The following is a 116,384-nucleotide window of genomic DNA, read 5'->3' as shown; positions in this document are numbered from 1 at the left end:
GAGCTTGAACCATGCATAATTCCCATCTTCAATTCAAAACTCTCCATTTTTTACCTTCATCTCCAATGGAGATGGGTTTCCCATCTTGACTCGAATCCCCAAATTCTTTTTTTTTATTTTTTAATTAAAAGTTTTCTTTGGAAAGAAGATTTACTTAAAAGAAGAAAAAAAACAATTAATCTAAATTGGTTTAATTAACACTTAATTAACATTTATTTGAGTTGAAATGATTATAAATCTATTGAATAACATACTAGTGGGCCAAAAAAATTTGAACTGATATAAATTAATTTTCAAAATACTTTAATTAATGAATAATTAGTTACCAAAAAATATCAAAAAAATCAGTAAATTAGATTTTTAAAAATAACTTTCACTAAACTAAATTACCAAAAACATGAAAAGCAGATTATGGAAATCACTAAATCAAAATTTCCTAATAAATATCAAAAATCAATGTAAATTACCAATACTTATGGAAATTATTAAAACTTTTAAAAAACATTAAATCTCCCAAATAGTTAGGGAAATTAGCGAAAATTCCCTAAAATTTTTCTAATTTAATATTTAATAATTACCATAAAACAATGTAAATTGAAAATATCAATAAATAGTTTTCATTACCAAAGTTAATTTTTGAAACCAATAATTTTTTGAAATTACCTGAAAATTATTAAAATTTTCAAAAAAAAATAATATTTGAATTTTCAAATTAATGGCCTTTGAGTTTTCAAAAAGTATCACAAAAAATAGAATTAAAATACTACTAGGCAGGTTGGGTTGGTATCAAGTTGAACCCCATAGGTCGGGGCAGGATCAGAAATTGCATAGTGTTTAGTCAGCGTTGGGTTGGCTTTGAGTGGAAGCATGGGAAGGTCGGGTTAGGGTTGAATCAAACCTGTGCAAACCCACCAAACCCTATAGCGGTCAACTTGATACCAACCCAACCCATGTCGCAGTCTTTCAATTGTATTTTTTGTGACACATTTTAAAAATTCAAGAATCATTAATTTAATTTGAAAATTGGTTTATGGATTATTGGGTTGACATATGTATTCCCCTATACTTTATAATTTTATTATGTGTGGACTTTTTTGAAAGAAAATGAAGTAGAAAGAGTCGTATGACATTCTTAATTAGGCATGACCATGGGCCAGGTTTTAGGATATATGCATAGTTTTTAAACTGACCCGGAGACCAAACCAGTCAGGGGTCCGGTTACCGGGTCGAACGGTCCAACCATTCAAACCGAATGATTGGCCCGTTCTGACAAAAAATAAAAAAAATAAATAAATGGTTAATCATCCGAGTCAGCGGTTTGCTGATCAAAATCAACAGTTTTTGGAGAAAATCCGGTTTTGGGGAAAATGGAACCAGTCACCTGACCAATTCCCAGTTTTCCGGTCCGACTATCCGGTTTTAAAAGCAAATTTTGGATTAATAAAAGTTAGTTTTATAATTAATAAATTTCTCACTGCAAAATTAATTTTATAAGATTACTATTTTATTTATTTTATTATAAACTAATTTTAGGTATAATATTAGTAATTTAAATATTTAATATATCACAATTAATTGGGATCTAGTTAGGGTGGGGACTTTACCCCCCCATCCTGGTTCCCATTCCTAATTGATGAATATCTGAATAAATCCCTATCCCCACCAGAGAAATATTACGGAGGTCTGATATACCTAAGGGGATAGGAAAATTACCATCCTTAGCTTCTCCATTGAAACTTGGTAGAACCAAGAAACAAAATTCACGCTTGATGTATGGCCAAATAGGAAACCTGTCGTGCAGTAATATATCATGCAAAATTTCAAGTAGACAAGATTAAATTATGCATCCTTTTGGATCATATAATGCATCACATCACTATTTTACAATAGGGCTGAATCGAACCGAGTTCTAATCGAATAGTCCGCACTCATGTTCAATTAGGTTTGATTTGAGTTCAATTCTAATCGAGTTCGAATCTCAAGTTAAGTTTGAATAGTTATTCAAACTTGAGCCCCGTCAACAAAAAGTTGAGCTCGAAAGCTCACGAATTTGGTTCAAGTAACATTTATATACATACATATATATTATAGAATATAAAAATGCATTTTATAATATATGTTATGAAAATATATTTTTATATTCATATATAATATAAGAACATACTATATATTACAAAAAATATATCATAAATATATAATATAAAAATATATTCATTTTTGAGCTTTCAAACCAAAATTTAAGCTCATTGAATATTTAATCAAATCAAACTCAACTCAAGAAATAGAGTTCCATTCGAACTTGAACTCTTTAGTTGAACCAAGCCAAGACATGTAGAAGTTCGGCTTGGCTGGCTTGGTTGCACCCTTATTTTACCATGCTAGGAATTTCCGACAGGAAAGCTCAAACAGTGTGATAAAGAGTACTATAGAACACAATATGTTAGCCATTAATGGTTCTCTACAGTTGGCAAACATTCGATTGCTCCTACTGATGCATATCTGTTCATAGGATTAAAGAACTAGCAATCATAATCCTATGAGAGTACCAGGAATGACATTAGTAATCAGATATTATGTTAATCCCATAAAAGATAGAAGTGGTAGTCGACTTATAGAGGATAGAGAATCATCACTCATTGACCCGGTGGTCGAGTCGACTTAGGACAAATGCGGAACAGAATCTGCTCCTCACACATGGGGCCTCACAGGCACATTCACCGTGCATTGGGAATACCTCCTGTGAATAATAACTTATAAATATGGGAGATGTTTCCAATGCATAATAGGATATGAGTGTGAGATGCCCTGTGTGAGGAGAAGATCTTCTTTCATATATTTTGCTTTGCAGGAAAAGTACCCGAGATGCTCTCCAATGGTTCTGGAGAGCAAATCATCCCACAGCACATCCCCGCTGTTTATTGAGAACATCTCCCCATTATAATACCAGAAATGATGATGTCATCATCAGGAAATGTTCCCAATACATGGTGGGGATGTACAATGGGACGTTGTGGGGGGCAATCTTGTGGGGGGCTGATTTGAACTCATGGTTCTGAGGATCATAGGATACCCATGTTTGTGTTGTATGCTGCTTTTTCTTTCTTCTAATCGATTCTCTCTAGTTTTCTAGTGTTGTGTGATTGGGATCTTGAGACATCTCATGGTTTTAAAGGCCCTGTTCGTCTCCATTTATTTGGGTGAGTTTATCTTATTGTTTTAGAGGTGTAAATCGGGCCATGCCGCCCGCAGCCCGTGTGACAGCCTGGTCCAATACAGCCCATATATATATATATATATATATATATATATATAATTTTATTATTGCATATATAAACAATATTATATACATCAAAATTCATATAAAATAAAACTTTTAGATCTTTTTTATTTTTTGTCTATTTTATAATTTATATTAAAACTTTTATTATTGTTTCAAAATTTTTAAAGAAACATGGCTTGGCCCAGTTTATAATCCAACCTAGCCCAAGGCTCAGCCCATGGCACGGCACAGCATGGGCCCTTACAAGCTCAGGTCGTGAGCCATGCCAGGCCAACCCCCAAAATATCCCAAGGGAAAGAAACATGACACGGCACAACCTACACTTTGCACAGGTCACATGCAGGTTGTGGTGTACCAGCCTAGCATAGCCCAATTTACACCTCTAAATATAAGTTATTTGAGTAAGGAGAGAGAGGGGGAAAGTATTATCAATGTATGCGAGTAAATTACTTATTCACCCCAGGAGGGTTTCTAGAATCTTCATTTACCGACCATGAAAATCAATATAGCAACAAACGATCACACATGGATTCTAGTCAATTACTCAATTCAAGACCAACTTACGTACCCGCGGCTAAATACCACCCGCAAACCAGTGGGGTCTAAAGGGAGGAAGGAGGTGGATTTGTCTAATAAAAGCATTTTTATTTGGTGGAAGTCTATTAATTCAAGTCTTCTTTCCTCCGATCAAAAGGAAAATGAGAAAAGAATGTTAACCTTCACAATTATTAAATCACAAAATAATAATAATAATAATAGTCGGCCAACTTTTGATGTATTGAGTAGAGATTGGATAAGATGCTTACGTACCGTATCGGGTGCAGTGGATCCGAGATGTTGTTTTGCTGCAAAATTTTTTGTATGATATTCCTATTATTCTCTCATTTGTGGACCCACATGATCGGTTTGTCTCATGCTTGTACAGCTGCAGCCGGGACCCATCATCCAACGACCAACGTATCCCTCCTGTCGTTTGGGCTGAAAAAAGTGTGCTGACGTTTAACTAGGTGATCAAGTTGGGAGGATGTTGGGACGTATTCTCTTGTAGTTCGGATGTTGTTCTTAGGAGTGGATTTGAGCTGAATCGAGTCGAATATTTAGCTATTCAAGTTTAACTCGCTAATAAATTATTAGGCCCGAGCTCAAGCTTGACTTGAGTCAAAAGTTTGGAAGTTCAAGTTCAGTTGTCTTTGATTGTAGGTCCCTATCAGCTGCGGAGGTGTCGAGTTGAAGTCTCCCTCAACTATCGAGGTGTTGAGCCAAGGTCTCCCTCAGCAGTTGAGATGCCGAGCCGAGATGACACCCTACATATGTTCATATATACATATGTATATAGGCTTGAGATGAGCTTGATTAGCAAACAAGCATATATATTAGGCTCGAAACTCAGTTTAGACTGAACTCGAGCTTTTCACAAGCCAAACTCGAACAGCTCATGAAAAACTTGGCTTATGGCCACTCCTACTCTTCACACCATCTCAAAGAACTTGGAGCTGCACTTCTAGAACATCTCTGTATTTATAAGTTATTGTTCATGGGGAGATGTTCCCAAATATATGACTGCAACATGCTGTGAGATTGGTGTGAGACACCTTTTGTGAGGAGAAAATCCAAATTCATTGTGTTGGGATCAAGGAAGTGAAAATATGGGATTGAATTCCATTGATTTCAAGGCAACTTCTCTTTAACAGGTAGGAATCTCCTACCGACAAAATACTCCCAACATTATCCCAATAAGCCACTGCAACGGTACATTGGGAAGATGTGAACTAGAAATATTGCAGCAGCCGGCCAGTTGGGCTATGTTGGGAGCATTTCGTTGGCAGGAGATCTGAACTCTCTTTGAGTTGAGATCTTCTGCCTATAAAACGTGTTTCAACCCTCTACCAACTTATCTAACACCATACATCTCGCCATGAGACTGTGACCTACCATAAAAGTGGGATTTGCCATATATGAGATGTGTGGTGTAAAATCATGTTAGTAAAGGGTTGGAATGTGTTTTGTTGGCAAGTGATCTAGACTTTCTCTCTTAATTTCTCTTAGATTATAGGCACAGTCGCATGAACTATAACAGCCTAAACCAGGGTACATTGTGCCACTTGGGGTCTGCTACCCATAAGTTGTTACCACATACCTACCCACAAAGCACCACTACTGTGTATTGGGAACATCTCCCCATGAATGGCAAGGGAAATATTTTCGTCAATGCACAACTGTAATGTCTAGTGAGTAGAGTTGTGGGAATAGCTCATGGATAGCAGATCCGAACCCACACTGTGCAGTCCCTTCCAAGGCTTAGCCGTTTTCCCAGCTAGCTTTCATATATATGGAGGGCGTCACTGAAAGAAAGCTTTCAAATAGAGGGTGCCTTCAAACTAATAAACCAAGCCCAACTAGAGTTCCTAGTAGGCCAGCAGAAAGAAATAGTAAGTTAATGGTTAGAAAAAGTGTTTGGTAGAGGGGAGGGGGAGTCAGTTTTGGGTACAACCATTATAAGGAATAGAGAAGAGGATGTTTGGAAAACAATTTTTGGGAAATGAATGTTGTACAAATCATGTTTCTTTCTTTTGTGTAACTAGAAAAATGAATCATTTAGGCTATGTTTGGTTTGAAGGAAAATGTAGGGAACGGTAGGGAGACCTTTACAAATCTTGTATTAGTTTTCCTATCGTTCTCTTCCTTTCCTATCTTTTCCTTCAAACCAAACAAAGCCTTAGGGGTTGCTTTAGATGGCATTTATAAGACAAACTTTTTATTTGATTTTGTCTTGAAAAACGAGACAAAATCTGCTTTAAATGTTTTGTACGGTTTTTTTACACCTCAGAGGCCATTAGATGCCACTAGATGCCATTAGACACCATATAAGCTAAATAGTGAAAAATCGGTCTTGAAAATGAAAAACATCAAAATTGGTGTTTTTTTATAAACGGTTCACACGATTGTCGAAAGAGCCATTTATCAGATAAGCGGCTCAACCAAATAACTTTTTAGGAGTTGTTTTTTTAAACACATCTACAATGCTGAGTTGCCACTGTTTCTTCAAAAGGCTACATCGATACCAAGCACCATCTTAGTCACTAGGGCTAGCTATTCTGTATGCTAGCCCATGGGCCCTATTGATCCTTGAAGAATGGTCTCAATTAATTTCTCGGTATTTTATTTTATTTTTGATGAATTCCACCTTAATGTTAAGTGAGTTTAATGAGATATGGCTTGCTGTGGCAGTTTATTTTCTCTGGATTCAGGAATAATGCCATTTTTTCAAATATTAAAAGATCTGTCAATTGGGTGGTGTCTTCAGTGAATTCCATCTTGAATGGATTGGTGCGGAATAATAGGGATGCAAATAGATTGGATCGGATTCGAGTCATGGTATATCCAAATCTGGTATGATACTATAGAGAGCATATTCAATCCTATCCAAAGATCCAATCGGATCTCACAAACATCAATTTGAATTCAAAATCTGATGAGGAAGTTGGATATTCAGATCTGATCCAATCTGATTTATTTTTTTAATTAATAAATTATTAAAAGGAAAATAAAATATAACAATTTAAATAAGAAAAAACAAAAAATACAAATATTTTTTCAACTATTTTGATTATATATTATATATATAATATAATATAATTACAAAAATACAATATAAATAATATATTTATAAATAAATAAATAATATATATGTATCATATATATTTATATAACAGATCGGATATTCTCGATCCGGATAGGGGGTGATTTGGATCGATGGGGTGATCTGAATTCGATCCAATTTATGATCGAAACCTATTATTAGATCCAAACAAAGATTCGATGTGGGGAATTATAATTCAATGTGATGCAAGTACCTTCTTGCAAGATGGTGTTTTATATGATTCATCTATAATAACAGCAGGATGGTGTTTATTGGGAATTGTGGATGGTTCTTTGTATGCAGAATTGATGATGATGAGCTCAGATCTCCTAACCACAACGATCCCATCTATACTTACCCACAAGACATTACAGTTGTACATTGGGAATATTTGCCGTGCTCACATGTTACTATTCATATATGGAAAGATGTTCCCAGGCAGGATTCAGATTCCATATATATAATGCTTTGGTTTTTGCTATGGATAAAGAATGGAGGAAGTGTTTTTTGTTTTCTTCTGCTAAGGTACCGATAAATCTGTTAAAAAAACGAGAAGAAACAGAAATTGAGGAGAAAGAATTCTATATATGAAAAACTGAGAATAACACTAGCTATTTAAATAGCCTTACATAACAAACTGAACTAGAATTAAGCACCCCATGTCTAACAGCTCCTAGAGACATGGTAAGACTAAAACAACCAAATAACGACACCCTTAAGAATAGGGGTTTATTGGGCTAAGCAGTAATAAACCAACTCAACATTAACAACCAAATAACAACACCCTTAAGAGTAGGGATTTATTGGGCTAAGCAGTAACCAACTCAACATTTCCTCCCTTAAACTGAATGCCATAAGCATCAGTTTATATCATTTTCGGAGCAAACTCCTAATAATGTTCGCAGCTTCAAGAAAAAATCTAGCTTGAGTGGCTTCGTCATTATATCAGCTAATTGATCTTGGGTGCTGCAATAAATTAATTCCACAGTACCAGCCTTTGTGAGCTCTCAAAGGAAATGAAAACGCACATCTATATGCTTATTACGACCATGCATTACTGGATTTTTCGAAAGCTTGACTTCAGAGCTATTATCACAATTAATAATAGTTGTCTTACCTTGATTCAGGCCCAGTTTTTCCAGAACTCTTTTCAGCCATATTGTTTGGCAAGCACATGAAGCTGCAGCAATAAATTCAGCCTCAGTGGTAGATAGACTTACTAATGGTTGCTTTTTTGATAGCCAAGATACTGCTCCTGAACTCAATAAAAATACACAACCTGAAGTGTTTCTTCTATCTTCCAAGTCTCCAGCATAATCACTATCTGTGTAGGCAATAAGTTCATCATTTCCTCCCTTCTTATAGAAGATTCCGAAGTCAAGTGTTCCCTTCAAGTATCTCAGCACCATTTTTGCCACTTGTAAATGAAGCTCAGTAGTATTCTCCATATACCTACTTATAAGACCAACTGCAAACATCACATCTGGTTGAGTAGCAGTTAGATACATAAGACTATCCACCATCTGTTTAAAGTGAGTCTTGACTACCTTAACTCCACCTTCATCCTTCACCAGCTTACAACCTGGAACAATAGGATTATGGACTGAATTGCTTCTATCTATTCCAAACCGTTACAGCACCTCTGACGCATACTTTTTCTGATTGATTAACACACCATTTGATTTCTGCAACACTTCGAGACCAAGAAAATACCTCATTTTGTCAAGATCAGTCATGTCGAACTCAACATACAAACTTGATAATCAAAACTTTACTTTCTCTTCCTGTCTTGATGAACAAAGTATGCTCGTAGTCGCATCTTTCAAAACCTTCTTTCATGAAATATGCTTCTATGTGACTGTACCAAGCACGAGGTGCTTGCTTAAGCCCATAAAGTGCCTTTTTTTAATTTATAAACCTTGTGTTCATGTCCTTTTTGCACATAACCACAAGGTTGTTCCACAAAAACCTCTTCCTTTAACTCACCATAGAGAAACGCAAATTTTACGTCTAGCTGATAGATAGCCCATCCTCTTTGAGCTGCAAGAGCCACCACCAAACGAATTGTTTCCATACGTGCCACAGGTGCAAATACTTCTGTATAATTGATCCCATATTGCTGAGGATATCCCTTCACTACAAGCCTCGCCTTGTACTTGTCTACTTCTCCATTTTCATTAAATTTTGTTTTATAAACCCACTTCACTCCAATCTTCTTTCTGCCTTTAGGTAACTCCATTAATTCCCATGTGCCATTCCTCTTTATTGCTTCCATTTCCGCATCCATGGCTTTCCTCCATTTCTCGTTCTTTACTGCATCTACAAAGCAAATGGGATCAGCAGTTGCAAACATGGCCAGTTGAGTTTCATTGTCTTCTTTAGAGAATCCTTCTCCTGTCTCATAGTCTCGCATCTAGACCAGTGGTCTCCTGTTCCTCCCTCCATTTGAGCTAGGTGAACTTTCGACCAAAGAATCAGGGGAGAGATTCTCCTCTTCTTCTACATTATCATCAATATTAGACTTACATCTCTCTACATTGTCATCAAAACCAACCGTTTCCTCCTCTTGATCACCCCATTCCAGATCGCACCCAATTACTTCTTCATACTTCTTGTCCCAATCCCAGCTCTTGTCTTCTTCGAACACAACATCCCTACTTATTATGATCCTTTGTGAAATTGGATCATAAAGTCGGTAAGTCTTTGATTCCTCACTAACTCCCAACAAAACGCAACTCAAACTTTTATCATCTAATTTTGTTCTTTTACTATCAGGTACATGGACATGAGAGATACAGCCAAAAACTCTGAAATATGCAACTGAATGTTTGATTCCACTCCAAGCTTCTTCGGGAGTCATATCTCTTACGGCCAAGGTTGGACTTCGATTCAAGATATGCACTGTCCAATTGATTGCTTCAGGCCAGAAGGTTTTGGGAATTTTCTTTATTGAAAGCATACTACGTACCATATTCATAATAGTTCTGTTCTTTCGTTCCGCGATTCCGTTTTGTTGCGGTGTGTATGCGGCTGTCAACTGTCTTTGCATACCATTTACATCACAAAATTTATTGAATTCTTGTGACGTAAACTCTCCTCCTCGATCAGTACGCAAGCCTCTAATGGATGTGTTGGTCTCCTTTTCAACATGAACCTTAAATCTATTGAAAGCATTAAAGGCTTCTGATTTTTCTATCAAAAAGAAAACCCATGTTTTTCTGCTAAAATCAACTGTAAAAGTGAGCATATACCTTTTCTTGCTGTTGGAGATGGGCTTGATCGGTCCACAAATATCAGCATGTACTAACTGGAGAATTTGTGAAGCTCTCCAGGTTCTCTTCTTTGGAAATGAATCTCTTTGTTGCTTTCCTGTCAAACAGTCCTTGCACAGCCTTGAAGGAGACTTAAGTTGAGGTAAGTCATTTACCATTTTCTTTTGTTGAAGAGTTTTCAAGCCCATAAAGCTCAAGTGTCCATATCTGCAATGCCAAAGTTGCACCAAATCCTCAGAGATTGTGTTGAAACAAGCTGATTTTAAAGGTTGAGATATAGCATGTAGCACAAACATCCGATTTACAGACATCTTCATATCCATGATTAAGCCTCTCTCATGATGAAACACCTTACACCTTCCATGCTGAAACAGAATAGCAAGCCCCTTTTCTTGCAATTGCCCAATGCTCAACAGATTGTTCTTCAGCTCCGGTACATATAATACTCTTGTGATAATATGTGCTATTCCATTCACCTGCAGCCTGACGTTACCCTTTCCCATTACATCCATGCTTAAGTTGTTGCCTAGCTTCACTGAATCTCTGAAATTCTCATTCAGATCTGAGAAGTATCATTTCTTCCCACACATATGATTGATTCATCCGGAGTCAAGGAACCACAAGTTTTTGTTGCTGGCTTTGTTCACATCCACATGTGCCATCAACAACATCTCTTCTTGAGCTTCTGCATAATTGGCCTCCTTCTCCTTGCTTGGACATTCCCATTGAAAATGCCCAAGTTTGTGACAATTGTAACATTCCACTGTGGCTTTGTCGAAGTGTTGTCTGCCTCTTCCTCGTCCTCTTCCCCTAGAGCTTCCATGGCCTCGACCCCTTCCTCCTGATTGATCTCCGTGAGTGATCTTCAAAGCATGTTCTTCTTCAACATGAACACTCATACGTTGTTCATGCACAAGCAAGCTGCTATGCAACTCATCAATGGTTAAGGTGTCTATATCCCAAGACTCCTCAATGGTGAAAGAATGGTAGGATCCATCTAATAGACGCCATGAAGGATGCAGAATGGGTGGGCGAATTTCAAAAATTTTCCTACCTTCTTCTAGCTGGGAATCATATTCCCTAAATTTAGAATACAATATTCAAGGATTCTACATGAACCATAATCAAACCAGATCTGAACCAAAAGGAAACAGGAAGGATTATACCTGATCCGGAGAAACAATATCTCCCAAAGTTGGTGTTCCCGCCCAAAGAAGAAACCAAGATTCGCTCATGCTGAAGATGACACAGCTGTGGATGGAACAGAACCAGCAGGGTGCGTCCTACACACTGGATCATTCGCAAAAATCCACTGGAAACTTTGAACACAGAATCTTTTTGGTCTTTCTTGCAAGACTGTTGTCAATAACTGATTTCTTGACTTCTTATTGCTGCAAAAATCCAATCTTGCAACAGGTAATGGCGGCTGCTGGAGGAGAAATCCAGGGATGAAGAGGGTTGAACTGTGTCTCTTCTCTTTGGAGTCTGTGTGTGATCAAATCTCAATTCGCAGGAGGTATCTCTTGCATACTAACCCTAGTTCGAAATCAGATATTTCTGTTAGGGTTTCTCCTCTTTCTTCTTGATTAAGAAACCTCCTAAAATTTGAGAGTTATCCCAATCCAAATCAGTATTTGGATAGGGGATAATCTTAATCCTATCTGCAGATTAAGTTAGCTGACTCCTGATCTTATCAGGAGGTTACCAAATTCAAATCTAATTTGAATTTGGTCTCCTAGAGTGGATAAGGTAAAAAACCCAATCCATTTACTAACATTAATCTCAGATTCGCCCCATGAATAGGTGATCATATCAGCCCAGTTCGAAATGGGCTTTTGGCCCATTAAGTGTTCAGTGTTCAACTAGTTTTCAATTTGCTGCCCAGTTGGGCTTCTTTGTATGGTGTGGGACCCAAGCATTGATCTACACACCAGCCACATGGGTTCGGCCCAGCCTTTATTACAAGGCCCAGCCGAATTCACTGAAAGACCCAGTGATCCCCTTGAGCCCATCACATGGACCCTATGGGCCCAACACTTACATTAAGTGGTCCCTGGGCCAAGCCATCTTATAAAAACCCAGGGACTGTGGGCAGGTGCAAGATTAGCCCATCAGGTATTATCCTAAATGGTCTTACACTTAACCTCTCAGCCCTTAATGATCAAGCACTGCCCGACAAGAGATGACCTCTCCCTCGGCTGCAAGGAACAGTGCCGCACTCTCTACTCGCATGGATCTCGGGAATTAAAACCTTTTGCAAATCTTTTGAAACCGTACATATACATATATACATATATATATATATATATATATATATATATATATATATTAATTTTGCAAAACAAAATTCCAACGATTAAAATCAACTGCCGGCATTTTGGTTTCCATCAGAGAGAGTGCATTCCCGATCATTACCATTGTCCGACAAAGGGATTGATCCTGCCACTATGATCACTCACTCAAATGAATTCTCAGACTGCCCCAACATGTCCAGGTTTTGACCCCACTAAGGATCTCACTGATTGACATATCAAAGACAGCCCAATCCGACACCTAGTGATGTGTCATAATCGAGTCCAGGGGTCAGGTGTAACTTTCCAGTTTTGCCCATCTGTCTCCAAGGTCTAGGGCAATACTGGAAATCTGGTCCGGTTCAAGGGTTCAAGCAATCCCATACTACATGTGCCTTGGGTCTTACCCTGATGGCCGAAACAAGCCATCCCAACACTTGGTGGCACATCAGTATCAACCTTGGTAGGATAAATCTCCCCAGATTTATCCAATGGCTGTGAACATTTAAAACTAACACAAGTTTCTATAATTGTCCAGTTTTAGGGTCTTACACAGAATTATACCAAACAACATGAATCAAACATGTACTTTATTTATTTACACTAAATGTCAAAAGTACATCAAAAGGGATTGAAGCTAAGGGCATACAAAACTGTCTAACAACTCCCACTTGCACTTAGGTCCAATCCGATATATGCCAGAGTCCCATACTTTCCATGTGTTTCTCAAACACCTTCTGTGTCAGTGGCTTAGTCAATGGGTCTGCCACATTGTCCGCTGATGCTACCTTCTGAATTAGGACGTCCCCTCTACCAACGATCTCCCGCAGTACATGGTACTTCCTCTCGATGTGCTTTGACTTCGAGTGAGCCCGAGGCTCTTTAGCCTGGGCGATCGCTCCATTGTTGTCACACAACAACGGGATGGGTGATGTGCTGGACGGAATCACTCCCAATTCATGTATGAATTTCTTCATCCACACGGCTTCCTTGGCAACTTCACTTGCGGCAATGTATTCGACCTCGGTTGTGGAGTCTTGTAGTGGACCCATGTTTGCTGCTTTTCCAGCAAACAACACACGATCCTATCGTGAAAACATACCCAGATGTAGACTTTCTATCATCTGGATCCGACTGGAAATCGGCATCGGTATACCCTAGAACTTGTAGTGAACTATCATCGAATACCAGACAAAACTCTTTTGTCCTTTGAAGGTATTTAAGTATGTTCTTAACAGCAGTCCAATGCTCCTGGCCTGGGTTGGATTGGAATCTGCTTACCACACTCACCACCTGAGCTATGTCCAGGCGAGTGCACAGCATGGCATACATGATGCTCCCTATGGCTGAGGCATAGGGAACGTCTTTCATGCCCTCAATCTCCTCAGAAGTCATAGGAGACATCTTCTTGGAGAGAGTGACTCCATGTCTGAAAGGAGTGTTTCCTTTCTTGGAGTTCTCCATGCTATACCTTTTGACAATTTTGTCAATTCAAGCAGCTTGGGATAATCCAATTATCTGCTTCGATCTATCTTTATAAAGTCGAAGACCCAATATGTATGAAGCTTCTCCAAGATCTTTCATGGAGAACTGCTGTGATAGCCATACCTTGACCGAAGTCAACATTCCTACATCATTCCCAATGAGTAGGATATCGTCCACGTACAATACCAAAAATGTGATCTTATACCCACTAGACTTCCTGTAAACACAGGGTTCATCCGGATTCTGCTCAAAGTCAAACGTTTTGACGGCAGAATCAAAATGGATGTTCCAACTCCTAGAAACCTGCTTAAGTCCATATATGGATCTATTGAGTTTGCATACCATGTGTTCCTGACCAGTAGCAATGAAGCCTTGTGGCTGCTACATGTAGATATTTGCACTAAGATCTCCATTCAGGAACGCGGTTTTGACATCCATTTGCCAAATCTCGTAGTTATGGTATGCTGCTATAGCTAGCAGGATCCTAATGAATTTAAGCATGGCCACGGGCAAAAAGGTTTCCTCATAATCAATGCCTTCTTTCTGAGTATACCCTTTTGCCACCAAGCGAGCTTTATAGGTCTCAATCCTGCCATCGGGGCCCTTCTTCCTCTTGTAGATCCATTTGCAACCAATTGCTTTTTCCCCGGAGGGTGGATCTACTAGAGTCCAAACTCCATTGGTCTCCATCGAGTCCATCTCAGCTCTCATGGCCTCCACCCACTTCTAGGAATCTATGTCTAACATAGCTTCCGCGTAAGTCACGGGATCCTCTTCACTAGTCAAGGCTTTCACCAGGTAACTATCCTGGTCATAACCATATCAAACTGGTGGTCTGGATACCCGGGTGGACCTTCTAGGTTGGTAACTACTTGGAACTTGTGGGACATCTCCCACAAGAACTATTTCCTGACGGTGAGTGTCCAGGATGTATTCAAATTCTAAAAATTGGGCGTTTTGACTGTAGAACACTTTCTGCTCACTTAGGTCATAAAATAGATAACCCACTGAATCCTTTGAGTAGCATATAAATAGGCAACGACTGGTTTTGGATTCCAACTTGGCCGCACTTGTTCTTTTAATGTGTGCAGGACAACCCCAAATTTTCAAGTGTCTTACACTTGGCTTCCTTCCGGTCCATAGCTCATATGGAGTTTTCGGAACTGATTTGGTTGGAACCCGATTCAGCACATAGATAGCAGTCTCTAATGCATATCCCCAAAAGGATGTGGGTAATTCTGAGCATACAAGAAGTGACCGGACCATGTCCAACAAGGTCCTATTCCTCCTCTCTGAAACACCGTTGAGTTGAGGTGTAGCAGGAGGAGCTAGTTGTGACACTATCCCGTTGTCCTTTAAGTAGTCCCTGAATTCGTCAGAGAGATACTCGCCGCCTCGATCCGATCGAAGGGCCTTAACTTCTCTCCCTAACTATTTCTCGACTTCCTGTCTGAACTCTTTGAACTTTTCAAAGGATTCAGACTTGTGTCTCATTAGGTACACGTAACCATATCGTGAAAAATCATCTGTAAAGGTGATGAAATACACGTGTTGATTCTGTGTCCTAACACTCAGGGGACCACATACATCAGTATATATTAGGTCAAGTGTGCCTCTAGATCTTTCAGGCTTACCGTCAAATGTCCACTTAGTCATCTTACCTTGAAGGCAAGGCTCACAAGTGGGAAGATTTTCTACGGTTAGAAAATTCAAAGGACCATCCTTTACCAGCCTTGTGATTCGGTCAACACCTATATGGCCAAGTCGGTAATGCCAGAGGCACGTGGGATTTACTGTATCACAATTCCTTTTCTTGGGATTTTCGACCAACATATTTTTGGTTAGGTTAATTTCCAGAGAATGATGTAGAACATAGAGACCGTTCTCCAGTTCCTCGCATGCGATGAATTTGTTATGCCGTTTAACAATAATCGTATTACTAAAATAAACAGTATATCCATCAGCACACAGTTTAGAAACAGAAATTAAATTTCTTCTCAAGTTCTATACATAAAGACAATCTTTAAGTACAAGGACTCCTTCTCTAAAAACTAATTCTACGGTTCCTATTGCCGCAGCTGCAACACTTGCAGTCATTCCAAAAATAGTGTCACTTCGCCTTCACTCAATATTCTGCTAACTTTGAACCCCTGTAGTGAGTTACACGCATGAGTTGAAGCCCCGGAGTCAACATACCAGGACACAGAAGTAATTAACATATTAGTTTCTATGACACAAGTTTCGATGTTACATTTCTTAGATTCCAGGTAGGTGGGACAGTTCCTCTTCCAGTGGTCGGTCTGCTTGCAGAAGTGACAGACATCAAATGCCTTGTTCTTCTTCTGATTCTTGGGCTTGACAGCTTTCTTCTAGGGCTTCTTTGCCTTTCTCTTTTTCTTGCCTAATTTGTTAGCTTCAGCAAGCATAACCATAGGCTCATCCTTTTTGAGTAGATCCTCAGCCCTTTGCAACATATTGCTGAGTTCCTGGACGCTGACATTCAGCTTATTCATATTGTAGTTCATTGTGAATGCATTGAAGGAAGAGGGCAAAGAATTCAGGATGGCATTCACTTGCGTGCCAAGATCTAGCCCGGATTCAAGAGCTTCGAGTTCGTTAATGTATCCCATCATTCGAAGACAATGGTCATGAACTTTCTGCCCTTTGGTCATTTGCGCGGTCATGAACAATTTTAGGACCTTCTGTCGAGTAGAACGGTTCTGCTCTTCATACATTGTTCTTAGACTGTCCAATATGTCCTTGGCTAGTTCGATCTGATCGAACTGCCTCTGTATTGAGTTGTTTAATGAGGCAATGACAAAGCAGCGAGCTAGGGAATTCTTATCCTCCCAATCTTGGTAGTCCCTCCTACGGGCCTCAGAAGCCCTATCACCCGGACGTTCCGGGGCAGGATTTTTCACCACCTTGTCTAACTTTTCAGAAGTTAGGACCAGCATAAGATTTATGTACCAGTGGCATAGTTTGGGCCCTTAAGTTTCTTATCGTCTAGAAGCTTTGCAAATTGACCGTTTGTCATTTTCTGATAAAATAGCAAAGACGTTAGTCCACAATCGTAGTTTGATTCATGTTACCTACATAGATATGGTTTTTAATCTATGTTCCATTCCCATTTGTTCATCTCTGAGATTTCCCTCCTTTCTCAGTGACGGAGATGACGAAATGTCTCTAGAAATGTGGGAAATCACATAGGGTGCATGAAGCCAACTGTTTCAGCTGCAAAACCCCACCACCTTTCTGTGACGGATCATATCCACTCATCAAATGAGTATCCCTTTGGCCTCTGTCAGACAAGGTTCAGAGCCGTTTTCAGGTAAACCTTTCTGTCCAGTGAGTGCACACCCATCATATTCAGGTTACACCAAGGTACCGTGAGAGAGTTCCCATTTTCTGGTGAAGCCCTTCCCACATCGGTCTATGATGCCTCTATCATCTTATGAAACACTCTAACATATCCAACAGCAAATGGATAGCCCAATTTTATGGTGTATTTCCTCATTACTGATGGACCCATCATTGTGCTAATGACGGAAGGCCTTTAGAGAGTCCATCATATGGATCTCCCTATCACATGCATTCATATTTTCTAGAGGGAACAAAATTACACCCTAGTTCTAATTTAGGTCAAACCAAAGTGGCTCCCATTGACTTTCATAAAGTCAGATTTCTAATGGGCCTTAATCGGCTAGGGGTTCCGTACGCATCCCTTTTCAGGGTTGTGGGGCCCACCAGCAAAGAGGGGTCATCCAATGAACTCAAGGGACACCATGGCAATGATGTGCATTCAGCCATGGTGTGCGCAAGAGCCACTAACGAGTCAACATTGGCCAAGTGCTTATGGCCCATGGTCGCAGCACATCAAACATCCAAACATCACATGTAAAGGAGGAATTGATCCAATCAATTAACTGCTGTAAAGCCCATCGAACAACCCATTTAAAAAACTCAAAGCATTAACAATTAATGTCTACTAGGTGTATGGGCTGAATTGCAGCTAGCAGTTCGACCCATACAGCTTTTCTCACAATAATGGGCTTTTGCAGTTTTAACCCTTTAAAACTGGGCTTTACAGGTGGGCCGAATTAATCCCTGTAATTGAACATCAGATTTGGAACAACAAGTGTGAGAAATATGGACTGAAAAACAACCCCTTTCGAACCCCAGATTTGGTCTAAATAGTTTTGGTCCAATCTAGTCCGAAAAGGTCCAAAACTGATTTTCAATTCAAGAATTAATTCATGAAAGATTTGAAATTAATAATCTTGATTTTAAACAAACACAAATCAACTATAGACTGTTCGCACCACCTACAAAACAGAGGTTAATCACTAATGTTACAGTTTCATAAACTGTAAATCGCAGGAAGTGATTTCTCCATCTGCAAATCTCCAGCGCCGCCATCTTCTTCCTTCTTCTTTAATCAAGAAAAAATAAATAACAGAAATCCTATTTCTATTAATTAATTACATTCTTGATCAAATCCTATACATTCATTCTAGAAAAATAAAAAAAATTATTTACAGACCGAATTGAATAAAATAAATGAAAAAGGGTGCGCAGACCAACTGCGCCAAAACTGCACTGCGATCTCTAGGTTCGAACAGTCCATTAAATCAAAAATAAATAAAGAAAAATTCTAAATAAATTTTGGATTTAACGAAAATTAATTTCAGATCAATCGCCCTTAACAAGAAACCATTTCTTGGAAAAAAAAAAAAAAAAGCAATCTGCGCAAATCTTAACAGAACATCTTCTGTCCATCTGCGCAGGGTCAGATCTGATTTTCTTTTGGTTCAAGATTTGAACCTAGGGCTCTGATACCACTGAAAGAATGGTAGGATCCATCTAATGGATGCCATGAAAGGTGCGGAATGGGTGGGCGGATTTCAAAAATTTTCCTACCTTCTTCCAGTTGGGAATCATATTTCCTAAATTTAGAATACAATATTCAAGGATTCTACATGAACCATAATCAAACCAGATCTGAACCAAAAGGAAACAAGAAGGATTATACATGATCCAGAGAAACAATATCTCCCAAAGTTGGTGTTCACACCCAAAGAAGAAACCAAGATCCACTCCTGCTAAAGATGACACAGTTGTGGATGGAACGGAACCAGCAGGGTGCGTCCTACACACTAGATCCTTCGCAAAAATCCACTGGAAACTTTGAACACCGAATCTTTTTGGTCTTTCTTGCAAGACTGTTGTCAATAACTGATTTCTTGACTTCCTATTGCTACAAAGATCCAATCTTGCAACAGGTAATGGCGGCTGCTGGAGGAGAAATCCAGGGATGAAGAGGGCTGAATTGTGTCTCTTCTCTCTAGAGTCTGTGTGAGATCAAATCTCAATTCGCGGGAGGTATCACTTGCATACTAACCCTAGTTCAAAATCTGATATTTCTGTTAGGGTTTCTCCTCTTTATTCTTGATTAATAAACCTCCTAAATTTTGGGAGTTATCCCAATCCAAATCAGTATTTGGATAGGGGATAATCTTAATCCTATCTACAGATTAAGTTAGCTGACTCCTGATCTTATCAGGAGGTTACCAAATTCAAATCTAATTTGAATTTGGTCTCCTAGAGTGGATAAGGTTAAAGATCCAATCCTTTTACTAACATTAATCTCAGATTCGCCCCATGAATAGGTGATCATATCAACCTAGTTCGAAATGGGCTTTTGGCCCATTAAGTGTTCAATGTTCAACTAGTTTCCAATCGGCTGCCCAGTTGGGCTTCTTTGTATGGCGTGGGGCCCAAGCATTGATCTACACACCAGCCACATGGGTTCGGCCCAGCCGAATTCACTAAAAAATTCAGTGACCCCCTTGAGCCCATCACATGGACCCTATGGGCCCAACACTTACATTAAGTGATCCCTGGGCCAAGCCATCTCATAAAAACTCAAGGACTGTGGGCAGGTGTAAAATTATCCCATCAGGTATTATCCTAAATGGTCTTACACTTAACCTCTCAGCCCTTAATGATCAAGCACTGCCCGACAAGAGAAGACCTCTCCCTCGGCTGCAAGGAATAGTGCTGCACTCTCTACTCACATGGATCCCAAGAATTAAAACCTTTTGAAAATCTTTTGAAACCGTACATATACATATATACATATATATATTAATTTTGCAAAACAAAATTCCAACGATTGAAATCAACTGCCGGCAGTTTGGTTTCCATCAGAGAGAATGCATTCCCGATCATTACCATTGTCCGACAAAGGGGTTGATCCTGTCACTATGATCACTCACTCAAATGAATTCTCAGACTGCCCCAACATGTTCAGGTTTTGACCCCACTAAGGATCTCACTGATTGACATATCCAAGACTGCCCGATCCGACACCTAGTGATGTGTCATAATCGAGTCCAGGGTCAGGTGTAACTTTCTAGTTTTGCCCATCTGTCTCCAAGGTCCAGGGCAATACTGGAAATCTTGTCCGGTTCAAGGGTTCAAGCAATCCCATATTGCGTGTGCCTTGGGTCTTACCCTGATGGCCGAAACAAGCCATCCCAACACTTGTTGGTACATCAGTATCAGCCTTGGCTGGATAAATCTCCCCAAACTTATCCAATGACTATGAACATTTAAAACTAACACAAGTTTCTATAAGTGTCCAGTTTTAGGGTCTTACACAGAATTATACCAAATAACATGAATCAAACATGTACTTTATTTATTTACACTAAATGTCAAAAGTACATCAAAAGGGATTGAAGCTAAGGGCATACAAAACTGTCTAACAAATGGAACATACAACGTAATCAAATTTGGGAGTCATAAATCTCAAAATCTTTTCAACAACAGTAACATCACCTTTGTTCTCACCATTTGCTTTCATCTTATTGGCTATGGTAAGAGTCCGAGCAAAAAACTCGTTCACCGATTCCCCTGCCTTCATGTGGAGAATTTCAAATTCCTTCCAAAGTGCTTGCAACTGTGCACGCTTGACCCGAGTCATTCCTTGATATTTTTGTTTCATGGAATCCCATATGTCCTTCGTTGTATCCTTGTTAAGGATCGTTTCTAGGATTGAACGATTTAATGCTTGAAATAGATAGTTCTTCGCCTTCAAATATTTCAGTTTCTGATCTTCAATGAGCTATCTCTGTGCATCTATGAGAATGACACCTTCTGCTGCTGCAGGAATCACATTCTCTATTAAGCCCCAATATTCCTTTGAACGCAGGAAGTTCTCCATGAGCATTGCCCAATGATCATAATGCCCATCGAATCGTGGGATTGCTGGTTGCACAAATGAACTCTCTGTCGTCATACCTCTGAAGACTACTGCTTCAAACTTTAATCAGGCCCCTTATGGCTCTGATACCAAAATGTTAAAAAAATGAGAAGAAACAGAAATTGAGGAGAAAGAATTCTGTATATGAAAAAACTGAGAATAACACTGGCTATTTAAATAGCCTTACATAACAAACTGAACTAGAATTAAGCACCCCATGTCTAACAGCTCCTAGAGACATGGTAAGACTAAAACAACCAAATAACGACACCCTTAAGAACAGGGGTTTATTGGGCTAAGCAGTAACAAACCAACTCAACATTAACAACCAAATAACAACACCCTTAAGAGTAGGGATTTATTGGGCTAAGCAGTAACCAACTCAACAAAATCTCAGGGGAATTGGGAGCCACATTGGAAGTTTAATGTCCTTATGGACCAAATTTTATCAGTTTCTAAAACTTTTTCAGACCTTGAGGCCATATTTGGTTTGAAGTAAAAAGTAGGGAAAAGAAGGAAAAGGTAAGGAAATCTTTACAAAACTTGTATAAGTTTTTCTACCTTTCCCTTTCTTTTCTTATATTTTCCTTCAAACCAAACATAGCCTAAATGTTATTTTATTTCTAGAAACTTCACCGTAGCCACTCATACTTTGGCACAAAAAGCCAAATGTTTTGATGATAACTGTTGCTATTAGGGAACTCCTCCCAAGTGGCTGAACTTGTTCTTGTATTTAGTTTGTTTGATTAGTTTTTTTTTTTCTTTGGTTTATCAAAAATACTAGAACCCATCATGAACTGAAATCAATTAAGCAACCCTAGCCCAACTAGGCTCCTGTCAAACCCATCTCTAGAAGTATGAAATGATTGTTTTATGAAGAGTAATATTAATTTAAAATTTTAATAAAATTTAGCATCCATTTACAAATTATTCATACTAGTGTAAGAACATATGGAAAATATTAATCATGTGATATATATGGTATTTAGATTTAACTTTGATGTCATGCACTAAAACCAATAGGGAGAGATTTAATTTAAACTACTTATAGTCTAAAGGAATTTAAATTATAGAAAATGGAAGAAGAAATTTAGCAAAAAAGAAAAAACCTGTGTAATTTAGAATAAGAAATTAAAGCAAGAATAATTTTATTATAAAACAGAAACTAAAAATAGTAAGGCGAAAACCTCAGCAAGTCTAAACCAAAAATATGACATAAGGCTGCGTTTGAAAATGATGCAAATATGTGTGAGTGCAAATATATAGAGTGTAAAACGGTAGTTCATATAAATTGCCAGATTAGGTTAATTTTTGCCAAACAGACTTTTAGTTGTAATGGATGCAAATACGAATTTCAATAAAATATATGCTTTTTTTATCAAAAAACCACTTGAATGAAAATTTACGTCTTTTTTATTAATATACTTTTACATCTTATTATCAATGTAAATATGCATTAATCTCTCATTTGTCAATGCAAAAAATGCAATGTTGCCAAATACAGGCAAAAGTGAATCAGAGTACAAATCTACCCTGAACCGAGATTTATACTCCATTTGCATTGTTTCCAAATGCAGACTAAATATTTAGGAAAAAAACTACAAATATAAATATGTATAGTAAAAAAACATACAAATAATATAAAATATAAAGTTTTACACTCTACATATTTGCACTTATATTTTTTTCCAAAATGAAGCTTAGGACTGCGTTTGGAAGGAGTATAAAGTGCAAAACCTTATATTTAGTCCTTCCAAACTGAGCATTAGTCAATCGAAATCCAAAATCTCACGCGTGCACTGTGGAGTATTAATGTTCTTTCAATTTATTTACAATATATTAATGAGCCATGACATCCTGATAAGGATAGCTCTTCAACAAGTGTCCTCAAATGCAGTTCTCTCAAGTACTCTCTTGTCCTATTCTTCTATTTCATTCTCAACTCTATGCCCTAGGTTTGTCCAAGTACTTCGGTGCATTGATTTCCTTGGCTGAATTTGTACATTGTTCGTAGCCTACTTTGATGGATATGATGCCATCTGGTTATTTGCTGCTGTCATAATTGCCATTTCCTTTCCCACGTCAATACTTGTGTCTTTGGTGCAGGCAACCTATTTATCTCTACTTCATCCTTGTTTCTAATACACCAAGGCATCAAAGTTAATTTATTTTTTTACCACTTAACTAGTACAGTTGCTGACATGGTTTTAATATCTTTCCTTCCTTTCTAAAAGGAGCCAAAGTGAGTTCATGTCTTCCTATTAGTAGTTTTCATGTGAGTGATAGACACAAAAATTGTTTTTTTTTGGGGTATAAGTACTTTGTGTGTTCTATGGATTTTATTGATTAATTGTCATTATCTCGCTTTTTTCTTCCTTTTTGTAGTTAAGGACCTTTGGCCAGTTCCATTGCTCCACCATAATCTCAGTTAAATTTAAGGACCGAGTTACATAACTAAAATTGGAAACACTTTACTTGGCAAATTAATCAAAATGAGCAGGTTTGTTGGAAGCTCTAAGGGTGCAGTTAATTTACTGAGATTTGCCTCAAATTGCTCCATGATGAGAACTCTTCAATGGGTATCGAGGTTATCAATAGTTTTGAGAGTATATAGTTTGGGATATTGTCACTTTGTTTTTGGATGTCCTACTTCATTTGTAAATTCTTCTACCTTTTTCTCAACATCTGATTTCTCCATGTTTGTGCTGGTATATGGTGAAGTTTCTATGTATATACTTGTTATTAGAAAATGATAATGCTCAAATGCAGTAGCTATTAACACCCTTTGTAGTAACAGAAAGAAGCTAGGGATTTCCATAGAAAAAGAAAAAAAAAAGAAGCTAGGGATTTCCAAAAAGTTCAGAATGGCTTCACCATCTACATTACGACATAATTAGATAAAACTATCAGTTAGTCCCATTGCACATTTGGCCTTCTAGAAATATGGTGTTTGTCATACAAGAGAGAAATTGAATCATAAATTGAAATAACTCTTTGTTTCAAGTAATTACCGTTTGAAATATGAACTTCCTCTATGCAAATAGGAAAACATATATCCCCGGCCAAGTACATTTACCCGAGTAAGTATTTCTTAGATAAAACTTGTCAAGTGATCCAAGATAAAGAGGACGGTGGGAATGAGAGAGCACTTATTAGCGTGCAAGTAAGTTGTTTATCCACCTTGTAAAAGGATATCAGTTACTCGGGTAATTGATATTCTCTCATGCCTCCTATTACCATGAAACCCAGTATAGTGACAAGCACGCGCAGGGTTCATGAACTTTGAATCTCCAGCTTACAAAGACTTTGCCCATGTCTACCCACAAACATTACGTACCTTTTGTATGTTCAACACACTACCTCCGTGCATTGGGAACATCTCCACATGCATAATACTATGTAGGAGAATGAGATATTCTTTATATGGCTGCGATTTTATATGGCTAGATGTGGACAGAGTTCTAGTGTGCAGGAGATCTCGACTCGGGTTCATGATCAACTTACAGATTGATAACTTACCCGGCTAAAAGGCACCAGATAGTCTTTGGAACTTTTATAATTTATATGCATTCCACACCACCAGTAATAGCATAAAATCTATGGCCATTTATACTAATCCAGCGTGCTCCATTTGTGTTATCGAGATATTTTATAGCAAAAAACAATCCAATTGGATGAAAGCTAACCAATTACTACAAGATTCAATCAAAGAAACTGGATTTTATTCTGAACAAAACAACCTATTTATTTGATAGCTAGTGGCATCGATTAATTAAGCTTTTTTTTAGTCTGGAAGATCTCATGCATCGTGTCATTTTTTTTTTCTTCATATATTTTGTAGCAGTACTAAGCAACTATAAAATTTAAGTTTCTTCAGAAGAATAAATTGTTCTTTTTATTTTCCAGTGTCTTGTTTTTTTTTTTTTTTTCTCTGAAATTTTGATGGGTAATGAAATTTTTAGTGTAACTCAGGACCAGTTCTTCTTCTAAGCTCCTCTATGGCGGATGGGTATTGACAAATCAAAAACAAACATAATCCAGGGATTCCTGCTGCCTTATTATCTCCCCCACAGTCGACCATCTGGTTAATGCACAGTATAAAATATTCAGAATTTCTCTTGTTTCAGGCTAATTTCTCTGTACCAGTTAATTCAGGCTTTCAGCTATACCCTCATGAAAACTAGAACGGTGCCTAATGCAAAAGAGTTGCAGCACTCTCTGATCAAGGAACTCTTGCAATTCAAAGGTTTAGATATCATCAAATTGTTTGTTTCCAAAGAAAAGATGATAGAATAATTCAAATTAGGTAAACTCAAAACTTAAGTAGTTTCAGGCTCAAATATATAATGTAACAATAATGTATAGATGAGTGAAGTAAATTTGTTTCATCAGCTTTTTATTTTTCCTAGCTAGTCTTTGAACTCAACCCTACATTCGTATTATCAACCTTTCTTCATGAAGTTCCAGCTCTTATCAACTGGTGGGTCCCAATCCTCCTACATGTGGGCCAACATATTCAGAGCAAGTAGGCTGAATATACAAGACTGATGATTTCTTCTTGGTTGCAGTCCTCACACAGTATTCATCCTTATCAATCCGAAAAGTTTATATTTTCTATGTGTTTTCATTCTTTCCCCTTCAATTCACATGCTTCTCATATTAACTTTTGCATCCTGGAGCTGAGTTTACTACTTTATTTACATGAAAGTTGATCAGTTATTTTACTTGTTACATAAGTGGCCCATACAATGAACAACCAATAAATGGAAAAAAAAAAGTAATATAAAAAGTTGCCCCTTTTAAAAGGCTATCTGTGTCTGAATGTCCCCAAGTGGCACCTACTAGTTGAATAATCATGATCTTTCCACTATAATTTGAAGTGGGTCTAAGATTTGTGAGTACTTTTTCCTTTTTGAATCATCTTCTGTAACCCTAGAACATTTCTCTCTTTCTCTCTCTTAGAGGCCTCTGTTTGAAAAGATAAGAAAGTGAAAAGCAAAGGAAAGGAACAAATGGAGGATCTAGAGGCTCAACCAAACTGTGTACCACTCACCATTAAAGCTGGAGACACTGCAAGGGAAGTGAATTTTCTTGATTGATTCTAAAGGAAAAAAAAAAAAACCATATTCGCCTGTTGCTTTCTTCCATTGGGAGTAATACAGAAGTTGACTACAGGCACTCCCCACCCTTCATGGCTCTATGTATGTGATGATCCACCAATTCTGTCAGTTGAATCATTCAACTGTGGCCCACCACTTGGACACAAGGAGTCAAGGGTTGTACTCATCATATCTATTTTAACAAAAGAGCTACACGTCATGGCCTCCACAAAGAAGTGTTACCCACAAGTGTCATTATTTTCAAAATATTTCTTCGTTTAGTTTAGATTGAGAAATTAATTACTTGGCTAAAATTGTTCTTTCACTAATGGTTAGGGTGCTATTTTATGAGCAAATGGTTAGAATTCAATATTCCAAAATAATTTGTAATAAGTATGTTCATGTAGTCTATGTTCTGCAATTAGGGTTCTATTTGAACAACATGAATCTTCACTATACTGTATTGGTTTTATTTTAATTATTTGAATTAAAGTGCTGTTCGTTTTTCGATAAGCTATTTGCTTAGGTAAATGTAATTATTTGGATAAGTTTTTTTTAGAAAACACTTACCCGATTAAATGTATTTACCTATGTTCTTTTATTTCTCATGTAAATAAGGTAATAACCATTTAATCATAAAAATTTATTATTAAAAGGGGCATTTTTGTTCCATTCAAGTGTTGGCAACTTTCTCTTTAGATGATAAAGTTTTTTACCCACCTAGGATATGGGTATCACTTACCATGGTGCCCACGTAGAGCTGTTCATGGGCCGGGCTTTGGTTTGGATTTTGCCAAATTTTGAATGAGGTCTGGCCCGAAGCCTGAGCCTGACATAGTGTAAGTCAGGCCTGAAGCCTGGCCCGTGAACAGATCTATATCCACATAGATCTGAAAAAAAGAACATAAGATTCTTAGTCAATGGGAACCAAAACACCATTGACCAACTTTCCCCCTCTTAAAATCCAAAAAAAAAACACCACCTAAGTGATATTAAAGTTATGTCACAAATTAGGATAAGGATTTCTTTTTAATTCTCAGCATCAAACTCAATTGGATAACTAAGGTTAAATATCTTACTACTATTTTCTTTCGGTTCTTAAATTGGATGTTCTGTGTTCTCTTAGGTGGCCTCAGTATTGTATTATTTTTAGGTCATGTTCAGTTAGTCCACACTTTCATTCTTCTTCTTGCAAGCAATAAGACTGAAGTCAATTAATTAGTTTGGATATATACCTAATTCCTCCAAGAAAATGAAAAATTATAAACAAGAACAACAAGGGGTAACAATATTAGCACATACAGACCTCCTTCTTCCTTTCATTCCTAAACAGCAAAAAAGTTCAAATTAATTGAGAGAGAGAGAGAGAGAGAGAGATCTGTTACAAGTTGAGGGGATAAAAGAATCAAGGATAAACCAAAAAGAACTTAGGGGCTGTTTGATAACAACTAAACTAAATTTAAAAACTTATTTCCTGAAACTTTAATGAATAAGTTAATTTTCTAAGGAGGTTGTGGCCTTTTTAATGGATGAAACTGAAATTGTGTTGATGACTACACCCTTGGAGAATTTTGTTATTTAATTATTTTATCAACTAAAAGCAATAAGTCTTTCCGTTAAATAACTTCAGTAATTATCAAAGGGTCTCTTAAGACTATATTTGATTTGAAGAAAAAGGTAGGGAAAGGAAATAAAAGGTAGAGAAACTTTTACAATTTCCCTATTTTTTTCTTCAAACCAAACACAACCTAAATAGAAACAATAAAAAATTATTTAATCACTCAATTTTATATCCAAACATGAATATGAAGAGTCATATAATTGGCCCCATATCGTTAGGATGAATATGATTTAAGAACTTACATACTAAGGTCATATTTTCAACCACATGTTCTTTCGATCTCCCTCACTTTTTTCTTATTTGATGAGCATCTTCAATCCGTCTCAATCAAAACCAAAATGACTTGAATTATGTGAAAGCAACGTTTGAAGACAACATCGTTTTGAAATTTATTACAATGAAAATAACATTTATTCCTTTTCTTACTTATACCGTAATAGCATCAAATAATTATAAAAAATATGTATAAAATCTAGAATTAATTTATGAAATTTGAAGATATTCCTATTATTTGAGAAAATTACAATGATACCCGACACAATAGGATATTATTCCTAATTTTACAAAATTTAAAACTACCAAAACTTTACGAGCTATTTAACCCCCACACCGCCTCAAATTTCTGGCTTTTACGTGAGCTAAGCTAATTGTTGGGCCAATTGAGGAAAACGAGGACAAAAATGTCATTTCAGAAGTCGGAAAATAAAAAGAATCCTGTTTTTGTTTTAGGTTTTGCACTTCGAGCCGTCGTTGTCGTCCTTGTCACCGTGATAAAAGCCTCTCCAATCTCCACTCCTTTCCCTCTTTTCTCCTTTTCCTTTCGCAGCAGGGAGGGATGGATGGCCACGTCGTACGGCTCTCTTCTCCTTACTTCTACGCGCCAATGCACCATCCATCATGACCATCATGACCATCATGCATGCCATCCATCATCCCATATGCCCATGTTATGACTCGTGACATCATGATGGGCATGGATGTGGATATGAATGGACATAATAATAAGGAGACATCCCGCGTTCGCAGCGCTACTGAATACTGAATACTGAATACTAACTAACCCACTCACGTGAAATGAATTCCCGCTCGAGAGAGGAAGGAATGTGTATTCATGACAAGCCCGCAACGCATTGAATGGGGTGAAAGCGTAACTTTTAGGTGCAACTGGAATCGATCATGTGAGACTCTCCCTCCTTCTCGTCCGATTGGAATATACCCATTTGACTTCTTTCCCACTTATTCCGATCCGTTTGTGGGCCCACCATATCTCTTTCTCTTTATCGTTCCTATCTTTTCTTAGGCGGAGCCTATTGGGTTCCCCTACTCTCCGTATTCACGTGTCCCGTCGTCAGACGGTCTGTTCTTACGCCAGATCGGGGACTATGAGATCATTTCAGCCCAATTCATTCCAAGAATTTCTGGTTGAGAACAAATGAACAATTGCTTTAAAAAGCAAAAACCGACATAAGGTTCAACCATGCTTTTCAAACCGGACCAGATCGAACGGTCAGATCGGAAAAACCAAGAACCGATCAGGTGATTGGTTTCGTTTTTTTGCCAAAACCAGATTTTGGCCAAAAAACTTTGATTTGGTCAGTAAACCGCTGACTCAGGCAATTGAACCATTTGAACCATTCAATGATTTTGATCATTTTTTTTATTAAAACGGGCTGACCATTCAACCTAGGAACCAAACTCCTGACCGGTTCGTTCTCTAGGTCGATTTTGAAAAACCTTGAGTTCAACCTTTTTTTTCCTCATCCTAATGTAAGGTCATTGGTTCAACCGTTTGGGTCAAATGAAAACCATGCATTTTATATAAATATTGGATAGTTAATTCATATGTAATATATGCTAGAAAAAGTTCTTTTTATAATAAAAATAGTGGGGTATGGAACACATAGATCTCGATAAATTATTCAAAATAGTTATAAAGATAACCCCAATCAGAATGAGATAACCTAGCATAATGGTATGTTTGATCTCTAAAAAATCAAATAACCTTATAAGTCGTTTTTAATAAAACCCAGGTTTTTAGGAAAGACCTGAAATTGGGTTGACTAGTGGTTCAAATAGTTCGACCATCCTGATCAATGACAAGTTAAAAACATTGTTGAGAATAGGACTCGTTTTTAAACCAACCTTGTGTCATCAAAACATTAATTAGCACAAATGAATTGCACGCACAAATCCTAACTTAGAGTAAAGTTGGGTTAGGGTTTGGATCAACAGCTCAGATTGAGTTAGGGTTGACATCAACTGACATAACCGGCCGGCCCAATTTGCATGCACTCGTGGCTCTAAATTATGCCTTGTAATAGAATCAACCAACTTGCTCAATTTTGTGCTAAATTAACCTACCCAAAACCCGAACTAGGCCACTAGGGTTGTGGGGTTATTCAATTTAAATTGCACAAGTAGAATCACGCAGGAGATTATACATGAACCAATTAATAATGATTAAAAGACTGGGAGTTGTGTATGTGTAATCAAGGATTAAGGTATCGATACAATATTTTCGATATGGGGTGTATTGTATCCGTATCCATGATCATGGATACAAGATATGCAATGACTGAATATTTATTCTATGATTCGTGCGTATCAGTACGATATGCCTTTGTATCGGAATACGGTCCGATACACACCGATGCGTAGGCATATCCGTGTTTAGTTTGGCAAAATTGTACATTGAGTACTTTTAGATTGTTTTTCATCTTTAATACAAGTTAAAAAAATAGCATTATGAAAACTAAAATAAATAATTTAGGACTTAATTTTTCCAAAAAATTTAATAAAAACTAAAAATTATAAAAATAATATATTTCATCTACCTTAGATGATTTATATATTTTATTTTACACATAATTATATGTTAAAAATGAAAACATGGTTATTATTTGAAAAAATAGTTATTATATAAAAATACTAAATAAATAAATTTTCCCAACAAAATTAATGGAAACAAGAAAATGATAATTATAAAAATTGAAATGAATAGTTTAAGATTTAATTTTCCCAAAATATTTAATAAAAACTGAAAATTAAATATAATTTATTTTATCTACCTTAATTGATTTATTTGTTTTATTTTACAATTATGTGTAAAATAAAAACACTTTATGTTAAAAATGAAAACATATTTACTATTTAAAAAAATAGTTATTTAAATAAAATACTAAATTAATAAATATTCCCAAAAATAATGAAAATTGAAAATTATAATTATAAAATTGAAAGAATGATAATTATTGTACAATGTTTGAATGTTCTAGAGTCCTGGTATTGTTTATTGTAATATTTCTCTTCATATAACCTATTGAAGTATTCATTTCTCATGTCTTTATATCTTATTCATAGATAATTCAGCTTTTTGTTTAGTATTATTAAAGTATTTATGTGATTTATATGCATTTTCACTAGTGTGTCCAAGCGTTTCTATATCTTTTGTTCATATCCATGTCTTCCCAAAGTGTATCCATATCTGATTTATCCAATACGATACCTGATACCGATACTTTGATCCTAGTGTGTAAGATATATATATTGATTTGCATGTCCAAATAAATTCTATTCGAACTCTAAAATTGATGTTCATAAGATGGTTAATATCATTTTGTTAAGGTTGGTAAGTTGAAAATTTGAACTACTATGTTGTCTTCATCCTTCTATTTGTATCATTGACTATTTGAAACTATTGCAAGTTCCTCACCATATATGTTCAGCAACATCCTGTGTTGGTCATGGTGAAGAACAACCTAATTAGGTGTTTGGCATTGGTGTTGGGAACATCGCACTGTTTTCTCATAAAAATCGTGTTGGGCATGTGGAGTTGTAAGCATAGTTTTCTGCTTATTATTTGTTTGGAACCGGTGCTACCACATAGGTGTTTTCTAAGAAAACGACATTGGTTTTGTTTAGTACCAGTGTTGGTAGCAACATTTTTAACATTGATCTATATTATCCAACGTTCAAGATGATGCCACATCATTGCACTGTTGGCAGCAACACACTGTTTTCTTATAAAACATTGAATTTGGCATTGCTCTAGACCACATTTTCCCAATTTCTAAGACATGGTCTGGAGCAACGCTTTTTCTGAAAAAAAACAGTACTAAACAAGAGGGCGTTGTTTGAAGCACCGCATTCTCTGATGTAGCGTCATTTTCTTAGAAAACAACATCAATGCCAAAATCCCCTAAATCTTTGGTGGGTCCTATATCTATATCCATGCTATTGCTTCATCTCGTACATGATGACTGGTCATATCCTTGGGTAGTATTAATGAATCTTCAAATGTTCCCCAAATAGATATCCTTAGGCCTTAACTACTCCAAAATTTTTTATCTTTTACCTGGTTTGATCCTTATCTATATATGATAGTGTTCAGAATATAGGAATCAAAGAATGCACCTTTGGTGGTCTTATGTATAGTTTCATATATAGAGTTTCTCTTTCCTACTTAATCTCTATCTTAGATTTGACATGTTGCAAGGTGTATAAGTGTATTAAGATCCCTTTGTAATGAAAATTATTATTATCACTTTTTATTTTTGTTGATGGTGTATGTTAGTCTTCATCAACTTACTTTCTAAAATCCAGTATATCAATGAAGTCCATTGTCTTGAGCCAGGCTTCTATTGAAGTAGAATAAGTGAAAATCTAATTTCTATATATAATTGTTTTTTTTTACATTTTTTTCTTTATTACTTCATTACTTATGATGGATGTAATTCATACATGAAAATGAACTAATTGTTGTATGTCTCAGAGAAAGGTTGGTTTTATAATTTAGGTCTTATTCCACCCATATTTTGAAACCATTAGAAAGGAATTTTAGCTAAACTTTTTATGGGCTAACCAAAACCAAAGAGAAAAAAAGAGAATTATTTTTTAGGCAAATGGACTTCACAAAATGTGGTAGCCTTCTCAAAACCCTAAAACCCTAGCCCAACCCTAAAGAAGGTAGGATTCAATCCCGGGTAACTAGCAAACTAGTTGCCACATTTACTTAAAAGGAAAACCTATTATGTTCGTCTTCCCTATTCCACTTTTTAGTTTTTTATTAGGACAAAATCAAGGTTTTTAAAACTGGACCAGACAAGAAATCATTTTAGGTCCGGTTCCTGAGTTGAATGGTCCAATCGTTCTGTCCGAATGAACAGCCCACTCGAACAAAAAAATTAAAAAACCTAAAAAACGGCCAAAAATCATTCTTGGGTCGAACGGTTGGACGGTCCGATTGCCCGAGTCAGCGGTTTACTAACTAAATCAATGGTTTTTTGCCAAAAAGCGGCTTTGGGGTTAAATAGAACCGGTCAGGTGACTGGTTCCAGGTTTTTCTAGTCCGACCATCCGGTCCGATCCGGTTTCCAAAACATTGGGCAAAATACTTAAGCCCCCCTTGAAGTTGTGGTTAAATACTTACACCTCCCCTCAAAATTTTGACAGGACTTAAACCTCCCCTACAAGAATAATATGCCGTTATGTTTTAACAAAATTAATAAAAAGACTAATTTGCCTTTCAACACCCTCCAAATTTTCAAAGAGAGCCACTAACATTGGATCAGATTCATCATTCATTTGCAGTTGTTGCCACTTGGGAAAACCAAACTTTTTTGCCTTTCACCTAATCTACTGCCTATTGGTCGTAGCACAAAAACAAAATCAGTTTGAGGGTAAGCATTCCATCTCCAATCTAAAGAAGAAAATCCCAAAGAAGAAAAAACAACCCAGGTAATGGTAGTCAAGTATTTCCTTTAGTCTACATACTCCATTCAAAGTTCAAACCTCCCATTTAAAAAAAAATAATAATAATAATTGCATCTGCTCTTACATAAAAATGAAAGAATAAATGTAAGCAAACCATTAAAACCCCAATCAAAAAGAAAAATAAGTACATGAGTATTAGGAAAATCTAGCCTTGGTTCTTACCATATTCTCCATGGAAACTTCCAAAACCCCAATTCAGATTAAATAGGGATGCTAGGTAACCTTAATTCAATTAAAAAAATGCGAATGAAAATTTATCTTATATTATATCTTTAATATAATAAAGAAGGCAAATTAATGAGAAACAAAATATGGAGATAGATATCTCTGAAAAAAGAAACTCAGAGAGAAAAAGTGAAAAACCAATATAATCTAAAGGGGCAAATTTAGGTATCTAAAAAAGTTTCACTAGACCATGATGTCATATGTAAACAGTTATTTACAAATGGCTAACAGAGGGGAGGTGCTTGTCCAAAGCAAGGTTCAAAGTATTGATACATATCGGCCCGTATCGTGTCGATGGCTTCCCGATACGCCCCTCCAGGGGTTTATTAGGTCAGACCATGGTTCAGAGGGTAGTCGCGCCTTAAACCGACCCCTCTGAACCGATTTCAAAAAAATAAATAAAACCTAAAAAAATACCAATACAAGCTGATACACGTAAATACTTTGAACCTTGGTCCAATGACATCACCTGATAGGGGAAATCCTAGTCTATTTTAAGAAAACAAGAAAGGTATCAGTATTTAGGAGAAATTTGAAGGGAGGTATCAGTATTTAGGAGAAACTTGAAGGAAGTATCAATATTTAACACACACACACACACACTCTCTCTCTCTCTCTATAGTTCTCAATAACCGAGACATTTACCAATTCTAAGATTTAAAATGAATTATGCAAAATTTCCTTTTTAAATTGAACTCCAAGTCTACATCTAATGTAGTTACATGCTTTTGTCTAATCTAGTGTGCAATGAGTGCAAGTCAGAATTAATTTACATTGTCTAACCTAGTGTATTAATCACCTTGAAGGAGAAACTTGAAGGGAGGTATCAGTATTTAGGAGAAACTTGAAGGAGGTATCAATATTTAACACACACACACACACTCTCTCTCTATAGTTCTCAATAACCAAGACATTTACCAATTCTAAGATTTAAAATGAACTATGCAAATTTTCCTTTTTACATTTAACTCCAAGTCTATATCTAATGTAGTTACAAACTTTTGTCTAATCTAGTGTGCAATGAGTGCAAGTCAGAATTAATTTACATTGTCTAACCTAGTGTATTAATCACCTTGAAGGAGAAACTTGAAGGGAGGTATCAGTATTTAGGAGAAACTTGAAGGAGGTATCAATATTTAACACACACACACACACTCTCTCTCTATAGTTCTCAATAACCAAGACATTTATCAATTCTAAGATTTAAAATGAATTATGCAAATTTTCTTTTTTAAATTTAACTCCAAGTCTACATCTAATGTAGTTACAAGCTTTTTCTAATCTAGCGTGCAATGAGTGCAAGTCGGAATTAATTTACATTGTCTAACCTAGTGTACTAATCACCTTTGTTTTTACTTGTATGTGCATATTTCTATGTTAGGAGAAAATTTGTTTTTAGTACAATTTTACCTATATATGTGACTTAAAAAAAAATACAAATTTTTTAATGAGTCCCTTGTTTACAGAAAATCCAAACTATGTCCTCCTGTTGATAAAATTTGATATGGTATCATATTGTAAACTCAATCAACATGAACTCATTTCATCAGCCATGTCTGTTTAATGGAATTTCAATTGATTTAATTAAAACCTTGTCCCAATCCAAGGTCCATTGCAACAACCTTAAGCATAAATAAATACTTTCCAAGAACTATGGTGATATACATGTTTGGATCATGCTTATTATGCAATAGGATGGTTTGCAACTATGAGGTCCACATTTATCATTAATCTCCATAGCATTTATTTTCTCTTGTACTATTTATTAGAAACTTCATCAAGTAGTTGATCCATGTGCCTCCTACTCCTTAGTACTTAGAGTTCACATTGGCGCTCCCACAACACATCCCAACCATGTATTGGGAGCATCTCCCACTAGCAAGCACAATAGTTGTTCCCAATACACACTTAGGTGTGCACGTGGGACGCCTGTGGGGTGCTGATACTTAGTACTGTTATTAATTAAAAGAACTTTTCAAGTGATTTATCTAGACTTAGGTGTCGTTTGGTATGTCTTTTATGAAAGTTCTTCTTGAAGATCTAACAACCAAAAGACGTAGAGGGCTTTTACATAAAGATCTTGGTAGCCTATAAACCGTTTGGTTGGAGGCACATCTTTTCACATGAATGTGAGATGAAAAAAGCGAGAAATTTCATTTTTAGCTTTCCAAAATAAGCTTGAATCAAGCTTCTCGCATCTTTTTAGGGTAGAGCCTTTCGGCGACTAGATCTTCCCCCAACCAGATGGGAAAAGACAAAAACACGGGCTATCGAGCTTCTAAAAAATCAATAGCCTACATGGAAAGATATGCCAAACGGGACCTTAATTCATTAAGCTTGATATTTTGATTTCACTTTCCTTTATTTAAATTATCAAAATAAGATTTGATCATTAAAAAGAAAATTCAAAAACTAATGGAATTTACACCATTAATTACATGCATGGGATGCTTTCCCCAAATGTACTATATTTAACTTACTATAAAGGAATTTTGGTAAGTTGTTTTATAAATAAGTAACAATATATAACTATTTCTGAATTTTGATGAATATAGCATCTGGTTGTTTACCACTTTTATGATATTAGTTGATTGGTTATATGTTTTATCACACCTTATTAGCATATTAATTGGACCTAATAAAGGGCATTTGTTATGTGATTAGTTGTTCACTTGGCTCCATTTGGGAGTGCAAATACAAATATGTTCAGTGCAAAATCGTGTATGCAGTCCATATTTATACTCTAAAACATTGTATTACCAAGGAAGGAATACAAATGTAAATTTGTAGAGTGCAAAACCATATATATTTTGTATTATTTTGCATGTATTTGTATTATACATATTTGCGTTTCTACCCTTTCCAAACTGAGGCCAATGAACATATTTGTATTTGCACTCTACACCCAAACGAAGCCTTTATATCATATATGGAAGTTTCCTTCAAGAATCCACGACATTTTAAAGTCTAACACATGTTGACATGGACATTTCATAGAATCCATAACACTAGCTACTTCATATTAATTGTAACAGATAAATGATAGAATGTAGGATGTCTTTTCTTCTTTATGATGAGAAAATTTAAGGTAATTTAGGGAACAAAGTGGTCTTTAACATTTTTTTACCTTTTTACAAATCAATATTCTCTTTGTATATAATATTTTTCTTAACAAGTAGTGGTTAAAAGGTCTTACTCGTTTAACCAATTCTATTTCTATCTTGATTTGAACCAATTATTTATTTTTTTGGGTTGCTCATTTAAAAAAATATGGGCTTTAAATCCTTCTTCCAATTGATTTTTAGTAATGGCCACGTAGGTGATAGCCAAAAATATATGCATTGTTTTCTCTAAATTATTTTCCTTTTATGATACAAGTTTTAACACTATCACATCACCAAAGACAAATGGTTTGCCCAATGTTCAAAATATCATTATGTATTGGCTAATACATATCGTATCAAGGCCTTAGGGGTGTATCGGGTCAGGCCATGGTTCAGAGGGTAGATGGAACTTAAACCGACCCCTCCAAACCGATTTTGAAAAAATTAAATAAAACACAAAAAAACACCAATACAAGCCGATATGCTCTATCGGTATATCGATATTTAGAACCTTGGATTTGCCTTCCACTTTGAATAAAACATGTGGAACAAGTAGTAAAAGCTTGGAAGGATTAATCCTCTATCTTCTTCAAGTGATCTGTGGTTAGGTTGTTGTCAAGAGCTACTAGCCAAGCAAAAGCCCCCACATGCCTTTCATGTTAACAAGAATTTGATTATCCCCCCCCCCTAACACTGATCAGTAGTGATTTGTCACAATTAAGTTTGGTCCTATCCAATTCTAGGCTTTATGGTCCATCAAGCCTGATCTAGCTATACCAAAGCTCATTAACTCAGGGTTTTGAATCAGCTTTATAAGGTTTAGAGTGGAGTCCACTTAGGTAGTCGTAGCCACAAGACATGTATCGTCGATCATTTCGTGGAATATATCTAAAATACCAATTGAAATATGCTTGATGACCAAACTGGTTAAATTAGGATGGTTATATTAGGCTCGAGCTCGGCTCGATTATTAAACAAGCCTGTAAATTGTGTTCGAGTTCATCTCAAAGCTCGATTGAAATCAAGTCGAGTCGAGCTTTTCACGAGCCAAGCTCAAGTAGCTCGTGAAGAGCTTAACTCATGGCCACCCCTATTCCCAACCATAAACTAAGATTAATAAAAAATTTGTAAATAATGAAGTTGCCCTATAGACTTCAAAAGTAAACAATTAACACCTAAATTGCATAATTTATTATATAAATAAAAATAAAGTTTAGCATCACATTCAAATCATCACACAAAGCCCAAAAAAACTAAGATTGATAATACGGTAAAAATTAAATCACCCTACAAACTTTAAGAGTTAGCCTTGATAGTTAAACTGCATGATTTACAAACTTTAAGAGTTAGCCTTGGGCGGTTTGCAGTGTTGTTGCCAACTCATCATATTTTGATAATATCACCTCCTATAATCTTTATAAAGCGTTGGTTGTTTTTCAGTCAATTCTTGGAGAACCTCCGATTTAGAGGTATTGTTCATATCCATATTTATATTCATAACCATAGCAGGTCATGTTAGAAGTTTGTACAAAGAGCCCATAATCATAATTTTGGGTTCCAATCCCAAATGCCTATGATTGAGTTTGGCTATTTGGACTTGAAGTGGGGATATTCATAGCCATATGATGATGCAAAACTAGAAGTGTGCCCCACTTATAAGATCTAAAATGATTGTTTATCCCCATTGAGCTTAAGTTTTTTGACAATTGTTGCTAATAATCAATTTTTGTTCTCTTCATTTGTCGTTGATATTACCTTCTCAGTTCATTTGTAGAAGTGGCAACATGAGAATATTGACTATGATCTAACATTGATCCTCCAATATTTGTGCTCAAATGTCTTTGACTTTTACTCCTATTATGTTCTTGGGTATTACCCTCATCATCACCATTACCACCACCACCATCATCATCATCATTATCACTACCATCACCATTTTTAATTCTTTTGTTGCTTGGAGTTTCAAATTTATCAAACCAATATTTTTCATCTTCATCTTCTCCTTTCTCAATTTGTTGTTGCCCTTGATTTTGAGATGCCATAAAATCAGACATTAATTCTCATCTCATTGGCTATCCAAGAATTTGGCATTTCCCTTGATTCATCTAACAAAAGCTTTGGAGACTTTATCCATTCATAGAGTGGGTTCTCTTCATCCTCTTTAGTATATACATTTAAAAGGTCTAAAAGATCCATATAAATCTCTTTTTCTTCATCACCTTTAAGATGTTTTTCCTTCAATCCTAAGTTATAGTAGACAAAAACTAATTTTTTGAGCTTTTTATGATCCAATCGGTTACGTTGTTTTGTGTGGATAAGAAAAGATGTGCTCCAATTACTTTCACATCCTGATGATGTAGTTGTTTAAGACAACACGCGTACAACTATATGTCTCAAAGTAGAGAAATCAAGTCCATGCATTATCCACCAAGATGATGTAGTATGCACTGAATTCCAAAATGAATTGCTACAAACTATCTTCTCAACTTTTCTACCTTTAGGCTTCTTACTGAGGTAACATCCTTCCATTCTCTCAGACCTTGCCTATATTTTTTATGCTTTCAAGAACAATGAAGTTTATGGAAAAACGTGTCACCCCTAGTCGAACAATGCCCCATCTACACTGTTCTCTCATCATAGCAAGAAGCACACTATGGTTGTAAATAAAATTTGTAACTTTTCTTGCAATATCAATAGTGGTCTTCATTAATTTTCACTTTCCAATATTGCCTATCATCAAGTCAAGGCAATGTAAAACACATAGAGTCTAAAATATATTGTATTTATCTATCATTCTTTTTCTTGCCCTCAAATCCATTATCTATAACAATTTGCATCACATTTTCAAGTCCTACCTCATTAATAACACATACCATCAACTTGTAAATATATGGTGTATTTTTTTATTTCTTGATGAATCAATAGATGTGTAAAATATTGTCTTTCCATTAAATACACTATAAAATTGATAATAAACAGCCTTGTAGGACTTATCCAACTATCACATATAAGTGTTACCCCATATTTAAGCCAATTCAACTTAAGAAATTCTATATATATATATATATATATTCTTCATCCAAATAAGAGTCTATTATCTCATAAGGGGTGTGTGGCTTTACATCTGGGTCACATCTTGCGATTTCATCACACATTGTCATATAAACAGGAGAATCGATAGTCTTAGCAGGAATATGGTTGAAATGAAAGAATTTTGCCACTACTCTTCCTAGTTTTTTTTTCTCAAATCTTGACCACTAAACATTTATTTCAATTTCTTTTGACCTACATCTTTATATCGATATAGTTATGGTCTATAGGCACTTCTAGTTCTCGTATATTATATGAACAATATATACTACTCTACCCTTGTCCTTGTCTAATACTACCACTGTCACTAGATCATTGATTGCCACCGCTTGGTCTACTTGAATTAACTTTTCGTAATTGATCATTGTTCCATCTATCTTTAAGAGAATATCTAACACATTTTTTTGTATGCTATTTTGTCTCTTTCTGCCACACAATCATCTAGGTATTCTATGTCATCTTTATTATTAACTCTATCATATTGGTCATATTCATGTAATGGTTGGAAGAGTGCATCTTGAAACTCTTCTGCACATTTTGTTTTTTCTTGCTTAGATGATTTTTATTCACGTAGTACTTTATGCATAGTTAATCTTACCTCTCTTTGACACTTTTTGACATTATGCTACATTTTTAAAATCACCTACCAAATGTTGTTTCAACCTATAAACACCACCACTCCCAATTACTTTGCCACAATAATTACAAATAAACTTATTTGTATCACCTTCTATAGGTTTTCCATGTTGCCACCTAATATCATCTAGTCTTGTCATTTTAAATGTCTCAATTTACATAAAGAAAAATAAAATATTATAATACAAGTTTTATTATTATTTATTAGTTTATTACAACAAAATGATCATATTGTATTAATTTTACTATCGAAAATTTTCATTTTTCTAAATTTATTATGTTTATACACATTTTTATTAAAATATCATTATTTTTTAGATAAAATATTTAAATTTTCTAAATTTATTATGAATTTTGACATATCTATAAGGTTATAAGGTTTTTATGTATTATGAATTTTAATAAGCTTATTAGAAATTTAATTGTTTACGTACTTAAATAATATATTGATCCACTTTAATAAATTTTAAATTTATATATTGATTTATTATGAATTTTGACATATTTCAAGGTTATCCTACTTTTGTTTATGTTTAATTATGATTTATTACAAATTTTAATTACTAAGAATTAAAATATTGTTCAGTTTTTACAAATTAAATGGCCAAGTTTTGTTATTTGGCAAAAGTAGTCATGTTTTTAAAATAATGACAAAAACATTGAACGGAAAATATTTTTTAATTTTTTATGACAAAATTGCTCTCAACTAAAAGATTCGTCATAGGGCTTTTTTCCCTATCTTGTTCTTTACTTTCTTGGCATCTCTTTCTCATTGTCTCAAATTACAAGCAAGTAGTACCAAAATGCAATCAGTTGGGGAGGAGGGGTGTTTTGAATGTGCATTTTGGCTTTTGCCATTACCATTTGCATTACCTGGTTATTAATATATGCACCTGACTTACACATAAATGACTTAATTGCTACATTTGAATGCTCCTTTTGCCATTATCATTCACTAATTTGTGCTTCAAAACTAGAAGTGATTCCACTAGTTCATTGCATGTCCAAAATTTCAACAACACTCACCATAGAAACCTGCGATATATATATCACAATTCTCATTATCGACACAATAAATTGAATGACTTCAGTTAAATTCTTTACTTTTCCCAAACCCAAAATCTATTGATGGTCAAGTTACTTCAACTTCTAGAGCATGCTTACTATTGATCCCATTGCTTATACATGTCCATTTCTACTTCTACTTTTGAAAAGTATCGTTGGTAATTTAACATATTTAGGAGCACCCATTTAAGGAGATTGTTGCATGTCTACAATTTCTACATCAGAAATCAGGGAAACATATTTTATTTCTTTCTGTTTGGGATCATGGCATTTTAATTCTTCTAAGTTTATCATCATAGCACTTCGTATGATCTTTTTGAACATGAATTGCTTTAGAAAATATTGGTTCAACATACCATGTAACTCTAATTGCAATTGAAGAATTTCAAGTTTTTCCAATGCAAAATGTGTTTGAAATTGTTTAGTTCATAGAAGATTCTCCATACAACACCATCAGGGTAGCGTCTTAGATTGTTGATTTAATTGTAGAAAGAGCAACAATTTCTAGGGTTTTTTTTATCATTTCAACAGTTCTCACTAGAAAAACTATCATTTTTTGCAGCATAAAATAATGGTGCTTATTTTCTTTAAGCTCAGAATCATGCCTCTCCACGTCTTCCTTTTGCTCTAAGATGACTTCTGAAATAAAAAAAAAAAAAAAACTTATAAGTTGAATAAGTTCACTTTGAATTCTAGATTCTACAGATCTCAAATCAAAATGTGATTTTCTCCTTGATAGAACATCAACATCTACAATAAACTTTAAATCCATGTTGTTCATGCAAGATGCTTCATCCACAACTCAAGAAGCATAATCTTTGGATTGTTAGAGAGTTAACAACCGAAAGAGCACCTACATTATTTAATAGCAAGGTAGTTTGCTAGCCGCACCATTTTCATGGATTCGTTCATTTGTTGAGTATCTGAAACTTCACCAATTCTCATGGGAGAAACATCCATTATTTGTTTCTATTTGAAGTTCCAAATTTCTTTCTAGTTTCTAATTGCTTCAAGAAATTTTGATTGAACATCGTTCAACCCAATCTTTATTCTTCCCTTCCACTAATGCATCTTCGTCATCTCTACTCGAATCTTTATGTTGCTATTGTCATTCTTCCAAATATTTTTCCGAACTAAACTTTCAATTTGAAATTTCGATTATTCTTGTTGGCTTTTGATCCCATGACAGTAAAGAACAATAATGAAAAATGAGTCCCATTGTTTAGTCTTTTAGTCAAGGGCATTTTGGTTCTAGAAAAACAGAAAGATCTCCCACTCACTCTTATTGCAATTTTTTTTCAAAACGTATATGATTTTGTCAATTGACCAAACTTGGTCATTTTACCTATAAAAAGCTATTTTTAATTCTTATTTATTATAAACTTTAATCAATATTAAGAATTAAATTATAAGTTAAGCATTTAATACTTCTATTACTATAAATAAACATTTTATATGTATGCATATTTTATATTCTAGTTTGTTCTTTTGTTTTTATTTCTTTAATAGAAGCTCCAACTTTAGCCCAAAATAAAGCAGTTCTTATGGAGATGTTGCACAAATAGCTTAGTAGTCCGTAGCAACCTTTTTAGTATAAATATAATCAAATATCCTATTTATTTAGGATGTGATGAAAAGTCAGTTATGCATATATATATATATATATATATATATATATATATATATATATATATATATATATATATATATATATATAGCCAGATGTATTTGGTTTGGTTTGGAAGTGGGTCTCAGAGCTAATGATATAGATGATAGCACCTCTTTTGATTGCTGACTTGAATCTTTACTTCTAAACAAGAGGCTTCTACTTGAGGGTTTTGTTCAAAAAACCATTTTGTGTTTGTGGGAATTTTGGAAAGGTTGTAACTCTTTTATTTTGAAGAAGCAAATTCAGATCCTCACAAGGTGATTTGTTCTATAAAAAAATCAATAGCAAGGACATCTCTAGCATTGCCTCAGAATTTGGGAAGCTATTCAAAATCTGAAAAGGAAGTTGTGTTCTCCACTGAAATTGGGCTCCTTGAATATAAATGTGGATGGTGGCTTTTTGTCTCTAAATAAAGGTTCTTTTGGTTTTTCACAAGAGACCGTGAATGTTCTTGTTGGTGGGCGGGTTGTGGATATTTTGTGGCATCCTCTCCTCTTTTTGCAAAAGCTCTTGCCCTCTTTAAGGCCCTAAAAGCTTTATTGAGGAAATGTTTGTCTAATATGGTTGTGAATCTTGATTGCCTACAGCTAGTAAGGCTTCTCTCAAATTTAGAAAAGCTTTTTCATGGAGTTGTGTTTTATTAGAAATGATATTTTGAAGTTAAATGAGACCCTATCTACTCATTTTTGTTGGGTCCTTCATGAAGCTAATGTGGCTACCCACAATCTAACCAAGAAGGGCTTTGAAAGCTCTTGCCAGATGGACTTTAAATTTCCCATCTAGTTTTCTTCAGTTTTAAATTCTGGTTTAGTTTTCTTCTGTTTGGTGTCTTAGTTTTCTTTGCAATTGGTTTTTCTTTTAGTTTTTTTTTTTGGAGGTTTGCTCTTGTTTTCGGTAGGTGTTTGGTTGTTGTTTTTCCTTTTTCTAGGTTTTGGTTTGTCTTGTTGTTTGTGGTTTCTATTTTCTGAATAAAGATTTCTTTTTACCAAAAAAAAAAAAAACAACACTACCACATTGGGGATGGTTCCAACAACATAGAGCATTCAACTAAAGGTAGTATTGGTATTACAAATTTTTAACTCTTTTATAGAGAGAAAATTCTATACATTAAATTAATATAAACTAAATTTGAAGTTTCAATAACACATAAACTTGTGGGACATCCCAAATGTCCACCACATGTTTATCAGTTCTTAGTAGGGATGGCAACGAGGCAGGTTTGATTTTGAGAATCCAAACCCTTCCCGTACATGAAAATGCAAAACCCTCCCCGACCCTACCCTCCTCACATTCAAGGGTAGGGCAGGTTACGTTTATAACCTGCATCTAATTTCTCATTATTTCATGTCATATATAAGCAATAAATAAGTAAAATAATACAAATAAACAATACAATTTTCAATTATTTGATTAATACATGTAAAAAACATATAAACTAATCAATTTATCCTTTACATAAAATTCAAAATATTATTAAATTCAAACACTTGGTACATAAAGTTTATATGCTTTCCATCAATATGTGAGTTAGGGAGGGGCGGGTTTAGTCTAATAACATACCATACCCATACCCGAATGGGTTGTAGAATCCCAAAACCTGTCCCCACCCTAAAACTCATCCTTCAAGCAAAAAAAAAAACCAACCCCACCAGGGAGGGTAAGGGCGGGTATCCCACTGGGTAAGGTAGAAATTGCCATCTCTAATTCTTAGACACCTTAATTGAGGGGTCACACTCACAATGTCAAAAGCATGACCGAATTAAACCTTGAGTTAAACCAGCTCGATATCCATAGGGGCTATATTCTACTTTAATACGAACATCATTCTTGGTGACAAATTAGTGGTATATAAACAATGGTTATCATACAATTTTTGGAATGAAAGGAAATAATAAACGCCTCATTTTTTTCAAATCTTCTATAACAACTCAATGAACACTTGTCAAAAACCTTGAGATTGTGATTTTTTTCTCAATTTTGAAAAGTACTACACAACTTGAGAAAATGAGCATAATCATGAAAATGTTAATCCCACATGACCTCACCATCCATCATTGAATGAGAATAGTTCGCCCCGGTGTGAAATTGGGATTTCTTGCCAACAAAACATGTTCCAACACCCTAATCCGACAGCATATATATTCTTATTATAAAAATGGGATTCACTATAAAAGTGGGACCCGACATGCAGAGATTTTCTCATTATCAAAATGGGATTCACTATAAAAGTAGGACCCGCCATGCAGAGATATGCGGTGTGACATGATGTTGATAGGGCGTTGGAACGTCCTTCGTTTCGTTGGCAGCTGATCCAGATTTCCAAGCGGGAGGACAAAAGCGGTTAAATGTTGTTAGACAAACATCGTAAATATTCGTAATCAATCGTCTCTCGTTTAAACATTGGCGCAGGCAATTCTGACGTGGATTTATTGTCCCAGCTGGTCCAATAAAAATCTTGGGACGGTCCTTGAACGAGCGAAAGAGAATCTACCAAGGTTCATGAGATCTCTTCCGTGCAATCCGGATCCAGGTAATTAGGAACACATCCTCACAGATCAAAACCGTTGATATGGAAGCACATTCTCTGAATATGCAACGTAATGTAAAAAACTTGGATGAGTGACACGTGGATAATTGGATAGGTGGATGTGGATTTAATGCGGGGTAATTTATTGCCAGCTGTTCTCGTCCCGTCACTTCTTTATTGTTTTGTCCACGTCATCCGACGGGTGACTCAGCAGTGGGGGACGCTCTAATTCCCGTTCCTGCAAACCCCGTTTTCATATCGGGTTTCTCCTGTTCGGGTTCTATCTCTCTGTCCTCACGAGCGCCGAGTGTTTCGAAGCTACTGTGGTTTCAGAAGATCCATCTAATCCAACACGATTCAAGTCCTAACCCAAATCGAGTTCTAAATCGAACTCCAAAGAAAGAAGAAGAAAATTCTTGTTCTGTAACTCCTTACCCTCATTCCGTTGAATCTCTGCAGTAGATGTAAGCTCTAACCCTAATTTTCTCCTGTTCTTTCTCTTTCCAGTTTATGATCTCCGTCTAGGTTTAGAAATCTTTGGTTCGGATATGTTTGCATCCTCTGCATGTGGTTCTGCAGATTATACTATTTGGAGGTGTGCTCTGGTGGAATAGATGCGAAATTCTGTTGTTGAAATGTTTCGTGTGGAAGAACCAGATTCAGAGTAAATCTGGACTTGGGTTGTTGAATATTTTCATTTTGTGGAATTGTGGGTCGTTTGATCTGATTTGGGCATTCTGAGGTACTGGATGCTTGGTAGAGGCTGACTTCAGTTAGAGTTCATTTTCTTTTTAAAGTTCAGTTTTCCCCCCTTTTCCTTTTCTTGTGATCCGGAAGTTACCGAGGGTTTTGTTCGTGGTTCATGTGGATAACAGGTTTTTTGCGTTCAAAGTTCTGATCCGATACCTGCAGGGTTGTAAATGGTGCGGGTCGACCCACTAGCTTTGGATCGGAACTGCCATGGATTGGATTTAGGGTTTTGATCTGGGTGGTAGGATATAGATTGGAACCCTAACCGGTTTCAGTTCTGATCCACTTACGAACTTCAAATATCCAATCCAACTATCTTTACCCCTCCATTGTCCAAACTTGATAGGTCGACGGATGTCTCTTACAATCACTTCCGGTGTTCATTTCAGATATATTATTGGTTAGCTACAGTTTCACTAAACTGGCGTGAGTGGCGTCCGCCTAATAATGAAGTCACTGCTGGACTGACCCAGACCCATTTTCCAGAGACTAGTCAATTCTTGTGAAGCACGTCTGGATTTCTGAAGTGAACTCTTGATATTTTCTGATTGCATGTTCTTTAAGTTTGTCAAATTTTATGGTCTTTTGAGATTTTATTGTAGTCATTCAACTTCTCAAATGGTTAATTGCTTGAGTTAGGATTCAACTTCACCTTTTTTTTGGAGTATCATCTGTAGAATTTCAGTAAGTTAAGTTACCTCCTTTTTTTTTTTTTTTTCCTTTTGTTTCAGTTCCATTTTGAATGCAATTAGTAATTTGTGCACTAGGTATTGATCAGTTCTCCTGACCATTCTAGACAAGCTAAAACTTATTCCTTCTCGAATTGGTTATTCCTCGCTTCTTTTGCTTTAGTTCCTCCTGGGTCTAGTTTGTTTGTAAACCTGTACTATTCTATAGTATAGATGGAAAGAATGAAATGTGCTATTATTGTTTCTTTCTACCGTTGGCTCTCTTTAGTTTGTTTATGATGCGCTGCTGCTGTAAAGGCATTTTCCTTAACATCTTTAAGTTTCTATGCAGTAATTATAAAATGTCCACCATAGGCAAGGGAATCTTTGTATTGGGGATTGGGATGCCAGGATAGTTTTTCCTACATAGAATATATGGTGTTTGTAGGGATAGAATATATGGTGTTTGTAGGGGTCAATCCAAGATGGTTATTTTGACTGTTTAAGGATCTTCTGTTTTATCTTATGTCTTACAATCAGTCCCTTCTGAAAAGGAGCAAGGTTTTGTGCTTCTCAGACTTCCATACTAATAGAAGCTTTTGTTTTTCTTACGGATCAAGACAATAGTCTAGTTGGTGTCTTAAAATTTCTTAGACTAGAACACAAGCACACACTTGCACACTGTTTTCCCCCGGGGGAGGTGATATAATCTCGCTGAAAAAGATTTTGGGTGGACGGATGGAAAGGTAAATGATGAGGTACATTGTGTAATAATTACTAAAATGAGAAGTGAGACTAGAAGAAAAGCAGAAAACAAGAATGTTGAAGCAAGTTGCTATATTGTGTCTAGCGACTTGATTAATTTTGTTTTGTTTTGCATATTTATTTATTTATTTTTTTTTTGTTTTTGTTTTTATAGCAACTGGAACTTTGATGGTTCTATGTATAAGAAGGTCACAAGTTTCCCCTTAATTATTTATTAACAGTTCAAATCTCTCTACCATCGAATTATGGCTAAGATAGATTTATAAAAAAAAAGGCTATGATAGGAGATTTTTAGATTTTTTATTGTGTGAACCTTGCTTAAGGTATTGTCTACTAGCACATTTATATTTGTGAGGTCCTTGAAACACATATTTGACATACCTATGATGAAAAACAAATTTGTGTCATTGAATATCTTTCACAGTTTCACCATTCCCTTTAATGTTGTCAATGTTTAATATTTTTTTCTGGGGAATTTTTGAACCTTCTATAAAGGACAATAGTATAACCTTGGTGAAGCTCGTATTAACCGGTTTTCCACATTCTTAGAAAGGATAGAGATAGGGTATAGATGAAACCTTTCATTTTTTTATGCAATGAACTTATTATTAAGACGATACCGGTAGTTCTCACTATACCTTCATCTTGTAAACATCCATTTGCAGCTTTGGAAAGCCCATAGGTTTTGCATTAGCTCTATTTCCATATCCTGCAACTTCGTTTCCATTCTTCTGAGCTTGTGTTCCACATCTGCAGAACTCATTTGATGGACAAGCATTTTTTTCTTTTTAATGATCAGTAACCAACAACAGTATAGAGGTGACAAGTAATAATAAATATAGTGCCCTCATCACTTAATGTGAGTTAAGTAAAGGAGACCAAAATATACAGCTGAAAACTGGTGAAGAACAACTGTAAACAGAAAAAACACCTTCTTACCACATACTGGAGCAAGGAGCCCTCCCCCCACCCCTTCCCTGAATGAGAATGTCGATGTTAGACCTTGTAGAAGAGTGGTTTACTTTTAAGTGAATTTTGTATTCCACTGGATCCAGAATGGCTGAAGTGAGATTTGATGGCTGAGTATCTTAGCCACCTAGCACCATAGTCATCATCATCCAAGCCTTATCCAACTATATGGGATTGGCTACATGAATCCTGTTTTGTTATTCTGTTCTGTTTAATGTGATATCATTGTTAAATTATTGGTGCTTAAATCATTTCGTACTACTTCTACCCATGTCCTTTTTGGTCTACCCCTAGCCTTTCCAGTTCAACTTGCAACAAATCACTTTATGGGTTCTGTTGATGGTACGTGACCAATCTTAGTCTACTTCTCATTTCATCATCTATTGGAGCTACTTCTAGGTTCTCTGAATGACTCCATTTCTAACTATCTTAGTCTACCAAGTGCCATGGTCTCTGAGATATAATTTGTGGCCTCATGTACCAATCCTCTTGTTATACACTCATCGACACAATTTAAATTTCAAGATCAATCTCAGATGCAGGTCAATTTTGAGAAAGGCTCCATATATGTGGTCTAAATCCCAATATCTTTCTTCAAGATATTAATTGAAATTAACTGCTTCATTTTGTTTTGTCAGTCTTTTGTTTCTTCCTTTCCATCATATTCTGATTTTTCATTAAATATAAAAAAAAAATCTGATTCTACATTTTCTGAACTACAACAGTCTTCATCTTCCATGGTCTTTGAGCAAAAAGAAAAGTCTGAGGCTGGGTTAATCAACTTTATAGTGGAAGAGCTCAGAAGTAGGATGGTAATGTCTGATGATGAAGATGTTTCTGATGCTTTTTCGAGGATGGACTTTTTTGGGGGTGGGGTTCCTAATATTGGTTATACCTGTACAACTTCTCATTGTACAGGATCTTATGCTTTTGATACTATTAAAATTACTTTACCTTTTAAAAAAAAGTCAATATCTTCCATGACTTGATTGTGAAAACAATGAGCCACATATCTTGGATTCCCTAACCCAAACATTCACTTGATGGAGATGGTTTGGATTCATTGATGTTTACGCCTAGACTGGTGATCTGTGGTCTTATCATTTTAATTGGTATTGTTACTATATTGAAAAATAAAAATGGTATACAAGATATAGGCAGAAAAGGAGGTCAGCTAATGCTTTGGTTGATTGTTTAGCTAAACAAGTGGTGAATATGGATGTTCAGTATTGGGCTCAATTGTAAGATGCAAAGTGAAATTTTGTAGGGGAGGCTCGCGCCTCTCCAAGGAATGCTTGTAATGCTTTAGATTTTGGGTTTCAATAAAAATATTAATTTATTAAAAAAATCACCAGCCTAAAAACATGAACACTACCATGGTAATACCCTACAGAACCAGCCTCACACATCACAGTAAAATAGCCCCGACTGATTCTCTCCAATCCAGCAACTTGGACCATCAAACTCCTCAAAACTCCTGCAAACCAATTAGATAATAAAGCCATGAACGACATACTACTGCATGCAAGATTTGCCCTTTATATTTTTTTAAGGTAAAGTATATTGTATTATTATCTAAGTAAGTGGTCCTCTGTACAATGAAGTGCTGTACATGTATATTCTATTTAGGGACCTCTATAAAAGTCCATCCTCAAAATAGAAGCAGAAAATATATCATCTTTAAATACATTGTATATAGACAACCAATTTTTAAGTTCCTCTACCACCAAATTAATCACCCCTGCTTCAGAGATTGATTTCTGTTAAAAAATTCTGTTGTTCCTTTCATACCAAATGGACCACATTACCACAGCTGGAATGGTTGACCTGCAAACTTTTCCTTTCTTGGTCATTACCCATGACCTTCCATTCTTCTAAAAGTGCTTTGGCTGAGTTTGGGAAGCACCATTTTAGGTTAATTATCTTGATAAAGTGCTTCCAAAGAAGCACTAAACTTGCGTACAAAAACAGATGGTTAGATGTCTCTTCCTCACTGTAGCATAGTACAGATCAGATCTGGTACATAGAAGCCCCTCTTAAACAACATTTCTTTGGTCAGGAGTTTTTCCAGGGTTGCTATCCATGTGAAGAACTTTAGTTTTGATGGAGCAGTAGCTCCCCATATTGCTTTGCTTGGAAAGTGTTCCCTTGGTTCACCAACTAGATCTTTATGAAAAGATGTAACCGAAAAGTCCTCTTTGTCCATTTCCAGCACCTTAGATCCTGAGATTGCAGATTCAGGTGCTGATTCTGGAATTATGAAAGGACTTCAATCACCATCTTGAGTCCCAGTCGTTAAAGCTCTTTCTAAGAGAGCTTTTCAGTTAGCCTGGTGACAAGCATCTATAAGATTCTGGCAAAAGTGCTCTTTAGGAGGATCAAAGTAGTCCTCCCCTCTCTCGTTAGCCAAGCACAAGGAGCTTTTATATAGTATAGGCAAATTACAGATCAGACCCTTATTGCAAACGAGAGTGCAGAAGAGATAAGGAGATCGGGCAGGAAAGGATTTGTTGGGAAACTGGACTTGGAGAAAGCCTATGACTTAGTGGATTGGAATTTCTTGCTGGAAATGTCAAGAAGACGTAGATTTGGGGATAAATGGTGTAATTGGATAAGAGGATGCTTAAACTCTTGTCGTTATTCAGTGTTGGTGAATGGGTTGGTTAAGGACTTTTTTCCAGTCAATAGAGGCTTAAGACAAGGGGATCTACTCTCCCCTTTCCTCTTTACACTTGTTGCTGATGTCTTTAGTAGGATGATCTCCAAAGCAGATGAGGAGGGCCAAATAAAGGGATGGAGAATAAGAGCAGAGGCATTCTAGTAACTCACCTTCAGTTTGCTGATGATATTGTTATTTTCTGTGAAGGGAATGAGTTGAGTAAAGTGGAGAACCTTAAGATTTTAATAAGTACTTTTGAGAGGGTCTCCAATTTGAAGGTAAATTTTGATAAAAGTTGTATGGCTAGAGTAAACTTGGAGAATAGGGGGATTGAATCCATTGCAGAATGCTTAAGTTGCAATATTTCTTCTTGGCCTTTGCATACTTAGGGCTACCCTTAGGAGCCAACCCTAAAGAAAGTAGTTTCTGGGCCCCTATTGTGGAGAAATTTGATAAGTGCTTGGCGGCTTGGAAAAAGAATTACATTTCAATAAGGGGTAGGTTGACTTTAATTAAGGCTACACTTGCCAACCTTCCAACCTACTTCCTTTCAGTGTTTAGGATTCCTCCAAGGGAGGCTAAGAAACTAGAGAAGAAAATGATAGACTTTCTATGGGAACTAGGAGAGGTGAAAAAGGATCACTTGATCAGATGGGAGATAGTTAACAAACAAAAGGAATAAGGGGGTTTAGGGATAGGGAACATAGTGCTGAAGAATGTAGCCCTTCTAGGGAAGTGGCTATGGAGATGGCCCCGAGAGAGAGAGAGATTATGGCATGAGGTGGTGGCAAGCATTCATGGTTGTGCAGGAAATGGTTGGGATTCCGACATATCTCGCCAAGCTACCCTTACTACACCTTGGAAGGCTATACATGGTATTCTCCCTCGCTTCCTAAGATTCATCAGGTATGATGCTTGTTCTGGTAATGCTATTCTGTTCTGGGAGGATATTTGGGTGGGTACTCAACCCCTCAAAGATTGTTTCCCCTCGCTCTATTCCATTTACCTTCACAAACATGAGCCAATTGCAACTTTTCGCCCGAGCCCGTTAAACCCCTTATCTTTAAACTAGGACTTTGGGTTGCGTAGAGGATTAAGGGAATGGTGAGTCGAGTTGTGTTATTGAGCTAATTCATTTACTAGGATCCGTTTGCTTAGACCCCACTTCTTCTGATCAAAGGGTTTGGACTCCTCTTCCAAAAGGTACTTTTACTTGCTCTTCTTTTCTAAAATCCCTCAGTTCTAACCCTATTTCCCAAGGATTCCCTGTCAAAGAAGTCTGGGAGCGACCTATTCCCCCAAAAATTGCTGTATTCTGCTGGGAAGTCTTCTATGGGGAAATCAATACTTTGGAAAACTTACAGAAAAAGAGGCCCTCGCTTTGTCTTTCCCCAAATTGGTGTTCCTTGTGTAAGGCCGAGAATGAGGACTGTTTCCATTTGCTGATCTCCTATTCCTTTGCTACAACTATATGGAGGTAGAGCCTTTGTTTATTTGGAGGTAGGTGGTCTATGCCTTCTGATTTAAGCTTGTTATTCAACCCATCTATCTTTGTTTGGCACACTAGAAGAGGTAAGGTCATGTGGAAATGTGTCAGGGAAGCCACTCAGTGGACTCTTTGGGAGGAAAGGAATGTAATAATTTTCTTAGAGAAGGAATGAGGGTTAGATGAAATGAAGGATTGTATCCTAACAAGAGCAATCCATTGGCTGAAAACTGTGGATATCTTTGATGACTTCTCCTTTGATGATTTGTGGAGGAATTGGCTAGTAATAGCTAACACTTCAACAAAGAAGGATAGAATTCTGTCAGAATGGATTCCGCCTTTGGAAGGTGTCATCAAGCTGAACTTTGATGGAAGTAGCCAAGGCAACCTCGAGCCTTTAGGTATAGGGGGTATCGTGAGAAATAAGGACAGCAACATAATTTCCCTATTCTCAGGACTGGTGGGAGTGGGGGATTCCACAGGGGCAGAAATCCTTGCTGCAGTACAAGGAATTCAGATCGCCAACCAGCTTGGGGTGGAGCATCTCCTAGTTGAAGGGGACTCTCAGGTGGTAACAAGGTGGCTCTTAAACTTGGATACCACCATTTGGGGCTACAAAGATCTCATAAAAAAAGTAAAGTGGTTAACCAACAATATGAGAGTTGAGGTAAAATGGGTTAGTAGGTCTGCTAATTCTTTGGCTGATGCTTTAGCCAAACAGGGGGTTTCTAGGGAAGATCTTTTTTGTGCTTCTATGTAAGTTATTAATTTGGAAATCTGTACTTAACTAGCCAGTAGAGGTTGCAACTCGTGCCTTTCCTTGGGGACTTTGTACTATTGTCTATTGCTGATTAATAAAATTATTTCAATTATAAAAAAAAAGCTCTTTCTAAGAGAGGGAGTCTAAATGATCCAACTATCATTTACCACATAGGATTCAACAACCCAAACCAATTTATTTTCAGCCACATTGAAGAGGATTGAGAACATTTCTTTTGATGATCTTTCACCACACCATAGGTCTGACTAAAATCTTAACTTTCTTCCATCTCCCACCCTGAACTTTATTCCTTTACTGAAATGAGAGAAAGCGTTAGATATACCTTTCCACACACTACACTCTGCCTCATTTCTCCAAGTTTATAAAGTAATCTAGTTTTTAGTTAGGTAGCATATTGTCTAACTTGATCTTTAATTGTGATTGTAATAGTAAAAATGCTTGGCATTGGTAGAATCTCAGGCCATTGCTTGGTTCAATGGAAAAATCTTCTGACAAGCATGAGAATGTGGGTTTGAGCCTCAGAGCAGCCACTTTGTGCAAGAAGATGCCAAAGGTTTATGTCTATATCCAATTCATCCCTCCAAAGTCCAAAATGGCAAAATCCCTGGAGATCAGGGACCAAAATGCTTGGAAATTTTTGTTGTTCTCTTCCTTTATAATTTCCTTTTACCATGGACCAACTTATAGATGAAAGAAAGTTGGTAAAAAGGGAGAAAGATTAAAGAAAACAAGGCCTTGGTGTAAAGAAAATTTGTTACAGACAAAATATCATTGTCATCTAAGCCTTATCCCAACTATATGGTGTCAGCTTCATGAATCCTGTTTCGACCCATGCCCTTTTTGTTCTACCCCTATCCCTTCTAGCCCCTTCTTGCAATAGATCACTTCTTCTTGTGGGTGTTGTTGGTGATCTTCTATGCACTTGACCAAACCATCTTAGTTTGCTTTCTCTCATTTTATCACCTTTGGAGTTACTCCTAAGTTCTTTTGAATGACTTGATTTTGGTCCTCTTTGGAGAAACCACTTATGTGGTCCTCACGTCTTTCTATTGTACTCGTATACAACTACTATGTGGTCCCCACCTCTTTCTATTGTACTCGTATACAACTACTAGTTATTTAAGTGTCAGTCCACAATTAGTTGTTAGTCTTTTATTAGGACTTTAATTGTTGTCTTTTATTAGGATTTTAATTTTTCCATGTAAGCAATCTTATCCTTACTTCAGAATTAATATAAATAGAAAGAGGGGGGTGGCAGATTAAGCATCCTCTTCTTTTCTGAAATCCTTCCTTCGAAATCCTCTTCTCTTCTTTTCTCTTTCTCCTCCCATTCTCTCCTCTCATCTTCTTAATTTCCCATTGATTATACACCACAGCTTGGGTTGTCAGTAGTCTCATACGACTACATGGTATCAAAGCCAACCTAGGAAATCTTATGATAGTTTGACATGGCTGGCTGCATAAGAATTTCCTAGGGTTGGAAAATTTCCAACAAAAAAGGATCATCGGCTGAGTCTTGGAGATTGTTGGTGAAGCATCAGAGGATGACCAACAATTAGGAAGAGTCGGAAGGAAGAACCCTCAAGATTAGGGTTCAGACTTGTTTTTGAAGGTTGCGGCCAGAAAGTCAAAAGGAAGAACCCTCGAGATTAGGGTTCAGACTTATCTTTGAAGGTTGCGGCCAGAGTTTTGTTGAAGTAAGTCAATCTTTTTTATTAAAAGGATTACCTTTTCTGGTTATTTCAAAGGTTTGGTTGAAAGTTTTTTCCTCTTGAACTGTTCTTGATACATTAAAAGAATAGTTTTTTTTGGTTACTTTAAGAGGTGCGGCTGAACTGGTTGTGTTCTTGGCTTGTTTCTTGACCTTTGACTGGTTCTAGGTTCAAGATTCTAGTTTATTGACTGTCGTCAATTCTAGGGCTGCAGTTAGTTTCAGCCTTGCACTCTCAGCCTTGCACTCTAAGTTGTACTTGGAAGGTATCTTTTTTGGGTGGATTGCCGACCTAGAAGGATAAAGTAGGTTCGACTGATAGCAAATTCTGGGTGTAGTTACCTAGTCTCAGTGATACAAAAGGCATTTGTTAATCTTTTCTTGACAAAGAATGGAGTTTAAGAGCCAAGGGGAAAACTATTTAGGGGCCGGTGGTGCTGGTATTTTACCTGAGAACAGTTTTCAGATTACCATTGTAAAATTTGATGGGTCAAACCACCTAGAGTGGGCCCAATCAGCCATGATGGCTATTGGGACTAGAGCAAACCTAAGTTATTTACTGGGAGATGTCAAGGAACCAGCCAAGGAGGACCAAATATATACCAAATGGGTTCAGGAGAACTATTTGGTTATGACATGGTTGTGTAACTCCATGCAACCACATATCAACTGAAATTATTTGTGGGCAAAAACAGCTAAAGAAATTTGGGATATCATGAAAGAAACCTACTCCCAACCCCTCAATGTTGCTAGGGACTATGAGCTAAAATGTAAGGTGAATAACCTTAAGCAAGGAGAGAAGCCAGTATCGATTTATTTTTCCACCTTGAAATCCTTGTGGCATGAGATTGATCACTTAGAAACAATTGAGTGGGAAAGCCAGAAGGATGCACAGACCGACAGAAAGTGTTGGAAAATGTGGGGTTACTAGTTCAGATATGAAAATAGAATTCTATATATTCCTAGGATTGTGGAAGGGTTGATTTAGAAAGTTTTTTCTTTCTATTTTTGTACTTTCTATTTTCTCTTCTTTCTATTTTTTCTTCTTTCTATTTTTCTTTCTTTCTATTTTTCTTTCTTTCTATTTATTGCAGCAGCTTACTATATAAATGTGCCCATTGGCAATAGAATGAAACAGATCAGTATTCTATCATTCCAAAACAGGGTATCAGAGCTCTAGCTTTGTCAACCTTGAGATTTTTTTGGCCTTCATTGCCAGTTTTTTGTGTTTTTCTCTTTTGGCCTTCAGTGTTGATCTATAACCAGAAGTGTTCCTTTATTCTCCTTTCCTGCTGGCCTTATTTTTCCTCCATTAACAATGTCCGACATGACTGCAACAAGTGCTCCCGTCCAAACCGATGAAGGAGCAACAAATTCTCATCCTCACACTAGTGATTTGTAGAATATTCAGGCAACATATAGACTGAATGGCTAGAATTACTTGAAGTGGTCACAACTAGTGCGTACCTATTTGAAGGGAAAAGGAAAAATTAGTCACCTCCTTGGAATAGGACCAAGGTTGGGCGAGCCAAATTTTGATGCTTGGGACGAAGAGGACTCCATGATTATGTCATGGTTGTGGAGTTCAATGACACTCGAGATCAGTGATACTTGTATGTTTCTTCCCTCTGCAAAGGCCATTTGGGATGCTACTCGACAAACCTATTCCAAAGCCCATGATGTTGCTCGTGTCTATGAGCTCAAAGTGAAGACTGTGGCGGCCAAACAAGGGAGCAGGAGTGTTCAGAGTATGCAAATCTGCTGCAAAATTTATGGCATGAGCTTGATCATTATCGGGTTCTTGAGACAAAGTGCGCAGATGATGCTGTAATCTTGAAGAGTTTTATTGAAAGAGATAGGGTGTATTATTTTTTGGTCGGACTGAATGCTGAATTTGATCAGGTTCGAATACAAATTCTTGGCAAAGAAGAAGTGCCTCCATTGAATGAAGTCATAGCCCTTGTCAGAGCTGAGGAAAGCCGCCGTGGAATCATGCTTGAGCCTAAAGATCCCGAAGGCTCAGCCATGGTGGCAAGGGGAGGAAGTTACAGTGGTTCAAAGGGTAAAAACAATCACAACTTGGCTCATGACACAACCACCCGTGACTCTAACGATGACCTCTGGTGCACCTATTGCAAGAAGCTCAGACACACGAAAGATCGGTGCTGGAAACTTCATGGGAAACCTCCCACATCCAGCAAGGAATGGGGAAATCGAGGAGTTTCAAAAGGAGTTCAACAGGCCCATAATGTCTCTACAACTCGGCAGCAAGAACACTCAAGTCGGGGACCATTTAATGATGAAGAAATTGAAAGGCTAAGGTGCTTCCTGAAATCCTTGAAACCAGGAAGTGGTTCTACCTCTCTTGCTCTCTCAAATGAGTCTTTATCTCTAGGATTACATGCCTCGGTTAGTATTTTTCCATGGATTCTTGATTTTGGAGTTACTGACCACATGACACCCTCTTCACTACATTTTCTCACCTATACACCCTGTCCTAGTAATAGAAAAACTTCTGCTGTTGATGGTTCTTTCACCACAATGGCAGGGATTGGGAATATTCAAATTACTCCATCCCTATTACTTAAAAATGTGCTTTATGTTCCTAAGTTATCCACTAGCCTTATCTCTATACATAAACTCACTCAGGATGTGAACTGCAATGTTGTGTTCTTCCCTTCTTACTGTGCATTTCAGGACCAGGTTTCGGGGAAGAAGATTGGACTTGCTAAGGAAAGAGACGGACTCTACTAACTTGAAGCAACCAGCAAATCATCTCACACTGTTATGCATGTCACACACGAGTCATTCTTATCTACCTCCAATAAAGATTTAATTTAGCGTCTTCATTTCCGTTTTGGTTATCCTTCATTTCTTATTTTAAAAACAATGCTTCCTTCATTGTTTAAAGGAATTGATGTTGAAACCTTTCGTTGTGATGTTTGTGAACTTGCTAAGCACAAAAACGTTTCTTTCCCAATCAGCAATAAAAGATCTTCAATTCATTTTTATTTGATTCATTCGGATATATGGGGCGCTTATCAAATTCCCAACATTACTGGTTCCAGATGGTTCGTCACCTTTATTGATGATTGCACTAGGGTCACATGGATTTTTCTTCTCAAGTCTAAATCTGATGTGGGTACGGTTCTTCCCAACTTTCATAACATGGTCCAAACTCAGTTTGGTGTGAGAATTAAAAGGTTTCGATCTGATAATGCTACAAATTATTTTAATCAGAATTTGTTTCCATTTTTTCAGAAAGAAGGCATTGTGCATGAATCCTCCTGTGTTAACACTCCCCAACAGAATGGGGTAGCGGAGAGAAAAAATGGCCATCTTTTGCAAACTACCCGAGCCTTTCTCTTTCAAAATCAGGTGCCAAAACAATATTGGGGGGAAACTGTCCTTACTGCTGCCTACACCATAAATAGACTACCATCTAAAGTTCTTGACAACCAAAGCCCAATACAAGTCCTTTCTCAAATTTACCCTGATATTCGAGCCTCAAATAATCTCACACCAAGAATTTTTGGCTGCACTGCCTTTGTTCATGTCCATAATAAGGGAAAATTAGACCCACATGCAATCAGGTGTGTCTTCTTGGGATATTCCCCAACTCAGAAAGGTTATAAATGTTATCATCCAACCACCAGAAAATTCTACACCTCCATCGATGTCACATTTGAGGAAGGAAAATCTTTTTTCACTCAACCTTATCTTCAGGGGGAGCCCTCATTAATGGAAGATAAGGCCTCGGATCTACTCTCCCTAGATGTATTACCCTCCTCACAGACATTCAATCGTCAAGAATCACATCCCTCTGAGTCACATTTCTCTGAGCCCCACATTCCCGAGTCTCAACAAGAGTCAAACAATCCGACCATTGAACGAAATTCGGACATTGTTAACCCCACGAATGATGTGTGTGATAATGTGAGATATATGTAGGTTTACTCTAGGAGGAAAAATCCAAATCCTCAACCTGTGCAAGTCCAAGATTCAACTCCTAATCCTAGAACTTGGGGATGCTTAGATCCTGAACCTACACCTTCACAGTCTGAGTATGAGTATGACCTACCTATTACATTGAGAAAAGGAACCAGAGAATGTACCAAACGCTCATTGTACCCTTTAGCCAAATATGTATCATTTCAAAGATTCTCTAAATCCCATAAAAGTTTTCTAGCCAGCCTTAACACCATTCCAATTCCTAATACTCTAGCCGATGCACTTTCTAATAAGGAGTGGAGAAAAGTCAGTTTATGCATAATCTTAAAGAAGTTCATCTGCAGGCTGCCATCGAATTCTGCACTATTTGAAAGCCAATCCAGGAAAAGGAATTTTATTCACAAGAAATGGAGAACTGACTCTTGAAGCATATACAAATGCCGATTATGCAGGATCTCTAGTAGATAGACGATCCACTTCTGGTTACTGTACCTTCTTAGGAGGAAACTTAGTCACTTGGAGGAGTAAGAAACAAAATGTAGTGGCTCGGTCAAGTGCAGAGGCAGAATTCAGGGCTATGGCACAAGGAGTGTGTGAATTACTCTGGTTGAAGATAATTTTAGAAAACCTGAAGATTCCACGAGAAGAGCCTATGAAACTATATTGTGACAACAAGTCAGCCATCAATATTGCTCACAATCCTGTTCAACATGACAGGACGAAGCACATCGAAATTGACCGACACTTTATAAAAGAGAAACTGGACAACAAGTTGATTTGCACTCCCTATGTGTCTACAAAAGGACAACTGGCCGATGTACTCACTAAAGGGCTCAATAGTACAGACTTTCGGAGAATTATAGCCAAGCTGGGAATGGAGGATCTCTATTCACCAGCTTGAGGGGGAGTGTTGGAAAACGTGGGGTTACTAGTTCAAATCTGAAAATAGAATTGTATATATTCCTAGGATTGTGGAAGGATTGATTTAGAAAGTTTTTTCTTTCTAGTTTTGTACTTTATATTTTCTCTATTTTCTTCTTTTTATTTTCTTTTCTTTTTATTTTTCTTTCTTTCTATTTATTGCAGCAACTTACTGTATAAATGTGCCCATTGGCAATAGAATGAAACAGATTAGTATTCTACCATTCCAAAACAGAAAGCAGGTTGAAACCAATAGGGTATTTGAGTTTCTAGCTGGTCTAAATTCTGAGTATGACATTCTGAGACAACAACTTCTAACTAGAGATAGTGTGACTCTATCACAAGCTTGCTCTCTAGTGCACAGTGAAGAAAGTAGAAGGAAAGTTATGTTATAGCATTCGCCACTTGAATCAGCCTTGGCAGCAGTTAAACCCAATTTTGGGGGGATAAGGAGAGAGATATGAAGAAGGAAGACAAAGACCTAATATGTGAACATTGCAAGAGACCTAAGCATAACAAAGAGAAGAAAAACAACCTTTTGAGAAGAAAGGACTGTTTAGAAAGTTGCAAAAATTCAAAAAAAAGTAGCAGAAATCAGAGTTCAAGAGGAGAGAAAAAGAAGGTGGCGACAACTTGGGTTCAGTGAGAGATTTTCTAACATAATCTCTTCTCTTACTCCCTTAGTTCTATTTCATTAAGTTAAACTTTAGTAATTTACAGAAAATCTCCTAGTTGGGCAGAGAATTAAAAAGACATAACATAAGAAAGAATAAAGGCCAGATTAAGGCCCATTGTAGCAAAGAACATAAAAGATAAAAAAGGATAAATAGCCTATGGGCCATTCGACCCATCTTCTCTACACTCCCCTTCAAGTTGAGCATAGATGTCAATCATGCCAAGGTTGCCAGTATCAAGCTGAAGTTTAGCCTTGGGAATGCCCTTGGTGAGGAAATCAACTAACTGTCCTTCAGAGGTGATGAAAGGTAGACACACTTCTCTAGAAGCCATTTTTTTCTCGAATGAAGTGTCTGTCAACTTCAATATGCTTAGTTTTGTCATGTTGCACTGGGTTGTGAGCAATGTGGATGGCGACCTGATTATCACAGTATAACATCATTGGCTTATCATTCTCATTACTCAGTTCCTCCATCAAGGATCTAAGCCACAATAGTTCAGAAACTCCATGAGCCATTGCTCTGTATTCTGCTTCGGCTGAAGGTCGAGCAACAATTGATTGTTTCTTGCTTCTCCAAGAGACAATATTATCTGCCACCAAGCTACAGTACCTAGAGGTAGATCTTCTGTCATCAATGTTTCTGTCCCAGTCAGCATCTGTGTAGGCTTCAAGTTTCATATGGCTATGCTTAGCAAATAGAATTCCCTTTACAGGGGAACCCTTCAAATAACACAGAATCTGCTCTGCTGCTGCCATGTGAGTATCCCTGGGAGCATGCATGAACTGACTGATGCAACTGACAGCATATGCAATGTATGGCCGAGTTATGCATAGATAAAGAAGTTTTCCAAGTAGTCTCTAGAAGACTCCCTTATCTTCTAACAATATTCCATTTAAAGCAGAGAATTTATGGCTCATATCGATAGGAGTAGCAATTGGTCTAGCACCCATCTTCCTTGTTTCAGAGAGCAAATCAAGAACATACTTTCTCTGAGAGATAAGGATCCCATCCTTGGATCTAGCAACTTCTACGCCAAGAAAGTATCTCAATTCCCCTAGATCTTTGATCTCAAACTCTGTATGAAGGAAATATTTGAGATCATTAATCCTGAGACATCATTACCAATCACAATAATATCATCAACATACACAATCAGGTAAACGGCCAATGATCCTCTCCTCTTCACAAAGAGAGTATGATCAGACTGTGTCTATATATAGCCAAAGCTACCAAGGGCAGCCCTAAACCCTTCAAACCATGCTCTAGGGCACTACTTGAGTTCATAAAGAGATTTCTTCAGCCTGCAGACCTTTCCTTTCATATCTGTTTCATACATCCCTGGAGGAAGAGACATATATGCCTCCTCATGTAACTCTCCATTCATAAATGCATTCTTTACATCCAGTTGATAAGGTGGCCAGTTTGAGTGTGCAACCAAAGATAGCAGAACTCTCACAGAAGTCATCTTAGCAACAGGGGTAAAGGTCTCCAGATAATCGATCCCATATGTTTGTGTATAGCCTTTTGCAACCAGCCTAGCCTTGTACCTTTCAATGGTGCCATCAACATGATATTTGATAGTAAAAACCCACTTACAGCCTATTGGATCATTCCCTTCAGGTAAATCAACCACTTCCCAAGTGTCATTCTTGTGTAGGGCATCAATTTCTGATCTCATAGCATCATTCCATTTTGGAATAGTAAGAGATTCCAAAACAGACCTGGGAATTGGGTTAGAAGCAACAAAAAAAAGGTAGGCAAAATATGAAGGAGAAAGCAAACTATAAGAAAGGTGTTTAGAAATACAATGTGTACTACACTTCCTTTTTTCTTTCCTAATAGCAATGGGGATATCAAGGTTTGGGAAGGATGGCTCCAAAGGGGCTGTAACATTACCTGTTGTCTCATCTGTAACTAGAAGTGCATGAGGCTCGTGTGTTGGAGGGGAAACAATATGCTCATCTCTGGTTCTCTGCTGTTGGTACAACCTAGGATTAAAAAGAGGGCGAGGAGGTAAATGAGGTGGAATAGGAACACTGGAATGAGAGTGAAGTGACTGATCCTCCCTTGACTCATTTGAAGGAGGAAGAGACTCGGCAAAAGACTCAACTGGGACAAGAAGAGGAAGAGCAAAGACCTGTGACAAATCCTCCCCCTTTGGACAATGTCTCTCTAGAGAACAACCATAAAAGGAAGAAAGCTCATTGAATGTGACATCCATTGAGACATACCGAGTGCCAGTCTTCGGATCAAAATAACAGTAACCCTTTTGTGTGGGGGAATAACCAAGGAAGACACACTTGTGGGCTTTTGGTTCAAATTTATGTCTCTGGACACTTGGGATATGTACATAACAAGTGCAGCCAAAGACACAAAGAGGAATAGGAAAAAGATCATTGTCTGGATGAAGAAGACTGAAGGGGGACTTAAACCCTAAAACCTTGGATGGCATACAGTTTATAAGGTAGGTAGCAGTGAGAACATCACCCCAAAATTTTGTAGGGACATGTGAGGCAAATAGAATACTTTTTGCAATTTCAACAATGTCTATTTTTTCTTTCAGCAACTCCATTCTGTTTTGGGGTTCTAACACAGGAGGTTTGATGAATAACCCCTAAATCAGTGAGATAGCAAGTCAGTTTTTTCTCAAAATATTCTTTTGCATTGTCGGGTCTGAAAATTTTAATTCTGGTATCAAACTGGGTTAGGACAAATTCATGGAATTGCCTCACAAGTCTGGGAACTTCATCACGTGGCTTCATCAAAAATATCCAAGTGAATCGAGAAAAGTCATCAATGAACAAGATAAAATATTTGTAGCCACCAATAGAAGGTAAGTGGTAAGGCCCCCACACATCAGATTGCACAGTATTAAAAAGAGAAGATCTTTTATTACTTAGAGGATAATTGCTTCTACAATGTTTTGACAGTTCACAAGACTCATTATGAAGACTAGACAAACTAATTCCCTTAAACAATTCTGGGAATAAATGACTTAATGTAAAAAAAGAAAGGTGACCCAAACGAAAATGATATAACATGACTGATGGACTTTGTAGATGTAGACCCAAAAGCAGCTTTTCCATGTTGTTCATAGCACTGTTTAGGAGTATCCAACAGATATATTCCATTCGCCTCACGGCCACTTCCAATCACATTTTGAGACTCTAGATCCTGAAAAACATAGTAGGAAGGGAAGAAGGTTACACAACAGTTTAATGACTTAGTTAGACTACTTGCAGATAACAAATTTGTATTTAGTCTGGGTACATGAAGAGCAGAAGGAAGAACCAAGGAGTTTGTAGCCTTGATGGTTCCTTTGCCGGAGATAGGGGCAAGAGAGCCATCCGCTAGGGTGATTTTGTCACGTCTAGGAAGTAAATCATATGAAACAAACAAAGTAGAAAGGCTGGTCATATGATCAGAAGCACCAGAATCAATAATCCAAGGGATCGTACGATTACTTGAAATGGTTGTATGATTGGCAGAAGCCAGTATACCTAAATGAGCAAATGCAGAAGATGTTGAATTTCCTGGAGGGTTGGAAGAAGGTCACAACCTCTAGGTGACTGATCATCCTCCCAAGCTTCTCATATTTTGCCTTCATAACTGCTAACTGCTCACTAGTCGTCATCTCTTCAGTTTGGTATTTGTCACTATCTAGACCAACAGCAACATTGGCACTCTCTACCTTTATATTATCAGACTTCTTCTGAAACCGAAGTGGTAGGAACTCAGGATGCAATTTCCAGTACTTGTCTTTAGTGTGTTTTGGCATTTTACAGTATTCACAGATAATCTCTTTCCTCCTTGAGCTACTTGGAGTCCTTGCAACCCCCTTGGGTTTCACTCCCATATTAGCAAAGTGATCATTTAGACTAGCCCCTTGAACTTGGGCAAGTCTTCTGCTTTCTTCACTACTTACCAAGGCATATGCTTGAGACAGTGAGACACTATCCTTGGATAAAATATTTTGCTTTGTAATGTCGCACTCTGGATTTAGCCTTGTCAAGAACTTAAACACCCTGTTTCTCTCAACCAGTTTTCTGTAGGTCTCAACATCCTTAGTGGCGTCCTAGGCTACATCTTCTATCAAATCTATTTCTTGCCATAAAGACTTCAGTGTTGAGAAGTATACAGCTAATGGTTTCTCCCCCTATCTCAAATTCTTCACATCACTTCTCAACTTGTAAACCCTAACCACATTTAATTTTTGAGAATATGTTTTAGCAATACTATCCTAAATTTCTTTTGCTGAATTCATCCACAAATAGTGATGACTAATCTGTGGTTACATTGAGTTCACAAGCCATCCAATAACAGTATAATTTTCTTGCATCCACTTTTCATATGATGGATCATCTTTCGGAGGAGCCTTTTTGCTCCCGGAGATAAAACCCCATTTGCCTCTACTACATATATGAATTTTTACTGATTGTGACCAAGCCAGATAATTAGTTCCATCCAGCTTGACTGTGGTCACAGCTAGTAGAGAGTCTACAGAGGCTCCCGGAACTTGTTCGGATTTGGCAACATGCTTGTTTTCAAAGTCTGAGGAGTTCATCTTCTTAAATACTTCAGAAAATGACTTCAAACAACTTCGATTAACAACAAATGAAGACGGAACAAAAACTGCATTGTGAGCCAACCTCTATGCAGCCGAACCAATAACCTACGTCACACCCGGAAGCTGGGAGAAACAGAGAAAACTCATCCACTCCTTGTAGACTTCACAGAACACCAATCCACTTGATTCGATCTTCAAGAAGAATGAGAAGGCCTTCAGTTACTAAGCGCCCAGGTCAAACTCCTTGCGGGGCCCGCAATCAGATTTCTCTAGAAAATTAGGGTTTTGGGCAACACACTTGAATCTGTCAAGAGGACGACAAAACCGGTCCCCTTCTCTCCAGAAACCACTAACAACTAGGCTGAAATAGGTTTCTTTAACTATTCATATGATTCAATTCTCCATACACATTGTGCATGGGAAAAAAAGGTGCAAAAAAGGGAATAACGAGCCTACTCTGATACCAAGAAGAAAAACAACATTTTGAGAAGAAATGACTATTTAGAAAGTTGCAAAAATAAAAAAAAAAAGTAGCAGAAATCAGAGTTCAAGAGGAGAGAAGAAGAAGAAGGTGGCGACAACTTGGGTTTAGAGAAAGAGATTTTCTAACATGATCTCTTCTCTTACTCCCTTAATTCTATTTCATTAAGTTAAACTTTAGTATTTATAGAGAAGCCCCTAGTTGGGCAGAGAATTAAAAAGACATAACATAAGAAAGAATAAAGCCCAGATTAAGGTAGATTACATCAAAGAACATAAAAGATAAAGAAGGATAAACAGCCTATGGGCCATTCGACCCATCTTTTCTACACAAAGAAACCTGTTGGAAGCTACATCCTCATCTAGTTCCTGCAAAACCCAGGAACAAAAAGGGGAATGCTAATACAACTGTTACTACTGATTGTGCAACCTCATCAGGCACAAGAGCAGCACCACTAGACACTCTAGTTGTTGTCCAGCTGCCTTGACTCAGTTGGAAAAGGAGATTGGTAATTCAGCATCATCATCTCAGCCAGTCACAAATCAACTCCTCCTACCTCAGCATTTGCTCATTCAGGCACACGGGCCTCAACTTATCATGCTTCAGCTCCAGGTTACACTGAACATTGTTGGGTAATAGACTCAGGTGCATCTGATCATATGACTGGTTTGCCTTCACTATTTTCTACCTCTCACTTATCCTCTAGAAAAGACAAGGTGCCTATTGTTGATGGATCACTTGTTCCCATTTTTGGCAAGGGAGACATCAAGTTGTCTAGTGCCATTTCCCTGTCTTTAGTTTTACAGGTTCCTAACTTAGCACCAATTTACTTTTAGTTAACAGCATTAATAAAAACCAGAATTGCTCAATAACCTTTTTTCTTGATCAATGTGTTTTTTAGGACTTGGAGACAAGGAAGGTGATTGGGACTAGTCGTGAGACAAATGAAATCTATCTGCTTGAAGGAAGTTCACAGTGGGACGGTAGTGAAGTTAGATGGTCTTCTGTTTCTCAGTCTATTGGTCAAGTCATGCTTTGGCATAACCGATTGGGTCATTTATCCTTTAGGTCTTTGAAGAGCTTGTTTTCTAGTTTATTTTAATCTATCAAGATGTCCAGTTTAAAGTGTGAAAGTTGTGAGCTTGCAAAGCATTGTAGAACAACCTATTCATTAAGTAATAAGAGAAGTAGTGTTCCTTTTGACATTGTGCATACCGATGTTTGGGGACCATATCACATCACTGACATGGGGGGGTACAGATACTTGTTGTTTGTAGATTACTACACCCGGTTTTCTTGAGTCTACTTGATGCGTTCTTGAGATGATGTCCCTACCCAGACCTTTCATTAGATGATTTTAACCCAGTTTAGAGTAAAAATCATAATTTTTAGATCTGATAATGCGAGAGAATACTTTAAAACATCACTAGCCTCTTATTTTCTTGATCATGGGATTATCCATCAGAGTACCTGCCCTCATACCCTTCAGTAGAATGAGGTGGCTGAGAGAAAGAATAGGCACATATTTGGAAGTAGTTAGAAGTATCATATTCAACTCCCATGTGCCTATACATTTCTGGGGAGATGCTATTCTCATAGCTGTGTATCTCATCAACCGAATTCCTTCACGGGTTCTTGACATGAAACCCCCATTCACTCTTTTATATCCTGATAAAGAGTTGTTTTCTGTCATTCTTAAAACATTTGGTTGTACTGTTTCGTGCAAACTCTTGGCCCTCACTGTTCCAAATTTGACCCTAAAACCTCAAAATGTATCTTCCTTAGTTATGCACAAATCAAAAGGGATACTACTGCTACGAACCTGCTTCAGGAAAGAGATTTGTATCCATGTATGTTACTTTCTTTGAGGATGTACCTTATTACTCTAGGGTTTTTTCTCAGGGGGAGTGTAGTATGGTTGGGGTTAACACATCAGAAGTCCCTTTACCTATTCCACTGAGTGAAGAGGGGTGTAGTGGGGAGGGTTGTCAAAAATGTCGGGATTTAAGAGTTTATCACAGACGATGGAGGCAGGTTAATTTCGGTCATCAACAGTTCAGGCCAGTCCCAATTCCTTTCGAAGATCCAGATCCAGGTACTACATCTCTTCCAGCTCCCATTACAGATGAGCCTTCTACTGTTGAGCCTTCTCCATCTTTTGAGCCCTCACTTCGATTGAATGACCTTGACCTTCCCATTGCAGTCCGTAAAGGCAAACGCCGTTTCACCTCATCCACAACCCACTATATCTCACAATTCTTGTCCTATGATCACTTGTCTCCCTCTTACAAGTCCTTTCCTACATCAATTGCTGATATTCCCATTCCCAGAACAATACAGGAAGCCTTGACCATTCCTGAGTGGAAAGATGCAATGAAGGTAGAAATGGATGCCCTTCTGAGAAACAATACTTGGGAGCTAGTTGATCAACCCAAAGGGAAGAAACCAGTTGGATGTAGATGGGTGTTTATTATTCAACATAATGCTGATGGTTCCATTGAAAGATTTAAGGTCCAGTTAGTTGCAAAGGATTTACTCAGACTTATGGTGTAGATTACTTGGAGACTTTTGCACTAGTAGCAAAAATGACCACTATCAAAGTGTTAGTCTCTTGCGGCCAGTTACTCTTGGCTCTTGTTCCAAATGGATGTTAAAAATGCCTTTCTCAATGGAGACTTGTAAGAAGAAGTGTACATTTCCTAGTTTTTATAGTACAGAGACAGGTAAGAAGGTTTGTCGGTTGCATAAAGCTTTGTATGGACTAAAACAGTCCCCCAGAGTTTGATTTGATAAATTCAGACAAGCCCTTGAAAAGTTTGGCTATGTACAGGCTCAATCAGATCACACTTTGTATATGTGGATGACATTGTAGTAACAGGGAGTGATAACAGCGAAATTGAGTCTCTTAAGAAACTTCTCTATCAAGAATTTGAGGTAAAGGACCTAGGAGAGCTACAATATTTCTTGGGTATTGAAGTAGCTCGGTCCAAGCATGGAATCTTTGTTTCTCAAAGGTAGTATATCCTTAATTTGTTAGAAGAAACAGGAAAATTGGGTGTTAAGCCAGCTGATACACCTATTGAACAGAATCACAAGATTACTGCAAAAGGTGGAGAGCCTCTTGAAGATAAAGTTATGTTCCAAAGATTAGTTGGTAAACTACTATGTAGTTAGTGTTGTTAGTATATGCACTCTCTCAGAACTACCTACCTACTTGCTATTTGAGAGGATATTGGCATATTTAAAGAGGTGTCCAGGTAGAGGTGTACTATTTAAGTTTAATAATCACATGAAGATAGAAGTTTACACAAATGCAGATTGGGCTGGTTGTATTGATGATAGAAGGTCTACCTCTGGATATTGCACCTTTTGTAGGAGGTAACCTTGTTTCTTGGAGGAGTAATAAACAAAATGTTGTTTCCCGTTCCAGTGTTGAAGTTGAATATCGGTCCATGGTGGTGTGGCTGAAATATTATGGTCGAAATCACTGCTCGATGAATTGGGTATTACCTATGAGAAACCTCTAATGTCGTACTGTGATAATCAGGTTTCTATTAATATAGCTCATAACTCAGTACAACATGATAGAACCAAGCACATTGAAGGCGATCGACATTTTATTAGGGAAAGGGATGCATCTCAAGAAGTCTGTCTTCCATATATCAGCTCCAACATGCAGCTTGCTGATCTTCTCACCAAGGCAGTTTCAAAGAAGAAGTTAGAAGTAGATCTATGCAAGTTGGGAATGACAAACATCTATTCCCAACTTGAGGGGGAGTGTAGAAACCACTGATGTGGTTCCCACCTCTTTCTATTGTACTCGTATACAACTACTATGTGGTCCCCACCTTTTTCTATTGTACTGGTATACAACTACTAGTTATTTAAGTGTCAGTCCACAATTAATTGTTAGTCTTTTATTAGGACTTTAATTGTTGTCTTTTATTAGGATTTTAATTTTGCCATGTAAGCAGTCTTATCCTTGCTTCAGAATTAATATAAATAGAAAGAGGGGGGCGGCAGATTAAGCATCATCTTCTTTTCTGAAATCCTTCCTTCGAAATCTTCTTCTCTTCTTTTCTCTTTCTCCTCCCATTCTCTCCTCTCATCCTCTTAATTTCCCATTGATTATACACCACAGCTTGGGCTGTCAGTAGTCTCATATGACTACACTCTTCATTTTAGTTTTTCCACTGATCTATCTCAGCATATACATTTCTGCTACAATCATTTTTTATATGTGTTATTTCTTGAGTGCCCAACACCACAAAACATAGCTGGCCTTACAAATGTTTTATAAAATTTTCCTTTCAATCTAAGTGTTATCCATTACAAATGTTCAGAAACCTTGTTGTTTCTAACAAGGTTTTTTCTGTCTGTTTCTTTCAGTCAGTTGTCAAAGATGCATTTCCTTCCTGAAAAAGGAAAAAAACAGAAAATCATGAAGAAGGTCCCACAAGGGTGCAATTGAAATTTGAAAGTAACGGTTTCAAACTACAGTGCCATTTTTAGGTACCCAAGTGTTGCGAATCCATCTCCCAAGCCAATAATACAGCAGGTATACTCTAGAAAGAAGAAGAAAAGAGCCATGAGCCATGTCAACAACAACTTGAGAAGTTGATGAAGAATCAGTTACCTTAGGCTGCTGAGATAAAAGAACATAACAACTTGAGTTACCTTAGTGGTTGTACTCTAGATAATCCAGGACTTTCAGAACTCAAAAGGATATCTTCTTTTAGAACTATTGGCTTTTTTACAAGGACTTGTACTGGATGTTGCTTCAGGATGGACAGGTCACACTATTGAAGGAGACTGCCTTGTTCTAATTGTAATTGAATGGATATTCTCAGTGAGGAAGTACCCTTCCCTTGGGTGCTAAGATTTTCTACTAGAGAAGTTAAGGCTTTGCTATTTCACTGAACAGCTTATTCAGCTGTACTCTTAGATCAGCCAATGCACTTGCTGATCAGTTAGCAAGGGACAGGGGAGGTCATAATTAGTCCTAGATTTTATTTTTTAGTCTTACCTGTTTATATCTCGGCAGTATGCTGTATGTTTGAAATGTTTTTCCTTCTCTGTCACTAGTCAAATGTGCAGGGATATTCCTATATTTATATTAATAAGAATTTCTATTTAATACCGATAAAAAAGACTGGAACAAAATTTTAGGTGTTTAAATTGATTAACACAGAATACTCAAGGATTGTGACAGTTTAAACTAGAAGGTGTCTTGTGCACGACATTCAACCATTAATTATGACCTTTGTATTCACTCTTTTAGTTTTTCAGTGCAATGGATAAATGCCCTGAGCAAGTTTGATCTTCAATTAAGTTTGCAATATTCTTGATCTCTGTTACCTACCCATAGTTTTCAAGGTGCGAAGGTGAGGCTAGATGACAAGGGGCACCTTATCATGTAGTTGCCTAGGCAATTGGTTTTTTGAATAAAAATATGAATCTTAGGTTCCCTGGGTTTCATGGAAAGCAGCAACCATGTTTCACTAGTAATTGTCAATAATTTGCATAAAAAATGTATATAAAGTTCATGTTTAGCATAGAAAATCAACCTGTCCATGAAAAAAAATTGGAAGAAGGAAAAGAAATTTTAGAAAATAGAGGGTTTGAGCCCCTATATTTGCCTTACAAAAATAATCAATGTGTTGATTGGACAAAATTTTGAGTTTTTCCTTGCTCATCAGTTCAGGTTTTGAAATCCTTGAAGGTCGGTTTAAGACAGCATACATGTTGATTGAACCCTAACAAATAAGAAAATAATAAAAAGAAACTGGTATTTTAATTCACAAACTGAATCATGTAGTTTAATAATATCTGCTTTATTACTACATTATAATATAAAAAAAAATTAGAAGAAAAAAATTATATAGTAGCACCATGTACAAAATACCTTGGCAATAGCAAGGTGACCCTCCATAGTCTCCTTGTTGTCTAGGCGTCAGCCGCATCACATTGACAACTTTGTATCTACCACTAATATTTCTCTTATTCTTATGGGGGAGATAATGAGATATAAAATATCTGAGTGAATAGAAATTCTAGATCTTGAAAACATATTCTCAAGCTATGTTACATGAATACTTCAAAGTGGGTATCATACCCATGTTGGGCACATGTTTACACTGGCACCAACACAATGGTTGAGGGGATTTGTCTCTATGTTGCATATATAATATGTTACCAAAAAACCTCAAAGTCTCCAACTTGTATGGTAAAATTTGGACATGAATTGTTAATTTGTGGTACTTGGCATGTTTGTTCAGTATGCTTGCATCTATAATTATTTTTTGTCAACAATTATTCCTTATTTTTAACATAAAGAATATTATCAGAAAATGTAACTTGAAAATAAAGTGTGGCTGCTGAATCTTCAAACTGTGTTCAGCATCTCGTACATGTGTCAGATTCTGGCACTTGTATGATTGTATCAGTATCCATGTAATATAGCTACCTACATGTTGCCTCTATGTTGTCAATATTTCAAATATGATTTGAATGCTTTTGACATGAGTTTTTCATTGAGATAAAATCCACTGCAAAATCTATGTTTTCTGTTATTTGGGGTTGACAACTTTGCTTTGATCAATGTTGATAAATGAAAATATATATTTTTTCTTTTGAATAGTTATGCTTGATTTTTTTCTCTATAAAAGGAAAAACATGTAATGACTTTTTTTTAAAGCAGGTGCCTAGTGCTTTAGTTCAAGCTAATTTTATGTAGTTATCCGAATTATGTGATGGCTAGAATTTTTTTTTTGATTGCTATATGATGGGATAATATTGGATCTCTGTTGTATAAAACTTGTTCAGTCTAGTATAAAATAATATAGTATTTGGTTAGGCCTAATTGAAACAGTCAGGTTAATTTTGAAGCTTTTATAAGACAATATACCTATGAATTTGATTTTTCTTGACAATAATTCACAAGATGCATGTAATCGTGCTTGTAGAAATCTCTATAAATTTATGGTTCTGATTTGGGCTGGGAGAAAGGTGTCAATGAGAGGTCATTCCTGGTTAATGCCAAGTTATTGGAATTAGCTTCTCTTAAGCCACATAAAAGGTTACTTTTAGTTTTTTTTTTTTTCCTGGGGAAGGGGGAGATGGTCTATTATTATCTCTTGTTTTTTCTTTAATCGTGGTTTTGTACTTTTATTTGGTGTTGGACTTAAATGTTAAATGTTAACTGGAGCTTTTTGAGCTTCTTTCAGCACCTGTTATTATCACTTCCACAAACTTGAAGTCTTTCATATTATTGTTTGTCCCCTTCCTTTATTTACGTTCTAGTTTATATCTTAGTGGAAATCAGTGTTTTTTGTTCAATTTAAGGATCTTTTATTCCGATTCATCAATGCTCCAAGGTGCCTCAAAGCTGTCTTTTTATGATTGTCAGAATTTTATGGAAGCTATTGTTGTTTGATTTCAGAATAAACTTCTTTTTGGCTCTGCTTGCTATTTATCTTTTAAGTATTCCATGTGATTTGCAGACTGCTAAAATATTAATTCCATGTAATGGAAGAAAATTCAAGTCCTACTGTCAAAAAGACAAAGCGATTGACATCTCTTGTCTGGAACGACTTTGAAAGGGTTAAAAGGGGTGATGTTTGTGTGGCTGTTTGTAAACATTGTAAAAAGAAACTTAGTGGGTCAAGTACCAGCGGAACGTCTCATTTGAGAAATCACTTGAAAAGGTGTCAAAAAATATCTAATCATGATATTGCTCAGTTACTTGTTGTAAGAGAAAAGAAAAAGGAGGGACCACTTGACCTGGCAAATTTTAAGTTTGATCAAGAGCAGAAGAAAGATGAGCCCCTTTGTCTTGAGAATTACAAGTTTGATCAAGAGCGAAGTCGACTTGATCTTGTGCGCATGATCATTCTACATGGGTACCCATTAGCTATGGTTGAGCACATCGGGTTCAAAGTATTCGTTAAGAATCTCCAGCCATTATTCAAGTTTACGTCCTCTAACACTGTTGAGGCTGATAGTATAGAAATTTATGTGAAAGAGAAACAAAAAGTGTATGAGATGTTGGATAAATTGCAGGGTAGAATTACTCTCATTGCTGCTATGTGGGCTTCTTGCGAAAATGGTGGCTACCTGTGCTTGACAGCACAGTACATTGATGAGACTTGGCAGTTACGGAAGAAGATTCTGAACTTTGTTATGGTTGATCCATCTCATACTGAAGAGTTGCTTTCAGAAGTTCTTATGACATGTCTGATGGATTGGGATATTGACCGTAAGCTGTTTTCCATGACACTGGATGACTGTTTTATGAATGATAACTTTGTTTTCAGAATTAGAGATCGACTAACTCAAAACAGGTTACTTTTGAGTAATGGTCAATTATTTGATGTGCGCTGTGCAGCACATATCCTGAATCTAATTGTTCAAGATGCATTGGCAGCAATAAATGAAACAACCCACAAGATTCGTGATAGTGTTAGATATGTTAAAAGTTCACAAGAAAGGCAAGACAAGTTTAATGAGTTGGCTCAGCAAATTGAAATTTATAGTGAGAAGAGTCTATGTCTTGATTGCCCTATGAGATGGAATGCAACATATCAAATGCTTGAAGCGTCTTTGGAATACAGGTATGTTTTTTCTGTTTTGCAAGAACATGACTCTGCCTACACCATGGCACCTTCTGACATAGAGTGGGAACAGGTTAGTACCATTTGCAACTTTCTGAAACTCTTCAATGAAGTTAGTAATGTTTTCTCTGGGATCAAACATCCAACTGCAAACCTTTATTTTCCTGAGATTTGTGATATCCACTTACAATTAATTGAGTGGTGCAAAAGCTCAGATATTGTTATCGGTTCTATGGCACTAAAGATGAAAAGCAAATTTGATAAATACTGGAGCACTTGCAACTTGGCTTTAGCAGTAGCAGTTATCTTGGATCCTCGATTCAAGATGAAGTTGGTGGAGTATTACTACCCACAGATATATGGTAGTAGTGCCCCTGAACGCATCAAGGTTGTTTCTGATAGTGTCAAGGAACTCTACAATGAATATGCAATCTGTTCAACATTAGCTTCACTTGATCAAGGTTTAGGCTGGGAAGTTCGAAATAATAGTGGGTTTTCTGGTACCTCTGTACCTAATGTTAGCAATGACAGGCTTAGTGGGTTTGATAAATTCCTTAATGAGACTACAAATAGCCAGCGCAGCAAGTCTGATCTGGATAAGTATTTGGAAGAGCCGGTCTTTCCTCGGAATGTGGATTTTAATATATTGAATTGGTGGAAAGTTCACATGCCAAGATATCCTATCTTATCTATGATGGCTCGTGATGTACTGGGGGTTCCCATGGCAACCGTGCCATTGGGGTCAACATTCAATGCTGGAGATAGGGTACTTGATCCTTACCGGAGCTCACTGAATCCAGATACTCTACAGGCATTGATATGCACTCAAGATTGGTTGCGGACTGAAGTACAAGGTTAGTCACCATTTTTGGGTTTTTTTTTCCATTATTTATTTCAGTTTGTTACTATTCTGTTTATTTGGTTTTAACAAGTTCTGTTTTTTGAATCAGATTGCCGGTCATCCTCAAACCATTCTATTCCTGTATCAGATTTCCACTCATCCTCAAACCATTCTGTTTTGTCCTTACGCCTTGACACAACCTAGCATAAGCTTGGTATGACTACATGAGGACTTGATCATATATTGCCAAATTTAGTTGTTCCCCTGGGAATACAATTTAACACATGGTTTATTTTGCAAGGCTAATGGATTATCGAAGTGGTGGTGGTACTAATTGTTCCAGGATGACCCCTTGAGCATTCTGACTAAAATTTGTAGCATGTTTTACGTTTAGTTGAACCAATTTTATTCAGTACTCTTGATGGTTATATTGTCATTTCCATAAATTACTAAAGTAAGCCTTTTCATACTTAAATTGGTGCATGCAGTCTGTATCTGGTCATTATTTGGTTATTAGCATACTGTCTAATGTTTGATGTAGATTTTAACAGCCGATTTCTATTAGGTTTTAGTTTCTGTGGCATGATAATACCGTGTGTTCATGTGCTCTCAAGAGCTAATTATCTCCAGTCCTCAGTTTCTTTTACGTAGAAGAGACAATAGGCTGGGTTCAGGCATGAACATGATCAAGGGTTTTATGGTTCCAACTGCCAATATAAGCTGGTTGTTTCCAGGTTACTACCAGTGAAAAATTGCGGATCGGTTTGAAGTTACTTGACATGAGTGTCCGATTACTGAACCTGAATAGCTGAATCCTACCTGGTAAGGTGACCATTTCTTGGCTTTGACTAGTTTATGTATATTGGTTTTGAACGGGATACCAAATATATGTTCTTCAGGATTTGGTTTATGTTCTCACTGATGGATATGAATGATCACATGAATAATGGATCTTGGTGTGATTTGAATAATGGATCTTGGGTTATGTTCTTTATGGTTCTCCATTTATTCCTTCTACCTTATCACACTAAACATGTTACCAACATTGTTTGAATCAAACCTACATGAAACAAGAAAATCACTTAGTCCTTAGTTTTTTTCAGCACAAAAACAAAGAGCAACACTCTAATAAATGCTAAATTCACCAAGGAATATCTAAATAACTACTTCTGATTTGTTCATTAGCAGATTCTTGAAGATCAAGAAACTATACAGTGGTTCACATTATTGACTTAAAATCAAGTTAAGATGAAGATCATACACCGGGATTATGAATTTGCTTAAACAATTGATCCAAGGAGCTATTCACAACTCCAATTATTGAAGCTTAAATATACTCCAGAGAATAGAAAAAGCTAAGAAAAGAATCGGATGTTCGAAGCTGAATATGAAAAGAGGTGCTTCAATCTTTAACAGAATTGAGATTTAAAAGCTCAATCTGAAAAGAACTTAAAAATAGTTTAATTTTCGTCACTAGGTAAGCTCAAAGGGTTCTAAATGCTCTCTGGTAACATCCTATCTGAGCAGTTTCGTCAAAGGTTGGTAATTACAACTCTTTCATTTGGTTGTGGCTAGGAGACAATAGGATTGGTGGTGTGATCCCAAGAGACCACCGTCAGAGCCACTGCTTAACACCACATGTTCGAGCACAGTGCTAGTAGACAGACCTGAACGACATATGACAATACACATGAACAATGTTCATTGGTCTTGGATTGTCTTCTACCACACTCATGCATATTATTACTTTTCAATGGAAATGGATATTAGCAGGTTCTAGAAAAGGTAGGGTTTCTTCTGAGGCTGCTTTGGTTGTATTTCTTTTCTAGCATTTTAGATGCCCTTTGTGAGGTATATGATGTTGTATAGTTCAGTCTTCTTTTGAAAGGTAGTTTTGATGTTTTTAAAAAATTTAAGTTGCACATGTCATCATGTAATAAATTAATTGACGTTTGCTAAAGGTAGTGACCAAATTGACAGTTTTTGAAAGTTTAGGTATTATAGTGTCACGTTTTGAAGTTCGAGTACTAACTTGACACTACTCCTAAAGTACAAGGTACTAATATGGAATTTTCCCTTTAATTTAATGTAGATTTATTTCATGGATTGTTCTGGTTCAATAATAAAATGTAGTGAGAAAGAACTTAATGTGAATTTATAGTTATATTCATTAGTTCAATTTTGGAATTGTTTTTTGAACTTGGTTATTAATCTCATGCTAAGCACATTTTTTGGCTTTACAAGTCTAAATGGGTTGGCCCGGCTTGGCCTATTCTATGTCAAGCTTAGACAAACTTTTAAGCCTGTAGGTTTGGGCTCGAGCTCTAAACTCTGAGCCCAACTATTTTTTGAGTTGAGCTCAAGGGTTCCGAAATAAGTTTGTCCCGAACCCAAGCCCAACTTGATAGTAGTGTATACATAATAAAAAATATAATGTTATGTAATAATAATATTAGTAGCAGAAAATGTATTATATAGTATATAAAATATCATATAATATATTATAAAATGTGTCTAGATCCAGCCCGGGCTTAGGCCTTGTCATTTGTTTGTTTATAAAGAGGCAAAGCTCGGCTCAAACCTGGCGTAGCTTGGCTCGTGAACAAGTCTACCCCCAACTCAAGTCTCTGCTACAATCATATAGATAATGTATCAATTGAGCTACCATTAGTTGGTTTATGTGCTTCTCATAATACATAAGCTATATAAAAGGGAAAGTTTGAATCTCAATAACTAAAAAAGAGAAGAAATTTATATTTTCTACTATTCTACATGTAAAAAAAGTAGAAATATATAGAAAACATTGGTGAACCGCAGTTACTTTATTTTTTTCCCTTAAAAAATATATTTTTAAACAGCATCCTGTGCATCGTATGGGTCACTAGTAGTACAAAAATGCATTACTAAGCTGGGGTGGGGATCAGGGTCTCTATGGGATGGAGAACCCCGGCAATGGGGATGAAAATTTTCATCCTTATCCCGATGAGGGAAATTGATCCCCATTCCCACCCCATTCACATAGGTCCGTAGAGGGGGTTGAAGAAATGGGGAAAATGCCATCATACTTGGCAATCCCAAGTCTCTCCTATAATCAATCCAACAAGTCAATCACATTCCCTACCAACTAAGGGATAACCCAGTTGGTGCGTTGGATGAATTGTCGTGGTGATACAGTTTCGAATTCCGCTATTATCATCTCTAGCTGTTGACTTAAAAGAGTACCAACCCCTAGAGCAATATGAGGTAGTGGTTACTACCAACAAATCAAAGGCATTGAAGGATAACTGGGGGAAGGTTGCGACTTGCGAATGAAAGAACAACCAATGTAGCGGTTGCGAAAAGTCCTTTGGAGTGGTTAGCAACTTACAAGGAAGTAGTTTGATCCTTCTAGGATTTGTATTCTCTTTATCGTTTCTTTTGGTTCCTTTGCTTCTTATTGTTTTTCTTTGTTTTCTTTTGCTTTTGTTTGCCTATTGGTGTTTTTGCTTTCATTTTTGTAGTGATTGTGCATGTTCATGCAGTAGCTCCTGTTGGTGTTTTTGTTTTATTTTCCTAGTTAATTTGTAGGTTCTTGCAGTGGCTTCTGTTGGTGATTACTTTCTACATTTCGTTCCAAGTAGCAAATCGTGATGGGTATCAAGGGATTTAAAAAGAGGATGAATCGTTAGTTTAAGCCTGATATTGGTCCAAAGAACGACTTGACTTGTAATGAGTTAAATCAACAAAAACGTATTTCTGCACATGTTCCCTCCTATAAAAAAAGTCCCAGTTTGGCTCAGGGAGGTATCCCACCTCCTTGGTCCAATGCACCGATGGGGTGGGAAAGAAAGAAGGGACCTCATACGAGAGGTATCCCTATATTTGTTAAAAAATCTCTTCAAAAATCAAGTGGAGCATGCCATTATACTAAATCTAAGTCCAATTCAAAAGGACGTGATCTCTTGAGAAAAGTGAAAAGTGAACTTATCCAAGATGTGGATATGCCTCCTTGCTTTTCTAAGCCTGAATGTGAATGTAATTATTGCTCCCCTGTCTCTGTGTTGGAGGTGAAGTGTCGAGATTCCATTACTAATACTTTAGTCTCCACAAGCAAGACTTTCATTCATTGGAATAAACTGGGGAGTGCGAGCTTTGAAAATTCTAATGGTTTGCATAGGAATAATGAATGGAGGAGAAATTTAAAGATCTCATTAACCGTTTGAATTTAACTGGGGGACTTGAAAAGTTTGATGACCGGACTACTATTGAGTGGATTAGTGATATGAACCCGATGCAAACTAAGGAAACAGAATTAATAGCCCATCTTTCTTGCTCGCATGATACATTGACTAATGATTCCTTTGCCTGTACGAAGTTTGAGGGAACCTATAACTCTACCATGCATTACACCATTTGAGCTAAGGCCCCAAAATATGAAACAAATACTAAGGATTCCTTTTATGGGCTGGCTAGTAGGGGTGGCCACGAGCTGAGTCTTTCATGAGCTATTTGAATTCAGCTTGGCTTGGTTTAAATTGAGTTTTGAGTCAAATTTGAAACCCAATATATAGGCTTGTTTGCTAACCGAGTCGAGTTCGAGCCCAATGAAGCAAAGCTTGTGAGGCTCGCAAATCTAGTATTACATAAATAATTTTTACTATATATGTACACATACATACATATATATATATATATAATAATAATTTTATTATATATAATAATATTTTTATTTTATGTATAATAGTAAATAATTTTTATAATTATTTTTTGTTTGAATAATAAAAAAATATTTTATACCTATAATTTTTATCTTTCAAAAAAAACTTGGCCTATAATCCAGCTTGAACTTGCAAGCTATGAACCGAGCCAAGCACGAGCTCAAGCCTGATATTATTCTTGCGAGCTGAGTTCAAATAACCAAGTATTCAGATTGGCTTGACTCAAATCCACCCCTACTGGCCAGTGATTTATTTAATGCAAACTGAAGTACCTAGGACTACTTGCATGTCACTAGTGCCTATACTGTTTCTATGAACTCCAATAATGATGTGAGTTTTTCATGCAGGCATGCAACTTGAAACATTTCTAAGAGTTACAAGGAAAGCTTGCTATGCAATATTGAGAAGCTTAATCGACAAAACTCAAAACCTTCTTCATGGAGTCATAATTACTCCATGTCTAATATAAATGGAATAGCATATGAGGGGGGGGGGGTAATCCTATATCCGAAAAGAATATTACTAATTTTCACATTCAGCTCCAATGGCTTCTAATACTCACTTGGGGTTTTTTGTGGGTGAATCCAATAAGGGTAGGAGGCCCCTTTTGGAGGACTTCCAAAAGGAATCGATGAAAAACACAAATGAGAAGTCCAAAGTTGTTCGTGCTATCAACTTAGAAGAACTGAAAGGCAAAAAGCTGATGGAAATCAAATGGATTTTAAGTATTTTTTCTAAATTTGTCAATGAGCCAGAGTTGCTCAAAGTTCTTATAGACAAGGCTCAATAATGGAATCTTGACAGCAAATTAGATATCCAATTTATCGGTAATGGCTTTTTCCTTTACTCGTCTTTTGAAGATGATTATGTCAAGATCCTTGAAGAAGGGCCTGGGTAATCAAGGGAAAGTACTTGGCCTTTGTTAGATGGAAAATAGTGTTTAACCTTGTAAAAGCTAAGCTAGAGGAAGTTGATGTCTGGGCGAGACTTCTTGGACTTCTGCTCGAATGTTGGTCAAAAGAGGACCTTGAAGTGATCCTCAGGGATGCGGAAACCATTATCAAGCTTAATAGAGATACATAGAAGATGTCACAAGCTCCTTTTCCCAGGGTATGTGTAAGAGTTAATTTGTCTAGACAGTTCATTCTTGACATCTCTCTCACCTCTAAAGATCAAGAAAATATCTTGTGTGTATTTTATGAAAATGTGCATGATTTGTGCACGTTTTGTGGCTGGAGAGGGCATAAATACTACCAATGTAAGAAAAGAACCAAAGACAATTTAGAAGAAGAATGGATAGTGGTGACAAAGAAAAAGAACCCAAGCTTTACAAAAAAATGAGAAAAAGAAGATCGCTTATGGGATGGACAAAACTACGCACTCTTATGGTGCCAAAATGGCTACCAAATGGACTCACGTGAAGATGCAAAGGCATGACCGTGCGAAAGGCTATTTGATCGAACTCATTAATCTGGTTCATGCCATGATTCTACTAAACAATGAACTCAGTCAAAAGCGCAATGCTAGGTAAAAAAGAAACATTAGCTTGGAGGTAAAAATGCAAGGTAAGCCCCTGCACTATTTTGATTCTGGTTATGGGAATAATAACAACACCATTCATAAAGTAAACCAGACTTGATAGGTTGATAGTGATTCACCCTCAATGCTACTAGAGGTGAGTGTGATGATGAAGATGACAATGAGTGGGAAGGGAGGGAATATAACAAAAATTGGGATGGTCATTATGATAATGACATTGATAAAAGCATGATGGAAAATGAACTTGTAATTGCATATGCTAATGAGGACGAGTAGGGTCCAAATGATATCATAGGTTTCAAATGAAAATCCTCATGTGGAATGTTAGAGGAGATGGTAAGCCCCATCTTAGGCAGCAAGTTGTTGAGCTCTATAGGAATTATAAGCCTAGTATTTACTTCTTAATGGAGACTAGAGTCAGTCATAATAGAACTAAGTCTATTGCCAGTTCCTTCCAATTTGATAAATGTCATATTGTGGATTCTATTGGATTTGTAGGAGATTTTTGGATTTTATGGGATTCCTACATTGTTCGATCAATTAACATTAATTTATCTAATGACCATCTTGTTCACACTCTTACAACTAATCTTAATTCTAACAAATCTTGGCTTAGTACTTTCATTTATGCTCCCCTTGTAAAAACGATCAAAAAATTGTATGGGAATGGCTTAAAGAGTTTGCCGATAACACAAATGGGGCTTAGTGCTTGATGGGGGGCTTCAACGCCCTTCAAAGAAGTGAAAATAAAAAAGGTGGTGTGAAAGTTCTTCCCCATCACACTAGAGAATTTAATTAAATGATTGATTATTGTAATCTAATTGAGATGGAAATGGAGGGTCGCAATTTACTTGGAAAAATAGTACAACCAAAGAAATGATAGATTGGGTTCTATCTAATTTTGAATGGAGGTGTGAGTTTACCTTTAATATGCTTATGAACCTTCCTTTTATGGCATATGTTCATACCCCTATGATTCTTGATACCAATTCCCATTTTCATAATGGCCCAAAGCCATTTAGATTTGAAGCTATGTGATGTCTTGATTCAAGTATTAATGAGGTAATAAGAAATGCATGAGATATTGAGATCAATGGTACTAGAGCATATCAGCTTTATAAAAAAGGGATAATCTTGTTAAAAAACTTAAAAAGTGGAACAAACTCCACTTTGTAAACATTAGGACCCTAATAATGTCTTCAAACTATCCTAAAATGCCTTCAAACTACCAAAGATAAGTTGGATGAGGACCCTAATAATGGTATTCTTTTTAACCATGAAAATGCCCTCCAAAACTTTTCAACAACACCCTTGCTTGTGAGGAAGTTTATTGGGTTAAAAAATCTAGAGTTGATTGGCTTAAATTGGGTGATAAAAATAATAACTTTTTTTTCATATAGTTACAAGAATAAAAATAGAATAAAGAAAATCAAGGATGATAATGAAGTTTTGATAGAAAATGAAGAGGAACTTCAAGAACACTTCTACAAGAAAATTGAAATTAGATTTATATCAAAAGAACTAGAGAGATTGATAATGTTATTTCAAATATGAGGAAATCTTTAATACTCTAAATTCCATAAAGGATATGAAAGATCCTAAGCCTAATGGGTGTCTTATTTTTTAAAAAATTCTGGAATATTGTGGGTGATTCGTGTACAAGATTGTCAAGGCCTTTCATTATGGGAGAATGAATTATAATCTTAATAAAACTTTTATTATTTAGATTCCTAAATGTGATAATCTTGAGAGTGTTAATAATTTCAGACTTAAAAGTCTCTGTAATGTGATTTATAAAATCATCTCCAAACTTTTAGTCAATCGGATAAGCCTTATTTGGATGATATCATTTCTCCCTTTTAGAGTGTGTTTGTTCCCAACAAACAAATTACAGATAATATCCTTATTACTCATGAGATGATGTACTCTATGAACAAAAAAAGGAAAAGAAAGGGATTATGGCCTGTAAGATTGATATGTTGAAGGCTTATGATATATTAGAATGGGAATTTATTTCATAAAAAATGGATTAAATGGGTTATGGAATGTATTAAATCAATGTTCTATCAGATTCTAATTAATGGCTCACTTTCTAGAGTCTTTAGAGCCAATAGAGGGATTAGGCAAGGGGACCCATTATCCCCTTACATCTTTGTGCTTTACACTAAAGCTCTTACCAGAAAGCTGGTGGTAGTGTCTTTTGATCGTGAGAAGATGATTGGATGTAAAGCCTCTAGAGGGGCCCCACTATTACCATTTTCCAGTTCACTAATGATTATATTATTTTTGCCAAAACCTCAATTAATGCTTGCTTGAATGTCAAGGAAATTCTTGACAAATTTGTAGATGCTTCTGGCTAACTTCCAAATTATTCAAAATCAACTATTTCTTTCTCTAAGAATATTCTTGAAAGGCATCAAAAAATTATGTCCAAGATTCTCAAAATCCCCCTTGAAGTTAAAAATAAAATTTATCTTGAAGCTCCCGTTATTGATGGGAAGGTTTCTAAGGAGGTTTTTAATTTCCTTGATGAAAAAAATGGCCAAGAAGCTTATAGGATGGAAAAGAAATAATATCTCTCTTGTAGAAAGCTCACCCTTATTAATTCTACTACTTCTATGATTTCTCAATTTGTTATGCAATCTTTTAAAATTCTAAATAATGTCATAGATGGTTTGGAGAAAGTCCAAAGAGATTTTGTTTGATTGAATTCTAGAAGTTAGCACCCTACCCATTTGGTTAAGTGGAATAAAGTTTGTACCCCCAGATTTTATGGTGGGTTGGGTCTTAAAAATCTCAAGTGGATCAACAAGGCCCTCCTGACTAAGTTAGGTTGGAAGATCCTAACTTGTAAAGAGAACCTATGGGTAAAAGTGGTCACTTGAAAATATTTAAATTCAAAGAACTTCTGGGATGTTGATCCGAAGAAGGGTGTTTCTTGGGGTTGGAGAGGTGTTCTGGCCTCTAGGGACCTCATTAAAAGAGGTTTAAGTTGGAGAATTAGAGATAGTGATTTGGTCATGTTTTGGAAAGATACTTGGTGGGTAATTCTTAAATTCTAGAAGAAGTTAATCTGGAGTCAATTGTTGAACCGGAAATGCTAGTTAGTAGAGTTATTAATCAAGATAGGAAAGTTAGGAAGGAAGACATCATCATATCCATGACCCCCTTGCATATTTGGCAACGTATTAGGACTATTTTAATCCATTTTCCCATATGGTGGATAAGATGGTCTGGAAATTTAATCCACATGGGAATTTCTCTATTAAATCTACTTATGTTAAGGAATGTGGACACAATGGTGGTTCTGAGGTGACAAATAATGTCTCTCAATGTATTTGGAGGCTTAAGATCCCACCAAAAATCAAAGTGTTTATCTTCCCCCTCCTTAATAATAAGCTGCACACAAAAAATAAACTGATTGCTCGTTGCTTTAATATTGGTCCGTAGTGTACTCATTATGGGGAGGAGGAGAGTATGGATCACATCTTCATCACATGCGATCTCACTAAGCAGATTTGGAGTCGAGTTAGTACTTGCCACATGTTCCTAATGCTAGTGAAACTTCGGTTATTTTTTGGTGGACTAGAATTTCAAAGAATCATTTATCATTTAATGATAAATTTTTGAGAGAAAAAATAGCATGCATTCTCTGGTTCATATGGAAAAATAGAAATGAAAAGTGTTCCAATTATAAATCAGCTCCTCCTAAGAGTATACTTGACAAATCATTCAGTTACTGGTTTGAGGTAAAGAATAACTCCCTTTCAGAAGACCATTCTAGTGCTAAAGAATGGAAGTTCATTGGTTGGGTTCCCCCCTCCTTCAATTCCATTAAAATCATCTTTGATGCCATTTGTTAGTTGGATGGATGGTGTGCGATAGGTTGTATTGTCAAAAATCACCAAGGATCTGTTCTTGACTTAAAGGTCTACAACATTGGCACTACTTCAATAAATATTGTTGAAGCCTAGGTGGCATGGGAAGCAATCAAGATTGTGGCTAATTATAGGGATTTCCATATCATCGTTGATGGACATTTGAAGCTTGTGATTGACTGCCTTAGAGGAAAGGTGAATTTCCCAATGGAGATTGGAAAGCATCACCAATGAGTGTATCAACTTTTAAGGTAGGTCCAATTTGAACATCAACTTCAGTCATGCGCATCGCGAGGTGAATCAAACTACAAATTGGTTGGCCCGGAGCGCTCTTATTGGTTGTTTGACCCTTCCTGGTTATATTCCTTTTGATATTGGTTTTATTTGTTGTTCTATTTTGTGGGGAAGAGCTACCCCCATTTTATGTAGTTCCTTTGTGTTCCTATAGAAAAAAGGGAAAATTCTACTTTAGTACCCTGAACTTTGGGGGTAGTGTCAAGTTAGTACTCGAACTTTCAAATGTGTCAATATAGTACCCAAACTTTCAAAAAGTGTCAAGTTGGTCCAAAACCATAAACAAATGTTAAGTATCATGTAAAATGACAAAAATACCGTTCACCTATCATCTAAAATGACAAAAACACTACTGGAAACAGAAATAAATCAAAAAAGAAAAAGTGAAAAATTGGCAAGCCAAAACCTAGTTCAAACGAAGGAGGAATCTCAACCAAAGAGACCGGAAAGATGCCATTAACAATTGCAAGAAACTCTTACTTTTGCAAAAAATTATTTTGTTTCTTCACCATTTCTTCTTCTTTGGACACCATTAACATAGACCCTCTCATTCTTGTTTTCCCCTCCCCTCTCTCACACTCCTTGCCTCTAGCTCTCAACCTCTCAAACCTTACAAGATGACAGAAATTTTGGAACATTCATTTTGTGTTTGACCTCATTCAACCTTAATGAATCTTTCCTAGACAAATCCCAATATAAGATCGGTAGAAATCTACTTTGGGTCATTAAGCTAGACAAAAATTCCATTTCAAAGGTTTCAGAACTAATCATTGGAATCGGTTGCTTCCAAATTATGAATCATAGAATATCGACAAGCTTTTCGAGCTCTACTTATAAATTAAAAAAAATAATTTACTACAAATAAACAAAATCATTCTTTTTCATGTGGCATTTTGAAGCCACATAGAAATCTTTCTTTTTCATTGTTTTTCTCGAGAGCATATGAATAGTCTATCTCTGGAGTCAGGTTTGAGGCTCTGAGCTAACACAAAAGCTTAGTTTCTTCCCTATTGGCCGGTTTGGGTTGGGTCTCATTTTAATCCTCTTTTGAAGGGTAGTTTTGATATTTTCAAAAATTTTAAGTTGCACATGTCATCACACGATCACATAACTAACGGTTAGTTATGGTAGGGACCAACTTAAACACATTTTGAAAGTTTAGGTACCGCAGTGGCACGTTTGAAAGCTCGGGTACTAACTTGACACTACTCCCAAAGTTCAAAATTTGGGATATTAAACTGGAATTTTCCAGAAAATGGGTAAATTATAAAGACCCCCATGCAGTTTGTTTTGTGACAAAGACCCCCCTATACTATGACCGTGAGACAAAGACCCCCTTCCGTTAGCTTTCTGTTTACAATATTTTTAATCCCCATACTATCCTTATAATAAATATTAATTGGGAGAATAGCGGTGGTGATAGCTGTTGCAGCAGCGGCGGACTTCGGTTGAATTCCTCTCCCTCTCTCTCTGTCTCTCTTCTTTCTTCTTCCCCTTCCCATTTCTCTCCCCCCTTCTTCTTTCCGATTTCCTCTGTTTTTCGTTCCTTGCATATGGAGAATAGACAACAGAAGGATGGAGAACAAACAAGATCTACTTGCCAGCGTTAGCCTTTCTGGTCATATTTATGCAATATTTGTTGCTTGTTGAAAGAAAAGTCGATATATTCGCGTACCTTTCTCCCCGACCCAGTCGTAGAAATGTTTAAGATTGCTCTCATCTTCGAGACACTGTCGGTGAGATTCATAAATGAACTCGTCCATGGTATAAGTGGCTCTATAAACCACATCCCTGATTTCTCTAAGGAAAATCTTCAAGCATGTATCTTTCATTTGCATCTCCTCTGCAACACAAGCTATATTTGATAAATCAGTTGGAGTATTTTGCAGAGGTCTCTCAGTTCATCTTCAACGTCCCAATTCAACCCAAAGTCAACCAACAAATTGGAGCACAACTTGTCAAGCAATGCCTGAACAAGTGGAGATACCACCACGTCTTCTCCTGTTGCGATACTTGGTTGTTGGACGATGGATGAAGGAGAAAGAGAAGCGTGAAATCTAACTAGAAATCGAAAATGGATTATGCCATTTTACTTACTTGCCTGTTGCCATACTTGCTTGATTAAATAGAAAATGGATTATGCCCTCGGAACTCAAAACTACATATGATCATCTTTCTCTCTCAGACAACCAACAAAATGTTAAGCTTGATGCATCAATGGGTCTTGGGGACAAAAGAATTCCAACTCAGAAGAACCATTAAAACGAAAGAGTTAAAAAGCCAAAGAGTCTTGAGCAGAGAAGTAGAGATCCATGGATTTATTACTTAATATAGAGAGAAGAAGAGCCATAAAAGTGTAAAAACAAGCAGATCAGGAAAAACATTATTCTGGGTGCAGCGCCACTCATTTCTGTTGCAGGCTTTGAAGGGCCCAATCTCCTTCTCTCTCCTATCTCTTCTTGGTATCCCTTGCCTTCCCCCAACTCTCATTATCTGCTTCTCTGCAATCATCACAACCAAAGTATCTGGAATCTCCCTGTTCAAACCGCTGTTCATGGTAGATGTTTACAACACCAATTTTCAGAGAAAGGCTTACTTTTTTTAGCTCTTTTAATTAGAAAACAAGCCAATGCGGTGAGAAAGAAAAAGAGAAGAGAGAAAGTGAGGAGCAGTAGTTGTATTTTTAGTAAAGATGAGAGAGGGAGATAAAAGAGAGAAATGGAGGAATGATGTAAGCAAACACCAAATTACCGTGTTCTCCATCCTTCTAGTGTCTATTCTCCATCTGTAGGGAACGGAAAACAGAGGAAATTAGAAAGAAGAAAGGGGAAGAGGAAGAAGAGAGATCGGGGGAGAGAGAAAGAGAGAAGGAGGACTTCAACGGAAGTCGTCGCCGCTGCAACAGTTACCACCGTTTCTGTTCGTGTATTATGAGGTCCGGGAAGATAAATAGTGTTTTTCTCCTAATTAATAGTTATTATAAAGGTAATATGGAGATTAAAAAAATACTGTAACGGCGGATTTCAAGAAAATCTAACAGAAGTTTGTCTCACGGTCATACTAAAGGGGATCTTTGTCGCAGAACAAAGTACAGGGGATCTTTATCACAAACCCCATAGTACGAGGGGGTCTTTGTAATTTACCCAAAAGAAAAAAAAAGGAAAATCAAAAGCGTTGATTGTTTGTTTTAGCTCGGCGCTACCACACTGTCGTAGCAAAAGTGACTCGTCCGAGAGGCGAATCCCTTACCAACCAAACAGTTAGTCGACTCCATTTTTAACTGGTTTATCACGAACCGGTCCGGTCCCGACTCCAGTTGCTGGAACTAAAACCAAAATCGCGAATCACGCCGGGCGCGTACATTAGAAAGATCCCTAGTCACCTCTCTCGTCGAACAAGCGGGAGTCTGCAAGAGTTGCTACCCTGTTCCCTTCACTTTGATCTCTCACGAGAGAGAGAGAGAGAGAGAATGAAGAGGAGATGAGCAGCAGAGAATGAAGAAGCCAACGCTGGTTAGGGCATTTTCAGAAGCCCTAACCCTAGTCCGCTCCACTTATCTCCTCACTCGGCCATTTTCCTCTGCAACACCATCGACCTTCTCTGTGAAGAAAGTCACGAAAACCAACTTCGAGTCCGCACTCGAAGATCTCCGTCGCCATGTCCGAGACGCTGACTTTGTCTCCTTCGACCTCGAAATGACTGGGGTTACCAGCGCGCCGTGGCGGGACTCCTTCGAATTCGACCGCTTCGATGTCCGGTACCTCAAAGTGAAGGACTCTGCCGAGAAGTTTGCCGTCGTTCAGTTCGGCGTTTGCCCCTTTCGTTGGGATGCTTCCAAGGAATCATTTGTTGCTCATCCGTAGGTTCTTTCATCTCTTTCTCTAGATTGTTGGCTTGTTTGATTTTAGTGTGATGACAATTCTAAAGTTTCCTAACTCGTGCTAGTTCTTACCATCTTACCTGTAAAATTTCTCATTTTTATTAATAAAACCAACGACAAAAAAAAAAGGTGGAACTTGGATGGATTAAACTATTGTTTGTATTAGTTGAAGTATTATATCGTTCTTATGTCTGTCCTAAAATTGATTATGACAGAATAATTTTGTTGTGTGCTTGACCAATACGCCAAAAGCCTTAAAGCCTTAAGACTGATGGAAAGCGTCAAGCCAAGCACTTTAACATTTAGCACTGTAACAGATTTACATTTGAACCATTTGTCTTATTCCTCCAGTATAATATAATGATATTGATGCTGGGGTTGCTTAGCAGGCATAACTTTTATATATTTCCTCGCAAAGAGCTTACGGTTGATGGTCCAGCTTATGAGTTCCTCTGCCAGACATCCTCAATTGACTTCTTGGCTAAGCATCAATTCGATTTCAATGCCTGTATACATGAAGGTAGTTTTTTGTTTTCCATGCAGCGTATTAACTTTTATTGCTTTGGTTGAGTACTTGGGATAACCATGAAGGTGATGATTATATGATCAAAAAGGGTTGTTATTTGGTTTTGAATTGCCATACGTGAATGTTACATGATCCCAAGATACAATTTACATGGAATAGGTCTTTGTTCTCTTCCTTTTCCTCACCTTGTATGTTTGAATGGGTGAGAAGCTATTGGGCATATAACTATGCCTAAATAATTATCTATTGTACATAATTGACTGGGCACTTCAAATGGGTGTGGAATGCTTTGATGTGGATCAGTCTAATTCCTTAGAATGGTTTACAATGATGGGGAAATTATGCAAAAAAGAAGTATACTTAAGAGATTATATATGTGTTTGATTTACCTTCTTATTTCACTATCTCTTTATATAACACAACCTTTTCAAGAATTTACTATCTTGGGTAATCCCAGGAATATCTTATTTATCCAGAGCACAAGAAGCTGAATCATTGCGTTGCTTGAATTTGGCACATGGCGGTGAGATATCTAATTCAGGATCTCACTTGGAGGATTTCAAAGACATACCATTGGTCAGAACTGCAGATATTCTGTTCACTGAGCGGATGAAGAACAGATTTAGTGAATGGCGTGATGGGTTATTATGCAGCACAACTAGGCAATCTCAACTGGAGGGGCAGATAAAGGATTCAAAACAACAACTTCAGACAGTATTCTTCAAGATGCGCCCAGCTCTTACATTGAATGGATTCACTTCTCATCAATTGAGATTGATTCAGCTGGTATTCTTCTACTTCTTCCTCTTTCATTTGTCTCTGCTTCAGATTTCAATTTGGTATTAACAGTGTGTTTTATCCAATGGACTGATGGAGTCTGGTGGAGGTTTTGTTTATGATAATTCCAGTTCTGAAATGCAATCATTCAGTGAATTAATAAAACTACTCTCATTTATCAACAAAAAATGTAATCATTCAGCTCTAAGCTTATGTTTTATATCAATTGAAATGCAGAGAAGCAATTGAACGATTTCTCATGCAGTATTCTTAATTTCGAATAGACTGAAACTCCTCTACCTTTACATTGGGCCACAGAGAAATGTTGAAATGATATGGTGGCTTTTCTTATTGATGCTTCTTAAGTCCTTTTACATGATTTGATTGTATGTTGAAGTCAAAGGCCCAAGTGACCTGACTTCGGTCAATAGCCTTTCAACAAACTCAATTTTCCAGCTAGATACTTTTAGAAATTTACAAGTTTTCTTATTTGTTCATCTGGAATTATTTCAAGAGTTATTCTATGAATATTAATGGACTAAGTAAAGTTGCCAAAGTGACCCTGACATGATTTGATTATATGTTGAAGTCAAAAGCCTAAGTGTTCCTGACTTCAATCAATAGCCTTTGAAAACAAACTCAATTTGCCAGCTAGATACATTTAGATATTCACAAGTTTTCTTCTCTGTTCATGTTGAATTATTTTAAGAAATATTCTATGAATATTAATGGACTAGGTCAAGTTGCCAAATAGATATTGAATTGTGCTGGCATATTGTTTTGATAGTAAAAAAGAATAAAAAAAAGTCTGATTACAACTGACACACAGGTGCTAACTGCTAAGGCAGCACCTCCATATAAACTAATCACTCCAACTACTTAGCAAAGCATCACAAAAGCAAAGACAGGCAAGTGCTTGTATTTTTTTTTTATTATTATTTTTATTTATCTAAAAAACCCCCTCCAACAGAAATGCTAACTTCAAATCCCCATCCACCTACCACAGACACTACCTCTAGTCTTGAATACTTGTGCCGGTATACATATATGATACATAGATACTTGAATATTTATTACTGGACAGGCGTTGCGGTTTCTGCAGTCTAATTATCAAAGGGATGGCTTCATTGAAAAACTTGAAAATAAAAGCACAATAGAAAGTTAATGATAGGTCACTTGGTCATGATGCCATGATGCTGCTATGGTTAAGGAGGTGGAAGCTTGGATTGTGGCAAGGGAATGAATGGGATAGGTTTGTAAATGGTTGGAGATGTACCAGATCAATTAGAGGAAAATGAACAAAATTGATGTTTGTTCAAGGGCTGATCATGGAATGTTGAGATGGTGATCGTGATAAAATGAGGGCAAAAAGTACTTGATGCTTGTTTATTTGCTGTATTGTATTCTTCTCTGCTATTAGTATCTTTTAATAGCAGGGATCTCTTTCTTCCAAAATGATCTTAACAGAGCTCTTTTAATTGTTGGTTATGGAGGGGGAAAATTAAATGGGGGCCGTGAATAGGGATCTGAAATAAAGATCAGAATGCAGTAGCTAGGTGGGGAATGGGGTGTTATGGTGCTGGTTTTCACCTGCAATTTAAAAGAAATTGCAGGGAGGGAGGGAGGCCTGATTTATTCAGAGGCTATACAAAAAGCTACCCTTGCAGCACTAACCCCCCAAAGCCCTGATTTACAGAAAGATTAACATATACAAAAAGGAATTACAATCTATGTTCTAAAATCGTTTGTGTAACCAGCCATGAAAACACCTTCTGAAAAACTGTTTCAGTCGAGCTGTATTTGTTCTTTCTTGAACATTCTTGCATTTCTCTCCTGCCACAAACACCAGAAAACCACAGCAGGGATCATGTTTTTTTTTTTTTGATAGATAACAGCAGGGATCATGTTCCAAGCCAATATATATTCCTCTTTTGCTTGGTCCTTCAATTCAACCCTTCAACCTTTTATAAACTCCCCCACTGACCTTGGACTCTTGACTTCAAACAAATTCCACATTTTAGACCAAATTTTGCATGAAAAACTGTAATGTAGCAATAGGTGATTCACTGATTCCAATGCAATCTTTTAATGCTTGACCAACAGGTCATGGAGGGATAAGTAGAAATTCTACACTCAAAAGGAACAAATCTGATTCAAAACATACAAACACTTGTATGCTTTATACTTCTAACAATTATCTCTTCCCTTTTATTACCCTATTACAGTCATTTCCTTCCTAACCTAACGTACAGGTAAAAATTAACTATCCGAAATGAAATCTACTTCCAAGTATTCCACTAATAATCAAATCTTTTGAATGTTTTAAGTTGTGATTCTAGATGGGGCTCACAAACAGCTATTACATATTTACATTACTTGACTTTTTAAGAGACATAAGCTACCTCAACATGGACCATTGTAAGTCCAATAGTAGGTCTATCAGAGGCCCAAATGAAGATAAAGTCTGTAGCTTCATAATCACTTTAAATAAATTGCCCAACTTCTGACCCAATTTGCAGGCCAATGATCAAGAAAATGTTTGGGATAGCAAGTTCTTGCTGGAGATTTCTTCTATATTTCTTCTCCTGGATCAAACTCTCTGTCTTGAAAAACTTATATACTAGCTGAAGTTGTGATGTTGACTGTTACTAAGGTGATAGGCTTGAAATATGCAGGTCATAAGAAAGCATTTCAAAGATCTTGCTTATGTTCGTGTGTATGGAGACGACTCCTCTGAACAAAAACTAGTAGTGTACACAGATTCTGAGGATGATAAGGATTTGCTATTGGTAAGGAAGTGATGCTTAAAATGTAATGAATTGCCAGCACCAGAGTTATTTAAATGTTATTTTTTAAGGTGCTGTTGTGATATGAAATGCCATTGTAATTTGAAACATGACCAAAGTGTGTTTCAATCTGGTCCGGTGTAGTACATATTTTATGGGTATCTCATCAGTCTAGTTGGTTTTATCCATTTGAAGTTTAGTTTTACATTTCACAATTTTCTCAAGAGAAAATGGAAATTATGGAATAAGGGTGACAGACATTTGGGAAAATAAAAAAAAAAAAAACATAGAGAAAGAAATGTAAGAAAAACAGAGCAAAAAAGGTGAAATAAAATATTAATCTGTATAGTGAGAAGCATATATTTTTTGCTCATTGTGTGAGAGAATGGGGTTTCTAATGAGTGAATGGCATTGCAATCAAAATTAGAAACAAAAACCACTACTTTCTGAGAGCAAAACTTCCAGCAATTTATTGAAGCAGTGGCTTTCTGTGTATCTTGTTGATCCTGTCTGCAGAAACATTTAAAAGACGAGTTTTTTGAGCAAAAAGAGAGAAAGGTTAAAAATGCATTAGGCTTTCGCCAAGTTATCGATCTCCTTTCCTCAGAGAAGAAGCTGCTTGTTGGTCACAATTGTTTCTTAGGTATATGTTCTTGTCAAATCCTATGTATTTACTTATTTGTGTTGCTCATATCTTATTAGAATGTCCTCAGAGGTTTCATTTATTGGATGCAGATATTGCACATATATACAACAAATTTTTTGGTCCACTTCCTGCAACTGTTGAAGAGTTTGTATCCTCTGTTCATGAGAACTTCCCATACATCATTGACACAAAGCACCTCTTGAATGTTGAAAGTGTAATTCAGCATCTAATGAAGAAGAAAAGCACATCATTATCTTCAGCCTTTTCCCTTTTATGTCCACAGATTGCTTTTGCTTCCAGAAGTTCTGCTTTGGCTTCTCACCCCTTTGTGAAAGTTGAGGTTCAAGTGGACGAAATGAGGTTTGCCCTCCATCTCTCTCTATTAGGATTTCAACACTGCAATATCTAATTGGAAGCATCAATTACAATTTTGCATTACACTTCCTTTTCTTGCACAAATAGCACCTCACTTGCTTTGAATTTAGTCTTTCTAATCTTACTTTTATGCTCTTGGTAGAGTGAAAATTATTCTTGCATTGGGTGTATCAAATGTAAAACATTACTCTAGATCCAACCTAGAGAAGAGGTTGAAAAGCAGCTTTACTTGTACATCAAGTTCATTATTAAAGAAATTACAATGAACTGTACAAGAATCTATTCACCCAGAATGATTCCCAAACAGCCCAATTACAATTCAGCCAAAAGCAATTGTTCCCTATGAACCATTCTGTTTAGACAAATAATCTGCCCTCCATTTGCTCTTCTTCTAACCTAGTTGAAAGTAGCTCCCACTTCCTTGGCTAAAGATGAATTTCCCTTAATGTCTGCCTACAAGCCTAGGCTCCTGGAATACTGCTGCTCAACCAAGAAACAACCTCATTAGCATCCCCCTCCACCTCCCAAGTTTTTGATTCCAATTTTCTTAGCTAAGCGTAATCCTTGCAGTAGTGCCATTAACAGAACACCTGTGCCAATGGGGCATGAAAACAAAGCTTTGATAGCTTTTGTTGGATCTCTAATTACACCTTCAATTCCTGTTGGTCCTGGATTGCCTAATGAGCTGCCATCAAAGTTTAGCTTCCTTCCTGGATTTGTTAGTGGTTTCCATTCCATCGCAACCTTGTCCTTCACCTTAGAAGATGTAGCCACTATTCCCCAAACAAAGCTTTGATAGCTTTTCACTCAGTTTGCAACTTATCTTTATATTCTCCACTATTTCTCCTATAGTATTGCTTTTTTCTTTCAAAATTCTTTAATTCTTTTCTTCCCATATTTCCCATAGAACTAATGCCCTTGCTGCCTTCTACAAAACTCTGCCTCTTTTTTTAGACTGTTTCAGAAAATTTGGGCTAAATAACCCTGCTACATCCAAACACAATTTACAGAGGTACTGTAGATTAGTAAATGGGGAATAGTCCCACCACTTGCTTTTTAAGGAGAACATATATGAGGAGAAAGGTATAAAAAAGGCTTTTTTTTTTTCAGCAAATCACATGTATTTATCTTACTCAACCATTTCCCAATAAAAGGCTTGAATCTTAGGAGAGACAGGTCTACTCCAAATTTCTTTCAGTAGGAAGTTCGTCTCCTAACTTTTTGATTGAACTTGAAAGCTGAAAAAAGAAGCTCAAGAACACAAACCTGTGGGAGCTGCCAAACCAAATCCTACTATCATGATATCATCAACCTGTCTATCCAGGAACATAGACTCAAGTTTGGTGAAAAGGACAATTAAGGAGTTGCATTTCATTTTCTCTAAGATTCCTTCTAAACTCAAAGTCCCAATCCAAGTATCCAACCCAGATGAGGAGGTGACCAACCCAGATGAGTTTCATCTTATAGTTTGACAAAGAATACAACAAAGAAAATTGTTCATTGAGAGTAGAATTATCCGACCAGATGTCTTCAAAGAAAAGAACCTTATACCCATCACCCATGTCATACCTGATAAAACATGGGAATGAAGGAAGAACCTTGTAGATGGATTTCCAAGGAGAACTTGCTGTTGCTGACAAAGTAGGATCCACTTTATCATCCCAGCCATCGTCTGAAACCCTTTTAATACTCATAATAACCTTATGCTAGAGCCTATTCCTTTCTAGTGGCAAACACCACAACCATTTTCCAAGCAAAGCAGTATCCCTCTGTAGCAAATTTCCTATCCCCAACCCACATTGCTCCTTGGCCCTACACACTACTTCCCACTTGACTAGGTGGTCTTTCCTTTCATCCCCTGATTCCCATATATAACATCCCTCATGTATTTTTTCTAACTTTTTTGCCACCCTAACTAGGATTTGAAAAGTGGAAAGGAAGTAAATGGGTAAGTTGGCCATTGTGGATTTAATCAAAGTTATCCTTCCTCCAAGTGAAACATAGTTCTTTTTCTATAAAGGCAACTTTTTTGCAAACTTTTCCAAAATTGGTTTCCAAAACCCTTCTGTCCTTGGGTTGTCACCTAGGGGAAGCCCAAGGTACTGCACTGTCCAGGATTTAACTTCACAACCCAATACGTTTGCACAATGTGTCAATTCATCATCTTGCATATTAGTTCCTTCCATTCTACTTTTCCTTAGGTTCACTCTCAAGTTAGAGATCTTTTCAAATAGAGAGATTAATTCCTTCAAGCTCCTAAGATAGTTTTCATTCCTTTGTTTGGAAAAAAGGATTAAGCTATCTACAAATTGAAGGTGTGTAAAATCTCCTACTTCCCCACTCTCTAACATCTATTCTCCCTATAAAGATAAGCTTTTGTTATAGACCTACTCAAAATGTCAGCCACCAAGGTGAACAAAAATGGAGAAAGTGGGTTTCTTTGTCTCAATCCCCTTTTATTTGGAAAAAATTTCTTGCAACCCCATTAATCAAAATTGTTTAGTAACAAGTGCACCTCTTTATTCATTGTTGGAATAATGTTAAAATAACTTAGTTGCAGATGTTAGGGCCTGTTTGGCTAATTAAAGTGTTTTTTTATTTCGTTTTTTTATTTTTGTTATGTTTGTTATTGTACTCAGGGGCACAAGGGTCTTTTCCCTTGTTATTTCTGTCGCCCTATATATAGAAAAATAAACACTGGCACCGCCAATACTGTTACATTGCAAACCTTCTCTCTTCTCTCCTCTCTCCTCTTCTTCTTCTCTTCTCTTCTCTCCTCTTCCGCTTATCTCTGGCTGGCTACACTGTCAAGATGGTATCAGAGCGGGAATGCTGATTAAAAGAGAGCAGATCGATCAACCCTACTGTCAAGAGAAGATCGATCAACCCAAAGAACATATCAAACAGACTAGCAGAAAAGAAATCTGATTCTGGACTACAGAATAGCTACAACTGGTACAGTTCTCCCTATTTCTTCTCTTCTTTACTCTCCTTGGTCATGTGCCGAGTGAAAACCCTATGAATCTGGGGCGGTTGAATGCTGTCGAACCTATGTAACCCTAGTTTTCTTGGATCGTGTGATCCTGTTCATGTGTTAAGATAACTGTAGGTCAATGCTGACCTGTCTTCTCAATGGTTTGAGTTGACTATAAGTGAGATTGATTAGTGGCTGTTAGATTTTGGAATTCTGGTAGGTGGGGACTGATAAAACTATACAGGTCTGAAATCTGCCGAATATTACCCCAGTTTTTGTCCGGAATTTGGTACTGTTTGTGCTCAATCTGGTTGGTAAACCCGAGTGTGTGGGCGTGAACTGAGTGGAGCATTGTTTTGTGGAGTAAGGAGGGGTCCTAAGTCCGGTGTTTGGGACTGATTAACTGCTTGACCATGTCGACTGAGAATTCTGCTACTTCAGAGATCTCAGGGAGCCACAATGGAGTGAGTGGGGGAATGGATATGAGCTTTCCCATGGCTGTCATTCCCTTTGATGGTCTGAATTACCTTGAGTGGTCTAGGGGGATAAAACTCTACATCACTGCTACGGGGCGAATAGGATACATCAATGGGAGAGTAAAGGAACTGAAGTATGGAAGTGCTGAGCATGATAGGTGGAACCAAGAGAACAATATGGTGATGTCTTGGCTCTTGGTTTCAATGCTGCCACGAGTTGGTAGATCTTCCTGAGGGGAAGGAACCTGTGGGGTGCAAGTGGGTGTTCATAGTGAAACACAAAGCTGATGGAACTGTTGAAAGGTACAAGGCTAGACTGGTAGCAAGAGGCTTCACACAGGTATATGGAGTGGACTATGCAGAGACTTTTGCTCCAGTAGCGAAGATGAACTCTATCCGGATTCTCCTTTCCTTGGCAGCAAATCTTGATTGGGATCTTCACCAATTGGACATCAAGAATGCCTTCTTGAATGGTGACTTGGAAGAGGAGGTGTACATGACCCAACCCCCAGGGTTCTGTGCCAAAGGCAGTGAACAAAAGGTGTGCAGGTTAAAAAGGTCCCTATATGGGTTGAAACAATCACCTCGGGCTTGGTTTAGTAAGTTCCATTTAGCAGTCCAACAGATGGGATTCAAACAATGCCGGTCAGATCATACCCTGTTTGTAAAAAGAGGTGAAGGTAAAATTGCAGATTTTATTGTGTATGTGGATGACATAGTGATCACAGGAGATTGGGAGACTGAAATCCAGAGACTAAAAAAATTCTTAGCCACTAAATTTGAGGTGAAGGATCTAGGCCCCTTACGATACTTTCTTGGAATTGAAGTTGCCCACTCTTACAAGGGCATTTTTATTTCCCAACGGAAGTATGTACTAGATCTACTAGAAGATACAGGCAAGTTGGGGGTAAAACCATCTGATTCACCTATTGAACCTAATCACCATCTAGGAGACAGTCAGGGAGAGTTTTTGAAAGATGTAAAGATGTTCCAGAGACTCATGGGGAGACTTCTGTATTTGTCTATGACCAGGCCTGATATTGCCTATGCACTGGGTGTCCTTAGTCAATTCATGCACAGCCCGAGAACAACTCACTTTGAGGCTGCAGAGAGGATCTTGAGATATCTCAAGAAGTGTCCTGGAGCTGGTTTGTTATTCCAGAAACACAGCCACTTAAAAGTGGAAGTATATACTGATGCAGATTGGGCAGGAGCAGTCAATGACCGAAAGTCTACCAGTGGTTATTGTGCCTTTGTAGGAGGAAACCTTGTCACATGGAGAAGCAAAAAACAAAGTGTGGTGGCTAGATCCAGTGCTGAAGTAGAGTATAGAGCGATGGCTTATGGGGTTGTGGAAATCATGTGGATAAGAAATCTGTTAGGTGAATTGGGTTTCGCAGTAAGCAATCCTACGTCACTCTACTGTGACAATAAAGCTGCCATCAATATTGCTGCTAATCCAGTTCTGCATGATAGGACGAAACACATTGAAGTGGACAAGCATTTTGTCAGAGAGAAACTTGAAAGTGGAGAAGTGTGCACACCATATGTCAGCTCGGAAGAGCAACTTGCAGATATCTTCACCAAAGGTCTTCATCATGTGCGGCACAAAGATTTGTGTGACAAGTTGGGCATGATTGACATCTGTGCTCCAACTTGAGGGGGAGTGTTGGAATAATGTTAAAATAACTTAGTTGCAGATGTTAGGACCTGTTTGGCTAATTAAAGTGTTTTTTATTTCGTTTTATTTATTTCTGTTATGTCTGTTATTGTACTCAGGGGCACAAGGGTCTTTTCCCTTATTATTTCTGTCACCCTATATATAGTAAAATAAACACTGGCGCCGCCAGTACTGTTACATTGCAAACCTTCTCTCTTCTCTCCTCTCTTCTCTTCTCTTCTTCTTCTCTACTCTTCTCTTCTCTTCTCTTCTCTTCTCTTCTTCTCTTCTCTTCTCTCCTCTTCCACTTATCTCTGGCCGGCTACACTGTCAAGATTCATCTACACCCATCTTTAACCAAATCTATAAGCTCTCAATTCCTCTAAAAGGCAAGATCAATCCACCAAATCATAAGCCTTTTCAAAGTAGGTTTTGGACTGCATCTGAATAATGTCCACAAAAGTGAGCTGGTTGCAATAGTTGAGGTGCAAGATTTGCAGCTTTCGGAAAATTTATGGGGATTTAGTAAATTCCCAACAAAGTACCTGGGAATGCCCTTGAGGGCCAAATGCAATGCTAAGTCTATTTGGGAACCTATTATGGAGAGGATAGAGAAAAGGCTGGCTGGGTGGAAAGAAAGATGCCTATCGAATGGGGGTAAATTCACTTTAATAAGAAGTGTTCTATCTTCTTTACCTGTTTATTTATTATCACTTTATTCAATTCCAGCAGGGATGGCTTTAGCAATCAAGAAAAGAATGAAGAGTTTTTATTAGAGAGGATGAAAGGATGGTAGAAAAGTTCATTTGATAAATTGGGGAAAGGGGTGTAAACAAAAGAAGAATGGGGGTTTGAGTATAAGAAGACTAAGAGAACTGAATTTAGCATTGCTTGGCAAGTGGTTTTGGAAGTATGATCAATGAGGGCTTTTTTTTTTCTTCTGTGGAAAAGAGCTAGTCATATGACTGCTCAGTTTGGAAAGGAATTGAGAAGAGCTACAGTTTTTTCAGTAAAGAAATTAAGGTTGAAGTGGGGAGGGGAACCAAGGTCAGGTTCTGGGAGGATTGTAAATAAGCCCTTTTCCTCGTTTTTTCTTCCACAACTCATTTGTAATCAAAATTTTGATCAAGTTTGTAATAAAAATTTGGTCCACAATTTGTTTTCAACTTGTAAACGCACCTTGGTTTTGAGAGACCAATGATGGTAGAAGTAGAATTTTCCTCAACCTTATTATCGGGAGGATCTTTACAATCTTGTATAAACTTCCCACTAGACATTAGTTTATAATTATTCTCATTAATGGCAGACTATGACTACATGATTTATTGCTCAATTTCCTTAGCAGTCTTTATTTTATTGTTTCATTTGATCTGTAGTGGATTTGTTGCTACTATTGGAGGTTTAAACACCGACTTTCAAAGCAGAGACGGTAATGAATTCAAAGTAGTATTAATGTATTACCACAAGCATCACAGGATTACGTAATGATGAAAGTCATTTGTAGAGTGTATCCTTCTGCAGGTCCTCCAACTGGAATTCTGGTGCCAAGCATGAAGCTGGCTATGATGCTTTTATGACTGGGTGCGTCTTTGCCCAGGTTTGCAGACATCTAGATATTAACTTCCAGGTCCTTTCCCTGCCCACAGAATTGGTTAACAGTGAGAAGCTCCAGAAGCATATAAACCTTCTATACCTCAGCTGGAACAATGGAGATGTCATCAATCTGAGCAGTAGAGACATTTCCTCACAATCTTTTGTTTCTCATAACTACATACGACGATACCCGAAGATTGTCTTTTCAAATATTGTCTTAATCTGGGGATTCCCTTCCAAGCTCAAGCCAGGAGAGTTAAGAGAGTGTGTCACTAAAGTATTTGGTCCAGGTTCTGTCACCTCCATCTACTACTTGGACAAAACTGCCGCATTTATTCAGTTTAACAAAGAAGAATTTGTGTCTGATTTCCTTGTCTTGAAGGAAACGTTGGAAAGAAATAATGATCCAATCTCGATTTTGCACCCTCTCTCTAAGCTATTGGAAGGTGGGAAGACTGGTGCTGCCACTTATGAGGTTTATAAAGAGATTTGTAGATCTTCCATTTCTCAAGTATTATTTGCAGATCAGGCCCAAGAGGTTGGTGTTAGTCTGAAGTCTGAAGTAGTGGAATCAAGGGAGGAAGTGGACAATCAAGAATTTCATAGTTTGGGTAGAGGAACTGGAACTCAGAAGTCTAATTCCAAAATTTCTTCCAAATTGTATGGTCCATATCACCATCTTTCATCTGATAAGGTTATGGATGCTTTGTATGTAGCCGAATCTAATATTGAAGAAAAACGAGCTATAACTGCTAATTTGTAAGTCATCACTCGATAATTCATTTATTCTCTTGTATTTTTATTTATCAGGCAAGTTCAAGGCCAGAAGCATGGTATTGCAGTAATTTAGGTTGTGTTTGGATAAACTTCAGGAATTGTACTAACCCAAAAGCGCAAAGCCCCAACTTTAAAAAATAGTTCTTATCAAACGCGCACAACACTTTCTGGCTCATTTTTGTTTCCCATAGCCAGACGTTCAAAAGCAAAAGCTTATTCTTTTCTCAGATGACTTGTGTGAATAGGTCCATGTGCTGGCTGTTCAATTAGTTGTCCAGCTTTTGGACACCCTTTTAGTTCTAGATGGTCTGTAACTTGGAAATGGTCCTACAATTCGTAGCAATAGATTTTACAGTGGAACTCATGGCTGCAAGCTGATCAAATAATTATATGTTAGTATAATAAAACCCTATCTTTTATTTAGGGTTGCAAACGGATAGATGGGATTTTAGATGTACCGAAATCCAAAATTGATTCATTAGTATTTGGATTCATATTGAATCATATCCTTTATATTTCGATTGAATTCGGATATTGAATGGTATTAATAAATTAAATTCGTGAGGATATTGTATATAATTAATGAAATGAATAAAAAATTATTTTCATATCATATCTTGAACAAAATGAATTGAATCTAACTTGTATGAAACTGGAAGCTATGCCTATAATGAAAATACCATTCAAACCCAAGTTTACTGATAGTCATACATTGATACAATATAAATTATGAATATCTATAATTGGATTGAATCAGACAATTACACAATGTTGGCCCCAGCTATTCTATAGTTTTATGTCTTAACTTTTTTTTCCTTTCCTTTTATTTATTTATTTATTTTTTTGCGCATGAAGTGGCTGACCTCAGGCTTGAACCTTTGTCTTAGACTTGCCAGTCCTACTATTATACCAAGTAATGACCCCTAGGAGTGGATCCATATTCAATTACCATTATAACCTTCAACTAGATTTAAATTGAACTTGAATTCAGATAAACAGATACCATTTGCAAACTTATTTTTTACTCTTATGGTTCCTCAGGAGGTGGGGGGGGGGGGTGTTGGTTTGGATGGCTAGTAGATTTCATCTACGACCCACAAGATCTTTCAGTGGATAACATAGTAATAGATGAAACTCCCATCCTACTTAATCACTTAATCACTTAGTCACTAGATTCAGTCACTTTAGCGGTTACCAAAGGCAATGGTTTCCCAATTATTGATCTATGTTTGTCTATGAATTCAACATTCTAAGTTCTAAATCAACTCCTTTGAACGGCTGAAAGGTGAGTGTACAGGATGGGTACTCTTGAAATGGAAAAAAGGAAGGAAATTTTGTTACTTCTACTAATATTATTATTTTTTATGGTTGAACATATTCCATACAGTAATCAGAATTCAGTAGTTCTAGTCTTCTGCATTGCATAAGGTTGGATTTGCTAGCAAAGAAACTGAATGACCAGCGAGCTAGGGAATACGGAAATGCTAGAAACTCGTTGGTGTAACCAATGCTGTTAAACCAACTAAGCAATGGGTGATTTGGCTTGGGCATGTCATCCATCCTAATCCACATTGTTGAAAGCTGAAACAGAAGTCCTCCAGACTCCAGAGAAAACTGATGGGCTTGAAGTGTAGCTTGGCTAGACTTGGACCATTTGAAATGTCAGTTCTATTTAAACTTTATATTCCCAAGCTCAGAGAGTCCATGAGACTGAGCTGAGCTGAGTGAAGCCTTCAGTTTACTTCCGTTTATTCAATTGAGCTTTCTCTTGTGTTGAGCATTAGTGACAACAACCCCAACAGTGGAGATTGTTCCACGTCCCTCCCAATCTGTTTGATCCGATCAGAGCTGTGGTATCTTTTGGTTAATTCCTGAGGCTCATTTACTGTGGTAACTGTGGACATTGAGCATTTGCTTAACCAATAAAAGGAGAACTATCTAAAGAAGAGTTGGTCTACCTATAAAGGATAAGTTAGATTAGATTTGTGTTGGTCTTTAAGACTTGAAGTTGATAGAACAGAGAGATGACCGTTATATTAAGAATCAGTTCTTGATGAGAATGAGTAATTTTGAACCAAAATTGATTCTTTTCTCAAGCTAATTTCGGTAGTTCCAAAGAATCAGTTCCCAGAATGAGTTTTGACTGTTGAGCCCCCCAAAAGGAATCAACTCCAATGGTTTTCATATTTCAAAAATTAAAAAAATCGATTATTAGACTCACAAGATTTATGCCATCAATTAACTTTGAAAGCATGCCAAAAGCAGTCCAAGACACATTTTTGACAAAAAGAAAATGATATCAGGTTAATTCACTTTTGGCTTATTACAGATAAGGGTAAACTAGTTCCATTACTTCAAGAGTTGAACTTTGTGCAGCTAAGGGTGGGACCGGAAGAACACCAATGACAGTAAATTTTACCTCAAAATGCCACCAAAACAATTATTCAAGTCCAGTTGGCCTGTGTGTGCCATTTCAAGCAAAGCTGTGTAGGAATTTGGTGAGTCTCCTCACAGAAAAGTTAGGTACTTGGGTTTAGTAAAAGTTTCTTCCTTGTGAATGATGATGGTATGTAATGACCTTTTCAAGGATCATTTCAACCTATAATCCATGGGAAACAGCTGAAAGAAGGAAGAGAAGCTAGGAACCCTAAAAGTGCAGTTAAAGATACTCTAATCCATAGAAGTGGTGGGATATTGTCATAATCCACAACAACTGGTGAAATAAGGAAAAATAGCTGAAAACCCTAAAAAGGGCAATTAACAGTACTGCTTCGTAGGCTTCATAGAGGTTGTGGGTTGCTATCAAATTTAGCCAAAAATTTACTTGACACTACTTGGGTTGTTAGCCATGGCTTTATTTGATCTCTATGGATAGTCCACTTAATATACGTAGCCAACCTGTTAGCTTGAAGCCTATGTGACAGTTAAAAATGGACAGAAATGGGTTCATTCCAAGAGAACAAGGGAAAGGATTTTGGGTGCATTTTGAAGAGTGTAAAGTGAGAAAGCCCAAATAAATGCTTATTTTGTTTTGGTTGGGAACTTAGAATGGCCTAACAAGAACCGTCCATCCATGTAAGAAAGAGGCTGTGCATCTTTCTATTGTTTGTGTAATGAAGACAATATTGGAAAGGATGAAGAATGAAGAACGGAGTAAAAAAAGTAGCTACTTTATGAATTGTGAAAAGGAAGAAAATAAAGTAGAGAGGCAAACAAGAGTATGAGATGACATGACTACGTTTAAAATCTTTGGGAAAGAGCAAGTATACCATTGTTGATGAACAATGGATCCTATCCTTTACAATCTCCCTCCCTCCCTTTCTCTCTCTCTCTCTCTCTCTCTCTCTCTCTCTCTCTCTCTTTAACTGGACAGATTTCCTTTGATGGGTAGATTAAGATTATTGAATCACAGAGAAAAGTTAATCTTCTTTATCATAATAAATACACGACAATGTGAGGTGGTGGTATCTATGCAAAGTGATGAAGGCCCATCAATGGAATGGGTTTTTGGGTGGAGAATCTGCTATGTCAAGAATTGATTCTATTAATTGGGAAGCTGGTAGAAAAACTCTGTGATGGTTTCTGCACCAAAAACGGAAATCCTGATGTGTACACATGAGAAAGACACTTACACTCGTACTCCAACCATTCATTTGGAACCTTTTCTAATAGGTAAAAAAAGCTTGCGTCTGGGTCTCTGGGCCCGGGAGCCATGCAGCGGTCCGAGGTCCTGTCTTCTTGCTCCACAGATTTGGAAGCTGGGGAATAGTCCATAATTTAATCATGTCTAAGGGGAGAACCACCCTATCGTGGGTCCCATCTCATGTGTATACGTGTCAAATTATTAGGGATGATCATGTGGTCCCAAATCCAGAACAGACCAGACCCTTTACTTTAAGGGCAGGTTAGAGTAAAAGAAAAAAACTTTATCTGGTGGGAGGTTGGAATGAGAGAAGTGAGTGAAACAAATTTTCCAATCTTATCATTTCATGTAAAATTTTTAACAAATTCAGAGGAATATATTTTCCTCATTTTCACTTGAGCCAGAAATGCAAAATCCATACTGATGTGGGTCTTAACTGAAGAGAAATAATTAGATTAGAAACTAAGATTAAAGTATGTATCCTAATTGCTATGATATGGTTCTGTATCCTTCTTCTTTTGGGCCTTCACTTGGAAACCAGTCTTGGCAAGACAGTCAGCTTAGTTGCAGAGAAGAGGAGGCAATGTAATGGAGTAGACAGCCTAGCTTGATTGACACAGCACTGTGGTATGGAAAAGTTAGTTCACCAAACTCCATTGCCCATTTTGGGAACTCCAACCCCATCAATCCAGGCTTTTGAAACTACAGGAATCCACAGGGAGATTTTTAACTGTGTTTAGTAGTGGAGCAGTGGCCTACCTTAAATGTCGGTGAGTTTGTAGGCCATACTCTGGGTGTCTATTGAAGTTTATAGTTAAAGAATAAGGTGGTTCAGCCAGAATGAAATTTCTCTTTTCCTGCAAATTATCTCATCTACACTTATACTCATATCTTCCTTAGTTCTTGTTGGGAAACTAATACACTTTTCCTCTGTATGTGTGGACCAACAAGAACAGTAATACACTAATAGAGGCAATACCACAAAAAAAATATGAATACAAATTAAACCAAATGCCAAAAATAAGTACAAAGAAGAGATGGCACATCAAAAACATTTTACCTGGAAATCATCTCAATGAGGGCTGCAAACAGATCAAATATAATTGGATGTATTTAGATCCAAATTTGATTTGTTAATTTCCAGATTTGAATTGAATCTTATTCATCAGATTTCTGCTGAATGCGAATCGGATTTAGATCGGTTTCTTATAATGAAGACAATGCATTAAGAAATTAAACTAAAAATGATCAAAATATTATATAATGAACTAATTAATAAAAGTGATAGTGATAATGTATATCATGAATAAAATTAATTGAAAATAACTTGTTTGGAATTTGAATCCATGACATTTTAGGCTGTGTTTGGTTTGAAAGAAAAAGTAGGGAAAGGTAGGGACACTTGTACAAGGTTTGTACAGGTTTCCCTACCTTTCCTTACCTTTTCCTTCAAACCAAACACAGCCTAATTAGTAAATAGACAAAGTTCAAACCAACTTTACTAATAGGGGTTGATCCATGTGCATATTAATCTGATTATAAAAGGATCAAAAAGAAATCACCCTTAAGTGGATTGGATTGGAAATTGATTTCAGGTAATCTGGCAAGTTTTGAACTTATGGTTAATGGAGTCATAAAATTACTAGATATAGTCACAACTAGAGGTCATCTATATATCAAGGTAAATATATAACAAGAAACAAGTGGGATGTTAGTAGCTAGTAAATAATGGCAGCATCCATGAAAAACCATGTCCATACTTGTGGTAAGTCTTTTTAACTCAAGTCCCACCATATTTATGCCTACGGTATGGAAGAATTTGGAGAAGTGCATGAAAGAACAGATCTCATAGAGAATCAGCTTAAAAGTCTTCATAGAAGCAACTGAAAATCCCAGCAAGAACATGATAGATAGACAAGAATCTATGGCCAAAAGATTGATGGAGAAACCCTGATGAAATATCACTAGGATGGTCCCATTTGCACCATCAATTTCTTCTGTTTTCAAGAGGAAAAATCCTCTGTTCTTTCTCAGATGCCCATAGACACACTACAGAGTACAAACCTTCAATATTTTTGGTCAGCAAATGAATGGAGGGTGCAACCACTCACAAGAAAACAGAAAAAGAAGGTTGGGCTTTTTATCCAAAAGCATGTGGATCCTACCATGAGTAGTGAAACCCAACATGGCTTATATTTCTTTTTCTTAGTAACCTCTCCATAATGGAGAGATGACAGAAACAGTCCAAACTGTACATCAGATAAGGGACCCTCTTGATCGATGATATGTTTAATTCCTATATTTACAACAAACATACAAGTTACCTTGTATTGGATTTTTCTCAATATATAACATGGCTGAAATTTTAAAATTTTGGGTTAAAATTAAAAGCCCAGTAAAAGGGGTAGCTTGATTAATGGGTTGAAACCTACCATATGAAGACAGCTTGATTACAGCATCTAAAGCCTTTGGAATATCAAAACCCATGAATGACTTGTTGAAGAAGGGGGAAATTTTAATTCTCACACCTCTTACATCTTGGTAGGGTGCAATATATTTTTCAAAATTTGGTAAAGATTTTCAGTAGATCTTTGGGTCTTTGACTCTGGAGCTATTAATAAGACCCGATTTTTCATAGGAAACACGCCATGCCCGTTAGACGTTCTTTTAAGGGTATGGCATGTTTTGAAAACACAAAATATTACAATTTCTCTTCCACACCAAAATCTTGTGGATCGTCAAATATAATGTAATAAATAACTGAAATATTTTATTTAAAATTTTGTTAACGATACATCCACGGTGCAAAACGCCGTAACTATTGGAAATGTGGTGCTGCTCAAACCATGTAATACATAATGGGACCTAGTGGATTCAAATGCACTACACCTTGAAGAAGAGACCACGCTACCAAACACTCCCTAAGTTGGGATTGGCATTGATGGCAAGAAAAAAAAGATCTTTTACAAGAAGCACTACTACTCAATGGGCTATACATTGCTTGACAAATGGAATCATAGGCTAGGCTAGAAGACCACAAAGACCATTAGTTTTAAAGGAGGAATTGAATATTTTATTGAAGTTGAAATAGTAATGTTAAGTTTCTGCCTAGCATGTTCTATGGAATGAAATTATACCATGGTCCTCTTTTGATGGCAAGAGAGCAGAGAGGAAGATCCCCATATATAGTCTCTCAGCTTCCATTAGAGCCTAAAGCCTTCAACCTTCATGAAACCATTTGTTCTCACAAGTTTTGTCATTTGGTCGTACATATAATTGCTATCACTCCACTGCTTTCTTCTTCAATATTTGAGCCACACTGACAGTCTTGCATTTTTGGTCCCTCAGATATTTTCATTTACTGGTGAAACATTTTGAGGCCATAGTACCTTGTCCTGATCCAACTATTAACCAGGTCCACAAGGATGGACATCGACAGAGATAACTGGTTCAGGTTCAGATGGGACATGTGGCAGATATGTTAGGTGCCTAGTGTCATCTAGTTCTCATAGAACTAAGAGATGTTTAGTACAGCCCTGGTGTAAATGGAGATAGTTCTCAGATAATACAAATAATGTCACTCTGATACATTTCTTTCACAGGTTCAATTCAAGGGTGACTTCGACTTTAGTTAAAAAGGAGTTCACAACCAGCATGATAGGAGGAAGTCTAAGTTCTGTTGGATTGTATATCAACTTTCTCAGCAAAATCAAGCCCAGATCACATGGTTTGTTTCTTTGTAATAGGGGGACCGCAGCATCACCATTGTTATCAACATCATCTGATGAATTCAGCGAGAAAGAAAAAAGAAACCTTTGAGGACCACCCATAATAAGCCAGATGATGACTATGATCACTTTTTTTGACTTGAGCTCTTTTGGCCTTGGCTTGCATTTATAAAACCCAAATCTCTCACTCTCCCTTAGTGACAGTTATTATTCTTTTATAGATGTGGTGGGGGAGATATGAATGAGATTGAAGGTGACTGTTTAGGCTAACATAGTCCATGTTTTTGTAGCCCTGTATCTACTAGACCTAACCAACAGCTTACGTACTATGTTATTACCCTCATCTCCTTTTCCCCTAGGAGAAGTAAAAGGGACCCTTCATGAACCAATTTGCGTAAGTCCCAAAGCAGATCCACTGTCTTTATCAGTATCAACCTTTGTGTACTTGGTATAGCTCAAGTTGGGTACATCTTTCACCAAAGCAAAAGATAGAGAAGTTACATATAGTCTAGAGTTAACATTGTTTGGTTAATGAATAAAGAAGGAGGAATAAGAGAATTTTCAATATTATTGTGAAATAATGAATTGGATAGTAGCATTTCACTAATGGGTTATATATATGGTACCAATGTTAGATTGCCATCCATGTACTTCTAATATTAGTGAATTTTTCTGTGTCCTTGCCAATGTTTTAAAAACCGACCTGGAATTTGAACCGTGCTGGCCACTGGTTTCTGGGTCGATGGTTCGACTGTCCTCTTTGAATAGATGGCCGTTCTGACAAAAAAATTAAAATAAAAAATGCCTAAAAACCATTAAAGTTTGACCGCCCGGGTCAATGAATTATTGACTAATTCAATGGTTTTTGGTCAAAAACTGGATTTGGGGTAAAACAAAACCGATTGCCTAGATGGTTTCCAAGCCAAACGGTCCGACCGTCTAAGTCAACGGTAGGGTTCGAAAACATTGGTCCTTGCCTTGTTTTTTTTCTTAAGAAAACCTGTGTATAGAATAATATGTCCTTATGATCTGTGCATATCTTGTTTCCAGATGGTCAAATATATTAACCTAAGCTTGCCATAACTCAAGGATTTGCTTATTATACCCTAGATATAGTATGAACTAGTGATCTGTGTCTCCATATGAAGAAAAGTTATACTTTATACTTTTGAAGGGAAGGTTTTAGGAAAATTCTAAAACCAGCATTTAACAATGTTTATTAACACAAAGTTCTCTCACTACTAAATAGAAAATGCTTATTGGGATGTTAAGAATTTGCAACAAGTGTTGGAGTGCGTACTTGTGATGGAGCTAGCTAGGGATCATGCTCCCTATTCCCTGATCCCTAGTGATTGTCGTCTAGATAGGTTCATGTTCATCATTCTGCTCTTTGGACACCAAATTCATGGAAATTTGAGCCTGGACGTTGTTACTCATTGATAAATGGAATACTTTTATATGGGTATATCTGTCTTCTTTTCATCATTACATGTGAGTCATTAGAAAAAGAGGTCACATTTGTAGATCAGTTGTACTTATGGATGAGAGAGAGAGAGAAATTTGACATCAATATTTGAGGAATCAAAATTTTATAGTACATGTGAAAGTGTAACTTGAAAATTTGACATGGATCAATTTTGATGTTTTATGTATTAAAAAATGACCGACTGTAAGGGCTTCATTGGTACGAATTTTTAGACCAGAAATAAGAAACAATTGGACTGAGAAAGGAAGAAATACAGAGAATTGCCTCTTCAAAGTTCAGACAGTCAAATCTACAGTCCAAATTATTGGTTAGAGATTTAGGTCACATTGGCATGAGGCATCATCTCCTTGGGATTTGAATCCGAGGTCATAACTGTATTATTGGCCTCTAATATAATAGGTATACAATATAAAAAGTCATCCTAAATTGATAATTTAACACATTACCAATACTTACCAAAAACAGAATAGAGTATGATCACTTTTGAATGGTCAAAATCCAAATAAATCATTCTTGAGGAAAATAATCAAATCCATTTTGTGTCTAGCAGTAGTTTCTGCTTGTAGATATTTTAGATTGAAAGTTTCTCTTTTTATGCTGTCTTAAGATATACTTGAAGTAATACTAGTATTGTGCAAAACTCAGAAATACATATTCTAAAAGCACAAAACAATGAAGTAAAACAAAGTTTTTGAGAAGAGAAGGAAAGAGAAAAACAGAATATACACAGATTTATGTGATGGTTTGGCTTATAATTTACATCCATGGACCATAGAGAAGCAAAAATCCACTATAGAAAAAAAAAACCCTCAATAGTTTAACATGACATATTTGGGTCGGACTCATAAGAAGAAAATGACTGGGTGAGGTCCACACCTCTACATCTCTACATCTACCACAGATCTCAATGAAAAAATTCCCTTTAGGTTTTTCTCCACAAATGTTGAGTTGACCCATTGGAGCAAGCAACAAACAAGAATTAGGCACAATTCATCAAATAGGATTGAATGTTTCTGATTTTTTTTTTTTTTATAAAAATGATTAATTATATACAGATAAACTTAATGTGGGAGAAAAAAAATTAATGGAGAATTGGATTGGTTAAGAGGCTCTACAGCGAGTTTAAAGTGAAAATTCAATTGTTTGATTAGATTGTTGGTTTATTAAAATTGAAAGGATTAATATTTAGTTAGGGATTTTGGATGGTACAAGATTTTAATTTATGGTATTTAGGATGAACATGTTAGTTTTAATTATGTACTTGGTATTTAAAATCTCAGAATTCTAGACTTTTTCAAGAGAGATAAAGTAAGAAATTTAAATAACTTGAGTTCTAGAAGTAATTCTGAATATAATGGAGTTGTATGGAGGGTGATTTTTTAATCAGATTGGGGATTTGAACAAATAAGTTTCAAGGAGAACAACTAGGGTTTGAGAGAGAGAGAGAGAGAGAGTGAGTAAGTGAGTGAGAGAGAGAGAGAGAGAGAGAGAGAGAGAGAGAGAGAGAGAGAGAGAGAGAGAGAGAGCAATGCTTTTAAAAAGAAAGAGAATTCCAAACTTGAGTTTTAATTGAATCTTAGATAACTTCAATAGTTGTTTAAAGTTTTTAAAATGATAATAGAGGGAGAAGAAAGAAACAATTCCTATAGCTTCAAGGGGACCCATGATCATCTTTCTTGGGTTTCAACAAAACCACTCCATGAATCAATCATTCATGCAAGGGATTCCACCAGCTATTAGCAACTTGCATTTCCTAACTATTAAAAGCCACTATAACTGTTCTAAGGCAAAGAAACTAAATCTTAAACAAATCAGATGATTTAGCTCAAACTAAGCAAGTGATGAAACCTGAATCTAAGACATGACCCTACAATGGAAAGTCAAGATGAACAAAATAACATTCCTGTAGTAGGTCAAATTATCCTAACTCCTATGTTGTAATAATCCTACCAAATAAAAACTTTCTAACTGGCTTTCTTTAGTTTAGAATTTTCAAAGGCACCGAATGATCATTTGCTAAAAGAACTTGTTTTAGATGAGTGTTTTAAAACTAATCATAGAGATCAGGGTTATGTAAACTCTTTAGTGGTAACACTATTATATTTCAAGAGAGGTTGGTTCTTTCAGTTTATCATATATAAATTTTTGGTAACCCCAACTTGCATTAGAATTCAGCTTGTCTTCAAAAACATTTTCAAACGCATCAGTAGGAGATGGAGCTCAAAACAATTTGTACAGTGGAACTGAACATGAATCAATATGACCATGATAAATAGTTAAGCCTTTAACATCAAAGATATATAGGGTTAATTCCCGTTTCATTTGAAAAAGTCAATAATCTTATAAGCAGTTGTACTTGTAGAAAGGTTATTATCATAGATACTCTTAAGAAAGTATTTAGAAAATATATACACCATAACCATATCTCCTTTATGAAAATTAGCTAAGTGCCTATCTAAATTAGGTCTAGGTTTATAGACATCATTTTTGAAAGCAATTTTGCACCTAACTTCATCATGGAGCTTTTTTCTTTGTACAAACTTCATCATGTATATAAATGATAATCGCAAAAGCCTCCAACTTCAATGCTAGTATTAGCATCTAGTAGCAAATATGCCAAGTCAATAAGCCTTTTAGGCTAGATCTAATCACTCCTTTTGCTGACATACATGCCCCATAAATATGTATTAGGTGGGGTCATGGGAGGTATTTAAGCGACGATAGGGGTGCAAATGGATTGGATCATGATCCGATCCGAAGTCCAATCTTATTTTGTCGAATTTGGATATTCTCATTTTGGATTTTTGAATTGGATCAAATTGGATAATAGGATCTTATTAGAAATCAGATCGAATCCGGATTACCCTTATCCACTCCAAGAGGATCTGATCTAATATGTGTGTGTGTGTGTGCACATGTGTGTATTATTTATTTATTTATATAAATATATTATAACAAATATATATATTATTTGTATTGCATTTTTGTAAAGTTGGTATATTATTTATTTTTTTATAAAAAAACATGTATATATATATGATGAAAATAGTTGAAAAGATATTTGTATTTTTTATTTTCTTTATTTAAAATGTTTATTTTTATTTTAATAATATATTACTTTTTAAAAAATTAAATCAGATTGGATCAGATCCAAATATTTGACTTTCTCATCGAATTCAATATACCCTGATTCGAATCTGATCTGATCCGATCCATTTACATCCCTAAAGGGACATGTGTCACCATTTTGATTGTGTTTACTTAGTGTGCTCACTAGGTGTGCTTACCAGATCCAGACTCAAGAAACTTCCCCATGAATCTGTTGAGTGATCAATTGTTGTAAGAAAAATAAGATATATACAACATAATATCCAACTCAGAAATATGATGATCAAGTGATACCAGTCACTCTGGCTCTTACTAATAACCTAAGTATAGCCATTGTTCTAAGGATGAAGAAGAAAGAATCTACCTGGTGTTAAGACATTTCTAAAGCATATGACAAAAATAATTCATGAATTTCACATCAATTAAATGGGACTTTCTCTTTAATTAAAAAGTAAAATTGCTACATGTGAAGCATCATTTTCCTATTATAGGGAATAAGATGTTAAGAAAATCAATCACTAGAACCATACCCTTTTGCATTTTGTCTTGGGCAAGCCTACAACAGATCATCATATATGGGAAGATCTTGCCATGGCTTATGTGAAATTAGCAAAGTATAGAATCCTGTATTTATCATTTCTACTTTTAGCTAGCTAGTTGAGAAATCCTACATTGTTTACCTAATTGATCAATATCAGCCAGCCCTATCATCACAGCCATGGTCTTGTTCCTACAAAAGTTTCCTTATATAATTAAGGAGGGACATTTAGAAGGTAGAAGCGAGTTCTCTTAAGATTCCTTTTTGGTTGAGCCAGTTTCTTACTTCTCATCTTTAGTAGTGTTTCATCTGATAAAAAATTTCTTGAAATTACTGTATATATACTCATCCACAAACATGGTTCCTTGCTTCAAATTAGTCAATTCTTCACTATTATCATCCTAATAAAAAATATAGGGTAAGTAGGTGCTTTTTCTTCAAAGTTTAATTCTTTATCTCATCTCAGCCAACAACTAGTCATCTATTTCTAGTAGACTGCCTTTGGGCTTCAACATTCCTCCATCAGATTTCAGCATAGTTGGTCAATTTCATTCTAGAAGTATAACCCTCCTACTATCTCCTATATCATACCAATTAAAGTACTACCCTCCAAAGAAGTAAACTAATTAGAAAAGGTTTGAGGGGTTGATTACACCCTAGCTTGTATTTTAGTACTTCTACCTTAGTTTTCTTAGTGATATTATCCATCTAATCAACAACTTCATGCCTAGATTGTTCAACCAATACCTCTTATATATATCTCATTCAAGGCATCCTAAAGGTGGAAGAGCTTGGACTCTAATCGGTTGTGTATTAATGTGGAACAGCACCATTGCTGTTCACAAGTTCTAATTATTATAGGCTGAAATTTTGTAAGCTTAATTATTTTTATAAGAGTTTCATGGAGGATGCATGGCTTAAATAAGTTGAGGGTTTGAACTTTGAATAGATTGGTCACAAGTTCTAAGAAAAATATATAGCTAGGGCTGTAGAGAGAAAGTAGATAAAAGTCAGAAAATGTTGGAACTTCTAAAGTTTCTTCCCTACTTTCTTAATCGGCCTATAAATTTGAGTTTTGATTGGATCTTCCATGATCACAATAGTTGCTCAAAGTAATGAAA

At 36.7% G+C, this 116,384-nt stretch overlaps 3 protein-coding genes and 1 long non-coding RNA gene across 11 annotated transcripts; 2 read left to right on the top strand and 2 right to left on the bottom strand.

The window, feature by feature from the left end:
- Positions 1–20,734: 20,734 nt before the first annotated feature.
- On the bottom strand, positions 20,735–21,271 carry LOC148867083 (uncharacterized). The gene is made up of 2 exons (XM_088976459.1): positions 21,127–21,271; positions 20,735–21,021 (listed from the first exon to the last, which is right to left on the bottom strand). Exons 1-2 carry the CDS (start codon positions 21,269–21,271, stop codon positions 20,735–20,737), a joined length of 432 nt encoding a protein of 143 aa, XP_088832585.1.
- Positions 21,272–46,259: 24,988 nt separating this feature from the next.
- LOC148867082 (zinc finger BED domain-containing protein RICESLEEPER 1-like) lies at positions 46,260–76,357 on the top strand. 7 transcript variants are annotated; one of them, XM_088981241.1, is made up of 4 exons: positions 46,260–46,507; positions 73,932–75,895; positions 75,992–76,096; positions 76,184–76,357. In XM_088981241.1, exons 2-3 carry the CDS (start codon positions 73,957–73,959, stop codon positions 76,084–76,086), a joined length of 2,034 nt encoding a protein of 677 aa, XP_088837367.1. In that variant the 5' UTR covers positions 46,260–46,507; positions 73,932–73,956; the 3' UTR covers positions 76,087–76,096; positions 76,184–76,357. The 7 variants fall into 7 exon arrangements, with proteins under 7 accessions (XP_088837367.1, XP_088837362.1, XP_088837366.1 ...); XM_088981242.1 differs by lacking the exon at positions 46,260–46,507 and adding an exon at positions 47,125–47,477; XM_088981236.1 differs by having other exon boundaries at positions 75,992–76,357.
- A 12,223-nt stretch (positions 76,358–88,580) lies between these two features.
- Positions 88,581–89,243, bottom strand: LOC148867081 (uncharacterized). Its single transcript, XR_016109617.1, has 2 exons — positions 89,042–89,243; positions 88,581–88,838 (listed from the first exon to the last, which is right to left on the bottom strand). It is a non-coding gene; the product is annotated as an uncharacterized LOC148867081 (long non-coding RNA).
- A 241-nt stretch (positions 89,244–89,484) lies between these two features.
- AHG2 (Polynucleotidyl transferase, ribonuclease H-like superfamily protein) lies at positions 89,485–102,828 on the top strand. Of its 2 annotated transcripts, none has more exons than XM_088976629.1 (7): positions 89,485–90,149; positions 90,560–90,690; positions 91,154–91,482; positions 94,149–94,262; positions 94,776–94,902; positions 94,995–95,265; positions 101,912–102,828. In XM_088976629.1, the coding sequence occupies exons 1-7, from the start codon at positions 89,785–89,787 to the stop codon at positions 102,744–102,746; spliced, it is 2,172 nt and encodes a 723-aa protein (XP_088832755.1). In that variant the 5' UTR covers positions 89,485–89,784; the 3' UTR covers positions 102,747–102,828. The 2 variants fall into 2 exon arrangements, with proteins under 2 accessions (XP_088832755.1, XP_088832756.1); XM_088976630.1 differs by having other exon boundaries at positions 89,526–90,149; positions 91,238–91,482.
- Positions 102,829–116,384: the final 13,556 nt, after the last annotated feature.

This window comes from Nelumbo lutea, chromosome 3, assembly GCF_056320005.1.
Source record: "Nelumbo lutea isolate HS-2025 chromosome 3, American lotus-T2T, whole genome shotgun sequence".
Classification (NCBI taxonomy): domain Eukaryota; kingdom Viridiplantae; phylum Streptophyta; class Magnoliopsida; order Proteales; family Nelumbonaceae; genus Nelumbo; species Nelumbo lutea.
The sequence above is the reverse complement of the archived record's forward strand: the minus strand, read 5'-3'. Positions and strand labels throughout refer to the sequence as shown.

Bases quoted from the DNA above. Each gene is read 5' to 3' on its own strand.
- LOC148867083 (XM_088976459.1), bottom strand. From the start codon at position 21,271: ATGACGACAGAGAGTTCATTTGTGCAACCAGCAATCCCACGATTCGAT. The intron at 21,022-21,126 runs GTGTCATTCTCA...GTTCAATCCTAG, and splicing joins GATTCCTGCAGCAGCAGAAG to AAACGATCCTTAACAAGGAT.
- LOC148867082 (XM_088981241.1), top strand. From the start codon at position 73,957: ATGGAAGAAAATTCAAGTCCTACTGTCAAAAAGACAAAGCGATTGACA. The intron at 75,896-75,991 runs GTTAGTCACCAT...TTTTTGAATCAG, and splicing joins GTTGCGGACTGAAGTACAAG to ATTGCCGGTCATCCTCAAAC.
- AHG2 (XM_088976629.1), top strand. From the start codon at position 89,785: ATGAAGAAGCCAACGCTGGTTAGGGCATTTTCAGAAGCCCTAACCCTA. The intron at 90,691-91,153 runs GTAGTTTTTTGT...GGGTAATCCCAG, and splicing joins CAATGCCTGTATACATGAAG to GAATATCTTATTTATCCAGA. The intron at 94,903-94,994 runs GTATATGTTCTT...TATTGGATGCAG, and splicing joins TGGTCACAATTGTTTCTTAG to ATATTGCACATATATACAAC.